Genomic DNA, 144179 nt, shown 5'->3' with positions numbered 1-144179 from the left:
TGCGAAGCCGGGGCGGGTCGCTAGTATTTTATAAATAGGTGTTAAAGAAATTACGTCATTTAAAATCGAACATAAAACACACGATCATAATCCATTAGCAGTCTTACTTATAAACTTGTTTTAGCGTTAAGAAGTGGTTAAGAATTGCTTAAATAGCTGTCAAAACATCACCGGTTCCTAGTTTAAACCTTATTAAGAGGCAAGATAGCGGTTTGACTTACAGCTGATCGAGTAAATTTGTGTTTTGCGGTTAAATATTATTGTAAAGGCACTGTGATTTTTATCAAAAAATGGATTTCGGTAATTATAATTTGCTCTGATGTAAAGATCGCTGTATTGCTTGGTAATTTATTCATCGTTTTTGTTTTTGTAGTCCAAGTTTTTGAGTAAGAAGAAGTTAACCACTGATTAACAGTTTACGAGAATAGTTAGTAGTTTTATGTTGCAGTTTGCCGGTCATTGTAGCCAGTGTAACTACTGGACTAAATAAAACTTAACATTTCATGTCTCAGTATGGCGAGAGCAGTGAAATACCAAACAATACTTTGTAATTCAAGGTGTTGAATGGTGTTTCTGTTTATGGGCAGTCGTATCGCTTACCATCATGCGAACAGCAAGTTCGTCTCGTCATTCAAATCAAATTAAATAAAAAAAATATATCAAGTACAAAAAAAAACATTTAAAAATACCATCATTTTTAAAAGATTTTTTCCCCAATATACCGAATTGAATGTAGGACCTTGGTGTACAAAGCATACGAAAGAAATGACCTGTCATGCAACATTGGTTCTTAAGTATGCTAGAACCATTGACCACGGAGGTTATTGTAAAAACATACATTTTTATTATAGCCTCTTCAGGCAACGCACTTGGGTTGCGACCGTGATGGTCTTCTGCTCCAAGGCCAGGATTTCGGGACGGGCAGTTTCAATAAACTATTCAAATTCGATCCTATGCCGAAAATCAGACATTAAACCATCGGTATATATGTACTACGTACTAGATTTGGCCTTCCGAACATTCACTGTGTTCAATTGAATTGAGCTGTCATCTATTCAAACTGATTTTAATATGGTTTCGATATTGATGCTTGTGTGTGTACGGAATGGCGTTCATGATATAGGAACTCGAGTCTAAGTGTAAACCTGGATTTGAATAAAAAATATTAGTCAAATACTTAAGTAAAATTATTTGTTGTTCAAGTGACTAAATAGGTTAAACAGTGCTGTTTTAGTTGCCATTTTAGTTCAGATTCTGAACAAATAGTTTGTATGGACGTTCGTGTCTATAGAATATACGTCGATGCATTAAACAGTATAGTTATAGACCGTACATCAGGACCAAAGTGCTCCAAAAGTTGTTACCAATTGGTAATAAGTCTTGTTTGAAACGTCCGTGTGACAAGATGTCAGCGTCCTTAGATATTAATACAAAAACATATTTACAGAAAATATACTAATACTTATACGCAAAATTGGTGCTATATAAAAGTATGAAGTATTTTACATTAATGTTTCGCTATTTCACAGTAGATTGAACCATCGCATGACCGCAAAATGTTTGTATGACAATCTTCCCAATATAAGCTCAAAATGCTTGACAATCTAACCAATATCCGCTCTGTATAATCTTAGAACTCTTTACTTCAATATATTAGTCACGTAGGTGTACATAGTTGTACTCATAACGTATAAAGACACATTGTAATTTGCTAAAATTCTTCCCCCCAAACATTTAACATCCAAAAATATTTTTTAATGCTTCGAATGACGAGACAAGCTTGCCGTTCGGCTGATGGTAAGCGATGCGATCCATAAACAGTGGAAACACCAACTTGAATTACAAAGTATTGGTATTCCACCGCGCTCGCCTTCCTGAGACATGAGAAGTCTTATTATGTCCAATAGTTACACTGGCTACAATGTTCAAACCTACAACTGTGACTACACACTGATTGACAGAAATAGACATTGCTGTGGTAACCCACGCGGGCTCTCACATAAGAGACCAACCACCAGTAAAATGTGGCCCACAGGCGATAAAATAGGTTTGGGGCGCTCCATCTGGCAATAGGTTTAGATCATAGGCGGACTTTCGATTCGGTTGACCATTTTATTCACAATCTATCTGATATCGGCCTTTATCGAGTCCTCAACGGAATCATTTTATCAAACGCACTCCTTTTGATATGAATCGATTGGTTATCAATGAAAAACAATGAATGTAATACTGATTAAGTCGGCCAAACTGAAAAAATATACGTTTCATTCACATCTAAATTCGTACAGTAGTTTTTTCGTGAAAGAGGAACAAATATAATGTTAACGGGATGTCTAAATGACCTTGTGGAAGACCATTTTACATAGTATCACGCCTCTATCTCATAGCAGTAGGCAGAGACTATGGATTGCCACTTTGCACGATTCTGGCATACTTCCCTCGCTTCCTCCACTTTCATCAATCTTGCATTCCCGCCGGTTCAGGGTACTTTACACCTGGCCCGGACTAAGAACGTCATCTCACATTCTTCATTCAGCCAGCCCGAGCTGGCTTCTTTGTTCACTTTTTAGACTTTCATTTATTTTATGACCAATATAAAATGTCTTTAGCTTATATAATACCAACTCTGTATTATAACTGTCCCACTGCTGAGCACGGGCCTCCTCTACAAAGGGATTAGGCCTGAGTCCACCACGCTGGCCTAGTGCGGATTGGTAGACTTCACACACCCTCGAAAGTTCTATAGAGAACTTCTCAGGTTTCTTCACGATGTTTTCCTTCACCGTTAAAGCAAGCGATAATTCACACAGAATACACACATAATTTTTGTGCCTTTGGGTTTTGAACCTGCGGACATTCGTCTCGGCAGTCCGTTCCACAATCAACTAGGCTATCGCCGCTCTATTTAGTTTATATAAGCGACTTTATTTAAGTAATAATTAAATATTCTCATGTACCTTGACTTATAAGTGCAGCTATGTTCTACGTGATGAATAAAGCATTTTTGTTAATTTATTCTTTCGAAGGTTCAGTGCGGTCGAACCCTGCCGGCTCTTCCACCCACATTCGCCTATATCGTACAACATAAAAATAACAACACACAACAATTTGCCAGCTGCCAACTGTAACAACAGTTATTCATATTTGCATAGTTGATTAGGACGCTCTCAATTGATATGCCCTTGCAATTTTCATGCTATGTGCTTACATAATTATTTTTTTAATGCGGGCAAGGCAAAATAGCTAATGCACCTGATGGTAAGAATGGGATTCAATAGAAGGTCGACTGAGGGATGATTACCCCTTAGTCGACAAACTAGGATATTTGACTTATAATTTCATCTATATATATAAAAATGAATCCCTATTTCCCTCGGTCACGCCATCACGCGTGAACGGCTGAACCGATTTCACTAGTTTTTTTGTTGTGTTTGTTATTGTCAGGAGAAGGTTCCTATGAAAGAAAAAATTCAAAACGTTGCGCGGAAAATTAGAAAACTTAACGAAAATATTAATTTTATATAACTGTCAATTGTTTGAAATAACTGTCAGCGATTGACAGAATCCGCGCTGCAAATCCATAGTTAAGACGGGACAACGTCCGTTGGGTCAACTAGTAACTTTTATAAACTATGTACGTCGTATAAATTCTAAAACAGAAATCATTGATATCTGGTGAAAAATCCACAAGTTATAAGCCATTTAAATTTGGTAGTAGGGGTGAGTGTCAAAAAACAGGAAAGGGACGAAATACTTTCATGTAACGTTAGCGGGCTAACGCTGCGTGCGAAAGAAAGAGATGGAGCGATATCCCCACTCTTGCACATAGCAATATTTGAAATATTAATTACTGCTTCATTTCTTATGCAATTTGAATTCTGTTTTCACTGAAGGATTTATTTTTGTACTAACTGTTACATACAGAATCATTTTGATATTGCGTTACTAAATTAAACCACATACTTATCGACTTATAAATAACACTTTACAATAAGTAACTTGAGCCGTAGATGTAAAATAAAAAGTATAAGTTTCGAACAAAATAAATATGAATAAAAAAATATTTTAATTTTACGCGCCCTAATACCACTACTACTACTAAGATGATTCCTCGTAGCATCAACATCATACTTTTAGTCAGAAACACACAAATACACACATAACTTTAGAAAAGTCAGAGTTGTTTGGGTTTTGAACCTGCGGACATTCGTCTCGGCAGTCCGTTCCACACCCAACTAGGCTATCACCGGTTTTTATTTCGGTCATGCCAAGGCAAAGAAAATGCTCGCAGACGGCGCGTGCGCATTATCCAGGATAACTTTAATGTCGGTTTAATCCCTAATAATAGTTAAAGCAATAAACATATTATCTTGTGTTGTTTCATTAGCATACATAGATAAGTATCGTAATCACATAATTATTTTAACTAAGAGTTTCTCGTGGATCCGCTTGCGTGGAAATTTCTTCAGAGTAACTGGAAATAATTCCCTGCTACTAGCGTCGAGAGAGAGCGGCGATAGCCTAGTTGGTTGTGGAACGGACTGCCAAAACGAATGTCCGCAGGTTCAAAATCCTAGGGCACACACCTCTGACTTTTCTAAAATCATGTGTGTATTCTTTATGAATTTATCGTTCGCTTTAACGGTGAAGGAAAACATCGTGAGGAAACCTGCACATGTGAGAAGTTCTCTATAGCAATTTCGAAGGTGTGTGAAGTCTAACAATCCGCACTAGGCCAGCGTGGTGGACTAAGGCCTAATCCCTCTCAGTAGTAGAGGAGGCCCGTGCTCAGCAGTGGGACAGTATATAATACAGGGTTGATATTATTATTATTACTATACTAGCGTCGCCTGACACTGGCCTGGGGCAAGGTGATATGGAGAATGAGAAAAGTATGAATTGTAGGTAAAGTCGAGAGCACATGTTCCTCCTCCACTCCTCTCCCGCTTTAACAATAACATAGAGCAGAGCGTGAGCGTACGGAATATTAGGAATGGAATTGGTGAATTCGCTCGAGTTTCGATGTAAGGGAATGATCGATCAAGCAAGTCAAGTCAAAGACTTTGGTTGCTTTACATTTGGCAACTTTTTTAGGATCTCTAGGGGGGACAGCTGCCCCTTCCCTATCCCTTGGCGACGCCCTTGCCTGCATCGGTGTTTCAGAAAGAAAGAAAGAAATCTTTATTTTTAACAAGCAAAATTACATAATAATTAACAAAAACAAAAATACTTAAATCTATTTGCTCGTCACAAAAGCGACCTCAGCTCAGCATCTGCTGATAAAACCAGCGCTGATCTTCCGCTGGGCCGTTTTGAGATGTCACGGGCGCCAAAGGCATAAACAGTGAAAAATAACTATAACTAAAAGGGCATCATGAGTGCCCCGTACAAATTATGCACCAAAATGCATGAGCGAATGAGTAGACATCCACAAAGGTAAGAAAATAAATGTTGGTACCGAATACTTATCATAAAATAAAAGTATCACGAGGTTCCTGAGCGTTATGACTTCTCCTTTAAACGTTTAAAATTAATGCTTACCTCCCGGTAGGCAACGGCTTGGTTGTGCCTCTGGCATTGCAAAGTTCATAGGCGGGGGATGTTTAGCATCAGGTGGACCGCTCGCTCGTTGGTCTACTAAGGCAATAAAAAAAACAAAAGAAGGAGAAGAAAGGGGAGAAATACTTCAGAACGTCTCGCACTCTTAATAAAATAATGACCTATTAGAAAATTGTTAATTTGTGGCAGTTGTCGGAAATCTATTTTTTGTTTGATACCTTTTTTTGAAGTTGCTATAAATATGAGCTTATTAAAGAAAGGTAAAATTAAACCTATAGTATGCAAAAAAGGGAAAGAACTAAAAGGCCGCAAACAGAAATTAGTTTTGCAACGGCTGTGCCAAATTAACAAATTTGAAATAGGTCATTATTTTATGAATAGTGCGGTCTACTCTAAACAGTTCTTTGCACAAACAACGAAATAATGCAAAGTTCGTAAAGTTGATATTTTAATTACTGACAATTACTATCATAAAACATCAATGAATATGAATGGCTGGTGTTTTCCACTCGTAAATAGGTTAAACGTTTAGTTTCTGTAAAGGTTAATCATATCAGCCCTGTATTATATACTGTCCCACTGCTGAAGGCCTACTCTACTACTGAGGGATTAGACCTTAGTCCACCACGCTGTAGTGCGGATTTGTAGACTTCACACACCTTCCAAATTCCTATAGAGAACTTCACTGGTGTACAGGTTTCCTCACTATGTTTTCCTTCACCGTTAAAGCGAGCGATATCCACACATATTCTTTTAGAAAAGTCAGAGGTTTGTGCCCTTAGGATTTGAACCTACGGACATTCGCCTCGGCAGTCCGTTCCACAACCAACTAGGCTATCGCCGCTTTTTCGTAAAGGTTAAAGTAACAGCTAAAGTTAAAGCTATAAACCTAGATAGCGTACACAAAGTGTATTTTTTTCTACGTACATAAATTGAGTTCCGGGTAAAGCCTGTGTATGTCCGGTTTTGATCCGATTGTAGGGGAGGGGGAAGGTTGTGGAAATACCCAGCCACCACGAACTACAGCGTTCATGTAAAGCCACAACTAAGTACCTATTAAAAACGAAATTCCTTTACATTCATAAGTGAATCAACAAGGAAATTGTGCCATGTAATAAGGAAACGTTTATTGGATTTTTCCGATATATTGAGTGAAACATAAAGTGTATAATTAATTGCACCTACTTTTAACCGCTTAGATAATATGGGACGCGGCTTGTGTGATTTTTCTGCAAAAGTAGAAGTGGAAATGCTCATGCGCACATTTATTATTGATTCCTTCCTAATCGAATTTCGATCACGGTGACCAATCTCAAAGGAGGCCACGCAGGAGATATAATAGTTACAAGTGTGTGCAATACACAAGCACTCTCTGTTCCTCATAGTCCGGTGAGACATGACCAGAGAGAGATCAGGGCCAGCGGCTTTAAGTGCCAAGGCACGGGGGTATCACACCGCAACTTCCTGACTCTGTGACAGTAATTTTTAGAATGGAATAACCCAGACATATGCAATTACATGTGCTGTAAGATACTGCTTGGCGAATTTCAAGATTCTAGGTCAACGGGGTCCTATAGGTTTTGATTCAATTGGCTGTAAGATATTGCTTCTTTTCATGATTCTAGGTCTACGGGAAGTACCCTATAGGTTTTGATTCAATTGGCTGTAAGATATTGCTTCTTTTCATGATTCTAGGTCTACGGGAAGTACCCTATAGGTTTTGATTCAATTGTGAAATCGTTAAATATCCGTCATAAACGGCCATATCTTTTTCGGGTTGCCTTAGAAGTTTGATTTTTTACAATAGTAAGACACCATATCCCCAGGTAAACATATTATTCAACAAAGTCCTATTTTGTGCATGTGGAACAAGCCTGTAAGAAATTGTTGCACTTAGTTATAAGTCATGTTTATTGTTTCCGTTTGAAAATTGTATTGGTGTAAACAATTGTTGGTTAGTCAAATTAATAAATAAAATAAAATTAATAAAGTCCCTAAAACATATCTGTCTGTATGTGATCGATTTTCTCAAAATCTACTGAACGGATTTTTGTACGATTTTTACTAAAAGGTAGTGCAATTCTTGTAAGGTTTAGGTTAATACATTACGGTTTTATGTAAATTGACTGAAACTAACGATTACTGTTGAACGAGTTGTGAAAAATCTCTTGGTTTGGGATTTATGGAAAACCTTATTGACACTGGTTTCCACACGAGCGAAGCCGCGGTCACAACTAGTTTGATATAAATTTTAACTCGATACCTCTACGCATTCCTGGGAAAGAGGGTATTGACAGAGAGACGGACAACAAACTCTAGGGGTTTCTTTAGAGTTACGGAACTCTAAAGGTAATATTGTGTCTATGCTTTGTGAATCATCGCTTGATTTAACGGTTAAGGAAAATGTAAGAAAACCTGCATACCTAAGAAGTTCTCTACAAGAATATCGAAGGTATGTGCAGTCCCTCACTGCGTGCTGGACTAACCTAAACCCTCTCAATAAAGGAGGAGCAGTGGACAGCATTATATACTGATGTGGCGGTACAATTAGTATACACCGCCATCTCGTCAACATCAATGGAACTACGAGAAGACCTGGTATTGACACAACAGTAGTGATTTAACGCATAGCAATCACGTCGAGGTCACCAGTATAGCGGCGTAAAGGTAGACACCGCTGTAGAGGAACAGATGGTTGCGTTCCTCTATCGAGGGGCCGCGGCCGGTCACAAACATCGAGCTGTCTGGGTATCTTCCCCTTCCATGAAGGAACGCAACCATCTGTTCCTCTATAGCGGCGTCTACCTTTACGCCGCTAAACTTTCATTGCTGGGCACGGGCCTCCTCTACTACTGAAAGTGCCTTAGTCCACCAGGCTATAATGCGTATTAGTAGATTTCCCAAATTCCTATAGAGCACTTCTCAGGTATGCAGATTTCCTCACGATGTTTCCCTTCACCGTTAAAGCAATCGATAATTCAGAAATACATAACTAGAAAAGTCGGAGGTGCGTTGGGTTTTGAACCTGCGGACATTCGTCTCAGCAGTCCATTCCCAATTAGGCTATCACCACTACAAGGCTGGTATATTATAATTTTACCCCTATTTGTTCCAGAAGCGGCAACAATGACTTGAGCAATGAAACAGCGCCATCTACTGGTCAGGTGAGATGCTACGATGCCTCGTTTGAAGTACGCTTCAGTGGTGCGCGGAGTGGTCATCCTCGCTCTTTTTTGTCTGTGGCTCCAGATAATATTGTCTGCGGGTAGCGGGAATGGGGGTACAGGATATCGGGATGGAGGTGAGTTACTTTGAACTAATTTTGTTTTTGCCATTTGTTGGGTTATGACTATATCACTACATAGTATAAAACAAAGTCGCTTTCACTGTCCCTACATTTGTATGCTTAAATCTTTAAAACTACACAACGGATTTTGATGCGGTTTTTTTTAATAGACAGAGTGATTCAAGAGGAAGGTTTATATATATAATAACATCCATTAAATAGTGGAGAAATATTGCACCCGTGCGAAGCCGGGGCGGGTCGCCAGTTTGAAATAAAATTGAGTAAGATTTCTTTAATTTAAATTTTAATTCGTACGCTAAACGATCTGTTCAATACATATTTTGACACAGAAGACAACAACGACACTTGACGGATATCAAAAGAAACATAATACGTTTACAACGACACCTTTAAATTTATCTTTATTCAACACCATTAAAACTGTATCGACCCCTTTAGTGGAGAAATGTTGGTTTTTGCAAGAAAAAATCAAGGCCTACTACTACTGGACAAAAGACTGAACATTTCATGTCTCAGGATGACGAGCGCCAAATACCAAATACTTTGTAATTCAAGGTGTTGGATGGTGTTTCTGCTGTTTATGGGCGGTCAGATCGGGCGATCAGGCGAACGGCAAGCTCGTCTCGTCATTCAAAGCAATAAACAAAACATAAAAACTATCAACATGTATGAATTTAATGGATGATAGAAAATCAGAATTATGAATAAATTTGACCAAAAATATATTTTTTAGGGATAATTTTGACATATTTTTTTTTGCCACATATGTGTTCAGTAGAAGCAAATAACGCAATTTTATATATTTGCTAATTAAAAACTAGTCATGTATAAAATACAAACAGGCCGGCATAACTGTGGCGACTGGCGAGGAGCAATATGTTATCAGTTCATACAATTTGATAGTTTATTATGTCATGTCATTCATTAAATAATCATTTCTTACGCATGTTTAGTATTCATTGATGAACGGCAATCTGACGTGTGATCTACATAAAATTGTAAGTTGTGTCCATTTTTATGCAGGATTTGTGATTTTTCTAACTCATAACTTGTCCATATACATATAAATAAAAAAAAAATGCAAATTTAGGTTTTACCTCGTCTATATACGATTTATTTTAAATTAATAAATGTTGGTTTATAAGCGTTTAATCGAATAAGGTTGCATCTGCATTTATGTTGTAAGGAACGGTCACCGAACTTTGACGCCAAACGTGACGTTTTTGTTAAAATGTGTGAGATTTTGGTCAAAACAATTTAGTCTGTATACTTTATATACAAAGTCGAAATTAGATTGGCCATATAATATTTTAACAATATTTAGGCAATAGAATTTATTATTTTGATATAAATTGCATTCTTAATATCTGAGGACTAGCTTTTGCTCGCGGCTCCGCCCGCGTTGTAAAGTTTTTCAGGCTAAGGTTTTCCATTATAAAAGTAGTAGTTTCCCGGGAGCCTATGTTCTTCCCAGGGTTTCAAACTGTCTCCATACCCAATTTCATCTTAATACGTTGGGTAGTTTTTGAGTTTAAGACGTTCAGGCAGACGGATGCAGCGGGGGACTTTGTTTTATAATATATTTTTATAGAACTTTTTAAGAGGAACAATCCCGTCATACATAATTGTTGCATAACTTTAACCGTTTACGCAGCGCACGCAACGGAAGCTCTCAAAACTAATAATTTTCTCCGTTTTTGCAACATGTTTCATTACTGCTGCGGTCCCATTGGTCATAGCGTGATGATATATAGCCTATAGCACTCCAGGACCAAAGGGCTATCCAACACAAAAAGATTTTTTCAGTTCAAATCAGTAGTTCCTGAGATTAGCCATTACTGTTCCGCTCCTATTGGTCATAGCGTGATGATATATAGCTTATAGCGGTCCACAAATAAAGGGCTATCCAACACAAAACGAATTTTTCAGTTGAAATCGGTAGTTCCTGAGATTAGCCATTACTGCTCCGCTCCTATTGGTCATAGCGTGATGATATATAGCTTATAGCGGTCCACAAATAAAGGGCTATCCAACACAAAACGAATTTTTCAGTTGAAACCGGTAGTTCCTGAGATTAGCCATTACTGCTCCGCTCCTATTGGTCATAGCGTGATGATATATAGCTTATAGCGGTCCACAAATAAAGGGCTATCCAACGCAAAAAGAATTTTTCAGTTTGGACCGGTAGTTCCTGAGATTAGCGCGTTCAAACAAACAAACAAACAAACAAACTCTTCAGCTTTATATAATAGTATAGATAATAACGCTCGCCGAACGTTAAAATTCAAAAATCGAACGTTTTTGTATTCTATATTCAAATTCTTGTCAAAAACATGTTTTTCGAATGTTTTCAAATATAATTTACAAAAAGATTAAAAACGTGGAACGAATATTTTTATCTTTATGTTCTTTGTAAGATAAATTTAAATTGTTATTTAGTAACTAACGTTTACTCGCGGCTTCGCTTGGAATTCGGTTTTTGCCAATAATAAAAACATAATCCATACTTATAAAGGCGAAAGTAACTCTCTTATTTCTCACGGTTAATGAACTGATTTTGATGAAGTTTGGTACGGAGAAGCTTCAACTCCAAGAAAAGACTATTTCAATTTATCACTAGCTTTCGCTCGCGGTTCCACCTGCGTTAACGACAGACTAGCATTCAAGGGTTATTATTAAAAAAATATTAATTAATTATCAATATTGTTATACATGCAGTTATAAGTATAGCGTGCTGCGTTCACGCCTTGTCGATGGGCTAATAAATTAGTGCGTTACGAGCCAGCGTGTGTTTCACTCGTGTCCCGTATTGCATACTTAACAACTATCGAAGTAGTATTTGTGATTATTGCGAAAAATATATTTTTATATTAGTATCGATCAAAAACAAAGTAATGGAGGCCATTAAAATACCGGTGTTAATTTTATGAGTGATATAAAGGTTAGTATAGACTAGAACGTTCGCCATTTTCAAACATGGAGTTTTGTTGAACTGATTTTATGATCGACTCGGAGGGAGGTGCGCGGGCCGAGGAATGAACAAGGGTGGATCACTTTAGATAAAGCCTTGTGTTTACAGGGGCTTTGTGTGGTGCAGGACTTTCGTTCAATACGTGAACGTTTTTTTCCTAACTTAATGAAAATTCGTACCCGCGTCAAAGGGAATGAAGGGAGTAGTTACTTGTTCAACTTCACATGGTGTCAGAGGTTAATGTTGACTTGTCGGGAACTCTTTTTCCTCATACGTGAGAGTCCGCCTGGGTACCACCGCAATGTCTATTTCTGTCAAGCAGTGTGTAGTCACTGTTGTAAGTTTGAAAGACATTGTAGCCAGTGTAACTACTGGACATAATAATAACATCTCATATCTCAGACGAGCGCAGTGGAATACCGAACACTTTGTAATTCAAGGTGTTGGTGTTTCTGCTGTTTATGGATCGTATTGCTTACCATCAGGCGAACGGCAAGCTCGTCTCGTCATTCAAGGCAAAAAAAAAATGACAATATCTGAATGAACGCCCGACGTCATTGTAGTCACGCATCCCAAGGGGCACCCCCCACTTTGATAAGCAGTTCTCTAATCTACGTGTAGCGGTACAATTAGTATACATACCGCCATCTCGTCAACATCAGCGGAACTTCGAGAAGACCCATGTGTTATTGACACAACTATAGTGATTTATCGCATAGCAATCACGCAAGATGGCGACAGACGATCCTGGATTACGATTGCACAATTTGCGCGACGCAGTCTATATGCCACCTCCGAATAGGAACCGTCGGAGGAGCCGCGGCCGGTCACAAACATCTGCCTGACTGGAAATCTTCCCCTACCATAGAGGAATATAACCATCAGTTCCTCTACAGTGGCATCAAACTTTGCGTTGCTATATACGCTTACCTTTAGGCGAGCGGCTCGCTCCTCAAGTTTAAAATGTTATGCCATAGTGAAAGCGCCATGGAATAATAGTTACATAATATGCGGAATCTATATCGCCTGTGCTTCAAAACGTTATATGAAAAGTTTTTAGTGTTGTTTTAATATTTGTATTAAAACAAGTATATTTTTATTAATATAAGTTTTAGAGGAGAGGGTTTATGAATAAAATGCCTTCCTGTATTTTTAGACGATGTACAAATTATACTCCAACTGTGAATGAAAAAACGTATCATTTCATACGTTAGTAATAAGTATGCACTATTTAACTTATTTTTAACTAGTAAATACATTTTATTCGACTGTCATGGCGACCAGAGACCAATAAACTAGATGGCCACGGCGGTCGACGCTCGGGCCGTATCAATACAAGCTGCTAGGGCTTTACAAGTATGTGGCTATAGTAAATAGTGCGCTGTTTTTATGTTAGTCTATGACGCGTCTATTTGTAAAACTTCATTAGTTTTATATATTTAATTTAGATTTATTTTCAATTTGTTTTACAGGTTTCGAATTTACCCATGATCCTATAAAGTTGAAAGGACTTCTCATTAAAAAACATACTACTGTTTATGAAGGTTATTTTTATTATTTTGGGTATATTTTTTCTTGGGTTTTTTGTTAGTAAGTTATTGTATTTGGTAGATAATAAAATAAAGTTTTGGTGGGTTAGTTTTGTCCTTTTTTTTCATGTAAAAATTATTTAGTTATCAGTTGGTACTAATAAGTTTTATTGGTGTTCATGTTGTGGATAAATTAATATTTTAATTAAATAGCATTTTAGTGGGAATTAAAAAGAAATAGACAAGTATTGAGAAATGTATATCGTTATTTCAGCATTGTTTTTTTCTAAAACTTTTACGGCATTTTTTATAGTCTTGCATTACTTTTCATTCCTTGCGTTGGTTTCATTATTCATTATAATTCTTATTATTTTTAGTGTCATATTTACGTTATCTTTATTTGTACTTTAATTTATTTAAACAAACTGTTAATTGGCCTTTTTTGATTTAACCATTACTGAACTCTGTATCTACAACTTTTGGGTTTTTAAAAAATCACAGTGAAAAGTAAGGCTCCGTTTCATGTTACGGGCGTTTATAGCGCATATACTAAAGAATTACATACATCGCACTCTTAATAAAATAATTACCCATTCCAAAATTGCCTATTTGTGGGAATCGTCAAACAACCAATTTCTGTTTGCGACCTTTTGGTTTTTTCCCTTTTTTTTCATCCTAAAGTTTTCTTATTTACCTATCTTTAATAAGCTCAATTTTATAGCAACTTCAAAAAAAAAGGTGCAAATAAAATTAGTTTTCCCACGACTGCCACAAATTAACAAGTTCGAAATAGGTCATTAATTTATTAAGAGTGCGACATATTATTGCAAATTCGAAATAATTTATACATGTTTAAATAAAAATGTGCGTTTGATTTGTTGCAATACGATTCGCTTGTCATTTAAATGGGTACTAACTACTTAGATGATGTTAAAATCTTGTATTTTCCTTCTACTTAATGAAAATGATATCCTATTTTTTTTCTACTCTGATTGAAACTAACCTAGTTTGAAATTTATAATATTAAACTCTTCATAACATACTAAAGTATGAAACAACTTTGGGCGGGAGTTGACTTGAGTTTTACTCTTGCGTAAGTTACTTACTAATGATTTACTAATGTAAAAAACTTACGCAAATTAAATTATGTTGTGTAAGCTGTAAAGCAGTGCCGAAGGGTCCATATTATCGATTACTACCAGCTTCTATTTATGTCAAATTTTGTAGAATCTAATTATCATTAGAACGGCAAACCGCATTTATGCATATTAGTACCTATATGTTGTTGGCTTCACTTTCGGAAAATTTCACCTTTAGTGCTGTAAAAACTAAATACTTAACAGTAACCAGCTTACGCAGTTTACATTAGAGAATTATCGTAACTTACGCAAATAAAACTTACAAATGTAAAACCTAATAACACAAAAAAAAAATCTTTATTTTAATTAACCTATTTTTTTCTAATTAATATTCCGGGAATTCAATCTCTCCATTAATAAAATTAACCGTAATTATTTTTCTCTAATTAATCTTCCAGATACTAATTCAATAAAGGAACAATTGGTTACATTTCCACCATTCACACCTGTGACAGGTTTGGTTGTTTAAAAATGTTATTCTATTTTTATTTGTTAGTTATTTAATTGGGCTTTACAATGTATTTTTGTTTTTGTTATATTTAAAATTGGTTTTCATTTGTAATTATGTTTTTAATTGTTATTTTTATTTTGTGTTCGTAATTTTTATTGTTATTTGTTTCCATAAATGTGGGGATTATGGGCTTTTGTGTTTTAATTTTATGTTATTTTTTTAGTTTTATTTTATGTTGTTTTTTGGTATATTATTCGGTATCTAATAGTAATTAGCTTGTAGTTCACGTAAAACGAGATATTAAACCTAACACTAATTGATTTAAGGTTACATTTCCTCTGAAGTGTCAAGTACAAATTTCTTTGGCATCCAAGAATGTGGTATCGGCGTATTCTACATACTCGGATTAAATATGACGTTTATATACGACTCATGCCTCGGATATTCGTCGGGTGAGATTTTTAACTAACAGCCGATTCCAAAACGATCCCAATCTCAATCCCCAATCCGATTCCGAATGAACCAATCAAAATAAATAATTTATAAATAGGGCTGCCAAACGTCCGGAATTCCCCGGATTTGTCCTAGTTTGAAGGGCGTCCGCAGACTATCCAGTTTTTAAAAAGTGTTTTTTTAGTTATAGATAAGCGATAAATTGAAATAAATTTTAGTCTAAAATTCCTAATGAACCGGATATAAGAAGGCACGGCAAAATAGTCGACGATCGAATCAAATCGATCGAATTTTGATTTCTATTAAATTGGCTTAGATATCATTACTAGGGCATTTGTTTAACATCGGCTTACCTTTTGAAAAACACTCTTCGCCACTGGTAGAGTATTCATTTATACGAGTATGACTGTAGCTCCTCTGCTGATGGTAAGTGAGGTCTAGATTTTTCGACTGACGAGAGATCAGTAGATAGGACTGTTCGGAAACACATCCCGGAACATCACTAAGATATTACAACCTATGTACGCTGTACGCGGATCTGGTAAGGTCCTCAGCCAAGTCGAGCACCGCACCATCCCTTTCTCGAAGTCACGGCACTTTAAAACCGTCGTTACTTCGTACCCCCTTATTCATAAACGTTATTTATCTAAGGACGGAGCATTGTGATAACAAGTCTGTTTCTCAGTGCTGACGGCATGGCAGCCTTCGCAGTGCGTAGACATAGGGCCGTTGTGATTGGCTAATATTGAGACAACTTGAATCTAGTTGGCTGTCAGATAAACAAAGCTGAGAAACAGACTTGTTGTCACAGCAATTCTCCGTCCTTAGATAAATAACGTCTATGAATAAGGGGGATAATGTTTAAGTAAGGAGTTTGAATTTATAAATACCACCAGCAAACATGCATATTTCTAAGCGTGAAAGGAATGTATTAACCTTTCTATAAGTGTTGAAGATAAAAAAAAAATCTTTATGGTTTCCTTTTTTCGTAGAAATCAGGAAGAAAGGAAAATTAAAGACTAAATAGGTATATGTTGGGTTTGTGATGTTTATTCTATATAACGCATTAACCCGTGAAACATCTGAATGTTTGCCGGCAAACATGACAGCTACATTGACATTTACGTGTGTCACGGGAATATAACCTTATATACTACATAATAAGGTTATTTTTCCGTGACACGCGTAATGTCATGTAGCTGTCATGATTGCCGGCAAACATTCAGATGCTTCAAGATGCGTTTATTTTGAAAACGCTCGTCTATGTGGGTTGTAAAGGGAAAATCGTAATAAACTTTAGTGTACGCGCGCACGGGCGGCCATATTGTCTCCGATCTCGATGCATCAACAATATATCGATGGCGCAAAGTAGTGTTACCCAAAATAATTTTGTTTCTTTTTAGTCCCGGGTAAAAATTAAAGTCCTGTGTTTTTTGCCCGTTAAAGTCTTTGTCGCTTATAGACTGAAAATATCTGGCAACAGTACTCCTAAACTATACACTATAGTGAAACACGGGAAAAACTCCTAAACTATTGTATCTGAAAAGCAATATTCACTTTTTAACATTTTTATCTAGGTAGTTTACTAACAAATCCATAAAAAGTTTTAAATGATTTTTAATGAAGTATTTTTCGTATATTAACTTTTGAATTAATCGGTTTGGTAGGAAACAGTACATTGATAATGAAACGCTAAAAAGCGAATATTGCTATTTTTTCAGATGCGATAATTACTTAGCCATCGATATGTGAGTGCAGAAAGTATATTTTCGAGAGAGAACGTCATTTAAATATAAAAAATGCACTAGAAGCGGTTTTGTGACCGCAAAAAAACCGCCCGTGCGCGCAGAGCCTTAACGCGATGTCACTTTTCTTAGAACTTTTATTGGGAAAATAAAGTTCCTTGTGACCGCAAAAAAACGGTCCGTTGGCGCTTTGCTTTAACGCGATATCCTTTTTATTTTTTTGGATCTTTTATTGGGAAAATTTATCCCCGTATTCACAAACGTTACTTAGCTAAGTACGGAGTACTTTTGATAATAAGTATGTTTGCACTTTCGGCATGACAGTCGCAGTGTGTAGACAGCGCGCTGTGATTGCCTAATATTGATATACAACTTTACTTCAGTTGGCTGTCAGATAAATAAAGTCAAAAAAGACTGAGATTTCCCCTAAGACACTATGCGTTCGGGCGCACTGTGACTTCAAAGTATTGTTTGTGAACACGGTGATAGTGTCGCCTATGAAAAACTTTGGGGGTATATGTTTCCTGGTTAGTGTACGGGTAAATTCGGATTATGGGGTAAGACCGTAGATTAATTTAAAAGAAATTAGTGCCAAACATTAGTAGCTTATTATCAAATGGAACTTCGGGTAATGTTAAAAATATCTGGTTTATTAATAATATTAAATCCGTTCTTACTATTTGATCCGATCTTACCCAACTACAGTCGTTGTTAAATTTTATAGTATTTCAATTAATTTTTGTCTCTTTCTTCCTTACTTACGGCGGCGGCGGATATTTTTTGGTTCACATCCGCGGACGCAAATATCCGTAACATGCCTTCTGTTCGGAGTGAAAGAGACGATATACTGATTAAAACACTCGAGTTTAAAAGGGTATACACATCGCGACGGTCGTATGAACCATACTCTAGTAATTTTTATAAGTGCACGGCCAAGTGAACACACTGCATCTGATGGTAAGAGTGGGGTCCAATAGTGTCGACTGACGAGAGATGATTACCCCTCAGTCGACACATATATGCCGGTCTATTTGGAACCATATACTGTTTTTCGTTCATTGAATGGTTCGGGCGACTGTCGCAACGTGTACGCCCTATGATTTTTGGGATTTTAAAAACGGGAATTTTTTATGGTCTTAATTATTTGTAAAATAACCACCATTTATGTCAGTGTTGTGCAGAAATGTTTTATGTAAAACATGTTAATCAAAAAAAAATTTACAGACTTTTTCGTATTAATGTTACTTGTTAGATATCTAATTATTTTTGTTAACTCAATATTGAAACTTGTATATCTACAATAAATAAAATGTTTCCAATAGAGTAATAAGGCATTACGCAACTTTCACTTAGGTTATATTTTTGCGAAAAAAGTTGTCAAATTCGCACTTTTAAAACTAGATTTTAGATTTAACAAACATTCTAATCAACCAGAATGTCTTGCCCATTCTTCTTTAGAAAACTGCTTTCCGAACTAGTGGTAAAGTTAATTGAATATAAATGTATAACATTTTACGTTCAAATAAATTATTTAATTTAATTTTAATATAGATTTCCATTCTTAATGATGACAGGGAGATAATATAAATATAAAAACAAGTTATTTCGATGTAAATCGTACATAAATCATTTCGGTTAATAACATTTCTGCGCAACACATCGTGCTTACAATAACGCCATCTACAAACTGCCCGTGGTACTAAAGGCAAATTAAATTTTTCAGAAGAGCTGATGAATGCCAACGACACCTCGGAGCATGTCCTGGCGCTGGTGCCGCCAGAACTCCACAAATATTTGACTGTACACCCCAAAATTTTAGCGGTAAGTAGTCTATCTATATATATATATATATATATATATATATATATATATAAAAATGAATCCCTATTTCCCTTGGTCACGCCATCACGCGTGAGCGGCTGGACCGATTTCACTATTTTTTTGTTGTATTTGTTATTGTCAGGAGAAGGTTCTTATGAAAGGAAAAAATTAAAAAAATTGCGCGGACAATTAGAAAATTTTGGCAAACTTAACGAAAATATTTATTTTATATAACTGTAAATTGTTTGAAATAACTGTCAGCGATTGACAGAATGCGCGCTGCAAATTAATAGTTGAGACGGGACAACGTCTGTCGGGTCAACTAGTTACTAATAAAAAACCGGAGAAATAAAGGTTTTGTGTGTGTGGTCCTTGCAGTCAACGCTGAGGAAACCTGTGAATGTGGTACTGGAATCCCCCGGCTTAGCCACTGCAGGATCCTGGTGGATAGTGGGGAAGAAGGAAAAAACTATTTTTCGGATTTCTCCACAATTATTTTTATAAATATACATATTATGAAACAAAGTCCCCTTTTCTATCTGTGTATATGTTATAGATTTTCTCAAAATCCACTGAACGGATTTTTATGAAATTTGGTATGGAGATAGTTTTAAACCCTAGGAAGGTTATAGGATACTTTCTATCCCGGAAACTCCTTTACGCAATCGAAGCCGCGAACAAAAGGTAGTGATATAAAACAAACCGTGAAACAATACAAAAAATAGTTTTATTTAAATTCCTTTATGACATTAAAACCCACAAACTTGAGATCAAAAGTTCTGGCAGTCGTGCGACCGGCTCGCAAGAAGTGCATGCGCATTGTGCAGTTAACACAACAAATTCATGTTTCCCTTTCCAGCAAACTCAACAGAGCGCACAGCGCCGAAGAACACGAGCGACATACTGAAAGCGATCAGGCGGTACAACGACGCGCAGACGATATACAATGAGGATATCTTCGGACCGGTGCAGGAAGACACTGTCATCATCGCGATACAGGTTTGTGAGCGTTTTTAATATTAAAAATTACTCAGTCGCTGCTCGGAGGCGGGAAGTTAGCGGTGTTATACACAAATCTACGTCCTTTTATTGTTAATTTTAATAATAATAATATCAGCCCTGTATTATATACTTGCCCACTGCTGAGAACGGGGTTCCTCTACTACTGAGAGGGATTAGGCCTTAGTCCACCACGCTGGCCTAGTGCGGATTGGTAGACTTCACACACCTTCGAAATTCCTATAGAAAACTCAGATGTGCAGGTTTCCCGATGTTTTCCTTCACCGTTAAAGCGAACGATAAATTCACAAAGAATACACACATGATTTTAGAAAAGTCAGAGTTGTGTGCCCTAGGATTTTGAACCTGCGGACATTCGTTTTGTGTAAAGAGTTAAACAACAAAACGAAATATTTTTGTATGTTACCCTAACACACTTGATTTTGAGCAACCAGAAGGGTACATAAAAACCTTAAAAGAATTAAATAAAAGATGACAACACTCTGTGTAAATGTTGTTTAATTTTAAACTTATTGCCTCATAACAGCAGAAAAGACGCTTAGAAAGTTACTTGTTTGAATTTTAATTAAACAATTGTTATGTAAAGCAGTTCAAAAGTCTTGCTACATCTAAAATTTTAAAAATAATTTTTTGTTCGTTCTTTCTAGTTCCGAGACACAGTGATTAAGTAGATATAAAATTAAAGAGCTGGTTGTAGGATATATTTTTCTCTGCCCAGGTTGCGGACCACCGTAGACAAGGCGTTAAAACCAGCCATAGAGGCCCACGTAAATGTGTCGCGTTCGAGATTAGCTTGCGTAACATGAAATTTGTATGTTAACTATACTCTTGAACCTCTTGATCAGATCTTAATAAAATTTATGCGGGTACCAGCTGGCGAAGGGTGAAATTTTTCTAAAGGTAACCCGGTGTGAAATATTTGGCGTCAGTTAAGATATCGGGAGCAATTTATTGGAAAACAAAAACTAAGACAACGCATTAATCTTGCTTCGAAATCGTCTAACGTTGACATACCTACTAAATTACCTATTATGTGTAAATAATTGAAACATTTATAAAATCGAACAATAAATGTAGATAATTCTCCTTCCATTAATCACAAACATAAGTACTTACCTATTAATTTGTTATAAAAGCAACAAAAGTAAGTATTAAAATTATAACCACACTACCTCCAAATAAATATCTGTTCTTTTTTTCAAAATAAAACTTTAAATGTAATTACCCCATATAGAAATAGGTATCACGATCGTCAAACAGACCAACAGTTTAAATATACTTTCATGATAAACGTATATAATTATCAATTAAAATAATAAAGAAAGGTTATTCGTTAACTTTTGCTTGTATCGTTTTAAATTCAGTAAAATATAATAAGTAAGTACTTATTTTCTTCTAACACATATTTTGTGTCTAAAATCAAAACTTTCAGATCTACTTTTAATATTTAACCATCTAAATACTAATATGTGAAATTACAGACTAATAATATACTTACGTAAAGGTAGACATTAAACTGATCACAGGTAGTTAATTCTATTATAATACATATTTACTTGTAGTTTCTAAATAAACAAAGCGCTGGTTACTTAATATCACAAAACTATCAAAAAATAAAATGAATATGACAATTTACAAACACCGCAACTTAGTAGCATAATAAATTATGACGTTTAATGGACGTAAAAGTGACAACTATACAAAGTCGGTTAACGTGAAGCCGAAAATGCTCGGGTTACCTTTGCCCATATCTTCCGCGCGATTCCGACAAACACTGGCATAGAAAGTCATACAAAGTGCTGCCATCTATATTAAAAACATACTACGACATTAAGCCGCTTGACAGCGGGTTACCTTGCGCCAGTGGCGTCACAATTTCACTTTGGTAACGGAATTTCTGGGGAACTAAATACAAAGTGCGCCATCTATCGTTATTTAAAATAGGTAATCGATATCGATTAAATTAACAAACAATGGGCTATTCGCCGATAGATGTCATTATTAAGTGATCATTAATTAATAAGTTAAGCTATTATAATTATTGTCCACTGTCTGGTATGTTGTAAATTTATATTTGCCTATTAAATATTTTGTTTAGTATTACCGAAAACCTAAAAGGGAAGCCGATGGGAATCGGCTTGTATGGACGCTTCGCCACTGGCGGGTACACCTTTTGATAATAACTTATCCAATAAATAGCCCAAAGCTATGTAAGAATGAAACTCCTGGTCACATAATATGATATTATACATCTATTACTTGCACCCAATTAAGTCAAATACCCACATAACTTCGCCATGGTTATGTTAGTTGCGAAAAAAATACATCAAATACTTATCTTTTAACGCTTGATTAGTTTAGTCAGTAGTTTGCAGTTCGTCGATTGTGAATCGACTTTTGAGATCAATTTTGATATGAATTGTTCACTTGTTTTAGTGAGCATTGACCTATTCAGTTGGCAAACGAAAATATGCCTTGTGATGTTTAAGCCATATGATATTCTGGATAAACTTTATTTAAGATTTGAAACCCATTATACAAACAGTATTATTTGCACGCGACTCGAGTTTTTGCTTGTTTCTGTCCGTGCAAAACTAATATAAAATCTAGCAAAACTAATATAAAAATAAATATTTCTTTGTACTTATGCTATGCGTTCCTATACCGTTATGCCATTGAGATATAACATTGTAAATTTATTTCTTGCATTTGTGAGTCTCTTATAGTCATAGGAAATTTAAATTACAGTGGCTGGCGTGCGTGCTGTACACGCTAAAATCTAAACACACTTAACTGATTTCCATGAAATTCCGACTTTGTTAATTCCATCTTTAAAAATAGAATGGTTTTAATTCGATAGGTGGTGCTGTTGTCTAGATGTAAAATATTACAACGTAATCCACGTGCCCATTAGTTTCAAATAAAAATACTTATTTTTTGCGGCTTAATTATGTGTAGTTTTTACTTATGAACTGATATTTCATCGGACATGCGCCCGAGGCATTACGACTAAAGTGGTTTTACCTTGTTTGAGATGGTTCAACAGCGTAGAGAATTTAATCTTATAAGTAATTAGTATTTGTAGTAGAAATCCCAACAATTGTCTGTATATCCTTTATTTTATTTCTACCTATTTTCTGAACTTTAAGTAGATACAATATTTTAAACCATACAGTTTCAAAACTTTTGTTACAGCGATAGAAATTGATACGCATATATTAAACCCTCTACGATTGAAGTCAACTGTTTATGCACTTTACCTCTTCTTTTTTAAACAAGCTTTGCTTGTGGATACAAGTTTAACTAATTTCGTTTCTCGATTTTTGGCATACTAGCACGGTAAGCAAATGCCTCGCACGGATCGTATATCATACGAAATTATAATACTTATGATTGAGAGTCCCAATTTATGTTCATATGATAAGTAAAGATGTGTGAAGATATTGATCAGATACTGAGATCAGGACGAACATACTATAAGAATGGATTTCGTTTCGTTGTTCGAAAAATTTTGTCGGCTGTAGAAAAATATTTTCCATTAATAAATTTTTGTCCGTTTTACCTATGAAGCAGTAGCGAAGTGTCCATATAACCCGATTCCTGCCGGCTTCCATTTCGAAACTTTTGTAAATTTAAATATCATTAGAACGATTTCCAGATCGCATTTATGCATATTAGTAACTATAGGTATATTATGTTGTGTCGAGTTGCCTTTGAGAAAATTTCACCCCTCGCCGCTGCTATGTAGGTATCATATATCAAAGAAAAACAACTTCTTTGTATCTTAAAATAAACTACTTTACCTGTGTTGCCAATTAATTTTTAAAATAAACACGACAGGCATATCAAATGAAAAACAATTCAATATAACCTGAGGTTATAGTTTTTATTCTTGTTAATTGATTATTCAAGTAAATTGAGGGAAACTAGAAGGATACACAATCTATTTAGATTACTTACTTTAAAATGGTATTTTACTGTTTTGTAGATCAAACCTCAAGAATTATATATGATATACATACTTACTTAATATCGGAATACAATCTCCAGAACAAATCTTTAGTGCACATTAGGTTACTTTTACAATGGCAATAGCACCTATTTGTAAACACATCTTATTAATTCAATCAAATACTGAAAGCATTATTACAAAAATAGCTTTTTAGAAGGAAATTTGTTGAAACAAATCTTTAAAATAAACTTAAAAATCTTTCTTAAAAATCTTTAAAATCTGTAACAAAAACAAACTTCTATGTCAACTCAATCAAAAGAAACAGCAATTTAAGCCGCATGTCTCCAAACTCGCACCTACTCGCAAGGGAATCAAAACATAAGGGTACATCCAGTCGACCTAGAATCTTGAAACTTGGCATAAAGCAGTGTTTTATAGCACACTAGCTTTTGCCCGCGGCTCCGCCCGCGTTATAAAGTTTTTCAGGCTAAAGTTTTCCGTTATAAAAGTAGTAGTTTCCCGGGAGCCTTGTTCTTCCCAGGGTCTCAAACTGTCTCCATACCAAATTTCATCTTAATACGTTAGGTAGTTTTTGAGTTTAACACGTTCAGGCAGACAGATGCAGCGGGGGACTTTGTTTTATAATATATTTTTAGAACTTTTAAGAGGAACAATCCCGTCATACATCATTGTTGCATAACTTTAATCGTTTACGCAGCGCACGCAACGGAAGCTCTCAAAACTAATAATTTTTCCTCGATTTGCAACATGTTTCATTACTGTTCCGCTCCTATTGGTCATAGCGTGATTATATATAGTCTATAGCACTCCAGGAACAAAGGGCTATCCAACACAAAAAGATTTGTTCAGTTGAAACCGGTAGTTCCTGAGATTAGACATTACTGCTCCGCTCCTATTGGTCATAGCGTGATGATATATAACTTTGAGCACTCCACAAACAAAGGACTATTCAACACAAAAAGAATTTTTCAGTTTGACGATTCAAATCTAATCTCACAAACTACCGATTGTAGTTTCTGAGATTAGCCATTACTGCTCCGCTCCTATTGGGTATAGCGTGATGATATATAGCCTATAGCACTCCACAAACAAAGGGCTATCCAACACAAAAAGAATTTTTCAGTTCGAACTGGTAGTTCCTGAGATAAGACAATACTGCTCCGCTCTAAATTACAAATAACAATGTTATACAAAACCGATTCTGATGCACATGCCATTGAAGGTATGTACAACATTCACACAATACGAATAACAATTATTATACAATTTTAAAAGAGTAGACACTAGAGTAAATTAAGAGAAACAAAAAAAAAATTTTAAATTAAGTGAGAAAAAAGACATACAATATAAATCTACAAACTAAAATAACAAAAGCGTATTAACTATTCTAATTTGTCAAGCAAGTGACTCAGTGTTTCACTTCTAAACTTGTGCAGTGATGTACCAAATATATCAAGACCATGGTGCTTGGAATTAAGAACATTATATTCATTGCACATTCTAATTATTGGCGAATTAAGTCCAATGTTGGTGCGAACGCGTGGTATGTGAAAAGTCTTTGTAATGGGTTGTCTCGGCAATCTAGTTGGGACAGTAAGGTGAATTTGATTAAGGATATCACTGTTCTTAATCATGCCATTAAGCAATTTGTACAGAAATATTATGTCACTTATTTTACGTCGATCAACTAATGAGTTCATTTTGAAAAATTCCAAACGTGACTTGTAGGTACTGCGGTGACTTATACCGGAAGAACTAAATGCTAAATATCTGGTGAAAGCTCGCTGAATGTTTTCTACTCGTTGAGAATGTATACAATAGAACGGATTCCAAATTAAACTACCATATTCTAAATGACTGCGCACAATAGCATTGTATATAACGATCTTTGTTCTTACATGTTTAAAGTCCCTTGTATTACGCTTTAGAAACCCAAACATTTGTGCAGACTTTTTAACGATTGAATCAACATGTGCTGCAAATCGAAGTTCCTTATCAATTATCACGCCGAGGTCTTTTATTTCGTTGACTGTGACTAACCCTGTATCCTTTATCATGTAATTTGAATGTATGGAGCTTTTCTTCTTAGTAAATTTTATGTGAAAACATTTAGATGGGTTTAGTTCCATAGAATTGTTAGTGCACCAATCTTGGATTCGAAGCAAATCATCTTGAATTTCCTTTGTATCATTTGGTGTGTAAATTGTTTTGTAAATTTTTAGATCATCAGCGAATAACAAACATTTACAGTGGTGTATAACGGAATCAATGTCGTTGATGAATACAGAAAATAAAATTGGGCCAAGATGGGATCCCTGTGGTACTCCAGAAACTGCGTAATATTCATGAGAAGTGAAACCATTAGCCACAACATAATTGAGTCTTTTCGCTAAATAAGATCGAAACCAATGGAGTAGGGATCCTTGTATACCATAATGTTCCAATTTTTCAGTAATAATGCGTGATTCACTTTATCAAAGGCGCTGGTAAAATCTGTATAGATCGCGTCTACTTCACGACCTCTGTCGAGTTCCCGTGATATGTCAGAGACATATGAAGTTAGATTGGTCATAGTGGAGTGGCCAGTTCTAAAGCCATGTTGGTTAGGCGCTAAGAGTGGATCAATATGGCGTGACAATACAGAACAGACAAGTGATTCAAAAAGTTTTGAGAAGCAGGACAGAATTGCTATAGGACGATAGTTCTTAGCTTCGTTTTGACTGCCCTGTTTATGTAGCGGAACAACTCTCGCCTTCTTCCATTCACCCGGGAAAATACCATCCTTGAGAGACCTATTAAAAATATGAGTTAATGGCAGAGTCAACACAGATCCACATCGCTTAACAAATACAGTGGGTATTTTGTCCGGACCAGCACCTTTGAAAGAGTCTAGTTGTTTTATTACTTTAAGTGTTTCGCGTTCCGTTATTTGTATATCATATAAACTATTATTGTTTCGAATAATATTATTAATAGTATTTGGTATAGCGTGATCAGTATGACTGTGAGATGATGTAAATTGTTGAGCCAAAATATTTGCGATTTCAGGGCCGGTAGTCGCGACATTATTTTCATTACGGATACTCGTAGGAAAGATAGACAAATTTTTGTTTTGGCTTTGAGATAGCTCCAGAAATATCTTGGATTTTTGGCAAAGTATCTTCAGTTGTCGCGATATGCCGAGAGTGACAGAACTTGTATAGTTTTTTTACAGTAACTCCGAACAATCTCCAAAGAAATTAAGTCACGAGGGTTTTTGTATTTGCGATATTGTTTCATTAGTTTATCTTTCTCAGAAAGTCGTTTAATTAGTGCGTAACTAAACCAGGGTGGATACTTTTGTTTATTATTTTTGTGTTTCGGTACATATTTATTTATAATGTCATTAATATATTGGTAAAACACTGATACAATTGCATCGACGTCATTACAAGCAGAAAATGCTGCAATCCAGTCTACAAGTTTCAAATCGGCCTTAATATTTGTGTAATCGGCTTTGAAGTAGTTTAAATTATTGCTTCTATGATTTAGGGATTGATTTAATTTCAATAAATTTATGCACACATTTATACAAGGGTGATGAATATCAACATTGCAAAGGGGGTCAGTTGATTCTTCTACTACTATATTTGGTAGGTTGCTGAGGACTAAGTCTAATGTTTTACTATTTACATTCATTACATTATTAAACTGATACAGATTATTCAACGACATGAAATCAATAAATGGATATCCTAAAGAGTTGTTATAATTGCTTGGTATAGTGTAAGAATATTCGGTGTTAGATGACCATTTAATAAAGCTTAAATTAAAATCGCCTATAATTAAAACATTATCAAAAGCAGCCATAACATTGTTTACATTATGAATAAACTTATTGAGAGTTGCTAAATGTATTGGCGGAGGTAGGTACACAACACAAATTGCGACTTTTCTAACAGAGTTTGTAAAAATTAGGTCAACAATAACCCATAGATCCTCGCAATCGCTCTCCCAAGTTTCGACACGAGTTGACGGAATGCTACGATCCAGGGCCAGAAGGACTCCGCCTCCATTCTTTTTTGGGTTGTTAACGCTTGAACGATCGCGGCGGTGCACAATGTACCTATTATCAATAAATTCACTATCTTTTATGTTTGAGTTCAGCCAAGTTTCTGTAAATGCTATAAAATGGTACTTGGATTGCAGCACATTATTGTAAATATAATTCGTCTTCGTCCGAATACCTCGAACGTTTTGATAATAAATATTGAGAGAATTGAATTTTAAAACAATAATATATCGCAGTTTTTCCGTAAAATAGATTTGAAAAATAAGATAACAACATTGGTTACGTTAGGAGCTTCAAACTGTCCATATTGCGAATAGTAATTGCACTACATGACTCATCCTTTCGAACATAAATACGTCCGTTGCGGACCCAAACGAATTTGAAGTTCACATCTTTGCATTTTTTACGCGTGGCAGCGTGCAGCGCTTCATTGTTGGGAGTCAAATGTTCAGCAACGAAAACCGGTGTTATAGTTCCAGCTAGTCCTAAGTGATGTGAGTTCAACTTGTCAGTCGCGTTCTTCTTGTTGAACCTAACTACTGCGGCAAGTATGGAGTCTCGAAGACGTGGACTGCGCATTTTAACTATAACAGTGCGAGGCTTGTCATTCTGCTTCATAAGTTTTGCTACACGTGTAGTATGAAGAATATCGTCTTCACTCACTGGGTTGTCAATGGATCTAGATAGTTGTATCACGGTATTAACTAGATTTTCAGTGCGATGCTCTGGAATTCCATTAATTTCCAAATTAGATCCCCTCATGTGTTGCTCCACTGCACATAGTCGATTGGACAGATCTGTAACTGTGGATTGAAGCAAGGCATTATCGGTTTCGAGTTTGCATATAACAGTAGATTTTTCTTCCACTATGCTCTTGAGGTCTTCATACTGTCTATTGAAGAAATCCATTGCTTCTCTAAAACTCGACATTTCCTGTTTTATTGCTATTTTATTTGTTGTTCATTTTCCAATCAAATTACCATAACTATGACTCGATTGTCGTGATGGTTGAACTTTTACTTATATACGTACAGATTTGTACGGAACCCTCGGTGCGCGAGTCCGACTCGCACTTGGCCGGTTTTTAAAAGTAAAAATATTTTGATAGTGTGTTGTGTTTAAATCGATTGTCGCTTCAAACTAGAAATGTTAATAAATCTTCCTTGCACAATATTATTTTTAGTCGTCATTGTCTTTATTTAGTACACTAACTGCAATTCCGGCAAGATTAAATGCTCTTTTGAGAAGAATTTCAAAAATTATTTCATAGCGGCCAACCTACGTTATGTTGGGAATTTTATGTCTCTAGCTTAGAGCCATTAGTATAGGATGCGCGTTGTCTGTCAATGAGTGTTAAAAATGTTATAAAATAAATACCTACTAAAGACAATGTAGATAATTTTCGTATACACGTAGATATACAATTTCTATTGTATTTGATGTACCTTTAACCTCCTACTTCAGATGATCATTTGAATACAATACCTCTGTACCTGGAAAAAACTGTCATATACAACATAACCGGATTGTAGTAAAAAATAACATATTTAATAGAATGTAAACTTTTTATTACTGTAGCCTTAGTGTTTTAAATGATGTAAAGTAAAAATATCGAACAAAAAAATACTGCGTATTAGTATGGGTTATAATGTGGGCAATAAGTTACATTATGTAATATGTAAGTGTAACCTAACATAGCCTGATTTGTACTAAAGCCCTAATACTTTAGCAATCTATTTCAAATTATATTATATATAGGTATATACGTCTGTTTTTTATTATATTGCAAAAACCCACATCGACTTTTTGTTAGTTATTTTATTATTAAATATTATGATACGACTTAATTGCAAGTTTTTCTTTATATTCCATCAGAAAATGATTTTTTGAAAATTGAAAATTTAGGTGGACCATCAGTGGTTACATGACGTTAGCCTTTATGAAGTAAAGTTTTACAATAATTTTTAACAACTAAGCTACCACAGCTTGGAACCGGGCTATGTACGGTTACAGTACCTTGCATATTATCTCGGGTAAGTAAGTAATATTTTACTTCGGGAAAGTCCGCATAGTGCACAACAAAACGATATCTTAGCCTGATAAATTAAAAGAACTTTGTTTCTTTAAGCTTCAATTGTAGAAACCATTTTTTCTTTTTAGAATAGTAGAAGTAAACTATAAAAGCTACATAAATAGACTATATTTGAATATTTATTACTGATGATAACACGAAATTGTAACAAATATAATGCACACTAATGAAAGATTACGTCGTGTATTAAAAGTTAGAGTTTAGCACTCAACACAATAAATAAAACCTAATACTTTTTCATTAAAAATTTAACGCAATGCAAACAGTATTTGGCCATCGATATATACGTACTAGACTTGGCGTTCCGAACGTTCGCTATGTTCAACTAAATTGGACTGCAATCCATTCAAACTGACTTTAGTATGATAAAAAATTGTAGCTTGTGGTTGTGTACGGAGTCACGCTCATGATATAAGAACTGGAGTCAAAGTGTAAACCTGGATTTGAATAAAAAAGTATTAGTCAAATTAGTTGTTGTTCAAGTGAATAAATAGGTTAGAACAGTGACATTTTGATTGCCACTTTAGTTCAGGATTAAAACAAATATTTTATATGGACGTTCGTGTCCAAAGAGCATTACAATATCCGTGTCTATAGAATATAAGTCAATGGTATTTGGCACATAAATTATATAAATCATAACTTTGGTCAATTACAAATATTTAATTTTAAACCTATTATAAACAAATAAATATAACGACTGCGTGTTTATATTTTACCAGACATTATACAACTGTAGATAAAGAAGCGACATAATAAGTATAATTACTATTTCTTTTTTACATGATCATATTAAATATGTTAAAAAAACTGTTCGTTTACTGTATGATGACATAATATAGAGATGAAAAAAAATCTTTTTAAAATATGTACAATCATAATATTGTCCTTTGCTACCGTCATTGAAAATGTATGCACCAGACACCAAGTTAAATTATAATTTGAATTCTGTTCCAGAAAATACAATGCCACGTCTTATTTATTTTGCCTATATATTAAATTAAATTGTAGAATTTTTCGCTCTATGTTTTCAGAATATTTGTTAAATTTGGAAGATATTGTCATTGGAAGAAATTATTTATAGCATAAACATCGATTTGTCATAATTACCTACTTACAATAACGAATTTTGTCGATATTATCAGACTAATAAGTCTCTAATATATTATTATATTACAGAGCCCCCAATTACGATGGCTTTTTGTCGATCCGCCTGTCAGTATAGATCTACTCCTTTTTCAGAAGAGTCGTAAAGTAAAGTAACAATATTATCTGATCAGAGATATTAGAGAAAATGTTGTAAAATGTAAACCTAATAGTCAATGAGCACTCACGGCGTGACTAACTTAAAATAAAATCATATTAACTCCTTTTTGTAACTATGATTTTATTAGCATTAAAATCACGTAAATCAATAAATTCCTTGAAGAAATTTCACGTGGCGACGCGAGACATCGTGTGGAAAATTTTGTACAAAAATAAGTAAAGACTTTTCTCTAAGAAATACAATAAGCAACTCATGTTGAAAATATAAGTTAGATCAAAACTGAGTATATCACTATGTGCAAAAATACAACTGATCATAATAGTGCACTACTATAATGGTGGTTAAAAAATTACCATAATATTATTAGTTTATATTGATACAAACAATACATTTGATTTACATAAACTTCCCAATTAAAATTTAAATCAATACAAATCTGCGTAAATAATTACACAATATAAGATCGCCGTTACAAATGCGTCTGCCCTTTGGACCTCTACGGTGGCGCGTATAAAATAGACTTTTACATACTCTTGTCGCACTGTATAATTTATATTAATTTAATAATTGATAATAATTTTTCCATCTTGTAACCACCAAAATGCTTAAATATGTACTATAATTATACAAATGTAGAACCGTTCAGTATGTAAGTTAAGCTCTTTCCCAAAACCTGATTGAGTGTGATGTAGAAGGTATAAAATATTTAGAATAAGGGCCTGTTTCACAAATTTCAAGTATTTTTTTAGTAAATAGTACTCATTTTATTACCAATTATTTGTAGGAACAGATAACAGTGTGACTAGTATGTTTGGTCGGCTTATACATTAAATAACGAGTAGCATTTACTCAGAAGTTGTAAAATTGGCCCTAATATTATTTTTAAAAAGGTACAAGTTCTCTAAACGCACTTAATGACACAGTTCACACAGTTTTAACGTTACCGCAAGCCTTGTTTTTAACAGTATCGCATAAGTATTTAAACGTATTTCACGCAAACCTAATATTTATACATCACATAGTTTCTTAGATGCGTCTTGTCCGTCAAACAGTTATACAACCAAGCTAAGGGTTTCCTCTTCACTTTAGACACAAGAAACTTACGGGATCTAATAGGCATAATATTTATTAATTGCTAAATACCTTTACCTACTTACAGAGGATGTACCTGGCTACTATTTTTAGTGATTTTTTTTGTGATTGCAAAACTAAGTGCCTGTGACCCACAAAAAACCCTAAGTGAGCTGCTATTCTAAAGGCTATTACATTTTATGGTTCATAAAAAGAATGTCGCTGAAAGACAATGGTTCGTTTAAATCACGAAGTAATTCATCGTATTTCGTAAACAATAAAGACATACTTAAGTAAGCCGGGAATAACATTAGCTACACTCTGACGTCCATTATACATATAAAGTATATGTTTTGAATTTATAAAGTATAGTAATGTTTCATATTTGGAACCTACGTCACAATTACCCGCCCATTAAAATTCAACAGACTGTTCGCGCTAATATAGGTAAATATTTGCGTTTAATTTTCCAATTATAGGGCATATTCCGTGTTTTGACTTGAAAAGAAGCTAAAGGCTGCAGGTTGGACGTCCGCACTGAATAGCAACGTTCTAGTCTTACTGATATTATAAATGGAAAGCTTGTGAGAATGTCGGAACTTTCGGATGTTCTTAGAGACAAACGCAGAAACCGATGGACGGATTTGATTGAACTGGAGGCCATGCCCAGATTAAATATTGGTTACTTTTTATTCCGGAAAGATACACCGTATAACACAGGCGAAATTTGATTTTGCAAAATAATAAATACCAATAATACCAATCGTAAACGTTAAACCCCTTTGCGAAGTCCAGTCAAAGACAGAGAGACAAAAACAATAGTAAACAAACCATATCTAACAGCATAGAAAGAAGAGCTTAGTGAACTTATATGCAGTACCATCACAATATGAACGACATGTAGAACAATATAAAGACAAAGTATTTCGGAGGTAGAAAACGAAAAGATAGGTCGGATATCATTTTCGTAATGATTGTCCTGTAAAATTACTGTTTTGTTATTTTATCGCCAAACAAAAATGTTTGATGAGTAAGATACGTATAACATAAACAAGATAAATTGATTAGGCATATGTAGGGTAACTTGTTTTTGTGAACTACGTAAGCCAAAACTTGACCTTCAATTTATCCTAAGTTCTTTATGCTTTGTGTAAAAAATTAGACTGTTTAAGTTTAAAAATATGTATTTTTAAATGGTTAACATTATTGTATCAGAAAAAACACGAAACCCAATTTAAATTGATTTTAATCCAATTTTAAATTGATTTTAGTATGTTGTAGATATGCTCTTATAAATATATTTTAGGATTATCTATAGAACTTCACACACATTTAAATCTCAATTCCTTCGTCGGCAAAGTCGATAATCACGGATAATCTTAACATTATAGGTACTTGGTTGTCTTTTCATATATTTTATGTTTTTGATGGGTTAATATTTATTTGGATTCTGCCTGTGACTTTTTGTTCAATCAGGCATTTGCGCCGTTAAAGTTTTTACATAACTTGTCACACATCAATCTCGCATGTAATGTTGAAAATTATGAATTGACTGTTTTTTATCGTGTAACAATTTATTTCGAATTATTAGACTTCAATTATTGCAAACAAAAATTAATCACATTTTTTAGCAATCTAAACATAATATCTAAAACCAAAAACCGCAATCTTGCTTCGTACACTCATAATAATTACTTTTTGGCAAGTGCACAAACAACTACATACTCATTCCACGAGTGCAAGTAAATAGGCAATAAGTAAATAGATTTATATACAAGAATTGTGATAATGAATTTTCTCAATAAATTATTAATTTAGGAATACATGATTTATAAACCTTGTATTGTTATCCTCATTATATGTTTTGCCTATTTTTTTTTAACACGGGAAAATTCGTTTACGGATATCTGCCGGACTCGCCGGTATAAACCGTCGTACCGACTAAAACCGCGGTATTCGACTCTCACTGCCTAATATCGAAGGTCACGGGTTGCGCAAGTTTGTGCAACCACAACACTCGCAGGATTCGGCTCTTGGGATATGTACTAGCTACTGTCAAACGCTTCAGAATTCTGCTCTATCATATTAACAGAATCCCAACCCATATACCAAAGCCTTTGATCCTAAAGTATAAAATGTCACTACCTTAATGACTAATGTATAATCATAAATGCCTTCACCGGGTATAATCGTAGCCAGCAGATGCCAGTATCCGAATAGTACATTACAGTTTCAGAACCTTGCCTGGGCTTATTTTAATAACGGTCGTAAATTGAACGAAATTAATGGAGTCACAATCGTTACTATAAAACCCGATTCGGTCAATAAGTAACTATCAGTGAAGTACCACAAATATAGTACAGTGGCATAATAATATAATAAAGTGGCAATCCAAAGTGCCTACCCCTATGCGATAGAGGCGTGATACTATATATGTATGTACATTGTTCAAGTATAGTGAAATGTCAAGCCAAATGCCATTATAATAATTCTATTATCGGTCTTTGCATGATATTGCTTTTCTTAGAATTTAAGTACGTCATTATGTTATTTAATATATTTGACATTGGTAGGTACTTCAGGATTTTTTATGATATGAATAGTTTTTCAACTATTAACTAAGTTTTCACTTATACCTATTAATCTCTCATACGACGTTCATCCATGAACTAGAATCATACCGTTCCAAAAACATTTCAATATGTCGAATTATATACTAAAGTCTTTCAAAAATAGGACAAAATGGAAGTCCCGTTACGCTAGAATTGTAAATTTTTAAGATAGTGGTCTCTGGCATGTTTAATAAAACGGGTCGCTTTGTAAATTATGTTAGTAACACTGACCACTTTCGTACCTTCTACAATTTTAATATAAGGTAATATGTTCGAAAATAGTCCGGTACTAACATTGCCTAATTTTCAAAATCCTAGTAAGTAACACATTACCAATTTATTTCAATTTATATGGATTTATTCATCTGCAACTACAAACGCAATCCAAATTGCATCTACGATTGATTCTAAAGGCACTGACATTTTGAAAATAGATGACATTTTTTTGTATAGTACGTCGTGAATGTCGCCAAGTTATTATTTCTTTTAAGTAAACTTTTAAAATAAAAAAAATCTACAGTACACTGCGTTGTTTTTACTATTAAGGCAGCATACCTATTCTATTTGACATTGAATTACCGTAAGTATGTACAGGTCAGTGGTGAAGCGTCCACACAACCCGATTCCCACCGGCTTTCCTTTTAAATTTTGGTGATACTAAACAATATTTTTAATAAGTACATTATAAGTATATTTAGAACATATTAGACTAATGACAATAATTATAAGTAATAGCATTAATGATAACTTAATAATGACATCTATCGGCCATTAACCCATTGTTTGTTAATTTGAATGATATCGATAACTTATTTTAAGCAACATTTAAATAACGTTAGATGGCGCATCTTGTATTTAGTTTACCAAACATTCCGTTACCAAAATGTGACGCCACAAGCGCAAGGTGACCCGCTGCCAAGCGGCTTAATGTTGTAGTACGTTTTTTAATATAGATGGCAGCACTTTCTATGATTTTCTATGCTATTTCTGAGCTTGTTCGGTTTCACGTTAACTGACTTTGTAAAGTTGTCACTTTTTACGTCAATCAAACATCATAATTTATTGTGTCACGAAGTTGCGGTGTTTGTAAATTGTCATATTCATTAATTTATTTTTTGATAATTTCAGCCCATCTAGGTATATCTACTTAATTGATAAATTAATTATTTATCAACCGATCCATTATTTCAAACGATTAATAGTTATTCAAATAACTGGCAGTTATGTAAAATTAAAGTTATCATTAAGTTTTTTTAAATTAAAAAAAACCGCCACATTTGTAAATAAATTCTAGCGAAACTATTAAAAAAAATCAACTTATAAACCATATGAATTTGAAGTTTAACTTGTTATATCACATGGCCTGTGAACAATCTTTTTCAAACCGGAAAACATCATAGTTTACACTATGCTGCTGAAAAATATGACAAAGTAGTGGTACATACCCAGGCAAACCATTAAGATATTTAAGATTATAGCAGAAAAGGTATAAGGTATAAAAACCAAATAACTAGTACAAATCGGTCTTTATTAATTGCTCATACAAATAGTGTCATCGAATGCGGAACATTCTTCGTGACACCATTATTGACAAATATCACATCGAATCCCATTTTCAACAGAATTATTATCTTCTTCAATGTAAATTTCGCCGCAAAAAAAGGATAAAATATCCTTAAATTCTTTCATTTTCTTTGGCTGTTTAGCTTTTTCTCATTCTTGTCAGTCTTAATTTTCTTAGGAACACACTTAACAGGAATTTTTGTTGATTTATCATTCAGTCCTTTATTAATCTACTTAACTTTATTTTTCTCAAATTTCTGCTTTTGATCTTCCTTGATCGGCGTACTCGTTAATATTTCAGATTTTTGTAGTTTCCGTTTACGAGTGGTCATTGGTTTGGCAGGGTTTGGTATAGGTCTCAAAACCAAAGGACTATAGTGGGAGGTTGAGCATCCAGGTTCTGGATCTGGTGATTTATCACGGCTTGTATTTCGTTGAGAATTTTTTTCGGTCTCTGGCAGCATTGTGTCAATTTTCTGAGCATTTATAGCTACATCGGGCTCAACAGCGGAGATAATTAGGGAACATCCAGGTTCTTGTTCATGTGGAGGTGTACATCCAACCTCGCTAGTAATCTTTTCAGGTGTTTTAGAAGAGTCTTTAATTGGCGCAACAAGGGCTTCAAGCTCAGAAGGGGTAGCTCTGTTTGGAGGTGAAATTATTTCTACTAGGGGATCCACTGGATTTGGTGGAACAAATTCTTGAAAAAGTGAAGGAAAAGGGGTTGAAGAAGTTTCTGCAAAAGATCCTGGAATATCAATCCTTTCTAGTGAGCTTGTGCCTTCTGTTCCAATATTCATGTTAGATGTGCCTGCAATCACATCGGCTGGTTGGAAATCTTCGTCACCAAAAGCATATTTATTCACTGGCCAAATACCATGTTTTTAAAACCATGAACGACATTTATAGCTACTGCACATTTCAGAAAAGCCGGTGATAGCAGTCTGGCCACATCGTATTGATTTATAATGCGTTCAGGGTGAGATTTTTAGAAAGCATTTACCTCCCTTTCAAAATATGTTTTTAATGGGCCGTAAACGGCTACATCCATGGGCTGCATCTTATGCGTTGTATGTGGAGCCAAGAATAAGATTACGATGTTGTTCTTGCTAGCGTAAGCCAAAGCTGGGTAATACTTATGGCTCTCATGGTTGTCCAATAGTAGAAGTATCTTTTTCTCAGGTGTAGGCCGAACATGTTCCACGAAGAAACGCATCCAATCAAGAAATACCTCTCCTGAAGTCCAACCATTTGGAGTACAGGTTTCTTGAGTGCCAGGTGGTGCACCATCAAGTATTCTAGGTTGCATCTTCTTCCTGGCAAAAATTAAGAATGGTGGGAGAAACGAACCAGCGGCATTACAGCAACCGATGACCGTAGTTAATTGACCATGTTCTGCACTGGCAATTATGCCAACTTGTTTCTTTCCTTTCGTTAATAGCACTTTAGGTGGCTTATTGGTGGTTGTCGATATACCTGTCTCATCCATGTTGTACAATCTAGATGCATCAATGTCTTGTTTTGCAGTCAAAGCTTCAAGGTTTTCATAAAAACGTCCAACTTCACGTCTGTTAAATCCTTTAGCCCTTGCAACCGATGTTGCTTCTGGAGTCCTCAGGAAAATTTGATTATGGCGAGACAAAAATTACGAGAACCAGTCATCTCCTGCTTTTTCGTACTTGTCCCAGTTTTTCGGATACTTCAAATTTTTTTTTTTTAGCGTATATGAATGCCAAATTTTTGAACTCGTCTCGAGTTAGGCCAAAAAATACAGCATCCATATCCTTCAGATATGTCAATAACTCCATCTCCTGATCTTCATTAAAAACAGAACGAAATCGACCCAATTTTGGAGTAGTGGTGCCAGTTTTCACGTGTCTGTACAAGGTTGCATAGGCCAACCCATACTTTTTAGCTGTGCTCTTTATGGACTCCCCAGCTTAGCACAAATTGATAGCCGTTTTCATGACATTCTCATCCCACGACCCTAGTTTAATTTTTTTTTAATATTTATTAACCATCTAAAACAATTAAACAACATGATGAAATCACAAGTCAATAATAAAAAATGGCGGGCAAAGTGGATACCATATTCACTTTGCCCGACTAGGTAGCTTTTGAGGTTAACAAACTTTGTACAAAAAAGAATAATTCTAAACTTCTGTGAAAGATACAGTAAAAATCTACTTTGACATGGTACTGAATTTGAATATTTGTAAAGAATCAAGAACTAATAACACTGAAAATAAAATCAATATACTAACCTTATAAAATCAATCTATTTTTTACGAAAACACAAATCTCCCCTCTGCGGGTGCCACGCGACGGGGCCTCTTGCTCAAGTATTTGCCGCGCACTAAACCAAGATGGCGGAACGCCACTACAGTGGCGTGATGAGCGTCGAACGAATAATTTAGAAGTAGTGGGGACTATTCGCTTTGCCCGGGGTATTCACTTTGCCCGGCTTTCCCTTATTTGTACAGAATTAATCAGGGGCTACAGCAAATTATAACTTTGACGGACTACATGATTTGAATTTAGCTTTTTTAAATCCTTAAGAAAATAATTTCTAGTGCTAATTTCTAGTAATAGCTGAATTTTCTCAAACTATCTAGTGTCGTCGGAAGAAGTTAAAAGTGCCATTGTTATTATACCTCTACTGACAAAAATCTATTAATCCACTTAACTTTTGACTCTTTTGTTGCGTATGCTGATAATATTTCGATGAGCGCTACATCAAACTCATAAAACATTTAAAAAAAGACTTTCATGGAAAAATAAATTATACTGCGGTAGATATTTATACTGTATACCACGTGTACAAAGTGTAAAATAATTAAATAAATATTTGGGTTATGTTGAAATTTTTGAAACTGACTTTCATTCAATTTTCTTCATTTATTTAAAACTAGCTTCCGCCCGCAGCTTCGCCCGCGTGGATTTTGGACTTCAAAAATGGAGTAGATGCTCAATTTGTCGGGATGTTTTTTTAATGTATGGTGGTATGCAGGTGGTCCGAATGTCCGGTCAGGGTCTGATGATGGGATCCTAGTGAAATCGAAGGAAGCATATAGCATGATTCAGTATTCACGCGTGATGGCTTATCATGTATAACTTTGGTGTTTCTATACCGATTTCTATGATTATTTTTTATGGAATATTTAATAATGTTAACTTTTTTAATTAGGGTTGACTGAGAGTGTTATAAACGTAAGAGTAGACAAATATAATAAGAAAGCTTCGAACTGCTAAGCTATCGGGAGTTACACGTGTTATTGTGAGTCAACCATAAAAGATAGACATATGCTGTCGTGGGATATTTTTTACATAATTTTAAGGAGAATATTTCCGTCATACATGATATCTGTGTAGCTTTAACCATTAAGGTTGCACACGCGACAGAAGCTTAAAAAATGGAGTAACTTCTCCCGTTTTCTCAACATTTCCCTTCACTGCTCTGCTCCTATTAATTATAGCGTGATGAAAAGTATACTATAACCAGCACAGGAGTATGACAAATAATTGTACCAAGTTTCGTTAAAATCCGTCGAGTAGTTTTTGTTTCTATAACGGTTATACAGACAGACAGACAGACAGACAAAAATTTTACTAATTGCATTTTTGGCATCAGTATCAATCCCTAATCACCCCCTGATAGTTATTTTGGAATTATATTTCATGTACAGAATTGACCTCTCTACAGATTTATTATAAGTATAGATATAGATATAGATATAAAAATATATATATATATATATATATGAAATATGAAAGATCTTAGCATTTTTATTATGTTTCATAGATTAATTTATAGTGAGAAAAAATTATGGACGCAAAAAATAGCTAAAAATATTCTTATACCTGAATAACATACAATGGTATGCGGCCAATGTTCTATGACAAGATTATTGAAATTTTATAATTATTAAAAACCTTCCGATTATAGCTGTTAATCATGGTAAGCCCGTAGATACTCAGAAGCCACTGATGACCGCATTTTTTCCAATAATTAGTCGATTGAAATCATCTATTGTGAGTCGTGACCGGCACAGTGGTATAGTTAATTATAAAATTAACCAAATTTGTCCTTGTTCATGGCCCAGCGTTCATGGTATTCATCTAGGTAAATACAATTTTAATCACCTTTACTGCTTTTCATGACTTTAACTTTGTTTATTTGTGATTTTATAAAAGTACAAACCAAAATGAAGTATACACATGTACACGTTACAATGTCCTTTAAAATAAACAAGCATTTAACAAGAGTACGCTATAAATTGACAACAATTCATTTTTTCAACATACTCTAATAAACATTTGATACTTATATGAAAAATAAAAATATGGGTAAAAAAGAAAAACATGGGTCTCATAATTTTAGATCTAGTTTCATAAAATATACACATATTTTTCTTTTTTCAAAGTCAGATATTTTCATTCCGGATTTTCACTTTGAATTTTGTTTTATTCTAAAACGACGTAAGCACCAAATGACATGACATATACGGCTCAAGACGCAATGACCAAGTTGCTATGCAATAAAAAAGAAGTGAAGTGACAGTTTTTTTGTTTCTCTCTTTCTCTCTCTTTGAAATTGAGAATTGTGACGTATCTATTGTAATATGAATGTTTGATATTGGCAAATGATGGTGCCTTAGTTTTTTTAAATAAATAGTAAGGTGGACCGAGGAACTATTTCAATCAACCGTATGTGACGTCACCAAGCATTTTTCGGTTTTTATTATTTTTCTTCTAGGATTCTAAATAACTCCTGAAAAAACTGGTATGGAAGGCAAGGGGAAACCACCATACTATGTTCCCAAGAAAACCGCAACGGCACTAACAAATCATAATATTAGTATGTCTAGCAATCCGGGTGACAATCGGCGCCATGGCACTTTCAGGGTGATAGGTGTGAAATGGGATACCGGCCACCGTGCTGTGGACTACCTGGTGCTGGTGCTGTTAAAATATGCTACTGGTATTAATAAGAAAGATCTACCGTCAACAAAAACAAGGCTGCGTGTAGGAACATGGAACGTGAGAGGTTTAATAAGACCTGGTAAACTGGAAACAGTAGAAATAGAGATGAAACGCCTCAATATCGACATTTTGGGAATAAGTGAAACTCATTCTAGACAGTTAGGTCATTTCTGTACTGACAACAATATCGTATACCACTCAGGGAATAGTACTGACAGCAGAAATAGAGTCGCAATTATTATTCCTCGCTGGCTAAACCAACATGTAGCTGCATATGAGACAGGAAATGACCGTATAATAAAACTCAAAATTGAAGCCAGACCGTTCTCGCTTAATATTATTCAAGTTTATGTCCCCACTTCCAAAAAAGAGGCCGACAATGAAGTGGCAAAATTCTATCATGATTTAGAAGACATGTTGCGGAATATTTCAAAAAAAGTAATTATTCTATTAATGGATGACCTCAATGCTAAAGTAGGCAATGGCAGGAACGAAACTGAAGCTACAGTCATAGGAAAATATTGTCTGGGACAATGCAATAACAGAGGAGAGTCATTTGTACAGTTTTGTCTTGAACACCAATTTTCTATTATGTACACTTGATTCGAGCATCACCCTAGACGACAATACACGCGGATTTCACCCGACAGAAGAACTCGCAACCAAATTAACTATATAACGATTCAATTGACATAGAAATCTTGTGTCAAGAACATCAAGGCCTATCCTGGCGCAGATTGTAGTAGCGATCACCAGCTACTTGCAGCTACATTTCAAATTCGCCTTAAAGTTCTAAAAAAAGAACCATCTGTCTAAACAACCTGAACAACCAAGAAGTCGAGGCTTTTACAGAAAAGATTCGATAACGGTGGTTCGATTATATCTAATTTAAATGGTGTGCTGAACCGATGGAAACTTTATACTGAACCATTATATAAAGAAGATCCCAATCATCTCTTTGTTAGAAGTAGCGGCGATTATGATCTGGAACCCCTGATTCTTATAGTAAAAGTAGAGAAGGCAATGAAGCGTATAAAAACGAGCGTATAAGACGTGACGGTATAGGCATTACTCTCATAATTGAACGCTTAATTGCCAAAACTGTCGAACCTTTTCACTTACTTGTCATGCCAGCAAAATCATACTGTACATCATCCACGATATACTGGCTTGATATATTGATAGGCAAATACCCCTGGAACAGGCCGGCTTTGTAAGAAGTAGTGGTACCCGTGAACAAATATTTAATAAACGACAACTAATTGAAAAATGTCGGGATGTCAACAAACCGGCTGTGCGGTTTGCTTCATTGTTTACGCTAAAGACTTCGATTGTGTCAGGTGGAGAAATATGATTGCTGTCTTAATAAATATGGGAGTAAGTCCTCACCTAGCGTATCTGATAGAAAACCTCTACAGTAAAAGCACTGCTAGAATTAGGATAGACAAATGTCTCTCCGAGCAGCTACGTCCGAAACGCGGTGTGAGACAGAGATGCATATTGTCACCTAAACTATTTAACATATACGGTGAATTCATAATTCGTAAGGCAGCTGAGAACTGGAATGGTGGCATTGCTGTTGGAGGTAAGAAGATCTGCAATCTACGATATGCAGACACCACTTTGATTGCTTCCTGTGAAGCCGAGACGGCTGAGCTCTTTACACGAATTGAAACTGAAAGTCATAACTTGGGACTAAATATCAACAAAGCCAAAACTAAGGTGATGTTCGTGTTTAGAGATCAGTCATTAACACGTAATTGTGACCTCCGAGATGTTGACTGTGTCGACGATTTCAACTATTTTGGCTCACTTATAACTGTAAACAGAAGCTGATGATATTATCTGCCGTATAAATGTAGCTACAGCCGCTATGATTCGTCTAGGAAAAGTGTGGAGGTATCGCTCAATTACCAGAAAAACGAAAGTCCTTTTAGTCCTAGCGTAAGAATGAAAAATTTACGAAGGTGTAAAATTTTCATTCTTACGCTACTAATAAAGTTAAGAACTATTCGGTAAAGTTTTAAGTAAAATCTACCATAATTCAGGTTAACAAGTTGCAATCGAATCAGACAATAACAAGTAGTATTAGCAGTTAAACAATTATCTAATTACTAGAAACTAGAGAAGTCGATGCTCTTTATATGGTTAAAGAGATTTTCTTTGAACTTTCTTCGCTATCTAAGAACGATTCCAACTTCTGCGGCTTTTAAATAAAACACAGCTTTCAAATTGGTGCATTTTTAATTACCACGATCCCTTAAGTTAACTGATGACAACCTTTAACCAAGAGGATGGAATTTTTACTGATAGTTATAATGTGTCATCAAAATCAATAAAATAAATTGGCTTTTACAATTATTAACGTTAGTAGCATTAACCTTCAAAAGTTGCTCATTATATGTGTTTAAAAATATCGTGTTGAAGCTGCACAAGCAATAGAGACTTCTACTGCTTGTGCAGCTAAATTTAAAATTATTTTAAATTTAGACTTTAACGTTACATTTATTTAGATAGATTATTGACTAATAATCCATCTAAATAAATTTAACGGTTGGCGGTGGCGTATTACGGTAAAGCTGTCGTGACCGAGGTTGCGGGTTCCCCCGGTATACCCGGGTCAGGCAGTGATATTGTTTATTTTGCTCATTATCATCACGGAGTCTAGAACTTGTGTCCGATATGACAATAAGCTCAGCTCCTATCACAGTGTAGGACGGAGTACACGTACCTAGCGAAGAGTGGGTGATCTAGATGAGCCACTCCCTATCTCCACTAGAATAAAAGACGTGAGTGTACGTGGGTGTTTGAAATATGTACACTGCACAGTGCACAAGAATATGGACAATATATGCAAAAACTGTTTTTAATATCGATCGATCCTATTGCTTGTAAGAATCAAAGACTGTATTGGAAGTTGGGGTATAAACGTTTGAGTATGTGTAAGGTTACAAATTGCAGAAAACTTTCGCCACTTATTTTGTAAGAAATGCGACTATAAATCGTTCTTACATATAAAAAGAAACTTTATATTCAAGATCGACTTATCTACAAAAAATAATAGAAAATTATTCAGAAACTTTAATCAAATAATAGTAATCGTGTTTGTTATAAAATTATTTTTTCTACCTGTAACAAGTACCTTCCCGGTGTGACGTTTTTTTCACCCACCAAACCGCAAAACCAAGAATAATCCCACCCGAATGCAAAGTTTTGTTATGTTGAAAGGCAAGTTGGAAAGACATTTGCAAATTCTGACCTTAAAGTGCTCAAATTGCGAATGGTCTCGTAGAGTCTTTGGATCCTTATAAATAACAGGATTGATTGACATTAATTTGTTTTTTTTTTTATATAAATTGACAATTTTATTGCTGACTATACAAATATTTCAAAATCCGTGAATGCAGATCTTAATATCTTTAAAAATTATTTGCAGTATTCTAAGAAAGTTTCCATTAGCTACATTAGTTAAGATAGCTTCCCTTACTGCCCCATCTCGAAAATCCACCCTGTGTTATGTTCTGGATAATCCGAGAATAATTTGATAGTATTTACCCAACAATAATAAATAATGCCAATACATTTTCGTTCATAAAATGAAAGTGGCGTACCTAACGGTATTCGATAAGCAATCCAACCGCTATTTACTTATTACATTTCCCGATTATACTCTAGATTCCATAAACCCGATAAACAAAACACACTTCTGCGAAATCATCGCGTTGACGCAAAGAATGCGGTATTATAAAGCATTCGTACACTTTATTGAGACGAAAAATTACAATTATATTAATTTAATATGAATTACAAGCATAAAATTACAGTGTATTATGATGACAATCTCGATAATGACTAGGCACCAACCAGTTTAGTACATTTTCGCATAATTGTCGTTATGCGAAAATGTGCCGCGGAACTTGTTCTAAGGCAACCTCACAATGCACGTAATTACATCAGTTATACTTCGTAAATATCGTGGCATGTCGCATACTCCTCTTTGTTACTCAAACACGTAAACAACAACAGTTTAAGAGCACCATAAATTGTGATTGAAGAGTTTTAGTCTCTTCAAACTACATGACGCAACCCGCCTTACATAAAAAGCTTACCAAAATACTTTCATTATATAAAATAGACTTTTCTATAGCCAGATCCAAACTTGTATTCCAAAAACGTCTTCAGATATGTTTTAGGCCACGTCAAATGCGCATAGCTAGATACCAATTATACTGTTTCCTTTTAAAACTGTGAAAATACCTAATACACAGAGCAGATATATTTTTGCACTAAAGCATAGATTGCTACATTACTTTAACATAGGTACTAATCAACACCCAGGAACTTCACATCCTGTTTATAATATTTCTAAATGTAAATAATACACGACAAAACTACAGCGCGTTAATGAAAAACTTATTTTTAGTGAAAATATTCTTAATCCTAACATAATATTCATATCGGACCGCAATAATTTTTTACAAATGACTACATGCCCCTGTCCGATATGTTTAAATTTTATCCGAACCTCTAGAATGTCAAATATTACCATTAATACATACTTCTTATGGCACGGAACAAAAATGTAATCTATGAGAATACATTTCATGTTTCATTACATGTTATGCCTACAATCCATTTCATAAATCTGCATAGAAAACATCTTGAAGGAGACAACCTAATTTGTACGCAAGCAATTTAGATACCTTAATAAATAATTATTCAAATGCAGCCACAACTGGCTTTATTATCCTGTTTGTTCCAGATTCAGTACCGCATAAGTATGTAATATAATACTCAGTTTTCCATAAACGATGTACACAACATAAACGGACAAAACGATTTTCATACGACAAAATTTAATATCAATATTGGGGGATAATAACACACGTATTAATTTCATCAAGAATGCCGATCACATTACTATTGTTACTTTAATTATATTGATAAACGAAGTGATGTTTTATTTAGAGAATTAAGTCTATGAATACATCAAAAAAATCTAAAGTTATATCTTTACTAATTCCCACTGTAGTATACTTCTACCACTACTATTAATTACTGTTCTCAATAAATCTACTGATAGTATTTCAATCCCGTGTTATCTCTCTCATAATCCATCACGTTTTATAATTATAGATTGATGTTTCATAATAAGTGTATATACATCGCGTGCATTTAGGTATAGTAGTAAGTAGTGACATGTAAATAACCTAAGATTGCACTATACGTTCATATTCACTTATTATACACAATATATGTCTATTTCCTAAATAAAATTATGAATAACTAACTAGCTAACCCGGCGAACTTCGTGCCGCCTAACAGTCGATTCTTTAATTTTTTCTTATTCTGCTATTCCGGACACCGGGTCAGCTAGTAAGATAAAAAGAAAGTTGATAAGACGTGAACAATAACATTATGTCAAAATATAAAAATTATAAAACAATTAAAATTCTTTCCATCGTTCCATCTAACGTCACTCAATTGTTTTGCCTACCCGGAACCCCTCCACTAACACTTAAACTTTATGGTATGGTATTAAAGTTCAAATTGATACGTATTATTACGAATGTTTTGTATGGGAATATAGAAAACCGGGTTTTTAGACTTTTTCAGGCAACTTTTTAAAATTTTCTCCCCGAAAGTACTCCATCCTCGTACTTCAAGGAATATTATAAAAAAATAATTAGCGAAATCGGTTCAGCTGCCCTCGAGATTTGCGCTTAGATTCTTTTTTATATTATAGATTTAAACATTCTTGATACTACCTATACCTTTTTATTTATGGGTGGTTGTGTCCCTTACAGAGATCCAGCCGACCTACTTGCTCGTCTCGTACTCCAGAATTATGAAAGAAACATATCCATTTGACAGGGAAGTTAGTCATGCTAAAAAAAATAAACATAAGGTGAGTCGGGGGAAGTGCGCCATAAAATTTTCATAGCTGGATTCAATGCAAAATAATTTCTTTTTGTGCTGACTTAAGAATATAATTTTATTAATTTAAGAATATTTGGTATTTTGTGATAACAACCTATAGCCATTCAAGGAAATTGGACCATAAATTAATAATATTTTGCTCAAAGTAAAAAATGGTAGTAGGCGCACTTGCCTCCGGAAATGGGGTAAGTGCGCCTGTGTAAAAAAAAACGCCAATATGAAACATTATAAAGAAAACACTCATTTTAGTCCATAGAGAAATAAGTTTTACTCACAATGCTCTTGGATAATTTTTAATCACTCAATATTATAACAAACTATGGCTGTCAAATGAAATTCGGGGTAAGTGCGCCATATATATGTAAATCAGGGCTTCAAAACATTTTAGATTTTTTTGCTATATAAGATTTTTGCTATATTAGAGTTTTGTGATCGGATATGTTGGAATAAAAAATGGTAGCCCTAATATAAAATCCATTTTATTTCTAAAAACTAAAATAACATACAAAAATGTAGAAATTAACAATTTCGTATGCGTTATAACTCAATTACTTAGAATTTGGCCTTATGACATTTGATATGTTTTAGCTGCATTATATCCAGATAACGTGCCTGATCGAACAGTTGGAACCTATTCACGTAAAGTTGCTCTAGACCAAGGTATTTTAGTTTTTCTTTTGTAAAAACGAATTAACTAATACGCCCTTTTATTTAAGTCGGCTCGAAACAAAATACCTTGAGTACAAAAAATTCTGCTGTTAAGTATAACATTTTTATAATAATAATTCATATTAGTAAAACTTATTCTCAAAAAGGTTGGTTATATATGGATCAGGGGCAAGTGCGCCATACGACTATTAACTGTGGCGCACTTGCCCTACTCGACAATTTTTAAGTACATTTTTTCGCATTGCTAAAAATCCTTTATTTTAGTATATATAAATAAACTTCAGACAGGAAGTTAAAATAAAAGGTTTAAACTATGTATTCATCTTACTGGTTTACAGAAATATGTTAAATATCTTGAAATATTTGATGTTATCTTTCACGGGGTCATCTCTGTTTACAGGTCTAAATGACACTTAAAATAAAATGGCGAATAAATCGTATTAAAATGAACATAGCCATTTATGTTTTTAGTGGAACTGTATTTCAGTTAGTAGCATCGATATAAGATTGCGGTAATTGTATAACATCAATAGTTTTCGATTTATTTAGGGTAGGTGCACTTACCCCGTCGGCGCACTTGCCCCGACTGACCTTACATAATGACAGTTTCGAATTATTTCTTTGTAAACACATCCACACACAGTCACTCACCCCTTTTATCTCCGAAGGAGAAGACAAGGGGCAGCTGGTGCACCCACGTTCCGCTGATCCTTCCGCTGTCCATTCCGTCCTATGATATGTTACAGGGTGAGCTTATAGCCATATTCGACACAAATTCTAGACTACGGGCTACTAGTGAGTAAAAAATTTCAATAACATTACCTGACCCGGGGATTGAATCCCGATCTAAGATATAGTAAAAAGTAAACCTGTCGCAATGTCAAGCACAAATTCCAATCGCGAGAAATTCAAGTGTTATTTCTAAATCCACCATCAACGCGACGTAGCGGGGCGTGTTCAATTTTTAAGTTATCCCTTGAATTATAGGACGGTAGGTGAAATGTACTTACGTACATATGATTAACTTAAGAAAATAAAAGGCGATAAATTTTAAAATACAAATATATCTAATTTAAATTTAATTTGTTTTTGAAAATCACTATTCCATTGTTATGAATTTGATGTATCCAACAGGCCCTGTAAACTGCACAATATTTACATTATAAATACTTAAACTAACATCTAAACATAACATAACATCTAACCACCTTATTCATAGACGTTTTTTATCGAACGATCGAGTAAGGCTGTGATAACAAGTCTGTTTCTCAGTGCTGACGGCATGGCAGTCTTCGCAGTGCGTAGACGTAGGGCCGTTGGGATTGGCTAATATTGAAATACAACAATAATAACCAATCACAACGGCCCTATGTCTATTTCTCAGTACCGTTGGGCACTGAGAAACAGGCTTGTTATCACAGCTTTACTCCGTCCTTAGATAAAAAACGTTTATGAATAAGGGGGTAAGTAGATAAAATGTTAAATTAATATACATGTCTTCTTTCCAGATTCTGGACCTAGAAGTAGAACAAGCTACAATGAATAACATCGTGGCCCAGTCTACAAAATGGCGAACTAATATGGCAAAAACTAAATAATTTTTATTGTTGTTCAATATGAGTTCATTTACCGGTAACACGGACTCGTCAGTCAACACTTCTATTCCAGTGGACCCGACACTCATATTTGGCCCTCAAAGGGATTCACTTTATATAGTGTTGCCAATAACTATTATTTATACCCTAATATTCATAACCGGGGTAATGGGAAACATTTTTACGTGTATAGTTATAGTACGAAATAAAAGTATGCACACGGCCACCAACTATTATCTGTTTAGTTTGGCCATGTCTGACCTGCTACTTTTAATTAGCGGTATGCCGCAAGAAATATACTCTATATGGTCAAAATGGCCATATGTTTTTGGCCACACTTTCTGTGTAATAAGAGGCTTGGCAGCAGAGACTTCGACTAACGCCAGCGTGCTCACAATAACTCTGTTTACAATAGAGAGATACCTCGCAATATGCCACCCATTTGTATCACATCAAATGTCTAAACTGTCTAGAGCAACGAAACATGTGATTTTATTGTGGATGGTGGCATTGGGGTCAGCTCTACCCCAGGCGCTACAATTCGGCATACGAAATCATAAAGGTGTTACCATGTGTTTACAAACAAGGGTTATTATTGAAAATTCATTCGAAATATCAACATTTGTGTTTTTCTTTACCCCGATGGTAATAATAACCGTGCTGTATTTATTGATTGGATTAAAACTGAGAGAAACGAGTATTACCAAAGAACAAAATCAGAAAGACTTTCAATCGAGCAAATATACTCACAATATTCGACGGAAACACGGTCAGTCAACAAGACGAGTCATCAGAATGCTTGGTAATTTCTTTTTTGACAAAAGGTATACTAGAAACTAGACCAAACCAACAAATGTGTTGACCGCTTGACACAATTTTTGTACCGTTCAGTTTTTTTACTATTCTGTTGAGATTTCAACATATTAGAATAATCTTCAACCAATTTTTTTCTTGTCAACAGTGGCAGTGGTGATTGCATTTTTTATATGTTGGGCGCCTTTCCACGCTCAAAGACTGGTAGCTATCTACGGAACAACTGAGGATCACTTAGCAAAGTCACCAATACTGCTGTCGGTGTATTCTCTCCTCACATATACTTCTGGAGTGTTCTACTACATGTCGACGTGCATCAATCCGATATTCTACCACATCATGTCCAACAAGTTTAGAGATGCTTTTAAGGTATATGATTCTACTAGCTGCTGCTTGCCGCTTTTCGCGCTTATTCAGGCTTTGGATCACAGTAGCTATTTAAATACCCATCCAATTAAAAAAACAATTAAAATGTAATTATTTCTCAAGGGAACAAATTAACGACATAAAATGGAGCTATTATACGTTAATATAACAATAAAATATTAGCCCAATGCTGGGCACGGGCTTCCTCTACTTCTGAGAAGGATTAGACCTTAGTCCACCACGCTGACCTAGTGCGTATTGGCAGACTTCATACATCCTCAAAATTTCTACTAAGAACTTCTAAGTTATCAGGATTCCTCACGATGTTTTCCTTCACCTATAAAACAAACGAAAATTCACATAGAATATACACATCACTTTAAAAATGTCAGAGGTGTGTACTCTTGGGGTTTCAAACCTGCGGACGTTCGTAACATCCGCCGAGGTGGTGCAGTGGAGTAACTATGCAGGGCCCGTTAAAAAAAACTATTTGTATGTACGTTTCTTAAGCGAGCAGATGCTTGGTTTCAGAGTACTATGACAATGTGGTGTTGCCGATCGAAGGAAAGAGGCGCCATGCAACGCTGCTCCTACACCGCAATGGCGTTCGTTCGAAATCCAACTACCTCTGGAACTATCAACTCAGGTAATCTAGAAGATAGGAGTACAAATCAAATTCGGTATCCAGCACATCGGTCTCCTGCAGATGACTGCCACACCCTTAACAGAGTATCGACAGTTCTTTAATGTCCACAAGTTAACAACATCTATGCACGTGGTATCCGGGCGTCCAAAAAATATTTTTTTTCAAAAAATATTTTTAATGGCAAAAAATCCTCGTCTATTTTTCGAATCGATAGACTCACCTTTAAAGTCGCATCACAATTTCACTGATGTGTGATATGATAGGCACACATGATAGAATAACGGTGGCGATGACATATAATAAAATTATGATTGATGATGACGATGACGATGATTTTTCAATCATCATATAAATTTTACTCGTAGGATAAAGTACAACACTAATGAATTAAATAGAACAGTTTGTTTGTATACATTTAAAATTGTCTATTTGGGACCCTTTTATTTTAAGTAATTTAATAATAATATAATTCTTTATTGCGCAACCAATAAAACATAAAGAAAAACAAAAGAAAACAAATACAAGACATGGTTACACAATGGGCGGTCTTATCACTAAAAGCGATTTCTTCCACCTTTAGATGGACAGAAACTTAATAATTTATTTAATGGATAACTTTTATCTGATAATTGAAAAAAATGCCGTTAGAAACTTATCTTATTTGTAGTATTAGCCTACCATTTTTTTTTAAATATTATAAACGAACTATTCAAGATAAAATTACTTTAACTTACAGGTAATTCGCTCAAGAACGAAGCAAGTTTTCGTAACAAAACACGAAAACAGGATATTGTGGACGGCAACAATCATATAAACTTATGTCAAAACGGACTGATGGGCTACACACCACTCGGAAGAAATACAACGAACCAAGAAAATTCCTTTGTAAAATGCGATATTAACAATATACATAATACAAACGGAAGAAAAACGAGCATGTCCGTCTGTTGCACTTATCAGTCTCCGGTTTCCGTAAGACCAGAACCAGCTACCATAAGCGAATGTTCTGCGAAGTCTAGCAGTTCTCCAGACGACCCAGATAACTATCTGAAAGAAGTTAAGTTAAAACTACAACTACGCGAGAAGATTTTTATCTGATTACAACAGTATTTGAACTATTAGTTACTCTTACCTTACCCTTTATGTAAGAGAATTAAATAAATTCTAAGTTTTATATAATCTTAAACCTACTAAAAAATAAACAAAATTCAGTCCTACATTTCATGCGTCTCTAAATGAGCCGGCGGATGCAAGTATAGAAAAGATGCGGCAAATTAAAGGCGCTCTTAGATCTTTACCTTAACGTGCGTAATTTTTTATGGTAATTCTTATAGATTTGAAAAGCAGCGCGGAACCAGTGATGTTTGCTGCAACCGCAGCTAATTGGAAGGCGCAATTATTTTGTACTGGAACTGTGTTTTTAATATATGACAGTTTTATTTCGAATATTTATTTTTAGTCTTTATAATACTAAAAAAAGTGCAAATTTTTCATCTCTCCGTAAAAAATTGTATGCAATAATATATTCATTATAGCATTCAAAGAAATTATCATATTATTTAATATCATAATATTAGAAGTAAATGAGTAATAGCCATCTATAAATTCCAAAAAAATACAGAAATCAGATTTTTCGGATGTATTGAACTTTACCTAATCCCTACAGGAAAGTGGAAACTTGAGGAAAGCTGTTTTTATGTCGCTCAGCGCGCAGTGCCGGTCGGGGTGCCTAAAAAAACCATTAGTAATGTTGCCTGCAAAAGAGAAGGGAAAATGTGAAAACGATTTCCTAGAAATCTGCTCGCTATCCTGGGTTGGCGGATAGGGTGTACTGTACAGATATTTAAGTATTTTTTTAATTCTCAGTAAACACTGTTGTGTAAATGTGAAAATAAAATATACCTTAAATATTTAAAAGGTACAAACTATTATGAGTACCTTCAATGGGCGAAGTACTAATAAATATTAGAAAAAAGTAACCAGGAGCTTTCACCAGACTGAAAGGAACACAGGGCATATTTGCCCCTATAAAAATAAATAAAATAAAATAAAATAAAATACTTTATTTATCACGTAGGCGAACAAAGTTGCACTTATGATACGTCAAAACAAAGAATAAGAATAATTATTATTTCTAAACAACTATTAAAATCACTTATATAACTATGGTGATTTTAATATTTTTTATTTATATGTAATCTTTTATGAAGGAAACAATTATGTAATATTTACCTTAGATTATAGCCATACCTTTTCGTTTAGCAATTTTGTTATTTTCTTTTATACTTACTAAGAATTTTGTATCTAGGGGACAATATTTCGAATAATGAATCAATAATAAATGTCAAGGTATATTCGTGAAAGCTATGTTATATATAAATTATAAAATGAATATCGCAATACATACTTATTTAGTTATAGTATTAAGATGACTGGATGTATATTTTATAAAGTCTGATTTAAGTTTATATCAGGTGTATAAATGTAAATATAGCGGACATGATAATGTTATTTACTAAATACTGAAGGTGTAAAATATTGTTTCGTGTAATTAAAATCCAAAGATAAGGCAGCAATATTTCGTAAAACGTTATTAGCTACATTCTTTAGTGTTGTAAATTATAATACTGAGCTGTATGAATATGTCTATACTATTATATAAAGCTGAAGAGTTTGTTTCTTTGTTTGTTTGCTTGTTTGTTTGTTTGAACGCGCTAATCTCAGGAACTACCGGTCCAAACTGAAAAATTCTTTTTGCGTTGGATAGCCCTTTGTTCGTGGAGTGCTATAGGCTATATATCATCACGCTATACCCAATAGGAGCGGAGCAGTAATGGCTAATCTCAGGAACTACCGGTCCAAACTGAAAAATTCTTTTTGTGTTGGATAGCCCTTTATTTGTGGAGCGCTATAGGCTATATATCATCACGCTATGGCCAATAGGAGCGGAGCAGTAATGGCTAATCTCAGGAACTACCGGTTTGAACTGAAAAAATATTTTTGTGTTGGATAGCCCTTTGATCCCGGAGTGCTATAGGCTATATATCAACACGCTATGACCAATAGGAGCGGAGCAGTAATGAAACATGTTTCAAAAACGGGGAAAAATTATTAGTTTTGAGAGCTTCCGTTGCATGCGCTACGTAAACGGTTAAAGTTATGCAACAATGATGTATGACGGGATTGTTCCTCTTAAAAAGTTCTAAAAATATATATTATAAAACAAAGTCCCTCGCTGCATCTGTCTGCCTGAACGTGTTAAACTCAAAAACTACCCAACGTATTAAGATGAAATTTGGTATGGAAACAGTTTGAGACCCTGGGAAGAACAAAGGCTCCCGGGAAACTACTACTTTTATAACGGAAAACTTTAGCCTGAAAAACTTTATAACGCGGGCGGAGCCGCGGGCAAAAGCTAGTAGGTAATAAACAAGTAATGTTGCCGGATCGACTTGAATTTTTTACTGTACCAAAAGATTTCTTTCCCTTGCACGTCCAGTAATACATATAAAATAAGTAGGTACCTACGAAATTCTTTATCTATAATAGAAAGGTTTGCGAATTTCGATATAAATTCCCGAGGTAATAAATACGAATTACAATTGAATGTATTTATTTTCTATAAAACATCCTCAATAAATTCATGTTCTAGGTAATGTATAGAGCAATCCTAAAAATTTGCATTGTCGTAATGGCTACATGTATCATGAACGGCGATAGTTGACTTGGGAGTGGAACAGACGGCAAAGACGAAATGTATTCTTTGTAAATTAGCGCTTTGTGCTTTGACCAGCCCCGGATCTTAAATTTTTTAGAGGCGGGGCAATACCGCCCCCGTCCACCTATATTTTTACTTTTGTCATTATCATCATTTCGCGCCCCGCGGGGAATAATTTATGTGTGTAATGTACTGGATGTCTCAGTAGTCAAGGTTGCGTTAATGATGATTTGTGTATTCGTCTGCCAAGTTTCAATTTGTCGCCCTGTAACTTCGCCGCCCGGGGCACGGGCCCTGGCTTGCCTCCCCCTAGATCCGGGGCTGGCTTTGACGGTGAAGGAAAGCAGCGTGACCTGTTCGGAAACCAGTTTACTAGATATGTTCTTCATAATAATTCGAAAGGTATGTGTAGTTTTCCAACCCGCATTAGCCTAGCGTGGTGGTCTAGGGCCGAAACCCTCACAGTGGAGGAGGCCTGTGCCGTATGTATATGTACTACCTCTTGATAGTATTAACACATTGAGGCCTATAAGGGCACGCGAACATTTCCCTCCCTTTCCCTTTCCGCTCCGCCCATCCTAGTATGGTTCCTCTTCCTTCCCCTTCACTTCCTTCCCTTTTCTTCCTATACCACTTTCCTCCAGGGTCCTATAGTCGCTAAGCCGGGGGAATCTTCAATCTAGAATCCCATTCGCTGTTTTCCCCCGGTGTTGACTATGGGGTCTGTATCAAAAAAAAAAGTTTTAGACTTTTGGGGTGAGGGCGCCACCATGTTGCTGTTACTACCGTGCTTGCAAATAAATCAATTTTAAAAATAGACTAGGTGTATAACATAATGTAAATATGGCTAAACTGTGAAGTAAGTATAAATCTATCGGTACAATATTAAGTATAGTGAAAGAAACTAATAAATCTTATGAAAAAGTGTGAGAAATAGTGACTATCAATTAAGTGACTTATCATACAATTAATATATTAGAATAGAAACAAGACAGTAAAAATAAACTATTCTGCCGTGCTAAGCACAAAAGCAGTATGTCAGGGAAACCATATTTCGAGATAATCGAAGTTTTGTAAATATAGTTTTCTATGTAAAAATGAGATAGAGAAACTCTTTTAAGGTTTTTTTTAACATATTCTAAACAAGATACCGTTATTTAAGTGAGTTCATTGGATGGGTATTTTAATTTTTTAAGCTATCCAACGACATAAAAAAACATTTGATTTTTTTGAGATAACGCTTTTGAGCTTATCGCGGCAGTATTGTTGTATATATACCTCTTTAAACATATTATGTAGATTAAAACAACAAAACCCGAATAAAACTCTGAAAAACTGCAAAAACAAAAGAAAATAAAAGTGACACAAAAAAGTATTATGAACCTTATAAACACACATTCTGATAACGTTGAAAAGGACATTGCTTAACATTAAATTTCTTAACATTTTCGCTTATAACTTTTTTATTTATAGTTCTACGACAAAAAGTTACTGGACCAAAGTTGTAGAGAATTTAATTTGCAACAAAAAATTTTTATAATTTTTTTTTTGTCAGATACATAGTTTAAGAGATACATCGTAAAAACCATTTAAGGCCCTATTTTCAAGATGGCGGCCGTGGGACAAGGGTGGCGACCCCACAAACTTGGTTTTAGCTTTACACTGACCCCCCCCCCCCCCTACACTACAAATAAATAAAATTGCGTCCTCTAAAAAACGCAACCCCAAATGTAACTTTTCAATGGACTAAATAAAAAATGCATTTATTAGTTAAAAATAAGTTAAATAGTGCAATGACGTTTTACAAATAGACGCGTCATAGACTAACAAAATTGGACATAAAAACAGCGCAAAATGTACTGTAGTCACAGCCCTAGCAGCTCGCATTGATACGGCTCGCGTGGACCCAAGCGTCGACCGCCCCATCGTCATGACAGTCGAATAAAATGCATTTATTAGTTTAAAAATAAATTATATAGTGTATACTTATTACTAACGTATGAAATGAATCTTTTTTCATTCACAGTTGGAGTATAAAGAATAAAACACAGGAAAGTAAGTATTTTATTTATTTAAGAACCTCCAAAGAAGGATACACGGTATATAATAAATACAATGTCGTAGCATTTGTACAATTAGCAATATGACGTGCCTCTTCAATTATTATAGGAGACCACAGCATGAAAATGTATATACTTATTAGTACAGCGACAAAAATAATAATATTTGTTACTAATATTATTTAGATATATAAGTAGAAACTAAAAACAGACAAAATATAAGGATAAAACATAATAAGAAGTGACAAAACATAACAACATCTTATGTTATAACATATAGTGGTAAATGTGATGAATTATAATTATTTATTGTGAGTACGTAATAATTGCAGGACTTGTTTCCTGTACTTAGGAATGTCCTTCCAATTCCAATTTATTTTGTTTGGAGGAATGTCCTTATAAAAATAAAAAAAGCTCGTAAGCCGACTAGCTGCGACAGTGGTTCAAGACTGGAGGTCTATAAGTGAATGTCATGTCCTAGAAACTACAGAACATTTTTTAGAATAAACGCCATCTCTCCACTAATCATGTTACTAATTTGTTAGCGTCTTAAATGTCAGTGTTACCAGTTCACTATATGATAGTTTTAGTACGTTTAAATTTTAATAATTCTGATTTTTTTTTTTTCATTTAAGGTAGAACTATACAAGAAGTTATGCTTTAAAAATGAATTGTATTACTTCCTGTAAAAATTATCTACAATAGTTATATTTAATGTTAGAATAAATTTTGTGGAATACAAATATTTTTAGTATTTTAATAGTAGTTTACTGTTATCAAGCAATAGCTATTTCTAGTAAACGTTACTAGAGATTTTTTGCCAGTGTATTTGTATGCTCGTGCGCATTTTCTTGTGATTTTTGTTTTTTTTTTTATTTAAGTTGAGTTGAGGTTCAGTTCTTCCGTATTAAGTATATTAAGAAATACATATTGAAAATTTTTGTGTAAGTGTTTCCGACATACATTAGATAGCCCGTCCATAAGAAATTTGGATTATTTATAGAGTTGTTTTTAGAACATTTTACATAATGTCCCGGAACATCAATAAATTTGTAAAAGAAATAAATTAGTTCAAAATATACTATTGTATTATTTATCTTTGAAATAGGGCAAACCAATACATTTCGACCCATGGATAGAACAAAGTTTATTTGCAAAACATTAGTCCTGGCACATCTATTTATCTATGTATATAAAAATGAATCTATATTTACCTTGGTCATCGCATCACGCGTATATACATAGTTAACACAGGATAACATCTGTCGGGTCATACATACATACATAACATCACGCATTTTATCCCCGAAGGGGTATGCAGAGGCGCAACTAGGGCACCCACTTTTCGCCAAGTATGTTCCGTCCCATGATGTGATAGGGGGCGAGCCTATCGCCATATCGGGCACAAATTCCAGACTCCGGGCTGATACTGAGCAGAAAAACCCAAATATCACTTTGCCCGACCCGGGATTCGAACCCAGGACCTCAGAGCGCTATTGTACCGGACATGCAATACAACTACGCCACCGAGGCAGTCAACTGTCGGGTCAACTAGTATTAAGGTGGTAGCTCAAGGTCCATTTTCATACATTTTGTTTCGGCTTTAATCTGGGTAACTAAACAAATATTGGCAAGTAAAGAATTTAAATTCACGTCTAGTTAGTGATTAGTTCTCGCAGTTGAAAGAAAACGTAAAATAATTAATAATCATGGATATTTCGGCCTTTAAAATTTAATATGACGAAATTTTAAAGGCAGAAATATCCATGATTATTAATTATTTTTACATTTTTCTTCAACTGCGAGAACTAATCACTAACTAGACGTGAATTTAAATTCTTTACTTGCCAATACTTGTTTAGTTACCCAGATTAAAGCCGAAACAAAATGTATGAAAATGGACCTTGAGCTACCACCTTAAATAAAATAAATTCCTAATTTGTTATTTACATAACAACATACCATGTTAAAAAAATTGTTACTAAGAATCTGTGTTTTTCTTTACGACTTTCTCTACCGATGGGTCGAGATCGGGTTATCATAGAATAAATATATTTTGAAAGTTTGAAACCTATCTGTACATGCATAGGTATATTTTTTCCCCCTGCTTGGCGTCCAGATGGCATTCAATGTTATGAAATATCAAAGTGAGAGTTTCCACTCTATTTCTAGTATTATATATTGGTCTATGGTGAATGTCGGGCATTAACCTTGTTTTTGTCTTGCCAATATTGAGCTCGGACAACGTATCTACATATTATGTTATAAAAACGTCTTAATTCACAACTTTAAAAATCTAAATATATGTAACTCAAAGGTGCCTGACTTACTGACATAGTGATTTATCTACGCACAGCCCAAACCACTGAACGGATCGGGCTGAAATTTGGCATCCAGGTAGATGTTATGACGTAGGCATCCGCTAAGAAAGGATTTCAATTAATTCTACCCGCAAGGGGATAAAATAGGGGATGAAAGTTTGTATAAATCTTCTTAAATTTTCGACTGATTAAACTGAAATTAAAGATTGAAGCTACTATGATGAAGACGTTTGCTTAAATACAATTTTGATAAATTCAACCCCCATGAGGATCACATTATTTTGAAGCTATCAGTACCTGGAAAATATGTAGCAAGACTTTTATCATACAGTGGACTTTTATCCCGGAAAACGCCTTCACGCGGGCGAAGCCGCGAGTAAAAGCTAGTACTTATATAAGGCGCCATCTATTTTTGTTATTCGGTACTACTTGGATTACTTAAATCTAGTGCCACCGACATCTAGCTTCGTTGGTTATTAATACTTACTATACACGGTTACAAAATCAATCCGGCTATTGGGGGTATCTTAAAAAATAAGTTCCATACATAACAGAGGGCGCCGGATGTAGGATCATAAACTATTGAAGACAAAATATGTTGGTAAATATGCAACAAGATTTAAAACAGAAGAAAACAGATATGTTAGAAATCTTAGTTACAAATGAAGGAAGAAATCAAAAACACCATAAACAATATATTAATTACAAGTTTGCCAGTTTAGGAGAAAAAGGTAAATGAACAATTCAATAATTAACCATTTAAAAAAATACATGACACAAAAATGTAGTACCTATTATATTATTCACTACCAGAAATTATACTTAATATAATAAATACTTACTTCGAAGTTTCATGTGACAACTATACTGAAATTGTAATAAAATTTGGCAGGAACGGCAAAAAACCAACAGCGATTATGATAACGTTCACTACAATGAGCCTTAACATAAAAATGTTGAAAAACAAAAATTGTCTGCACGGCATAAATTTCTACATAAAGAACGACTACCCAATAGAGGTCCTTAAGAAATGCAAAGATTTACTGATTCAGCTGCAAAAAGAGAGAGAGGCAGAACACACTGCTTTCATAAAATACGATAAGCATATTGTATTAAATAGCAAATAGCAAAAACCTCACAATCAGACAAATAAAAGAAACCTATCAGTATCTTCGGAGACATCTCATTCTTAAAATCTAATTGCTGAACACAGTGACAAACAACCATCCGGCAAAAATAAGGCCACCAACATTAAACAATATATTTTAAAAACACCAAAACTAAACTTCCCTAATAAAGGTATCGCTAAGAGCTATGAGAAACAATCGCAGCAAAATGCAACAAATTCCCACGAATAACAAAAAACAATGGCCGCTCTGCGTCCGTCACTACGGCCGGTCACCGCGGGTGTCACAGACCAAAACCCTCCACTCCACTCATTATACTTATGTAAATATAACACACAATTACTATCATCGCATGAAAGGCTTTAAGAATTCAAACGATTGGTCTAGCAGAAATTAGATGCGCAATGTATAACATTGAAGAAGATGAAAATCATATATTCCTTAGTCATATACACTATGCTGGAACTAAGGGAAAATGTGGGGAAGGTTTCTTAATGAAAAACATCTAATGGAAAAGATAAAAAGCTTCATTGCAATCTGTAGCCGAATATATATACTGCACCTGCATATGGAAAAAAAACTATCTATAGGTCGTTCACTTGAACGACCATGTACCTACTTGCAATGCTAGGCAAACTAGAAATAAAACGATTTTATGATCATATATAAGATTGTCTATAACATTGCAACAAAAATCTTATAATTTTATGTGCGACGTTAAAGCTCGAGATGAGCATAATAATAGTTGAGCATAATTCAAAAGTGAAGCAAAAATATTAGTATAGTCATGCTTCGGAACAAGAGACAAGAGAGGGAAACTCTACTCCTGTTTTATTGAGAGAGAAATCTTTTTTTGTAATATATAGCTGATTCAGAAAGAATACCAAAACTTGGACGTGGCTCTGTTCTAAGAATTACAAAAGCCAGATAGACAATATATTATAATCGAACATAAAAAAATATTAACATTGAACTGATACAAAACTTATATCATTTCCTAGCGATCATAGACTTGCGATAAACACTCTGTTGTTTACAAACTACAAAAAATCTCGAGTGAAATAAGTACAAGAATAACAACTACACACTTAAGACTATAGGAGAACAAGACGAATACAAAAAAACTTTAAAAACACGGACTGCACAAACATAGTATTAAATGAAAATGACAATTTAGAGTTATATTACAAGAAAATTAAATATCAATCGTTACGAGCTTAAAAACAACATACAGTACTAATATCAATAAAAAATCACAACGCATTATTTCATAAAAAAACAAAAGCTCTCATACATAGGAGAAAAGGATTAACAAATAAGAAAAAATTACCATTAGAAGAAAAAAAAAATGTTATTTGTATATTTTTTTATATAGAATTATTAATAAAGAATATAAATTCTATATTCTTAGTAACAACAAAACAACATAACAAAAATAATTGAAAATCATTTATACAAGTTAGGAGGTATTAAATAAAAATAATTTAATAGTAAACGCATACCTACTCCTTTTAATTAATTTGAAAGAAATTTAGCTCATAGATGGACTATGCAATTCAAGTCTAGCTTAACTAGCAATTTTAATTAGGCACCGACTCCAAAATTGGTATCCAGGATATATATCTGTTATGTGAAATTATTTTATGGTATTGAGTGGTTTTTGAAGGCGGTTTAAGTTTTTGTTGGTGAAGAGTACAAACTGGTGTTTCTTGCCTGACTTTCATTCCAGTAAAACGTGAGCGGGACCGCGTGCAATGTTTTATAATCCTTAAAAAATCCTTTTAAGGCTTATTAAGGCATTCCACCTTACCATGAGATATACATGGGAAAGATAAATCCTCCACAGATATATTTCGGACTACTCTTTAAAACCATAAATATTAAGGGGATTTTAAATTCCATTCCATCCTTTTAAAAAAATCATACTTATTTTTAAAAGGATGGTAAAAGAGCATTTCTTCACCCTCTAAAATCAATTTGTATGACATTGATATAGCATTTGTTACTTATCTATTTGTGTAATTCATATTAAAACAAACTTTAAAATTATGATAATGCTTTTAAGATATTTTTAGAAGTTAAGTTACTATTTAAGAGGCAGTAGGCAGGCCCCCCCACGAGGTGGACCGACGATCTGGTGAGGGTCGCCGGAATCCGATGAATGAGGGCGGCCCAGAACCTGTCCCTATAGCGCTCAATGGGGGAGGCCTATGTCCAGCAGTGGACGAATCACGGCTGAAATGATTATGATGATGATAAAGTTTTTTTTTTTTAAATATTCTAGACATCCGATATTAGCCCTCATTGTTAAAAACATTCGAAGTAATAGTACGTACCAGACGTGTAAATAAATAACAAATTAACAAAATCAGCTATCCATTTGAGCCAAAAAAATAACGTACTTAATTACTTAGTTGACACGTCTTCGTCTTCGTTGACACGTTGACAAATATAATATATAATAAACTACACGTGTAATAGCATAGATTATTTATAAAAAAGCTATATTACTGTTTATAATGTGATTATTTGTGTAAGTTATTGTAAACAAATGCATTAAGGTAACTAAAATAGAAATTGTAAACATTTGTCTGAAATGGCGGTAGTGCTTAAATGTTTTGACGTTCGAAGTGATATAAATACCGGCCACTTGGTTGATACGGGGCATTTCGTCGTGAGCCGTCGAGCAGAGCAATACTAAGAGACTGACAAGTTAAGTAAATACACTTTATTTCCTTTTAGTTTCTTTCACAATTAAACATTGTTTATTAATATGATGATTAAACATTTAATAATTTGGGAGTCGTACCTACGTTAGGGTATATACCCTAACATAGTACATATTGTATAATATATAAAAGATAAAAGATATAATAAATGTATAACTGGTGCTATAGTAATGTCTAATGCCTAATGTTAATGAAACATTATATCAGTGGCTATGTTTATTGATGTATATCAATATCAATATAATATATGTAATAAATATATTGTATAACAAATATAGTGGGCCTTGTTTCCTTGAAAACGCATCCGCCCTTCCCTACTTGATTACTGACGTAACGTATTTATCACTGATGTCCTGATGGTATAAAATGATTGATACATATGTTCGTTTGCTTATATAAGTGATCTGTGTATAAAAATACACAATTATTTTAAAATGTCTCTACTTAAAAATCTAACATCAGAAGTGGGATAGATATCACCTCACATACTAATACCATGAAGTTTTAGTTTCAGAATCCCGTTATTTTAGAAGTTCTCCTCAAAACAAACCGTGAGGCTGCTGCCTCAGGACATCGACGCTCGGAGGACGACGTGACGCTCCCAGTCTTCGATCTAGTGACTAGTAACAATGGTACAGACAGCTGGTGTCACAGTATCGAGGAACTGTCCAACAAATTTGGTTGGGGAAGTATCAAAATCGTTGCAAAGCCTTACAGGGATCAGTCTTAATATAGTTTGAGTTATGGGAACAGCTGGGAGCAAGCCTGGGAGAACTTCCGCACGGACCTTCCGGATTAAATCCGGAGAAACAGAACTTGGTTGAGAACTTTCCAAAGCCGTAATCTATTACTCCAATTCTGTAGATTCTTGTTGGGTAAACGTAAAAGAAAAGAATAGGCTGCTGCGAGATACAAAAACATTAAAATGGGTTCCCTCAACAGTAATATACAGACTCCTCCTGAGATTATATCCTTGTGTTTCAGCTACGCCCTTTAAAGCACAGCGATCCGGGGAATATCTGGGTGGGGTTCTGGAATGGAGACTATGAATTGGTAGCCGCAGCGCCGGACATCCACCTACCACCACCTGCGAGGTGGACTAGATGGTTGCTGGATGCAGGTCGCTCCCGATAGGTCGATCTGGAAATTTCTAGGAGTGGCCCATGGTCAGCAGTGGATAATGGATATCCTGCGGCTGATAATTACCGTATAGCTCCTCGTAAAAAGGAGAAAGTAAAAATAGTCGTGGTTATACTAGAATTCATATAATGCGTTTGCAAGTCCAGTAATATGTACTCTCCCTTTCATTAAAGACCAAGCTGATACCTTAAGCAGGATAAGTTCTGTTTGTCAATAGACATGAGAAATGTGTATTTATCAAATACCAGTTTCTGGAGACTCCTTTGAATATATAACCTTCTTAACCCACGATGATCATAATGAATTTATAAAATGTGGATTGGCATCCGCAATGGGCCATTTCTAAAAGCCGCCTTACATTTAACTTTCACCTGGTCTATAGGAACGATCCCAAATATTTGGTTGAAACGGTTTTGGATTTCGCTGTCTCTGGATTTAGGGATTTTAAGATCTTTTTTTGTCGATATTGTAGAATACTTGGGTGAAATAGAAAAATCCTCCCAGCCGAATTTTCGGCCGCGGCGGCGGATTTCAACGGAGATCGGTACGTAGGAGGTATTACAATGCACAAGTGGTTGTGCAATACGTAGGTGCACTCTCTGTTCCTTCACTCACAGTTCGGAGAGACGACAATCCGTCATGACCGGAGAGGATCAAGCGCGGAACCACCGACTTTGCGTGTTTTCCGCGGCACGGGGGTATCCCACCGCCAACTTCCTCACTTCAAGCTGTAACTGAGTAACGTTTTCAGATGGAAAAACCCAATCGCAATTATTGCGGCCCGAACCGGGCTTCGGGTCGGCGACCCTAGCGCAGTAATCGTACCGTGTACAATTAAAACTGCACCCCTGGGGCAGACCGAGGCAGAATGTTCGGGTAAGTGTAGATCTAAAGTTTCTCCTCTGGTAAATTCACCCATTCTTCGTAGTATCAAACAAGTCCGCTAATTCATAAGACTAGTTCCTTACTTTAGGAAATTCATTCCAAAATTTGGTGCACGTACTGTACGCACAAAAAATTGCCAAAAAAAAAAAAAAAAAAAAGAATTTGGAAATGAGTTCCGAACAGAACATTGTAAGGATTACGTAATTTCTTACTAGGTACCTAGATCTATGTTAAAGTTTTGATCCTAATTTTAAAAACTGAGCTTTCCACCGGTGCCAGTGCAATATGACATGGCGACATTTTGTGTCAGACATCCAGTAATGTGTCCAAAGTTACCACATAGTTTATTTGAAGAACGACACCCATATGACTTGGAATAATATTTATCGCCAGGAGTAGCTAGCGAGCTTCAACGACATATCAAACTGGAAATGTATGTTCACCAGCGGGTGAACATACATTTCCAGTTTGATATGTCGTTGATTACCTTAGCCATAAGCTAGTTGGGACCTCTTCCACGACTATTACTGATCCCGTTAATGTAATACATAATCTCCAGTTTTGGTTGAAGTAGCACAACAGAGAGACACTGAGACATTGTCCATTATAAAGTGTTTAGACAGGAGAGCTTGATGCTAACCAATATGTAAAAAATATTTTGTTATACTAAAAGATGAAACGAAATACAGAATTAAAATTGTATACCCCAAATGGATAGCCTAGTTGGGTGTGAACGAACTGCCGCGACAAATGTCCGCAGTTTTGAATCCCAAGGTCACACAACTGATTTTTCCAAAACAAATGATGTGTGTATACTTTGTGAATTATCTCTTACTTTAACAGTGAGGAAAACATCGTGAGGGAATCTGCATACCTGAGAAGTTGTCTATAGGAGTTTTGAGGGTGTGTGAAGTCTACCCATCTGCACTAGGCCAGCATGGTGGGCTATGACTTAATCCCTCGCAGTAGTAGAGGAGGCTCGTGCCCAGCCGTAAGACAGTACCATAATATAGGGCGTTTTTCTCATATACCATGATGAGAACTACCTCTATGAGGAATTATGTGAATTATTATGAGGAATATGCCCTTGAAGAATCTAAAATACCTGAACATTTTTTTGTTTTTAGCTCTAGCCGCCTTTGTTCGAGAATATACATCGGATTTTTTTTGTATTAAGCACAAGGGGTACAATGGTCCCAAGCAAGGCTTCCTTCACCAGATCGAGAAAACAGATGCTTGTTTTTGTACCATTCACTTGGATTGCATAAGGCCTTTTCTCCGCTCAGATAAAGGATTTGGACATATTCTGCTAACGGACAGGTATACTAAGTTTTGCTTACTCCAACCACCTAAAATTCTTGCTGCTCAGGAATTGATACGAGGCTTACAAGATACTATCAGCATACTTGGAACTTCTTCTATAGTGATTTCAGATAAAAGTACTGATTTTAGTAGGAGTCGGATTACATCATTCTTTGCAGAACTATATAAACATATAACCGTAGTACTCCAAGACATGGTGGTTAACTGGACATGATAATGTCTATTGTGACCGCTATGCTTGGTAGTAAGAGTATGTGTAATGATCAGATTGGCCGAACGTTTTATGGAAGGTCCACCTATGAACATAACGGTACTAAAATTGACATGTTTCTCCCTATTGCGTATACTTACGGGAATAGATGTAAATATACCTTCCGTTTAAGCCCATTTAGATAATACACTGGAAAACAATATTGTACAAAATCCGATAGAATCTTTTGCAAATCGTAGCCATAATCTAATTAGATTTGTAATCAATGAATTAATGTCGTGATGTAAGTTGGGATTGTCAGTGTTTCCGCTGGCCGGTCATTTGCTTGGTGCAGGTCTATCTCACTAGCAGCGGGTGAAAGGGACTTAGCATATCTAGGCAATTGGCAAAACATGAAAGACAATCCAATAAAAATGTTTCCGCTGGTCGGTCACTTGCTTGGTGTAAGTCTATCCCACTTGCAGCGGGTGGAAGGGACTTTGCATGTCTAGGCAATTGGCAAAACATGAATGGTAATCCAATAAAAAATATTTGCGCTGGACGGTCATTTGCTTGGTGTATGTCTATCCCACTTGCAGCAGGTGGAGGGGACTTGACACGTCTAGGCAACTGACAAAAGCATTACAAAATTATATACGAAGTAATTACTGTTGTACTTGTTTAGTGTTGGTATATCTCAAAGCACCGATTGAAAGGGACCAACATGTCAATTCGGGTACTATGTTACTAGCTGCTAGCCACACCTTCGGGGCCAGTCGGTCTCACCGGTAGCTGGAGAATGTGACTGGCATATCTAGTCGTCTGGCAAATAAGTTCCATCAATAGTACGGGAATGGCACATGTCTAGAAAAAAAAAGGGAAGCCGACTACCAAACCTTCACTCGTTGGAAACACAACAAGAAGTAGTACTTCGGGGACGAAGTACTGTCAGTATGGCCGTAATAGCATAGATTATTTATAAAAAAAGCTATATTACTGTTTATAATGTGATTATTTGTGTAAGTTATTGTAAACAAATGCATTAAGGTAACTAAAATAGAAATTGTAAACATTTGTCTGAAATGGCGGTAGTGCTTAAATGTTTTGACGTTCGAAGTGATATAAATACCGGCCACTTGGTTGATACGGGGCATTTCGTCGTGAGCCGTCGAGCAGAGCAATACTAAGAGACTGACAAGTTAAGTAAATACACCTTATTTCCTTTTAGTTTCTTTCACAATTAAACATTGTTTATTAATATGATGATTAAACATTTAATAATTTGGGAGTCGTACCTACGTTAGGGTATATACCCTAACATAGTACATATTGTATAATATATAAAAGATAAAAGATATAATAAATGTATAACTGGTGCTATAGTAATGTCTAATGCCTAATGTTAATGAAACATTATATCAGTGGCTATGTTTATTGATGTATATCAATATCAATATAATATATGTAATAAATATATTGTATAACAAATATAGTGGGCCTTGTTTCCTTGAAAACGCATCCGCCCTTCCCTACTTGATTACTGACGTAACGTATTTATCACTGATGTCCTGATGGTATAAAATGATTGATACATATGTTCGTTTGCTTATATAAGTGATCTGTGTATAAAAATACACAATTATTTTAAAATGTCTCTACTTAAAAATCTAACACGTGCAAGATCGAACCTATTTCAATTCGTTCTTTCACGGTTAATAATTGTACGCAGAAAAATGTCAGCGTACAGACCTATTTCGACAAATTTGAATAAACAAGCCAAATCGTTTTTGTGTTTTATTACTATACCATTACCATATAGCTAGAAAATTAATTGAAAACTGTAAATACTTAATTAAAATTAGACAAATTCTTGTATGAGTTTAGTCCTAATCTTCCAGGGAACGTCGAAATACAGCTATAATGTTTGTTAGCGCCATAAACTTGACTTACTTTTCGGAATCACTCACGCGTTCTAGTGGAACGTAGAGAACAAGAGGGACTCGCAGGAAATATACTCAGAAAAAAACCTAACACAATAACAAGATATTTGAATTATACGATGTTACACCTACGGTATTACCCTAACGCGCCTTATGTAAAATACATTAAACCTGGTGTAGGAATAATGGCGAGTAACGATGATAACGCTAGTGCAGCTCATGAATTTTATAATTATTTAAGCTTCCGCCGCGCCATGCCACTAGCTAATGAACCACACACACGGCCACCCGTCCATTCCGCACTACAGAAGGTATGTGACTATCATTTTTTCACATTGTTACTGTAATTAACTTGCATTTTGAAGATAAAATAATTATACCTTTGCCGTCTATTATGATTTTAATAAGGGCTTTTACATTCAAATTAAAAAAAAACATATTTTTACGGTTTCATCTAATAAGCGCTTCCAAGAAAGTCAACTATTAAAAAAAATGCATTATCACTCTTTATAATGCAAAATCATTTGTTTTCGTGACTCAATCTAGACGGATTTGATGGATAAAAGCCTGTTGTTATTTTATCTTAGGTTTTCTCGATTCGAGTTAAACTCGGTGTTCCAACGGCCCGTAAGACTCACAAGGAAATAATGGTATTGTATTCATTATTAATTCATATGTAAAAGAGACCTTTGTGACATTTATTTTTAAATGTCGGCACATTTGCAAACAAATCTAAACATTTTAATTTGATTTTGATATACTGCATACCGATCAATTATTTCGAAGGCGTTCAACTTTACGAAATAATTTAACATTCAGCATTTGACCTTAGTCAAACGATTTTAATTATTCATTAATAATAAATGTAGCAAAATCAACTAAAATACGATTTAATATCATGTATGTGTAGACAAACTTTTCATAAATATATGTTTCGAAGATTTTCTTATTTTTTTCTTATAAAAGCCTAATATCGCTTAGTACGACCTGGGATTCGAACTCAGAGCCTTAAAACACTGTCGTACCACAGAGGCAAGAATATGATTATTAGACATATTGCAAATAACATTACACATTATGGGAAGTACGTGTATACTATGTACCTAATTCATGTTTAGTTAAATTAAACTCGATATTTTAATTTGTTATGTATGACCAAACGTTTGGTTAACAGTGCGTTTCACTATTTTATTTAGGTACCTGCTGAATTTATAACATACTTAATAAAATCCAATAATAATATGAATGTCAAAGAATACATACCTACTAAGTACTTAACTATTACTTAGTCAAGTGGTAATAAAAAAAATGTTTAGCTTTTAACGATCTTGGCAAAAACCATTGGACTATATGGTATCGGAAACATAAATGAAAACGGACAGCGCATCTCTGTTACTACGTGCAACTAACGCCTTCTTCCAAAAAAAGCGCACAACACTTCTTATATTTATTTAAAGGCACCCATACTTATTGATACACATAATTATACACAAAGAAAGCTATAAGGTACTATAGCTGATATGTATGCCAATAATAAGTACACACAGGGTTTACCAATTATATGACGTTGTGTGAACAGAAAAAATATTACAGTAAAATATACCGAAATAAAAATACAAATTTAAAAAATAAAATAATTATTTGCGAATTTGTTTCAACAATTTACTTATAAAAGCATTTAATTTGTCGTGAAATATATCAAGATATTTTACACCTTTATTTGCAAGATTGTACTGATTACATATTCTGACAGTTGGTGAGGTATTGCAATGTGGGATCTGAAAAAATCTAAATATGGGTAACCTGGGTATATTGTATATATCTATGCAGCCAATCTTGCCATGAATTAATTTATGTAGAAACTTCAAATTGCTTAATAGCCGCCTATTACGTAATGAGTCCAATGTCCATGGCAAAATATTTTAGTCTATTGTAACAAGTAGATCTATGGGAAAAACCAGAACAAAAAAGTGCAAGGTGCCTTGTAAATGAACGCAAACTGTGCCACTGATCACTCCTTGGTTATAGCCAAGGCTAGACTCGTAGCAAAGATTAATTCATCGGAAAGTGCTCGTTGTAAAATTATAATTAACACCAAAGCCATATTAGATGAAGGTCGATCGAACCAATTTACCTCAGATGTTAGGGAAAAACTAAATTCAGAACACCTTAATGGAGAATGCTCAATCTATACGGAACGGAAGTACAAAGAGTCTGGCAAACGTGATATGATCAGCTTTCATTTCATCACATAGGAATTCAAGTCGTGGGAAACATGCACCTATAATAAGTCAGAGCGGCGAAAATCATCTGAAATGGGATGATAAGCATGACGAAACCTGGCTCGATAAAATTAAGCAGAAAAGGTTGTATTTTGCTACAACTATTTCTTTCTCGGACTCGCGATTCTCCTGCAATATATGTAGCAACGCCTTGTAAGCCACAAAAAGAAATATGCCAACACTAGATTACAAATATTCATGTATTCGCTAGAAATGGCTACTAATTTAATATAGTTTTATATTATTATTCTACAAAGATTGGTGATTGTATGAAAACCTCAATTTAATAATATTTATTAACAATACGTACTCTAGGGTACCTATAATTATTCATTATTATTTGAAGCCCACAAACTATAGTATATATACTTACTTATGTATTTATAGATACTGTTTTCTGTTTGGACTATTGTCTGTAGCCTTTAATCGTGTTTCTAATCGTATGTATATGCATTATCATTAGTATGTAGATTTGTAGGTGAAAAGTCATCATAAATAATTGAGCGATCTACATATAAATATTTATAAGGGACAGCTACGTCAGCATTTTTGACGATTTACATTAAGGCACACTGAACCGCACGGGGCGCGGCGTAATATTTACATCTAACTTATCCCTAATTATATTCATCGTTGCCCGGGTTCTTCAAAAATACAGTAGGTATAGCCAAGTCTAAGAACCTGTAACGTTCTAATGTATGTCTATAAATTTATTCAAAAACACAATTCAGTATAAAAGTACAGATAAAACCACATAAAACATAATATCTGTAATTTCCGTTTACCCAATATACCTGAGTGAGGGTATTAAAAAAAATTACTACGTACTTAACATTCTTTTTATTAAGCTCAACCTCCACGATTTGACTTTCGCTAGTTTAACTATCACAATTCATATCTAATATACAACCGACATGGCTGTGGAAAGGTTACGTGTTATGCTTAGTATCATATTCAAATAATTTCGACACATGCATTACGTATTATTGCTGAGTTAGTAAAATACGTTTACCGTAAACTTTATTTGGAAATACGAAGTCGTGGAATAGGTATGTCTTTTAAACATTTAATATATTGGAAAACTATATTTAAGCTTATTACAAATTTAAATCAATTACATATTTAAATTTTGTAAATTATTGTGTACGTGTTCGGTTACTTAAAACATATTACTGGCATTAAAAGCCAGGGTCTTCAAATGGTAGACTTCAACTACGCTATGAATTATTTGTAACTATAGGTACCTCTGCTACATTTATACAAATATATGTTGTTGCGCATCATATTAGGTATACAAAATACACACAAAAATAAAATGTAAGAAATGGCATTAATACGAAAAACAATGATGTATTTTTAAGACTTATTTTTTGTTAAACGACATTTACTTCTAGTGTACTAATTTCGAAACCAATACTGATATATTTGTATTACAGAAAACGAGGATGACTGAAGTGACCGAGAAGGCCGATCCTGCCCAAGAGATCGAACTTAGCAAGAAACGGGAAGCCAACTGGCCAGCAGTACTGATCCTTATACACGTCCATCTTCTATCGCTGTACGGATTGTGGTTGCTATTATATGATGTAAAATGGTTTACCGTATTTCTCTGTAAGTATTTTGGAAATTAGATGTTTGGAAATATTATTCCCATAACACCAATAAATATCCACTACTTAATGTAATTTAGTTGATCATTCAAATTATCAATTACAAATTATGATTGTAATGAATGGATAATTGAAATCTATCATGGGTTATAAATAACAAGCGTTAAAATTCAACACTTTTCTGACGATGCTCTTAACACTACCAAAATTTTACATTGGTATCATCAATATTTGTCGTAAACCTGCAATTGTGTCGAATCTATCTATACTATTATATAAAGCTGAAGAGTTTGTTTGTTTGTTTGTTTGTTTGAACGCGCTAATCTCAGGAACTACCGGTCCAAACCGAAAAATTCTTTTTACGTTGGATAGCCCTTTGTTCGTGGAGTGCTATAGGCTATATATCATCACGCTATACCCAATAGGAGCGGGGCAGTAATGGCTAATCTCAGGAACTACCGGTCCAAACTGAAAAATTCTTTTGCGTTGGATAGCCCTTTGTTCGTGGAGTGCTATAGGCTATATATCATCACGCTATACCCAATAGGAGCGGGGCAGTAATGGCTAATCTCAGGAACTACCGGTCCAAACTGAAAAATTCTTTTTGCGTTGGATAGCTCTTTGTTCGTGGAGTGCTATAGGTTATATATCATCACGCTATACCCAATAGGAGCGGAGCAGTAATGGCTAATCTCAGGAACTACCGGTCCAAACTGAAAAAATCTTTTTGCGTTAGATAGCCCTTTGTTCGTTGAGTGCTATAGGCTATATATCATCGCGCTATATTCAGTAGGAGCGGAGCAGTAATGAAACATGTTGCTTAAACGGGGAAAATTATGAGTTTTGAGCGCTTCCGTTGCCTGCGCTGCGTAAACGGTTAAAGTTATGCAACAATGATGTATGACGGGATTGTTTCACTTAAAAAGTTCTAAAAAATATATTATAAAACAAAGTTCCCCGCTGCATCTGTCTGTCTGAACGTGTTAAACTACCCAACGTATTAAGATGAAATTTAGTATGGAGACAGTTTGAGACCCCGGGAAGAACATAGGCTCCCGGGAAACTACTACTTTTATAACGGAAAACTTTAGTCTGAAAAACTTTATAACGCGGGCGGAGCCGCGGGCAAAAGCTAGTACTATTATATAAAGCTGAAGAGTTTGTTTGTTTGTTTGTTTGTTTGTTTGAACGCGCTAATCTCAGGAACTACCGGTCCAAACTGAAAAATTCTTTTTACGTTGGATAGCTCTTTGTTCGTGGAGTGCTATAGGCTATATATCATCACGCTATACCCAATAGGAGCGGGGCAGTAATGGCTAATCTCAGGAACTACCGGTCCAAACTGAAAAATTCTTTTTGCGTTGGATAGCCCTTTGTTCGTGGAGTGCTATAAGCTATATATCATCACGCTATACCCAATAGGAGCGGGGCAGTGATGGCTAATCTCAGGAACTACCGGTCCAAACTGAAAAATTCTTTTTACGTTGGATAGCCCTTTGTTCGTGGAGTGCTATAGACTATATATCATCACGCTATACCCAATAGGAGCGGGGCAGTAATGGTTAATCTCAGGAACTACCGGTCCAAACTGAAAAATTCTTTTTGCGTTGGATAGCCCTTTGTTCGTGGAGTGCTATAGGCTATATATCATCACGCTATACCCAATAGGAGCGGAGCAGTAATATCTAATCTCAGGAACTACCGATTCGAACTGAAAAAAATATTTTTGTGTTGAATAGTCCTTTGTTTGTGGAGTGCTCAAAGTGATATATCATCACGCTATGACCAATAGGAGCGGAGCAGTAATGTCTAATCTCAGGAACTACCGGTTTCAACTGAAAAATTCGTTTTGTGTTGGATAGCCCTTTATTTGTGGAGTGCTATAGGCTATATATCATCACGCTATGACCAATAGGAGCGAAGCAGTAATGGCTAATCTCAGGAACTACCGGTTTGAACTGAAAAAATCTTTTTTGTGTTGGATAGCCCTTTGTTCCTGGAGTGCTATAGGCTATATATCATCACGCTATGACCAATAGGAGCGGAACAGTAATGAAACATGTTGCAAATCGAGGAAAAATTATTAGTTTTGAGAGCTTCCGTTGCGTGCGCTGCGTAAACGGTTAAGGTGGTAGCTCAAGGTCCATTTTCATACATTTTGTTTCGGCTTTAATCTGGGTAACTAAACAAGTATTGGCAAGTAAAGAATTTAAATTCACGTCTAGTTAGTGATTAGTTCTCGCAGTTGAAAGAAATTTGTAAAAATACTTAATAATCATGGATATTTCTGCCCTTAAAATTTCGTCATTTTAAAGTTTAAGGGCCGAAATATCCATGAGTATTAATTATTTTTACATTTTTCGTTCAACTGCGAGAACTAATCACTAACTAGACGTGAATTTAAATTCTTTACTTGCCAATACTTGTTTAGTTACCCAGATTAAAGCCGAAACAAAATGTATGAAAATGGACCTTGAGCTACCACCTTAAAGTTATGCAACAATGATGTATGACGGGATTGTTCCTCTTAAAAAGTTCTAAAAAATATATTATAAAACAAAGTCCCCCGCTGCATCTGTCTGCCTGAACGTGGTAAACTCAAAAACTACCCAACGTATTAAGATGAAATTTGGTATGGAGACAGTTTGAGACCCTGGGAAGAACATAGGCTCCCGGGAAACTATTACTTTTATAACGGAAAACTTTAGCCTGAAAAACTTTATAACGCGGGCGGAGCCGCGGGCAAAAGCTAGTTCTTTATAAAAGTGTTAATCAAGAAATTGTGTAAAACTGTGACCATTTTTCAGTGATATCCCTCTGCTTCATGGCAACACTCGGAATGACAACAGGAGCGCATCGCCTCTGGGCACATCGCTCTTACAAAGCACATATTAGTCTTCGCATAATGCTTATGCTATTTCAAACTTTAGCTGGAGTGGTAATATTTTTTTAATTGCATATTATTTGTGGTCCACTTAAAGTATAATTTTTCCATGCCAAAGATATTTCTTGGTTTACTCCTTAGTTACGAAAGATAAACAAAGTTAATAAAATACAAATATTAGATTGCAATAATTTCATTGATACCATGAGTTATAGTATATTATTACTAAAATAAATACTAAAAAAAACCTTGTGATCACTTTTTAGACTAGCATATTAAGAATTTTATTAAATTTTTACTATTATAAATATTTAAATTTCCAGGGTTCTATATACGACTGGGTTCAGCAACATAGATTCCACCATGCACACTTCGCCACAAGCAATGATCCCTACGACAACAACAAAGGATTTCTCTACGCGCAAATCATTACACGCATGAGAAAGCTGAGTCCACATCAGGAAAAACTAAAACAATCTATCGACATGTCGGACTTGGAGAATGATTCGGTTGTTATGTTCCAAAAGAAGTGAGTGGGCTTTAGTTACTCCTTGCCACAATGATAGGCACATTTTACGTATAAAGAAAATAAAGCAAATAGTAATCCAATTTGCTAAGGGTTGATGGAATGTTTACTTTAAGATATATAAAAAAAATCTATATTCATGTGCGTATACAGTGATTTTAAAGGTCAAAGTCTCATGTCCAACTTCTTACAGGACGTTTTATATAACACTAAAAATGCCCATTATTGTATTAACAGGATATACTGGTTGCTATATATCATACTTTTTTTGCTGCTGCCTCTGAACGCACCTCTAGAGTACTGGGACGATTCTGTGCTCAGCGCAGTTTTCGTTATTGGATTCCTGCGATACTTCATAGTACTTCATGCTGCGTGGCTAATAGAAAGTGCTATTTGTGTTTGGGGTCTAAAACCTGGACAAAAGTAAGTAAACTTACTGCGAATTAGTGACAATAAAATTATTTATATTTGTTGTACGCAATTATAGAGATTTTTGTACTATTTGCTAATTTTATGATGTCTTTTTACTTTTTACTCACGACATTATTATATAATCGACTCTACTGTTTGCAACTGTTTATTTAAAACTTCACTGATCAAGCTGGAGGACTTATTTAAGACCATAGCAAAGTAAAATCGTAAAATATTTAATCACAATTAATTTATTTTGCATTTAATAATACAATTATTTTATTTACAGATCTCCACCAGATTCCAACTCGGTATTCATAATATCAATGAGTTTTTGGCCACAATATCACTACCTGATCCCCTACGACTACAAATCAGGCGAATATGGAACTTATGGTACGCACAAAATTTAACAACATACCTTTAATAAATTAAATATCATAGTTATATGATGTAACTAGGCGCTGCTCGCGGCTACGCCCGTGTGAAAAGCCTTTCCCGCTACAAAAGTGTCGTAAACACTTTAGCGATTCATAGCCCAACCTATACGACGCACACGATATTTATTTAAAAATGTTTATCATCCTTTGATCAACAATACCTAAGGAAATATTCCATGAGAGAAGATTCCCGGGATAAAAATGCCCCTATGTGTTCTTAAACACAAACTATCGCATTTGTAATATTAGTAAGAAGATACATAAGTTTATAAGCTAGGTATTTCCTATTTAATTCGTTTAGATACAATTTCTCAAAATAATAATTAGTTATACATAAATAATTTCTGACAACATTTCAGATTCTGGTTGCTCATCGGCTTTTATCCGCGTATGGGCTGCTCTTGGATTAGCTACTGATCTCCGCACCGTAGAAAGCAAAACCATCCAAAGAGCGTTAGCCAATGTAGCAAAAACAAAACGGTCCCTTCAAACATGTCTTGAGGAGGCCCTTAAAGAGCAATGCCTTCCTGATCAACATTACTTGAGAAGAGGATAGAAAATATTACTAATTTTAATATTATATCTAACCGTAAATATCTTTAGTTAAACTTACATTACACTAATAGACGTTATTTATTAAAATATGAAATGTGTGTCGAAATAATGTATTTAAAATATTATTTTTACCAGAATTAAAAATACTACATAAAACAAGCCGACTATTTTATGCTGCCGCAAAGGGACCTGACGAGGTCACGATCATCAATGATCAAGACTATATAATTTTAGGGGTAGAGTGTTCATAACATTAAAATATCTACTTACTTATGTAGAATGTAGTCCTTTCAGTGCCAAGATGAAAAAGAGAAACAAAAATTTGTTACTTCTGTTAAATTTGATTTATTAGGATACAATTTGTTACATATTTTCTTAAAACGGTCATTTTTAATTTAGATCGACTCATGAAGAACTTCCTTCGCGAATTCGATTATCTAATTCTTGCAGTGCATTATTATTGAAAAGGGATTTCAGAAAACCAATTTTATCTAAAATGTTATTATAACATAACAATTTGACCGTAAAGAATTCCTTGAATGTTTTTAATATACAATACTGCCTCGGAGGCGTAGGTGTACTCCATGCGCGGTACGGCAGCGTTATACTTAAGGCCCTGGGTTCGAATCCCGGGTCGGGTAATGATATTTGGGTTTTTCTACTCAGTATCACCACGGAGTCCGGAATTTGTGTCCAATATGCGGATAGGGTCGCCCCCTATAACGTCATAGGACGGAACACACTTAGCGAAAAGTGGGTGCCCTAGTTGGGTCTCTGCATACCCCTTCGGGGCAAATGCGTGAAGCGTATTTGTCTGATTTATCTTAAACTAGCGACCCGCCCCGACTTCCCACGGGTGCAATGCTGATACTAAATACACTACAGAAAAACTGTGAACGTTGTATATAAAAACATAGCGGCCCGCTCTGGCTTCGCACGGGCATAACATAACAAAATAACAGTATTTCTCCACTATTTAATGGATGTTATTATACATATAAACCTTCCTCTTGAATCACTCTATCTATTAAAAAAAACGCATCAAAATCCGTTGCTTAGTTTTAAAGATTTAAGCATACAAAGGGACATAGGGACAGAGAAAGCGACTTTGTTTTATACTATGTAGTGATAACAATCAAATGCTTTTCAAGATAATGCTACAAGCAACCGTATGAATAACGCCGCGATGGTGGGCTATTAAACTCACAAGTTCGGATATTTTTACTGATAATGTAGTAAAGTCACAATATTATCCTATAATAGTCATTGTATTGAAATTTTATAAAACATTTTAAATAGATAAATATTTATAGAAAATGCCTTCTATATTTGCATAATATATTTATGAAAAGAAGAGTTCTATTTTTACTAATCTCATAATACTAATACTAAATAAATAGTAAGGTTAAAACTGTTAAAAACGATTAGAAAAGAAAACCATATATATTACTGTGACTAAAAGCTAACTAAGTTCATAGAAACTGTTCAGTAACTTCTTCAAACAACAAGTTTTATTTACGCTTCTATCACTTGTAGAAACTGTTCGTAATATTTTTTTATAAATTCCTTTTGTTGATGTTTATTTTTCCAACAATATTCTCCGAAGCCTGCAACAATTAAGAACAACAAAATATTATTAACAATGAAGAGAGTAATAGGGTGTTTGACTGATGTAACCAAAAAATATAAAACTGCTCCAGGAGAAAGAATAGTGGGCAACAATATTTATCAAATAGTTTTTTTTTTTTGTTTTAAACCTATTGTAAGTATTTTATATACGTCATTAAAATTTTGAATTTTTAATCTGTATCCCTCGCGGCCTTAAACGACGCGATGCCGGCCGCCATTCTTAGTGACGTCATCTCTCATAAACATTGCATCATTCAATACAATAAATATATAATTATAGTAACGATTGCATGACACATACAACAGATGGCACACACTCTTAACTTTAAAAAAAACCGAGGTTACAAAAACCATAGTTTATATTTGACACTTATATTAAAACATTATTTTCACGAATGTTCGTATATGAGCGATGACATCACACAGGGATAACATCACGTGACAACGCGTTTTAACACGAAATTATAAATGACAAAAGAAAATCACGGATATTTAATAAATTGAGCATATTTTAACAATAAAAATATAATTCATGCTATAAGTGAATAGTCCTCTATCGTAGTACATACATTTTAAAAAATTGTCAAACACCCTATTGGAAATGTATTAAATATTACTTCCACATTTTCAATTACGATGCCAAAAGACAACATTTCAAAATGTAAACGAGCCTAAAACAAAAATACTGTTTCTTAATTTTTCTACTTCGATTTCGATTATGTAAGTATTTTTAATTTTTATTTAATACTTAATTTCGAAGACAACAATTAAAAACCGAAAAGTGCTTGATGACGTCATACATATAGTTAAATGTAGCAGTTCATTGGTCCACCTTACTATTTATTTGAAAAAAAACCAAGACACCGTCATTTGTCAATGTCAAATTTCAATATTATAATAGGTACGTCATAACTGTCACTTTAAAAGAGAAAGATAAACAAAAAAAAAACGATCACTTTACCCCTTTTTTACTGCAAAGCATGTGTTATTACGTCTTGAACGTTATATGATGTCATTTGGTGCTTACATTGTTTTAGAATAACACAAAATTCAAAGCGAAAATCATGAATGAAAATATTTGGATTATAAAAAAACAAAAATATGGATCTCATTATTTTAGATTTAGTTTCATAGAATATAAATATTTGAGTATGTTGAGAAAATTACATGTTGTCAATTTTATAACTAGGCGGCGGCGTGGTTTCATCATAAAATAACACACAATTTTTCGTTTTAAAAAATACTTATATAACGTACAGATCTAACTGCCCAAAAAAATCATTGTAAAACTTAAAAGATTATTTTTTACAACGATTTTTTATTCTAATTAGCACCTACCTAAAAGCAGCGCAGTAACAAAACCAGTTCCAAGCAGAATGAAAGCTGAACGTACGTCAGTAGCTCTGGCTGATGCGAAGCCAGCTTTAGTGGCGCAATAAGGCATATCCGGTACAAGCGCTGCTTCTAAACGTGCCAAAGAACCTCCAGTACGCAAATGGAGCAGGCTGTCATGATACAAAAGTCATGTTACATTTTGCATGGAATAATAAAAATCAGTCGCCATCAAGATTTTAAAAAGAAAAAATTCTTATACTAACGGCAATTGTCCATAAAGTACATAAAACCATAATTATAAAATTAACCTATTAGAAATTACTTATCATACCTAACTAGTAGTGGCTTAGCATAAGGTGAATTTTTAGCCAATGGAAAAGCGAGATGAGCCCGCGTAGTGTGTACAGGTAACTCGCGCACGGCACACCGACCTCTGGCCTGGCTTAAAGATCTGTAGAACAAATAGATTTATCCTGTTTAAATATCTTACCATATTTTATTTTTAAAAATCATTGTAGAATAAATCTAAAAAAAACTAGTCAACTCTAGCAAAGATTAAAACCTTACACTTTGCGTATAGCTCAGGGACGCGATTCCTATGGATACGCGGTAGGTACAGTAGTATGATGTATTAAAAAGCTAAATGTTAATCGTATATCCCATAAATCTAATCCAAAACAAAACAAAGTATTAACCTGAGAGTGGACCTCGCTGCACGCTGTCCAGCAAAGAAAGCATAATCTTGAGTGGCCGCACGGGCTAATCCTTCATCAGCCGAGGATACTAGATTCTCAGCATTAGAATAACCTCTTATATAAAACGCATTTAGCAATGTATCTTTGGTTGACTACAACATTAAACAATCCGCCATTAGAGAGCAGAACAAATTGGGTTTATTAATATAGTCCATCAATACCATGATTTAAATATTATGGAAGACAGTGAAATACTGCAAACAAATAATAACTTTTAGAAGACTTTGTAGAACGTGACCAAATAACACTAAAATATATGTATCACAGCGTATTTAACTTCAATGTTACTTTCATAGATAATAATAGAATATTTTTGAACGATAACTTCATAGAAACTTTATTATACTATTCTCAAAATACTCATTGATTACAAAAACGTGCATGGGGTTTAATGGCGTTAAGAAGGTATTAGAACGCGATAAAACAGTTATTACTCTCGCTGGGAGATTTATGAGGTTAATCACCAACGAAATAATTACTATAATGGTTTAAGTAGTAAGCTTTCAATTATAATCAAGGAGCTCAGATACTGAAAGACAGTGCGAGAATCCTGACATTAACCTTTAAATTTGCAAATCACTGCTCCCATAACATATTTTTTTATTGTACACTATAATGTAATTAATGTTATATAATTGTAAATACGAGTATACTTAAATCTCGATCATCCATAGCTATTAGATTTAATTACACTAGAGTTTTTTGCCCAGTGGTCTTCAATGCTGACAACGTGTTGCACTTGCACCAGACACATGATGCCAAATATCGTTATAGGTCTATTAACAATGTTTAGATTTTATACAATTACTATTAACTGACTGGTTGAACTAGTTCCTAACTGATCAATAAATCATTTAGCAGCTGCGTCAGCTAAATTGACTAACTTAGGAAATAGTAGAATGAACAACAGAAAATATATGACATCAGGAGTAAAAAAATGTAATAATTTACTCAAACCATCATGTGGAATAGACTTTTACCATTAGATACATTTGATCTGCGCCATTTCTTATGTAGCCAATCTTTAAATTGGGCGAATGTAAAACAGCTGCTACAGTGTCCACACTGGCTACACGGACGGACAGTACAGAAGTAATAAAGGCTGCATATGCGTTATACGTGACCATGGCGAAGAACAAGCAGACTATTAACAGTATGCTTGCTGCAGGGTTTAACGGTGACCACACGGAACCTAAAAATTTTTGTAATATAATTTACAAGCTATCATTCAATGAATGAAAAAGTTGCATTTTTGATTGCGTAAAGTTGACTTTCCATCGAGCATATTCTAACGTCACTTTCTTTTCCATTTGGTGGTATTATGACTTCATATGGCATTAAATCTTTTACTACAACAACTATCGGTTAGACTACAAAAATAGCTATTTAAGCAAAATTCACTATCGACAAAAAGGCGTTAAGCAAAACACTTGTATTATATTTTACCTTGCTGACAGAGTATGCCAGTCGACCAAATTAATGATTCTACATAACCCAAAGAATGTACATTCTTACGAACTTTCGAAGAAACTTTGCTAATAACAACAGCTGTCAGTGACGCTATTACAGCTATCCCAACCACGCATCCCACAAGTTTGGTACTAAACGGCGCTAGAAATATGTCTCGGACCGTCGATGTCTCTTGATGACGAATATATATGTTGCACCTAACAAAAAAAACAATTCCAGATAATTAAAATACATAGAAACATTTTTATAAGGTTGAAAAATAATTTTAATGAGATATCCCTTTTCACTATCAAAAGTAATGTATTGAGAATCTATTTTGGGTGACATATTTCGTAATAAGTCTTTAGTTTATCCAATTTCTAACACCAACTTTATAAATTTTACATTTCATATGTATCTATTAAACTAAAAAATTATTATTATTATTATTCGGTCACTTTAAACTATTAACGCCTTACTTTTCCTTTACCAGCATCAGGTACATAATAATAACAATCCTAGCTAAAAGGTATAAGCAGAAAAGAGACTTATATAATTGTAAACCAGTGTAGAAAGTAAGAACACAATATTAAAAAAAATCAATTATGCAGTTCAAAAACGTCAAGGCAAATCTATGTATTCTTAACTCATCTTGGATCTGAACCGTAATCAGTCAGTCTTTTTTTTTTTTTTTTTTGTTTTCGCGGAGAAAGTGCCTTATTACTACCGCCCAGCCTTCGTGGGGGGCGACTGAGCAGTTATGCTGGGGTAACCGTGCCTTACGGCCCGGCGTTGAGCCGCCCGGATTTGATGGTGACCTTCGGGCGACCGCCGGGCCGAGTCCCTAACCCTATATACAATTTAACCTATGCACGGCCTACCAGCTAAAACTCCGCGGTGACCCTCTTCGGCGCATTAGGGACGGCTGCGGGCTTCCTCTGACGTTGAAGTGTCTAGTCTGCGACCGCAGCCGCCCCTGCGCGGTGCCGCCTTGCGGCCCGTCTCCTATGGGGGCTCAGAAGCCCCTGCGCACCGAAGGACGCCCTCGGCGTCTACGGCAGCGTGAGGCCAACTACACACTGCCGTCCATCCCGGGGGTCAACCGACAAATGTGCAAATATGCACAGAAATGCACTAGGGCGGACAGCCCCCTGCTGCCCGCCGACGACCCCCTTCGTGGCCCCTATTAGTCGCCTCTTACGACAGGCAGGGGATACCGTGGTGGAATTCTCCAAACGCCCCCATTCCACAGGGCGGGTAATCAGTCAGTCTATTATAATTAAGTGTGATAAAAATTATATTGACAACAGGGAAAAAAAATCTTGTAACTTCATCAGCAATAGTTGTTGATTTATATTTTTTTTTTATTTTACGTTACTTGACAGCTCTTCAGTTTCTTGATTCTTAATTCGAGCCTAGGGTCACATTTTGTTAGTGTTATGAAATTAAAAAACGAATACTATAAAATAACAAAAAAAATAATTTATAATCTTTTATAAAATAATTACTCACATTGTCTCAGCGACTGGAAAAATGAAATCCATATCTTGATGACGAGGTGAATGTGCAGTGACTGGTTCCAACGCGACATCTACTGAATTACCTATGAGAGCTCCGAGTAATCCAGTCCAAGATCCTTCGTAGGTGCGGAAACCGAGCTTGTTATAATAGCGTAACGACGGGCTGCTGACATAAAACACTCTAAGAAAATTATACGTTTCATTTGGGAAGTATTTCATACAACTTCATTGTAAAATCCCACTCATATCTAACTTAAATTTGCTCGATATTGCTAATAGTTCACACCTAAAAGTGCGCTAAAACATTAAAGTAGAAGTAATAGGCATTATAACCCATTTTTAAACCACGCCTCTATTAAAAACAAAATACAGGCATGTGAAACCCAACAATTGCTTAAAGGAACATAAAATTACCTGATTTACAAAGTATCTTTTTGTATAAAATAGTAACAAGATTTATGATTTTTTCTTTATAATCAATAAAGAGAGTAACTATATCAAATATACAATCTACTCTTGCAGAATCAGAATGGATAGTAAGTAAATTATACTACGGCTAATTAGGGCCATCGTTTATAAAACTCATATGTTATCGATAAGTACTTAAATAACGCATTACAAAACAAAACAACCTTACGTAGTATTAAGTCGCATAGTTAAGAAATAAAGAACATCGTCTAGCAATGCCGGAGACGTCGGTACATCTTCGTCCACAGATGTTGTTCCATCAAAACTGGAGTTACATCTGCCGACAATTAGCTCCTCGCCCAAGAAACTGCGTGCTTCTACCGGGTAAGGTATCTCCACTTTTGACATTGATTCCTCTTGACTCCAGATACCTGTGACATTTAAGTCTTAATATATCGTTAAATACTGAAACAATGACATAACCGATTCATTGGGCATAAAAATAACAAAACAAAAAACATGATGATCATATCTGATTCCTATTCTAAACATGTGAAAGAAAACAAAAAGATAGCAATTTTTTTCTTCAGTATATTGTTGTTGTAAAGCAAACATTTTTATTTATCTAAGTAGTATATAGGTATATTTTGATTATCCGACGGGATCAACAGGATTCCCACTATATTACATTCAGTAAATTTTTCATATGTTCATACCGTAACGTCAGGATCAAAGGCTATCCTTAACTAACATACAAATACAAATTCTATTCCTGAATAAATATTTTTTGAATATTTAACCTCAATGACTTTTAAGCACATAATCTTACAGGAAATGAAGCCCAATAAAGCTTTAATTGTGATTCAATTTTTGTAATGATATTTACCTAATAAACTAACGTATAACGTAGAATTGCTCCGCACTTTAAAGTACTGTAAAATGTATATTCCTCCTTGTTGTTCGTAGTTCTCATTCACAAATTTTTTCAAAGGTTTAAACCGATTTACTGAGAATTTCATTATATCAGTCATATTAAAGTCCCTGGAATAATTGTAATAGAGGCCCGAATTGTATAAAGGCATAACGATACCAAAATGCTTGTATGTTCGGTTATTCGAAAGATGTTTGAATCTTTCTGAAGTGCGGTAGTAAAATCTATCATAGAATGTTTTGACACCATTCCCACAATAACTGCAGTAGCGTGAACGGTTTTGAATGGAAAATGGATCACCACTTGGAACATAATTTCTTTTATACAAAAAATTCCCGTCGCATAATTCACGACCAAGTGAAAATGATTTGACGTTGCGGCTCGGATATGTAACAGCGATATTTTGGTCAAAACGAATCGACGTAGCATTTAATATACTATTAATATATTTGAAGTCTTCATCAAACCTCGCAGTGAGAAGCCAATCGTAAGATGCCGTATTCATTTGTAAATCTTGTAGCTGTAAAAATAAATTCTCAGTATCAATTAAGAACATTTTACTAAGGATTATTTTTATACAAAATGTTTGCATTGTGTCTGAATTGATTTTACCTTATCAATTAGCTTTACAAATTTTTCTGAAGTGCTGCGACGTAAATCTGGACATATTATTATGATACCGAGTTTTGTTACTATACGAGGGCTGCTCAGTGAATTTTCACTGACTGCAATGCCGTTTAAATTTAAACATTTTACGAGCCTGGTTACACTTCCCTTACAATCTGCAAATAAATAGATCCTATTTATAAATATTGCAATACAGACACATTTGGTACACCTACAGCACTAAGGGCCGTATAAATACATGTATCTTAGTTTGACTCTTAATACCAGCTGAAACGTTGTCAAAATAAAGTAAGCATCTTAAATTATATCTTAACTGACAGCATAATATGATGGATTTTGACAGCTGAGTTTTGTTTATTAAGCTGTGCCGACTTAGATGAGAATTACTTAGCTCTTAATTAACTACTTAAGCTTTGATTATTAAATAGTTCAGTACATTAAATGTCTGCCTGGGTATCCTGCTCATAGTTAAGATTGATTTATTAATACGGTCCTAGAAATAGGCAACAGGCAAGGCCCGTAAGTAAAAACAAAAAAATAATAATATATCTACTTGAGTAACGCGAAGCATTATTGCTTCGCGTTACTCAAGTAGATATATTATTTTAAAAATATGGTAATCGGACTCCATAGTTACCGTTATCGATTCAAGTAATTAATCAACTCTTTGAAAAGCCTGCAACTCTCTTTAATCAAATAAAAATAGTCAGTATAGAGATATTCATACTCATCGAACTACAACTTACACGCAGAACTACGACGTCCTGTAACATGACATAACCATAAAACTGTAATTAATTTTGAAATTTGAAATCAGCATATAAGTAATACCCAAAAATGAGATTTGCAATACCCAAGCATTTTAGAAAGTAGGTATCAAACAACTGTGAATCACAATGAACACGAATTCCGATATCGGATCAACTTCAACAATAATACGTGATGAATTTACGAATTTTCATCAATATGACATGCACACAAGATAAACATACGTGCCCTCTCTCACTTCGCATAATTGCATTACATGCATATTTAACAAATTAATTTAATGTAATACACGAACACTGGAATGTGAAGTTGTGGTGCTTTTTATTTAAGTGCAGTTTTGTAACAAAAACATTAAGGTAAGTGACAAAAATATTAATATTTCCGAAGAATCTGAAAATAGTTACAGATGTTTTGATAAAGAAAAAAAACAAGATTTGTTATTAAAACCAACAAGTGAAACTTGTCATATTATTTACTCGACTAGATCTTACCACGATATTATTTATAAATAAGAATTTACTTGTGAGCTACCTATTGACCATTTTCGTATAAATACATATGTATGTATGTATGTATAGACAACTTACATTTAAATATGAAATATTGCAGCAGCATTTGTTACATTCACTAGCTTTAGTTACGTTATATAATATTATGTGATATATTTAATCAAACGATAAAATAAAAGTTTAATCATTGTTAAAATAACTACCTGCGTGGTTAGAAATTTGAGTGGTCTGTTCGAATCGAACTATATGCAGAACAACTCTTATGCTTATATTGCATTTTATGTGTAATTAACTGTAATGAAGAGCCTTTAACCGTAGCTAACACAACAAATAAGTTTATTGAAATTTAAAATAACTTTACCTTGTTCGAGATGTGGTGTGTAAACTATCGCCTGATGCCATCCGCGCCATATCGCATATTCCAACATAAAAGGTAGAGTCGCTTGCATAGATGCCGGACACTCCCCATAAATCAAACCGGGTATTAAGAATAATGCGTAAAGGGTGATGATACACATGCCTGGGATCATCGATATGGGATCTTCTTTTATTTTTATACTTACTTGACACTTGTCCTTTAATTAGGAATTATGATTAGTAGTTTTTATATCAAATGACACTTTTAATACCTACGATTGTAAAATGCTTTCAAGTAGGTATGGTAATATTTCGCTCTTCGCAATCGTATCGGTCAAAGCTAAAGCAGAATCTGACACAAATATTAAAAATATGTATTAAGTATAGTCGAGCCGATAAAACTTCAGTTGTGAGAAAAAACGTGTTTAAATTATGATACCAGCATGTAAGGGCTATTCGAGAAGATCCATTTAATTTAATTAATAAAAGTAACTGTATCTATGTGGGATCAAGTTCTACGCGCGTTGTCCAAAAATGTTTTTCCTGATTGAGCCCGAATTTCTCGTCTACATATTACGTGCTCATGGCGATGCGGTGAACTGTGAGTAATATGTGTCTACGCCCTAGATAGGAAACAATACGTCTCTTCGTTTGAATTGTCGATTTCGACTATTCGTAAATATGACTTGGGCTGACATTTGTTATTAATCAAATATCATGTATGACAATCATTAATCAGCGATTCTCACGTATTCACAAATTTTCTAAATGACGATGTGACAGGACATATAGTTACATCGAAACAAAGGACGACCTTTTAAGCCATAACAGAATTTTGGGGAATATAGATATATTTACTTTGTATTTACTAGTATAGGTCTATTTTTTAAGATAAAGAAAATTCAGTAACTTTGTTAATTCTGTCAATTAACTCTACACAGTACAAATACCTACCCATGTAAAATAAAAAATGATAAAAGACGTTAACACCAATAATATATGGGAATTCTTTAGCAGTATAGGTACAGTGGCCATAGCTGGAATAAAGTTTGCGCACATTTCACCGGGCGGACTTTCGAAATACGTCACAAGACGTCAATAGTTAATACATGTATCGTTCAATTTTAGTATGCCATAAAATTTCAAGCCACATTCAAGAGATTCAATAAAGAAATATTATGGATTAAGAAACTGACGGCTACTTTATGTTTTGGCTGTATAAATTTAACAATAAGTTTCATAACATTTGTAACATTGCAATATTTTAACGTGTCATAAGAACATGGGTATATTAGCACAATAATATACATATTTCTTAATTACCTATTTTACTATACCATGAAGCATCCCAGTATTCAAATATTGTAAATATATTATATTTTTTGGTTAATCCATATTTTTTTAATAAAAGGTCCTTTAGAGGAAGCTCCATACTGCGCCTCTAGAGTCCAAGGTCTAGAGTATAACATCTAGCATGAATAAACGGAGCAACATATCAAATTATTACATATTCAAAAACAATTTAAAATTTAAATACCTACTTATAACTCTGTTGGAATTATAAGACGCTTTCATTCACTCTTGCTCCAACGATAGGCGCGTGCGTTTAATTAATACCATGTGATTTTTTTCTTACAGCAAAGACTATGTTCCCTATCATTGCAACAAAAACAGTGAAACCAACACACTCGGGGGAGCACGTACAATACAAGCTGGTAAAGAGTGAAGAGAACACGTACAAAGACCACAAAAAAATATACGGCAAAGATCCTTACGATGAAGTATTATTCGACGATTCAAGTTTCCTAGCGCCTATTCGTAAATGGGAGAAAAGAATGGGATTCGTCACACCAATTCTATGGAAAAACACAATTTTTATCATGACTTTCCACATAGTGACTGTATTGTGGACGCTTTATGTGTTTCGCTTTGGGTTCAGAACACTGAGATGGCAGACATTACTATTTGGTGAGTGATAGCTTTGCTGTTTACATTGTAGATTTATACTTTATCCTGTCGGAAACTAAAATAATAGAATTTTAATGTATAATAAATACAGATATTTGTGAAGATGATAATATTTAGATATTGTTAGAAGGAGGTAAACGTAAAATCTTCGGAACGGATTTGCATGAAATTTTATATACAATGAACCATGGCCTGAATGAACATATGCCTAGTCTATTTTTATCTCAGAAAAGTGCTCGTACACAGACTGACGTTTACCCCGAGAAAGGCAGACCTTACAAATACTCACGGCTTTGACCACGTGATGTCACGTAAAAAATAATATACATATAAATAGTATAATATAATGCTATCCGAATGAATTATTTATGTATAATTTTAGGAATATTGACTGGACAACTAGCAGGATTCGGTGTTACCGCTGGGGCCCATCGATATTGGTGCCATCGTTCCTACAAAGCCAAGTTACCTTTACAATTAATACTAGCCTTCTGTTACTCGATGGCAGGACAGGTAAATACTAATATTTAATAATTTTACCTAAATTAGGATACACAACTGGCGACCTGAGATCAACGTCTAGATCGTCGTCTAGGGATGTTCTGTAGATACTAATAATTACTAGTACTAGCAATAGCAAGAGAAATAGATATGTATCTATTTGTGTAGTAAGACTAATAACTAAAGGTAGGTGAGTATGTTACTTAAGTACCTATATCAAAATCACTAGATAGTTTAAAAAAAGAAATACACTTATGAATTTCAAATTTTGTTTGTTAATTGACAGTGATATTATTTGTTTTTAGCGTTATTTTAAAATTATATTTTTTAATTAATTCTTTGTATTTATATTTAAATATTACTTAGGTAAACAAAGTCTAAATAGCAACCTCAATAGACTTACCCACACAAGGGGCAGATTTGAAGGCAAAGGGAAACAATATTTTAACGTAGGATTACCTAGTTGTCATGCTTCGCTTTGAGATATCAAATATTGAAAGCAAAAATAGACAGTTCACTATAATATATGTCTTTATATAAATACTTTTTTGTTTTGACATACAGAATAGAATATATGAATGGGTGCGCGACCACAGAGTGCACCATAAATATTCTGAAACATCGGCAGACCCGCACAATGCTAATCGCGGGTTTTTCTTTTCTCATGTCGGCTGGCTCATGATGAAGAAACACCCAGATGTTCTAAGAAAAGGTGTTAAAATCGACATGAGTGATATCACTAATGATCCCGTTGTTAAGATCCATACCAAGTAGGTAATATGTTAATTTAAATTATTATGACTATCAACGCCCCAAAAATATTTGGTAGGTGATTATTACTATTGATGGAAAACATTTTAAAACTAAAATTCTCTGCTATATTACATTAGACGACAAAACAAAATACTTTTGTACAAGTACTATGATTTTAAAAACCAAATATTAAACGGATTACGCGTATAAGGCTTATGGCTAACGATCATGAAAATGGTATACGCATGCGGACTCTATAACATGCTTAAACAATAATCCCTCGTACCCTGCATGCGTTTCACATAGACTAATAAAAAATATTTCTGGGTGCGGTCTCTATGGCATGTGTGAACACAAAATCTTCTGACACCTAATGCGGATTTTAATGACCTATGAAAACAAGCCTTTCTATAACATTGCGACATTCCTTCATTTGAATTTAATTATCCTTTTATGGGTGTTTTCCATGCTGAAACCGTACAGTGATAATACAGGTTTCTTTTAGATGCCCCAATTAAAAAAATATTCCTATAGCCGGAGCTCTATTTCATCACCAAAGTTAGAATAGCAAGATTTCCATCGGTTAATATTTGTCTAGGCAATTCGTAGTGTCTAGATACTAAACAGTAACTTTTAAATTTAATTTCAGATATTTCATTTTGTTAAAAGTTATATTGTGTTGGGTATTGCCGTCATTAATCCCCATTTACATGTGGGATGAACAGTGGGACGTAGCGGTCGTGTCACAGGCCTTCTTACGCTACATGCTGAGCCTCAACTTCACGTGGTCTGTCAACAGCTTCGCACATCTGTGGGGCAACAAACCTTACGATCGGTACATATATTTTTATTATTTTTTTTCTACATTGCCGAATTAGTTTTCGATTCATTGTCTCGAGATGGTTTTACAAAGCCAGAACGAGGAGAGAGTAATGACTAAAAAGACTGTGCCTTAAAAGCTTAAAATTGCTTGAAATGTTTCAGCGAGTCTCAAAAATTCCATATTCTTATTTAGGAATTATACTTCGAACCACAAATGAATGTAAATATAATGATTTTCTATTTCAGTTATATAATGCCCTCGGAAAATAAAGGTGTATCCATAGTGGCGATGGGTGAAGGATGGCACAACTACCATCACACGTTCCCGTGGGACTACAAGGCGGCCGAGTTGGGAATGTCCCACAATTCCACCACCTTCATGTTAGATCTATTTGCACAAATAGGATGGGCGTACGACATGAAAGAAGCTTCACCTGCTCTGGTCAGAGCAGTCGCAAAAAATAGAGGCGAACCGTGTAAATAGCAGTTCCAATATTCAGTTTAGTAATTTAAATGGTAAAAATAAAAAAGTCAAAATTATAGTATGAAAAAATACAATGATTAGATACTAATTTATTTTATGTTCTCCCTTGTTATATTAACCGTTGTCCATATACAACATACTCAACACGAGATAGCTTAATTTAAGCAATATATTAAATTTAAATTATCATTATAACATTCTATCTTTGCAGGGTAGGCACAGTTCTTATCAATACCATATTTTGCTAGGTATGTGAGGCCTCACGTGATAGGCGTGCTTATTGTAATTTACCTTACACAATTCCAGTCCCTGAATAGTTCGAGTACTGATACTCAAGATAAACCCAATACCACTTTACCCGACCGACGATCGAAAGTCGAAACCTCAGCAACGCAGTTGTTTCGTAATACAATATTAGAATGTTTTATAAGTTATTGATTAGGGATTGAGTTGAAAATAGGATGATTTTATTGTGTAAAAATATTTCGGTACCTACCCGTTACTCTTTATAATACTTTCTTTATGAGTTTAATTTGATGAATTCAAAAATGCATTTTAAAAACGATATAAATTAAAACTTATGCTGAAATAAAAAAAATGTTACAGAAATAGAAAATAATAAGAAATAAGGCAAAGATACTATGCTTTCATTCATCAGAGCTTAATTTGTTTATTCCACAAAATAACATGAATTCAAGTAATTATAAACGGAAACAAAATTGAAACGTCCTACGGAGAATATTCGAACAGACATTTACATATTTTATGCAACAAATATTTAATTTAATTATTTATTTATTTCTCCTCTATTTATTTTGAAAATATGGGATGGATATTGTTAAAGTTGCATAATATATAATATTGTCGAATGCGTTTCTTAGTATAAATCATACAGCTTTCTAGACACAACGCAATGTTTGTAAGCCAACATATATATACATTTTAAAAGCGCAGCGAACGCTTTTTTTCTAGACGGGTTCTTACTTCTTACCGAAAGGACAACGCCAAAAACGGTTTTTAGTTTCACATTCTAACCAATGTAAACTATAAGTATATAGAAGTCTTAAAAACGGGCCTATTGAAATTGTCATGTAATTTTATAAACCTCCGATTTTGTAATTTTTGTTATTATAATTAAATTAAATATTACACCTAAAATGAACGCGTTCAAAATACTTATTAACTATACTTTTAAAATAATTTCCTTATGTATGTATGTAATAACAATTCTAGGTGATTAGATACACATTCCGCTTTTTTTGATGAATAAATTATTTTTTTTTTTGAGTTACTCTGCTAAAACAATTCTTATTTTTTTTATAAAGGGAGAGGTCTAAAATTATTCTTTTAATGATTCTAAGCTTCACGTTTTTGCCACTTTATTATGGAAATGTTTGAGGTTAGTTGGAATTTGTTCAAAACAAAGAACCAGCGCCCAAACAAAAAGCGGACATGTCCTAATATATATATATATATATATATATATATATATATATATATATATATATATATATATATATATATATATAGATATATATATATATATATATATATATATATATATTAGGACATGTCCGCTTTTTGTTTTACTAATTATTTTTTTTTTTGAGTTACTCTGCTAAAACAATTCTTATTTTTTTTATAAAGGGAGAGGTCTAAAATTATTCTTTTAATGATTCTAAGCTTCACGTTTTTGCCACTTTATTATGGAAATGTTTGAGGTTAGTTGGAATTTGTTCAAAACAAAGAACCAGCGCCCAAACAAAAAGCGGACATGTCCTAATATATATATATATATATATATATATATATATATATATATATATATATATATATATATATATATATATATATATTTCTTACAATGAGAAGAAGTTCGACATTAGATTGCCTCGTAGGATGACATAACAACGCCTCATGTATAGGGCGGCTTGTTTTTAACATTTTCTTCAGACATCACTCATCGCGCGCGTGCGTGACTTGGTACAAAAACTGAGCGTGATCTACCCACAATTGAAGGATAATCAGCAATATCGAATATAAATAGTTTATTTTAATAGGTAGCGCTTTACACAAACTAAGAATACGTCATTCGACCCGCTCATTCGAGATCGCTCTCTTAATAAAATAATGAACTATTCTAAAATTGTTGATTTGTGGGAATCATCAAAGAAACGAATTTGTGTTTGGTACCTTTTTTTTAAGTTGATATAAAATTGGTAAAAAATAAAACCTATCGCATGAAAAAAACAGAAAGAAAAAATAAAGGTCGCCAACAGAAATTAGTTTTTAGACGATTCCCACAAATTGTAATTTTAAAGTATTTTATTAAGAGACCGAAATGTGTTTTTTTTATAAAACATTATGTATTGCTGTTTCTTACAGTTCTGCAGCACCTCGCTAATGTTTCCATACTGTAAGTATATTAAAATTGTGTTCACATTCTGAATTTAGAGCAAGCATAAGCTAATAAAATAATTATAATTACTAAATCACATTTGCAGCAACTAACATTCTACATCTAAATAACTAGATAATATTGTTCAATAAATTAAGTATTATAGGGTACTTATTATTTGAAGTTAAAAATTATATCATAGCTAGCGACATAATTTCTAAACTTCAATCTTAGCATCGTGTTTTAAAGAGCCCAAATTCTTGTTTTTATATAGTGAATAGTTACAAGAAACTTTCATTATTTGCGGTAGGTAACAGGTAGATAAATAGAATCTTTCTTTGAATTTATTTGTTTGATTTGTACTTTATACCTCTACGTGTCTACGGTGCATCAGGAACGGTTCCGCACAGCTATTTACTCCAACAGATACCCTGGGGCCGGCCTGAACGCGCCGTACAAGGCCGCCGCGGGTAATGAATACCTATGTAGGGATACATACCTATGTATACCCTACGTACCCCGTACCCCTGTACGGACTCAGTCCAATGCTATCTCAAATGATGCTACACTCCCGAGTGTCGACATTGGGCCAAACGACCAGTAAAACCAACATAACCTGACGGTTATGCTTGCTTATTCTCCAATAATAGTAGAGATATTTCAATAATGGTAGCGTTTTTATCTACAAAATAAAAGTGACAGGTGCATAGCATGATTTAGTGCAATACAGTTGAAATAAAAAAGAGTAAGTATTTAACCACTGTTCAGTGCCGAAACTACACAATTACTTTCCGAACCGGCATGCCAGTTTTCAGTTTTCCATGATCCTATTAATAAAATAACTTTCACAGATTTATCTTTAATCCTGTTATCCGGCCTTTCTCGAAAATAATAAAGACGGGAAAAAAAAAGAACTGTTCCATTTTCTCCCACAGACGTGGTAATAGTTCACAATATTTGAATATCACGTTGGATAGCAACTGGCAAGTGGTAACATTCAAATATATACAGGAGATATTTGTAGGATTACAGTACGCACGTACAGATGTATAGCGTTAAATAGAAGGTTTTCGGAAGTTTTTAGAAGAAATAAACGCCAAATTCTAGTACCTACTATTACTATTCGATTGAGAAAAAGATACATTATAATAATATAACAATATAGATACATAATAATAATTATTATACTATACTAGTTTTTGCTCACGGCTCCTCCCTCTTGAGTTTTTCGGGATTAAAATCCCACTTTATATTCCCCAGGATAAAATGGAGGTTATATTCCAAGTTAGAGCTCTAGCAATATATTGGTAAAAACTTCTTTTAATTCCATTAAGTAGTTTTTGTGTCATGCATGTACATACAGACAAAAATGCTAAAAACAGTTGTTTTGACCTCTGTTGCTCTAATAAAGACAGCCCATATAACTTTGCTATAATATCTATAATACACAGGCATCGACCTGTTCAATTTTATAACATGTATAGAATATAATACTTATAAACCAATATAAACTAACCTTGGGGAACAACTAGCAAGATATTACGCTTGATCGAAAGGGAAGGCGATCTCTTAACTCGAAAAACAAAATTAGCTAGCCACTACAGCCATGTCCAAAGTAATTAAGCAGGTCATCGACCACCTAGCCGATTTTACATCGAGAAATGGTGTCAGAGTTGCTTTAGTTAGTAATACTACATAATTATGTGACTAAAAAGTTACCTTCAAATATTATATGAAGACAAATATATCTGTTTGAACAGTTGTGATACAGGACTTATTTCTAATGCGCAAATGATTGCAATAGACTCCGCATACGTGATATTATTATAATTTTAGTTGACCGTGACTGTTATTTCGCACATTTTTGTAGACTATGCAAAAATCAAGCACCTACGCCTACAAAAAAAAAATCGCATTTTGAACAAAAATCCAATTTACTTAGTTCGATTGTGTGTAATGTATGTTTACTATTAATTTAGCCATATTTCATTGGTAATAGTTTTTTATTGTGATCTTCTGTAAACAAAGGGGCACGCAAACACAACAATAATAATAATCTAACAAATATTTACAAGTGTATTAGTTAAATCTCTACTAAAAATACAAAATAATATTATATCATTAAATAAAATAAATTTCCGCAAAATATGAATACTGCAATTTGAAAATAATCATATTCCTCTCTCTAACTCTATGAATTTTGTCCCTAGTCCATTGAAATGTTACATTTTTAGGCCTTACCTTGCGTTTTTTAGAGGACGCAATTTTATTTTTTTGAAGTGTAGGGGGGGTCAGTGTAAAGCTAAAACAAAGTTTGTGGGGTCGCCACCCTTGTCCCACGGCCGCCATCTTGAAAATAGGGGTTGAAATGGTTTTACGATGTATCTCTTAAACTATTTATCTGACAAAAAATGTATAAACATTTTTTGTTGCAAATTAAATTCTCTACAACTTTGGTTCAGTAACTTTTTGTCATAGAACTATAAATAAATAGTTATAAGCGAAAATGTTAAGAAATTCAATGTTAAGCAATGTCCATTGCAACGTCATTAGAACGTGTGTCTATAAGGTTCATAACACTTTTTTTTGTACTCTCATTACGTACAACACAAACCCGCGGTTGTCGGCTTGTACGCGAATTACTTGGATCCTGAATCGCTTTGGCACAGATGAAGCAATTGTTCACAAAATCAAAGTCTGGCTCGGGAGCTTCTGAAACTGACGATAAACTATCGGTTCGATTGTCCACGTTATAACAATAACACGCAATAGGTACAGTAACTTCCGAAACAGTTCGTAAAAATTTTTTGCTACAGCTCGCTCTATTAAAGTTTTTACACCTTTTGCCTTCACAGTTCTTATTTTATTTTCACCTAAAGGTTTTTTACAAATAAAACAATCACTCATAATGGAATAATAAAAAAGCACACTTAAAAAGTCAAAATGCTAATAAAAAAAAAGTGTCTAAAATCATTCGAAATCGTCTTCACAATTAAAAACAGAATAAAACACATCCGCACGTACAGAAATATGTAGCACAACTAAAAGATATAAGTTGAACGACAACTTCAACACAATACTATCAGCTATTCTTACAATAAGAGAGGTTGGAAATAATAATAATAATAGCAGGCAGATGTTCTTTTGTTCCCTAATGGTCCCTTGGGTATTTGGGTATTAATGAGAGTACAAAAAAAAAGTATTATGCACATTATAAACACACGTTGTGATGACGTTGCAATGAACATTGCTTAACATTGAATTTCTTAACATTTTTGCTAATAACTTTTTTATTTATAGTTCTACGACAAAAAGTTACTGGACCAAAGTTGTAGAGAATTTAATTTGCAACAAAAATGTTTATACAATTTTTTTGTCAGATAAATAGTTTAAGAGATACATCGTAAAACCATTTCAACCCCTATTTTCAAGATGGCGGCCGTGGGACAAGGGTGGCGACCCCACAAACTTGGTTTTAGCTTTACACTGACCGCCCCTACACTTCAAAAAATAAAATTGCGTCCTCTAAAAAACGCAACCCCAAATGTAACTTTTCAATGAACTACCCGTGCATTTTATTAGTTAGCTGACAATCATTTTTATCTTTTTTTTAAATCAGGCAGGTTGTACACAAATTGGTGAAGTAACATTTTTTATCCATATACTAATTTGTTTAACAACTTCAAAGAAATGAATAAATGACATATTGATTGTTTACGTTTTTAGAACAACCAATACTATTCCGTGGGTTAAAATGAATCAGTCTATACAAAATTGTGACTAACAATATCAGTCTTCAATAATGGAAAAAAGATCTTTTTTTACTTTAATATTATTACTTAATATTTCATTCCCAATTGTTATTTTTGCTTCTTTCACTGGACGCGTATTCTCATCTCTAGAAGTTTTCCTTTTAAGACTTACAATCTTGTTTGAATAAACCCCTTCAGTGACATTCTGTTCACTATTTGAAACCTTTCTCTTTTTTGTCTTTGTGACAACGAAATCTAAGTCTGACGAATCATCATCAAAATCTGCATAAATAGGAACAGATCTTCCACTCCTTGTTGATCTAATGGGTTGTAGCCGTGTAGATTCTTCTAATATTTGAATGGGGGGCGGCCAAGAAGCAAAATTGATTGATTGCCTAGCCTGGAGGTAATTGTTCATAGACATAAGCTTAATATATACTGCCAGCGTGCGCGCTTTTTCAGCTTGGGTTATTGTGCCAGGCAGGAGACTCCAAGGCATCCTTCTGTCTCTTACATTCAGATACCTCCTCTTCATGGACTTTTTAGCGGGACTACTAGCAACATTCTCTTCAACCTAAAACATTAAAAATATAATATATAACATTACATTTGACTCAGTTTCGAATTTGTGAATGGATCAATAGAGCGAGGTCTAAGAGACACCACAAAACAGAGCAGGGGTGCCCAACATTTTAAAATTAAATGCATAACATTTGGTTTCTAACTTGGGGTTTTTTGGTGCCCACTCTGTTAAGTTTAAATTAATTGTATGTTGGTTGGCTCAATCTGAGTGGCCTATAACTAAGGAAAGTATAAATGCGGCATTGATTTAACTCATCATTGCAGTATTTGGCAGGAAAATACCAAATATGAAATGCGGTTCCAAATAAAAATGTAACCAAATTAAATTTTAAATAGATCATTTGGTAGGTTGCACAACAAGAATGCACCATATTTCAAGGTTTAGATAATTAACTGAATGTAAGCAAATAATCCAAAATATTCTCTTATGCCTTTCTCTTTTCAAATCATGTTACAACTTGCAAACAAATGATTCATGTTTTTTTTAAACTGTTTAATAAAGTAAACATAAGTACTTGTCTTCACTTCTGCTAACAATGTACCAAAAACTATCAATGAATGAAATGAAATGCATATTTTTGCCAAAATTCCGGTTCTAGTTGTAAGGTTTTTAATAATTTTAGAGTTTAGTATGAATATGTTGGGACGAATTTTCTTAGTGTAGTAGCAGTGGCATTAGGGATGGTAAAATTAAAATTGAGTTTTACTATTATTTATTATGTTAGAAACTGTTTTTAAAATTTTACATTTATGGTTAATAATAATAATAATATAGTAATCAAAGCAAAATTTATTAAACTTAAACATAAGAATATGCCAAATGTTTAACTTATAGCTATCTTGCAGTCATGTTCGGTTAGTTTACAAACTAATTTATCTTAGGAGTGATAAGAAGTCAAAAAATAATTGTAATCTAAAGGAAAATTTTAAGAATTTTCATTCTCGTTGACTTTGAAGGCTGATTTTAGCCAAAATAGCCCCCATGAAGGGCTATGTTTTTTTTAAGAATGTGTAAGTTGAGAGTTTGGAGAGGTTTTTGATCTACCTTAGAATCACGAATTCACCTGTTTAGTTATTTAATTTAAAGAAGAAAGTTTAAGTTATTAGTTAAATTCTCAAAAATTCAGAAAAATATTCATAAGTCGAAAAGTATGAAAAATCGCGGAACATACATGGGGGTGATTCGGATACCCCAAGAAGTCCTCTATCTCTGGACCTCCGCTTGAAACTACTTTCTGGGACAACCTATATATAAAAATGAATCCCTATTTCCCTTGGTCACGCCATCACGCGTGAACGGCTATACCGATTTCAATATATATTTTTTGTTGTGTTTGTTATTGTCAGAAGGTTCTTATAAAAAAAAAATGCGCGGAAAATTAGAGAATTTAAGAAAACTTAACGAAAATATTAATTTGAAATAACTGTCAGCGATTAACAGAATGCGTGCTGCAAATTCATAGTTAAGACGGGACTACGTCTGTCGGACCAACTAGTACTATATAAAACTTAGCATATCTGTATACCAATTTATTTTTTCACAATCCATGTCACACTTTCGGCATAAGTTCTAGCAGTTATCCCAATATTTTTACGAAATTTCATATTTATAATATGAATATTATGGAATATAGATCAGGTTTTAATTTTTTTCCGCCTCAGTATAATGTATAACATAATTATCCATGCATATTTTTATATATAATATACAATTAAGTATGGATAGTATTTAAAATACCGTATATATGTGAAGACATTCACGTAATTACACTTCAAAATACAGATAAACACATACTACAGGTCAATAAATGATTGATTTTGTTTTAGTTAAATTTTAATTATTGTTAAACATATGTATGTATGCATACACAATGTCACGCCTATAAGCCGCAGGGGTAAGCAGAGGCTAGTGATGTCCATTATGCTCGATTCTCGCACTATTCGATTGTTACTATCCTATCTTTTCTTGCCAATGCAGGGTATTTTGACATAGCCTTTACTGTGAATTTCTTATACCTGACATTTTCATTCATTCAAAGGTTTAGTGCAGGTGACCCTATTGACTATTCCATCCATGATAGGACCCTGACAAAGAAGATATATAACATTACGGCGGATGATAAGAGTCAGTGGACGTCAACCACACCATTGGAAGAAATGAGTTTCATTGCATCCTATACATTATTTTAAAGATACAACTCTATTTATACAGTAGTAATTGTCCAACACCTTTGGTTAAAATGAATAAATAGGTAATCTATATTATTTGTTATTTACATTATTTAATTACCTAAACCAAACACAATTTTCTTTAGATTTATGGCATCCAATGCAGTAATGTTTTAAAACAATTGCTTACATTTGCAGTCTGCCTAGCGTTTTCTTCATCCTTCATGCTGCATTTAGAATTATCGAGTGCTCTTAATAAATCACACATTTCTTCTTTGCTCAAGTGATCTTCCTCAAATCCATATTCTGTAATTTATTACGAAAAATATTTAATATAACTAGTAGTCGCCCAATGGTCGCAATTCGACCACAATTCATAAAATTTTAATGCGGATGTTACTGAGGCTCTTCTGCACTCCTTCTCTGTGAACTTTTATCTTGCTACATCTCACACTCCTCCGTGCGTGCAATGTACTTGAAAAGGGGTACAAAAATTTTTCTTTTAGCGTATTATATACAGGCGTTCCACGGCTATGCAACAAGTACTTTAAATATTGTAAATAGAAAATTTTACTGAAATAAAACATTAATTTTGATTTTAAAACCAATTAAAAAAGATTTTTTAATAATCGAAGCAGGAACCGAACCCGCCAATTGACAAAAAAAAACACCCATAATTTTACAATACCTATCGAAATTCTCGATCATAAGGATTATTTTTCTCCAAATAACATTGGATCCTTAATAAAAGAAAGACCAAAAAATTTTAGATTAGATTTTATCATTTTAAATTATTAGTAATTAGTATGTACCCACTAAAGAAGTACATAATATTATTTCCCAAATAAAAGTGCATAATAAAACGAAAAAAAATATGTAATATGCTCATAGCCACGACGCGGCGGCCAATCTCAACAGCGATCAATCAGGTACGCAAGAGAAATTATATTGCACGAGTGATCAGACTGAGGACCAACGGCTTTACGTGCTTTCCGAGGGACGAGGGTATCACACCGCCAACTCCCTGACTCCGAGCTGCGACTAAGTAATATTTTTAAGATGGAAAAACCCAGTCACACTTATTTTGGCCCGACCCGGGATTTGAACCCAGAACTTACAGGACTTACTACAGGCGCAGCAGTCATATATGTGTAGCGGCGTAAAGGTTAATGCCGCTGTAGAGGAACAGATGGTTACGTTCCTCTATGCAAGGGCAAGATTCCCAGTCAGGCAGATGTTGCGCCTGACCGGCCGCGGCCCCTCCGACAGTTCCTATTCGGAGGTGGTATATATGCTGCACGTCGCGCAAATTGTGCAAGCGTGATTCAGGATCAATGTTGCCATCTATCGTGATATCAGTGCAGTTGTGTCACTGCATCGATCCTCTTGCAGTTCCGGCGATGTTGACGAGATGGCGGTGTATGCATCGATTGTACCGCCACATACATACATAAAAATGAATCCCTATTTCCCTTGGTCACGCCATCACGCGTGAACGGCTGGACCGATTTCACTATTTTTTTTTTCTGTTGTTTGTTATTGTCAGGAAAGGGTTCTTATGAAAGAAAAAAATCAATAAATTCCGTGGAAAATTAAAAAATTTAAGAAATCTTAACAATATTCATCTACGTAACTGTCAGTGGTTTGAAATAACTGTCAGCCATCGACAGAATGCGCGCATGCATACACAGTTATGACAGGACAACGTCTGTCGGGTCAGCTAGCGGTAAATAAATTGTAGTATGTACCTGCAACTCTTTCGTGTGCTACAATCACAATACATGCTGATTAAAAAACAAATGTTCCATTTTCAAATTCCTATACTTTTGTTTTTCATTTAGTTTAACTTGCGTCTTTTGCCATATTTCAGTGAATTTAATTACACTGGCGCAATAAAATAATTTAGATTTAATGGAAGCATACTTTTTAAACTAACAAAACATATTTAAGCTCTGCAGTAATACCGCGAAAGATATCTCGATAGAGAAACACCTCGATTTGGTTTAAAAAGATTGATAAAAAAATTGTAAAATTTTAGAGGACTTTTGATCGTTACTTCCGCCACTATAGGTACAACCAAATATACGTAAATGAAGAACTTGACATTTAAATTTATTTTGAGGCAAACCCAAAGAGTTCATTGAGGGAAGGTGAAAAAGAAAGTAGATTTCTTTTAAAACGGTGCCAATGATTAATCAAAAATTACACCCGGGTGATGACGAAATACAACTTATTTTCTGAGACCACATGGAGGACATTTTTGAGCGTCAACATAACATTATTTGGTCAGACAAGATACACTTTAGTAACAACAGTAGACAAAATCCCTTACGAATCCGCATAACTAATGATCCAGTACAGTTTTACCAACTGTCGATGTGGGATTGTCAAAAACCGAGTTCTCTTAAATATATTGTTATAAAGGGCATTTGAACTCGAGAAAGATATTTCGAGATATTTGACATTTTAAGAAACGAAATTAATGATATTCCCGATGAAGTACGACGAATCCCATTTTTCGTCATCATCTCAGCTCATAAGAGTTGGTGAACTAGAGAAATTTTAATGATTTTTTTCCTTAATGGATCAGTACTTATGGGCAATAGTTTAGTTGACGACTTTTTTTATAATACCTTAATTAAATACATTTATCATAAATGTTTTTCATACAAAATCAAAAGGGAAAAGAATGTTCAAAATCCACAAAGTAATAAATGTTATAAAACTTAGAAATTTTATGGAAAGGAAACGTCACTCAGTGCCTCCGGCCACAACGCTGCGTGGATGAAAAAGGACAGCGCAATAGCCAATAACTCTACCACGCCCCCTCTTATGCTCACAACAATAATTCAAATATGAATAACTGTTTTATTTTTCAACCAATTTTGATGATGATTTCACAGACATATTTTTCATATTATTTTCTGTTCCATATAAAATAATGAACTAAATCAAACATAGAAAACTACCCTATTAGATAGCTTCCGAGATCCCCTAACCTTGCTCAACAGGATTCTTTATGAGGTTATGTACAAGCTTAAGGAACTTAAACATATTGTTATTTGTCAGGTAGTTTTATAAGAGAAAAATCAACAGGGAGCCAAATTGTTAAAAAAGTGCAATTTTGTGTACTACCAAATGGGACACATGAAGAGTATTTGCACAATTTATTGTAAGCAAAACATTATTCTTTAAAAAAATGTAAAATTACATCATCTTCCTTTCATTTAAGATGCTAAAATATTAATTCAGAACAAGCCTCTTGAAGGGTATAGTAAAATAATGTTTTTTTTTTACCAATTGGTAGGTTCGATTCCCGCTTCAGACTGATAATTATTATAAAATCAATGAATGCAATCTAAATTATTTTTTAAATCAAAATGACTGACTTTCCCGCCATGTGGTATAGCTGTGGGACCCCCTGTATATATATTCACTTGTAACTTTTGCTCGCGACTCTGCCCGCATAAAAAGTCTCAAGAAATAAAAATCCCGCTTTATAATTTCCTATAGCACTCAGAAATAGTACATATTACTATTATTAAAAAAAACAAAATTGTTTTGAAAGTTCCTGAGATTAGCACGTTCAAACAAATAAACTCTTCAGCTTTATATACATAATGGCTTTTAAACACAATTCTGCCTGTGTGAAAAAGTTGTTCCAGATTAGGTATTTCAGAATAAAAATCCTTCTATATATTTCCTGGGATAGAAAGCCTATGTTCTTTCTAGGATCTCCTATCTCCCATACCAAATTTCACTGGAATCCGTTGGGTTGTTTTTGAGTTGATTGCTCTCAGACAGGCTGACAGGTACAGCAGGGACTTCATTCATTTGACTTTGACTTTAAAATATATATTTTAGACCTTTTTAAGAGGAACAATTCAATCATACATGATGGTTTTGCGTATCTTTAACCGTTTACGCAGTGCACGCAATAGAAGCTCTAAAGGAATGTATTTTCCTGATATTGCAACATTTTTCATTGATGATCTGCTCTGCTCTTGGTTGTATGGTATTGTTATATAGCCTATAACTGTCCTGGATACGGAGTCTATCCAACACTAAAAGGACTTTTCACTTCGAGCCAGTAGATCCTGAGATTAGCGCGTTCAAGCAAACAAACTAACAAACTCTTCAGCTTTATATAATAGTACAGCCATATAATTTTACATATTATGTATATTATTAATATATGGATTACTCGATCTACTTACTTACGAGTGTGTATTATATAGGTGCTTATTACGAGTAATACTCGTAGTTTTGGATTCAGTCACCACAGCACTTTTTAAATACATACGTATGTAATAAACTTTCATAGTGATCACATACAACTTTAAAATAATTACAAAAAAAATATTACCAGTCAGTTGCTTTTTCATATTCTTTATTTCTGAATCACAGCTATCGTCGGAGGAAAGAACGGGATCCATTTTTAGGCAAAATTTCCGATTTTTAGAACAATAAAATTCCACTATACAATGGACACTAGTTGTAAAGGTATTGACACAATGGCAAAGTATATAATTTTTAAATTAAGATCAGATTCAAACGCTTTATCATAGTTATATTAATGATAAAAGCCGATAAACTCAGTTATAATTCTCTTTATTTACCTACAAACTGAGTACACATCTTACAATTTTTTATTAAAACAATTTGATTTGACAATTCAAAAATTGACATATGGTTTGACATTTTGAATTTCAACTATACATTTGTCTATGGTTTGCAATGGGCTAGGCTTACACATACAGAATTGGATGCTGAATCTAAAAAAGAAATTCAGAACTGAAAAATGAATGCTTGCTTCATAGAATCACACCTCCTTAGTCATAAAAGGACATTTCCGTTGCGAAATATTCACAAATTATTTAAGGCGATACCTCAAGGTCCATTTTCATACATTTTGTTTCGGCTTTAATCTGGGTAACTAAACAGTATTGGCAAGTAAAGAATTTAAATTCACGTCTAGTTAGTGATTAGTTCTCGCAGTTGAAAAACGTAAAAATAATTAATAATCATGGATATTTCGGCCTTTAAAATTTAATATGACGAAATTTTAAAGGCAGAAATATCCATGATTATTAATTGTTTTTACATTTTTCTTTCAACTGCGAGAACTAATCACTAACTAGACGTGAATTTAAATTCTTTACTTGCCAATACTTGTTTAGTTACCCAGATTAAAGCCGAAACAAAATGTATGAAAATGGACCTTGAGGTATCGCCTTAAATACATAAGGGAGATTATACTACACATAGAAAAACAAAATTTTTGAAGTCATAATTTATAGCTCGCTCCAATCAACGTATTGAGGATTCAGCCCAAATAGTAAGCAACACTGGTCATCATGATCAGAATTTCGAGTTTGTATCAGTGTCGGATTCTCCGTAAGGAGAATTACTTTTTCTTGTCAGTTTGAGACTTCAAATAGTTTCATTTTCAGTACAAAGAAATCAAAAAAAATAAGTAAACATTGATAAAAATGAATGAAACTTGTAGTAAAATCGTGAAATACTAGTTAAGATAGTATTTATAAGAAGATAATCCCTGTTTACAATGGAAGAAGAGATAAGGTGCTTTGTTTGTAAAGAGTTTTATAAAGAACCAGTGCTACTTCCATGCGGACATGCATTATGTCGAGCTTGTGCGGTAAATTTACAAATTCATGTTCATGAAGGCGACAACGTCGCAGGAGCCAACGACTATCAAGAAGCAGACAAAGCTTCGGTGTCAAGCGAGACGGACAGCGGTGTAGTATGTGGATCAAGGCCTAACAGTTACGCGGGAACCCCGGCCGCACCCGCCTATCCGGCTGCCGTGTTCAGTATAACGTGTCCGTTATGTAGCAAGTTGGTTTATTTAGACGACAATGGTGCTGAAGGCTTACCCCCATTCCGCGTTATGCGAACGATCGTGGAGCGTTTTGGCGGAGTGAGCGGTGCCCCGCCGGCCGAGGAGGCATGCCAAATGTGCGAGGGCGAGCGCCGAGCAGCGGTGGTACGCTGCGAGCAGTGCTCGGTCCGTTACTGTGCGGGTTGCCGCGACGCCTGGCACCCCACTCGTGGGCCCCTCGCGCAACACGAGCTTAGGGCCCTGGGGACCACTTGCGCCGATCATGGCTGCCCACCAGTGCTCTACTGCAACACTTGCCTGATACCCATTTGCCAACGTTGCCTTGGTGAAAGGCACTCTCCACATGAAACACAACCCTTGAACACTGCAGCTAGAGCCCATAAGGTGCCTAAAATTAATTATCTTTGCCTAAGATTTGTATTAATTGAGATCTTTGATTATGAGTTTATCTTTCTATGTTTATACAAAAGAACTAATATTGGTGTCACTTTTTCTCCACATGAATGTTTTAATCACTACATAGTATAAAACAAAATCGCTTTCTCTGACCCTATGTCCATTTGTATGCTTAAATCTTTAAAACTTAGCAACAGATTTTGATGCAGTTTTTTTTAATAGATAGAGTGATTCAAGAGGAAGGTTTATATGTATAATAACATCCATTAAATAGTGGAGAAATACTGTTATGTTATACTCGTGCAAAGCCAGAGCGGGCCGCTATGTTTTAATATACAACATTCACAGTTTTTCTGTAGTGTATTTAGTATCAGCATTGCACCCATGCGAAGCCGGGCGGGTCGCTAGTTATAGATATATTTGTTTTTATTCTTATACAGGCAAGACAAAGTGGCCCCACTGCACCTGATGGTTAGTGAAGTAAGGTCCAAATAGTGTCAACATTGAAAAGCAATTATTACCTCTAGCCAGTTGACAAAATTATAGCAGCCTATTTGAAACTAGATATGTATACATACATTGCCCACAGAACTTGACACACTGATGTGTTTCTTTATGGCCAATGCATCTTGTGGCACATTTGAAATGCAATGCATGCATGCAAATTTTGTATATATACTTTGTCTAAAGATTGATTGAATATATTATTTAACATACTTTTTTGAATGTATTTGTATTTATTCCAAGCCATATAAATACGAAATACATTAGCCATATAAATGTAAGACAGACATTAGTTACTTTCACATTTATAATATAGGTATGGGTTTGGCAATTGACTGTTATCTCCACCTGGACTAAAAAAGCTACAAGTGCAGGTTTAATTCAACTTATAAAAAATTTGCTAAACTGTGTGATATTAAGTTTCATTCTGTGGGTTAAGGCAGTTAGAAGTTTTCCAAAGTTCCTTATTCTTTTTAAATTTAAAGATATTAAGAATAAGATAACAAAGAAAATAATGAATTATTTCAGACTGAACTATCACAATCACTTCATCAATTGTCAGAACAAGCCAAAGCCATGACTGAGTATATACAACGAGTTAAAGGATCAGGAGACAAAATTAATGTAAGTTAATTTCAATACAAACACTCTTATTTAATATCAATTCCAATATTTTATAGAGATCTAAATGTGTATTGTTATGTATTCTTCATTTACTTTTTTATACAAAAGTGCAAAGAATGATGAGATGATGTTGTTTAACTGGTTGTAAGTGACACAGATGCCTGGAAACTGTAGCAAAAAGCCTGTGCTTTTGTGTCACTGAGGGTACTTTCTGTACAATAATTTCACTTTGTACAATGTTATTCAAACTGAAATGACAATGCTTGCATATTGTAGTGATAGTGATAAACATTATGGGAGTGCCTACCCAGACAAACTTGCATACCTACCATTTACTTGATTGCATGCCTGAAGTCATAGCATGAAATCATGAATACTTTTCAGGTATTTTGATTAATGTATGAATATTACATTATAAATTATACCATATCATATTGTAACACCATTACCTTGGAAGCTAAATGCCACTGCTGACCCTTGGCTTGCCTTAACCGGCCTTTACTCTCGTTCAATCTGCGTAATAACAAGAAAATTCGCTCCGGGATGCGGCAGCCTCTTGCATGGTGAAATCGGTACACAATTCTCGACACCGTTAAGACACCCCCAGCAATATTAGACCCAATATAATGATCTACGCTGCAATGGTCCTTGCACGTTGAGGTTGCTGTCTTTGACTGTATATCTCTATAAGTACAGTCAGAGATTAGCTGTACGGAGTACGTATCCCAAATATAGCCTTCGTACCGTCATCTACCACAGGAAGATACAAAACTAATAATATGTATTCATTAGTTTTATTAATAGTTAGTATGTTCACAAATATTATTGTAACAAACAGAACTGTAAAATCATACATAGTAGGTGTAACAATTAAAACTGGGTGTGGAACTTGATAATCTTAACAATGTTATTGTGAATGTACTTATCAATGTAGTTTATAAAGATAAGATTCTAAAATTTATAAACAAAGTACTGCTAGTCGTACGTCGATGTTATGTTTATGTGTAACCATTTCTCATGAGTAAGGCGCGACTGAAGTTCCCCGTAATTACTGATACCATCGACACAAACTATGATATCTAATGTAAACCAAAAAGGCCGCTAGTTTTTGTTTCGGATTTTTACAAAAATCGACAGTTTGGATAAACGCTACCAAACAGAAAGTCTCGGATCCAAACCAAAGAACAATGCCTTAGGACAGAAATTTTAAGTAAACCTATAAATACTAATTTACGAAAAAATGTCTTGCCGTAACCAAAGATGCCAAAATTACACTACATTTTCAGGAATCATGCGAAGAGTTAGAAAAACAAATCAATCAATCATGCGCGGAGGTGACCCGCGCGGTAGAACGGCGCCGGGACGAGCTGATCCGCGCGGCTCGCAACACTCGTTCGCAGGCTGTTGCAAACATGCGCTCGCTGACGTCGCATGCTGCACAGAAACTCCGGGAGGCGACTGCGCTGCTACACTTTTCTATTGAGGCTTTAAAAGAATGCGACAATGCAGCTTTTCTTCAAGTATGACAATTAAAATATTAAGGCTTATTTTATTTTCTAAGCGTAATTTATGGTTCTCTTGTTGATTTGTGATCCAGGTAGGACACATCCTGTCGGCGCGAGCGCAAGAGACGGCTACAAACTTGTGCTCGTCGCTCGAGCCTCCGCCCTCTCCGCCTGCACTTACGCTGGATACCGAGCCAGTAATTAGAACTGTCAAAACTATGAACTTCATCGAATGCATACGTAAGTTACTTCCTCTTTTGTTAGCAAAATGAAATAGTTTTTTAATATAAAAAATTAATATCTTAATACCGTTTGGAATGCAGCCATAGAAAACGATATGAAATTATCAGGTAACAATACATCAAATTATCATTTAATTTCTACTTGTACTGTAAAAATGGTATCATATTTTCAAAATGCACATAATATTATGTTATTCGCATACGACAAAAAAATACTTGCTCATAATTCCATAACTATTTGGTAGATAAAGATAAGAAAAAATATCCCCACCTTTAAATATTGAATGGGTGGATTTATTTCATATGATAAGCAAGATTCCCCTCCCACCCAAATATTTCTCCACCTTTTCTAAACTCTATCCCATTCCTTTAATGCCTGCACAGTTTTATTTATTCATTAGTACTGCCACGTTGAGTTCACACAGTACAGTAACTGACGGGCACAGGCATGGTATATAATATACAAACAATACATTACATTCGAACGGTGGCCTTAAACAATAATAATAGCCCGGAGCCTCGCCCTTGCAAAAACTACCATCACACTACACCTTAGGCAATGGGTAAAAAGCTCTCGCAAAGATTTACCGCCCAGTCTCGCCTTAGTTAAATCTGCTCCTGACAACGTGAACATGGTTGTGCTGTGTATATAACTAGAGTGTGCACAGCGCCGGGCGCGCCGGGCATGGCGCTGGAGGCGTGCGCGGCGCGCGGCTGCTCGTGCACGCTGGCGTGGCGCGCGCCGCCCGCGCCGCACGCCGTGCGCGGCTACGTGCTCGAGCTCGACGACGGGCTCGGCGGACCCTTCCGGGTGAGACCTTCACTTTGTTACACCTTATGCTTTACTTATAGCGGCGATAGCCTAGTTAGTTTTGGAACGGACTGCCGAGACCGATGTCCGCAGGTTCAAATCCCAAGGGCACACACATTTTTTTTTTTTTTTTTAATCTTTATTTAAGGAGCTTGGTCGTTATTTCACGACTATGTCGCTCCGTACGTCCACTTTTATCCATGCCTACTATTTTTTTATAAAATCAAAATATTTTTTAATAAGCCTTTAGCCTCTTCCGATACTGGAATGGTCAAAAAGCTATTTATGCTGCCCACATTAAAGCTCAAAGTATGAGGCCCACTCCGCACACACTCCGACAAAACATGAATTAAGTCATCTCTTACTCCACAGTCATAGCAGTTTGGGGAGTTTGACGCCTGCATAAGATGCTTAAACATATTTGTCGGAATATGCCCAGAGCGGAGCCTCATTACTGCCACTAGCTCTTGTCTGCTCAAAGCACAATCAGTAATCCTTGGAGATTGTAACGGCTCAGGTTGAATCGTGCGGTACCATATGCCTTTTTCTTGGGAGCGTTTATCAAAAAACTCATTCCACAGTTGGATACAGTGACGCTTTACTTGTGTTAACATTTCCGTGTAATGTGGTGCAGGATTTAAAAATATACCTTCCGTCGTCGCTTCTTTAGCTAATAAATCTGCTGTGTCATTACCACAAAGACGAATATGAGCAGGAACCCATTGTAGCTTAATCGTCTTAGGTCTCAACGAAATAATTTGGTTTAAAATCTTATAGGCTAAAGAAGCGCCACGAATGGTAGTCGTACACCGAGCCAAATGTTGTAAAGCGCTTTTTGAGTCGGTGATGATTACAATATTATTATATGAGATTGACTCTGCGTAAGAACAAGCTTCTAAAATAGCTACGAGCTCGGCTGACATAATAGAAATATCCGAATGAATTTTAAAACGTACCCTAGAATTTGTTTGTGGGTCAAAGAAAGACGCACCAATATTCGCCTGAAATTTAGATCCATCTGTAAAAATCTTATAATAATTGGAATATCTCTCGTCAATATACTGAAGGCAAGTTTGTTTTAAATATTCTGTGTTGTACTGAGTTTTAGCTAGTTCAATTCCGTTAACATAAGAAATGATGAAGTCAGATGAGTCAATATAACTAACCCAATATTTCATCGCGAACATATCTAATAAAGCACTGCAATTTACTCGAACATTCCTAAAAAGCTTTTGTAATTTCCATAATAACGGTTCCTTTTTCCTATTCCAAGTATGACTGCCACGACATCCATCCTCTACTGATGATAAAATATTACTATTGAAATGTAAAGATTTGCATTTAAACAAATATTTTCCACCTAGATAACGTCTCCTAATAGTGAGAGGTTGAAGGCATAGATCACTCTCCATCACGTGTATTGGCGTTGTTTTCAAAAGCTTCCAATGATTCTCATGGCCGCATTTTGAATTTTATCCAATTTACTAGTATGACACTGTGCACTATCATCGAATAAAAAGCTTGCATAATCTAATCGACTCCGAACCATAGCCATGTATATATATCTAAGATGCTTGGGATGAACTCCCCAACCCGATCCTGCTAAAATTTTTAAAAGATTTAAGTACTTAGACGCTTTTTCAGAAATTTCATTAATGTGTTTGGACCATCTCAAAGAGCAATCCAGCCATACACCTAAATATTTAACGTACGGGGATAACTGAACATCAAAACCATCAACTTTAACTTGAAAAGAATATTTTTTATACCCTTTCTGAAAGATACACACCTTGCTTTTAGTTGGAGAAATATCTAGACCTATATCATGTAACAAATATACAAAGTTGTTTAAGGCTGTTTGCAATATTCTTACAGAGTCGGAAACATATTGGTTTGTGGTATACAGTACAAAATCATCAGCATACTGTGAGACAGTCACAATATTTATTTGTTTGCTAATATCCATTGTTACAACATTAAAAAAGTAACGGCGACAAAGGATCCCCTTGGGCTAATCCCCGACCGGTACTTCTAGCAATAAACGAGGAATTAATATTTATCTTCAAATATCGTTCCTTTAAAAATTCCCATAAATATCTACATAATTTATGTCCAACCCCAGACCGATCCAAAATAGTCATGAGAGTCAACACATCCACATTTTTATATGCATTATCAATGTCTATAAAGCATCCCACAGTAGCGTATTTTTGACAAAAACCTTTTGAATATCCGTAACAAGTTTACTTAAATTATCCAAGCAAGACCTACACTTACGAAAACCAATAGTTTTATCAGAAAAAAGTTCATTGCTCTCATAAAACCACTCTAGTCGTTTCTGTAAAATGGCATGGAATATCTTACAAACACACGATAACATGGATATAGGTCGAAGAGATGATAATGAACTAGGATCTCTTCCCGGTTTGGGAATAGGAATTACATTTATATCTCGCCATTGCTTTGGAACGAAACCACTATGTAAAAACATATTGTATAATTCGGCCAGAACCCGTTTGCCACTATTTGGCAAGTATTTGACCATGGAATAAGAAATATCGTCGAACCCTGGCGCCGTATCTGTATGCTTTATAGATTTCTCAATTTCACAAATTGTGATCTTTCGTTCAAGTTCTTGATTAGTGGAAAAAAACTTAGGTTCAGGAGGAGATACAAAGTCTGGAGATAGTGAATGTAAGAGAGCTGACGCTCTATCTACTTCTATGTATTGCCTTGGAGTTTTGTGCCCTTTCAACCACCTCATTCGTAGCCATACATCCCTCGCATTGCATGATTCATGCAGACTCGAACAAAACTTTTGCCACGATTCTCTTCGAACCTTCCGAAGCAACTTTTGGAAATCTGAAATCCTATTTTGGTAAATTTCAAAATTTGCCGGGACAGGATTGCGCCTGAGGTTTTTTAATGCCAATCTACGAAGTGCAACAGATTTAGATAATTCAGAATTCCAATATGGTTTTGGACGAAAATGACTTGCTGGGTTGAGGCAATTTTTAACAGTTGGTATAAATAAATTGGCCGCATCATCTAAATGTCTTAAAAATATACTATAAGCTTCCTGTAGGTTGCAGGGCAATATAAAATTGCTAAAAACTTGGTCTAAATAAGCCCTGTAAGATGACCAGTCAGCCTTTTTGAAATTTCTTCTCTTAATGCTATTTGTACCTGCCTCCATCTGAGTTGTTATTTTAATAATATTATGATCACTTCCAATAGATTTTTTTGTAACGGACCAATTAAATTTAGACGCAATATCTAATGATGCAAAGGAAATATCTGGTGATGATAATTGTAGCGTACCATCTCTCCATTGAAAACGCGTGTGATCACCATTACTGAGATAGGCAAATTCGTTATCTAAAAAGGCATTAAAAATCTGAGAACCCCTACTCTCCGTTTTTTAAGACCAACAGGAGTGATGGCCGTTAAAATCTCCAAGGATCAGAGCTTTATGCTTTACGAGAGAAAACAAAGAATTCCAATCATTTTGACAAGTAGACGCATTAGAAGGACAATAGACAGAGATAATATTCTCCAGATGGGAACAGTTAAAAAACTCTTAACATGCACAAATTCAATTTCACTATTAAAGCTAGGCGAACTACACAGCTGAGCCTGAATGGATTTGTGAGTAAGAATAGCGACACCACCATGTTCATCGTCTCTATCTTTTCGAAAAATATTATAGTCCTTTAAAGCAATATCACATTCTGGAACAAGCCAAGTTTCGCTTAACGTAACAATATGATTTTTTTCTAAAAGTAACAAATTTTCAATTGCTCTTAATTTTGGCTTTATACTACGTGCATTCCATTGAAAAATATTTAAATCGATACATTTTTAGAAACCCTATCCATTAAACGATGCAAACAAATTTTTTAACAATGAAAAATCCAAAACCATCCTCCGTACAAATGATCTAACCCAATTCAAAATTAATTCAAACGCTACTTTGATTTTTTCTCTTCTAGATTATAAGATTTTTCAAAAATAAGATCTTTCAAACGCTGCAATAAATCTTCAGAAGAATGCATTTTCTCTCCACGTCCTTCATTAAGTAAATCACCTTGACCATCCTGGTTATTCTGATTTTGTGAAGACATTTTCTTTGGTGAACCTTCAGACTCCGTCGACATATCAAGCATCGCAACCACAGAGTTTGAAAGATGATAAGGAACTTTATTCTTTCTTTTGTTTTTAGCCTTTGGTAGCTTATTCTTAGAAGCTTCTTCCGATAACTGTAAAGATTCACTATACGTACGAACATTAGCAGCTGGTATTAAGAGATCAGATCTTGGAGCATATAAAGAAGAGCGAGGAGTAACTAGTGTGCTTGCAGCTTGTTGCACAGTTGGTTCACTATCAACAACACTCAAAACATCTTCGGGCGGCAAGGATAAAATAAATTTTTCAAGCGCGGCTTGGTAGCTACACCCATAATCAGACATTAATTGCCTTATTCGTTTTTCCTTCAAGTATATCGGACAGATTTTGGACAGAGCCATGTGCTTACCAGAGCAATTAGCACATTTAAATCTCGTTGCATCACAATTTGGATGTCTATCGCCACATTTAGGACAGATCTCTCTATTCGCCGGACATAATTTTACAGTATGACCGAAACGCCAACATCGCGAGCATTGAGTAACAGGAAACACATAGGGATCTATCTTGATTCTTAACTCATATAAATAGACATATTTAGGTAATGTAGGTCCATCAAATCCAAATCTGAGAGAAGAACTTGGAGTCCAACCATCTGCACTTCTGCGATTGAGACGCTTAACAGAAACGATTTTGAATTCTGAGGAAATCTGCTGTAGTAACTCGTCTTCAGAAATATCTAAATCAATGTCTCTAATTAAACCGTATGATACACCTACTTCAGAAGTCTTTTGCCTCCTCCAATACATTTTTGAAAATACTTCATTATTTATAAAATTTTCAGCACATTTTGCAGACTCAAAGTTCAGTAATAATTTGTATGGGTTAATATATTTTACCTTTAATACACCTGAAATTCCATTTTCTTTTAAAATTTTTGCTAGGGCAAACTGTCTCGGAAAAACATTATTGCAAGTAACGGAGACCTGATTAGGCACGGCTGTATATCGTTGCTGCTCATTGGTTGACATAGTACTATTGTTTCGTCTTTTAAACTTTCTCTTCACTTCAGTCCATGTTTCGTCCTCACCTTCCTCATGACCTCTCTTATGCTGACCACTTGACATGGTCATGCACTCGAAAATTACCCGTTAAATAAAATTTATTAATAATTCAATAAATTTTTCAACTGACATCCATGACGTACACGTCAATAATGCACACACATTTGACTTTTCTAAAAAAAATAATTGTGTGTTTTCTTTGTGAATTATCGCTTGCTTTAACGGTGAAAGAAAACATCGTGAGGAAACCTGCATACCTGAGAAATTCTCTATAAGAATTTTCAAGGGTCTGTGAAGTCTACCAGTCCGCACTGGGCTAACTAAGGCTTAATCCCTCTCTTTAGTAAAGGAGGCCCATGCCCAACAGTGGGACAGTATATAATACAGGGCTGATATTATTATATTGTATACATACTTTGCGCCTGCACCCTTTTATGAGCTAGTAATCACTTAAAATAAAGCGTGAGTTTATTTTGCACCATAATTACTGTGCATTCGTTCCAAAATAAAAACATTGTGGTGCTATTTTTTATTTTGTTAAAATGAGGTCTTTTTGCGCTTGCCCGGCGCCTAGGGGCGGCTAATTTTGGAACAGCCCCAAGCGGCAAAACCCACGCTACGCCACTGACCCATGTATATGGTTATAAATAGTATAATCATGGTCAATTAATTATAATATAATATAAGGTGGATTTTTGAGGCCGGTCAGCATGGGCAACTACCTTAACGACTGTGGCTACAAGAAACTCAGGAGACTGTCCATCATTTGTGAAGACATTAAAATCTGTATTTATATAATTGTACTTTTTAGAAAATATTATGTATTGAGTACTTACGTACTGGTCAGAATATGCAAAAAAAATCTTTGTAGGTCGATTTTGTAGGAAATGCACTTCAATTCGCTTTTAAACATAATAAAACTTATACTCATAGTCGATTAATCTGCTGAAAGTAATAGGAATATATTTGGAACTCCGAATAATGTGCAATAAGTAAATGTTTAGGTAGCTTCCCTTACTGCCCCGTCTCAAAAATCAACCTGTAGAGTGCGTTCGGCAAATTTCGGACGGTTTTTCGGTGTGTTGCGAGGAGTCTCGAAAATATTTTTTTTCTTATAAAATATTTAAGCGATACAAATATTTTATACATAAAACTGGTTATTATTAATGCTACTTTATGTGATAATTTAATTATCTTCCAATTCTCTTTGTGTAAGCTTAAAAATAGATGATAATATCTGTATAGAAATTTAAATCCCTTAGAAAAGATCGGACCTTCGTGGGGTAAGTTCGGACTCCGTTCTAATAACGCTTCTAATGCTAGTATGATAAGGTCCACGAAATCAAACAGAAGTCTCAAAAATGTTAAGAAGAGCAATATCCACATGTTTTGTTCCAATGCACATAGCGCACCCATTCTTGGTCGTAGTAACAATTGTGGTATATAGGGTGTGGCAAAAAGAGACAACGTAGCCGCCTACATAGTTTAAACTAAAAAATAACCATAGATTAGTGGTATTTTTTCGTTATACGATCTTACCCCGTATCCGATCTTACCCGAACGCACCTTAGAACATTAATTGAAGCTAGTCATATTCACGACTACAACAATAATGTATAGTGCTACTTTATTATACTTGATCGATTACTTGAAACCAGTTTGACCCACCCAGGAAGTATACTGCGGACGGGAGACAGTTTGCACGGTGGACGGGCTCCACTACGCGTCGCTCTACAGTGCTCGCGTCAAGGCCTTCAACGGCGCTGGAGAGGGCCCCTACAGCGAAGTGATCGGCCTACAGACATCACCGGGTACATTACTTTTACATCATATTTTGGTTGTCATTTAAACTTATTTATAAAAACGTAAATGATGCTGATACAATAGCGTTGATGTTCATACAGTGGCATGGTTCACGTGGGACGCGCGGTGCGGCGAGGCGGAGGGCGGCGTGTCGGTGTCGGCGGACGGGCTGAGCGCGGCGGCGGCGGGCTGGCAGCCGCGCGTGCTGCTCGCCGACCAGCCGCTGGCACGCGGCCTGCACTACTGGCGCCTGCGCCTCGACCGCTACGACGCCGACGCCGATCCGGCATTCGGCATCGCGCGCGCTGACGTCTCGCGCGACAAGATGCTCGGTCACTACAACTCAAATCATCCTACAGAATAATAAATATCTGAATATTTCACACAGAATAAATGATCAACATTTATATTTTGCTAAAATATTATATTAATGAACGGTGTATGGTCTTGTCATTGCAGGCAGCGACGCGCTGGGCTGGGCGATGTACATCGACGGGTCGCGGTCGTGGTTCGTGCACGGCGGCGCGCACGGCGGACGCACGGCGGGCGGGATCGCGCGCGGCGCCTGCGTGGGCGTGTTGCTCGACCTGGCGCGCGGCACGCTGCGCTTCACCGTCGACGACCGCCCGCAGGTATATCTATACTACTAGCTTTTGCCCGCGGCTGCGCCCGCGTTATAAAGTTTTTCAGGCTAAAGTTTTCCGTTATAAAAGTAGTAGTTTCCCGGGAGCCTATGTTCTTCCCAGGGTCTCAAACTGTCTCCATACCAAATTTCATCTTAATACGTTGGGTAGTTTTTGAGTTTAACACGTTCAGGCAGACAGATGCAGCGGGGGACTTTGTTTTATAATATATTTTTTAGAACTTTTTAAGAGGAACAATCCCGTCATACATCATTGTTGCATAACTTTAACCGTTTACGCAGCGCACGCAACGCAAGCTCTCAAAACTAATATTTATTCCCCGTTTTTGCAACATGTTTCATTACTGCTCCGCTCCTATTGGTCATACCGTGATGATATATAGCCTATAGCACTCCACGAACAAAGGGCTATCCAACGCAAAAATATTTTTTCACTTTGGACCGGTAGTTCCCGAGATTAGCGCGTTCAAACAAACAAACAAATTCTTCAGCTTTATATAATGGTATATATAGATAGAACTATTATCTATTCATAGAAAACAAAAATATACGTTTTATTTATTCGAAATTTAAGTAGCGCGACGTATGAATCTGAAATTTTATATATATATAATTTCTGGTAACCTGATGTGTGACCTTTGGTCATAAACATAGACTGAGTTGGAACGTAACTTCCAGGGCGACATAGCGTTCACGGGGCTGCGCGGCGCGTTCTACCCGGCGGTGTCGCTGAACCGCGGCGTGGCCATCACGCTGCAGCCGGGCCTGCCGCCGCCGCCCGACCTGCTCATGGCGCAGCTCGCCATCGAATGACTGACTCATCCGCCTAACTAGACAACACTTTAAGTACTTACGATCCCGCCCATTTCCATTCGGAATCAAAATTAAACTAGTCGTAGAATTGAAAATCAAATAGACATCATATTATACACATTTATTTTATTGTAATTTGCTTACATTGTATACTGATAATAGTGTCAATAAATGTAAATGCAAACAAGAGTACTGACATTCGATAAGATGATTTAATGTATTCCAATTAGTAAATTATGAATTAGTATCAGGCAGTATCTTTTCCTAGGTTAAGCAATAGTCCGAATTCAATGATATAAAATCTAAGATTTTTGTAGTATTACGATATTAACCCATCCATACCACTAAGCATGGATTTAATCTTTGTGTATAATGACGTGTAATGTTTTACATTTAGCTTACATGAAATAACTGCATAAGTTGCATTGTATAGATCGGTACTCTGTCGCAAATAATGCAATAAAGTAACGAATTTATGTACTACCTATCGAAAATATCTATGTACCGTACCAGTTTATGCGTACTACTATCGCGTTAACCTTTTATACGAAGTTACTACAGCCACTTCCTTAACGCGCCCGCACCGACGCGTCAGCGGCGTTGTGTAAACAGTCTCAGCGCTAGTGAAACTCCGACGGCGACGCTGTATCACGGAATAGGGACATCTATCTTTCTTGCCAGTAACTGCTGCTACCTCCGCCTACACACCCTGCATTTCCTCAATTGGGTATACAATTAACTAAAACGAATCTACAGTTATTTTTCTATTCTTGATCAATTATTTATTATCCATTACTGTTTCCACCATGTCTTTCAACAGCCAACGCCTTCTTTCCAAGAGCCAGATCCGTTCATATTCTTAATGATTAATATTGGGAAACCCGCACAATTGTGATAGATGCACGGCACAGTCTAGTAATGCCGATCACACACACATCCAATAATGTATAGAGACTGGATACATATTATGAAGCTGCTTTTGCGCTAACATATTACTATCAGATACCGGCTTTACCACATAGCCTCTATGGAAGTCACCATAAAAGTTTATTAAAATAAGACTCAATATCTTTCTTTGTTTCCATACTGTGTCGTATAGGGCCGCCAGGGGTCTACGGTTTCCCCAGTAAAAACTGTATTAGTACATAATAATAATTTGAGGATGCATAGTGCGACCAAACACATAGTACGGGCAATTGTATAGTTTTCCTTGGTTTTGTTCTCTGGCAGCAAACTGAAGTGAAGTTGTATCTGAATATTAACCAATCACAGTGCCACTTTCTATCCTAAGCCGACGCTCTGCGTACGCTGTCTGTGTGATAAACGGACTTTATCACAGCACTGTTGTCTGTGGGCAAATAAAGTTTGTGAATTCAGCCATTAAGCTTGCTTTTGTATTTTTGTTAACGATCTTATTTACCGCATTTTGAAATGAAGGATAAATTCTGTCGGTCTACAGATATTTCAGATTGTGGCACTGTGGAATATTATATTTAATATACTTATTAATATGTTGTAACCACTCCGTAGATTTTAATTCATATAAATGGTAATTATAATATATTGATTTAATAGATAGAATTACGATAAAAATTTATGGGGCACAGCCAGAACTGAAGCTGGAGTATTCTACATAATGCAGTGCTTTTACTACCAAAATTAATGTATTGGTAATGAAAATGAGACTATGTATCTATTTGTTGACCAATAAATATGAAATGTTGATAATTTGCCTCACTGACGTGAGAGAATAATATGAAGAATTTTCTAAGCTAAAGTGGGCGCATGAGGTCTATCCAAACTTTCGCTTGAATTATATAATTACTAAAAAAATAAGTTGGATTTACATCCACATAAGACGATTTTTTAATTAGAATACACCAGGTAGTTCATAAAACGTCTCCCAAATAATATTTAATATATTTAATAGGTTAATAAACCACGACTTTTTATAATTTCATTGTTACTAAAAAGTTATGGTTACCCAAAAACGAAAATTTTACAAATGATAAAAATCGCTAAAAAAAATATGTTACCCATATTTGGCGCAAGGGATACCTTTAGGATGATAGAAGATAGAAGGCTGTCAGTGATGCGACCGTCGCTATAGCAAGAGCGGATCCAGGGGAGGGGAACCATTAGGGTCATAAACCCCGCTCCCTGGGCTGGGTTAAGGTGACTACTGGTAATTATTTAACTTGTGGATATATTTAAAAAATAAATATTTTGTGTGATAGCAAATACACCCGAAAGACACGCAGAGTACTCCTAAAGGCTGTTATTTAATGTATGTTCATAGGGAAATTGATGACATTGTTTGAATAAAATTATTTCGATGTTTCAAAATAACACTATTTCTTTTATAATAAGATCTATCTGTAATCCATTTGGAGTCTGTTCTGACAAGACCTCGACTATTAGGACACCCCCCCTCTCCTCCCGCCCCTCTGACTTGAAAACTGGATCCGCCCTTGCGCTATAGTTCCTGTGCGACAGATAGCTAATTGTTTCCACTACGCGCCTACTCTTCCTCTTATTAACCAATATTGTATTGCTGCATAATAAAAAATGTGTAAAATATTACACATAAAAACTAGTCTATTTCAATTCGACACATGCTGCTAATATATTTATTTTAACGAATTAGGTAGGTTAAAAAATTGTACTTAAAATATCAGGTATTGAAATAACAATAAATTATACAATTTAAAATAATGAAATTCCAGATTGTTTCTATTGCACTTCCATCTATATATATAAAACAAAGACGGGTTTGTTACAACACTTATAACTCGAGATCTGCTGAACCAATTTTCATGGTTATTGATTCGTTGGATTTGTCTCCGCCCCGAATAGCAGAATACATCTTAAAAACAATGAAAACTCGATATGTGTAATACTTAATTGTTTCAATAAATGCTCATTTTGTTTATTACATGTCAAACATTTGTTGTCCAATCCTGTCAAATACTGTAACAACCTGAGGTAACAACTATTCATGTGTGCGTTCAGAAATTTATTTTGTGTAAAATGTCTCGAAAGTTTAGGTACTGTTATATTTGTTTGTTTTAGACATTAATTTGTGTAAATTATTTATTAATTATTCAATTTTTTAGAAAAAAAGAACAAGACGCATATTAGCTGTAAATGGTAAGAGAGGGAAAGAAATAGGGTAGAGGAGAGAGGGACCATCTCGAATAGAAGTGTATAGACAAATCGAGAAAAATCCAAAATAGCTCGGACCGGGACTCGAACCCAGGACCTTTTGATTACAAGTCAACTGCTCTTCCTTCTGAGCTATCCGAGTTACTTTAGATTCACATTCGTTTTGTCTATATCTATTACTAGCTTTTGCCCGCGGCTCCGCCCGCGTTATAAAGTTTTTCAGGCTAATATTTCCGTTATAAAAGTAGTAGTTTCCCGGGAGCCTCTCAAACTGTCTCCATACCAAATTTCATCTTAATACGTTGGGTAGTTTTTGAGTTTAACACGTTCAGGCAGACAGATGCAGCAGGGGACTTTGTTTTATAATATATTATTTAGAACTTTTTAAGAGGAATAATACCGTCATACATCATTGTTGCATAACTTTAATCGTTTACGCAGCGCACGCAACGGAAGCTCTCAAAACTAATAATTTTTCCCCGTTTTTGCAACATGTTTCATTACTGCTCCGCTCCGATTGGTCATAGCGTGATGATATATAGCCTATAGCACTCCAGGAACAAAGGGCTATCCAACACAAAAAATTTTTTCAGTTCAAACACGGTAGTTCCTGAGATTAGCCATTACTGCTCCGCTCCTATTAGTCATAGCGTGATGATATATAGCCTATAGCACTCCAGGAACAAAAGTGCTATCCAACACAAAAATATTTTTTCAGTTCGATCTGATAGTTCCTGAGATTAGCCATTACTGCTCCGCTCCTATAGGTGTGTGATGATATATACCCCATAGTAGTCCACGAACTACAGTATATCCAACTCAAAAATATTTTTCAGTTTGAACCGGTAGTTCCTGAGATTAGCCATTACTGCTCCGCTCCTATTGGTCATAGCGTGATGATATATAGCCTATAGCACTACACTAATAAAGAGCTATCCAACACAAAAAGAATTTTTCAGTTCGAACCAGTAACTCCTGAGATTAGTCATTACTGCTCCGCTCCTATTGGTCATAGCGTGATGATATATAGCCTATAGCACTCCACGAACAAAGGGCTATCCAACACAAAAAGAATTTTTCAGTTTGGACCGGTATTTCCTGAGATTAGCCATTACTGCCCCGCTCTATTGGGTATAGCGTGATGATATATAGCCTATAGCACTCCACGAACAAAGGGCTATCCAACGCAAAAAGAATTTTTCAATTTGGACTGGTAGTTCCTGAGATTAGCGGGTTCAAACAAACAAACAAACAAACTCTTCAACTTTATATAATAGTATAGATTGAGCCACACCGTCCATCATACGGTAGTACACCATACTCATATCTATACTATTATATAAAGCTGAAGAGTTTGTTTGTTTGTTTGTTTGAACGCGCTAATCTCAGGAACTACCAGTCCAAATTGAAAAATTCTTTTTGCGTTGGATAGGAATTATGTAAGGCTAATGGCTAATCTCAGGAACTACCGGTCCAAACTGAAAAGTGTTGATAGCCCTTGTTCGTGGAGTGCTATAGGCTATATATCATCACGCTATGACCAATAGAGCGGAGCAGTAATGACTAATCTCAGGAACTACCGGTTCGAACTGAAAATTTTTGTGTTGATAGCTCTTTATTAGTGTAGCTATAGGCTATATATCATCACGCTATAATGACTAATCTCAGGAACTACCTCTACTAACTGAAAAATTCATTTTGTGTTGGATAGCACTTTATTAGTGTAGTGCTATAGGGTATATATCATCACGCTATGACCAATAGGAGCGGAGCAGTAATGGCTAATCTCAGGAACTACCGGTTCAAACTGAAAAATATTTTTGTGTTGGATAGTTCTTTGTTCGTGGAGTACTATGGGGTATATATCATCACGCTATGACCAATAGGAGCGGAGCAGTAATGGCTAATCTCAGGAACTATCAGATCGAACTGAAAAACATATTTTTGTGTTGGATAGCACTTTGTTCCTGGAGTGCTATAGGCTATATATCATCACGCTATGACTAATAGGAGCGGAGCAGTAATGGCTAATCTCAGGAACTACCGTGTTAGAACTGAAAAAATCTTTTTGTGTTGGATAGCCCTTTGTTCCTGGAGTGCTATAGGCTATATATCATCACGCTATGATCAATCGGAGCGGAGCAGTAATGAAACATGTTGCAAAAACGGGGAAAAATTATTAGTTTTGAAAGCTTCCGTTGCGTGCCCTGCGTAAACGATTAAAGTTATGCAACAATGATGTATGACGGGATTATTCCTCTTAAAAAGTTCTAAAAAATATATTATAAAACAAAGTCCCCCGCTGCATCTGTCTGCCTGAACGTGTTAAACTCAAAAACTACCCAACGTATTAAGATGAAATTTGGTATGGAGACAGTTTGAGAGGCTCCCGGGAAACTACTACTTTTATAACGGAAAACTTTAGCCTGAAAAACTTTATAACGCGGGCGGAGCCGCGGGCAAAAGCTAGTTAGCTGTAAATGGTAAGAGAGGGAAAGGAATAGGGTGGAGGAGAGAGGGACCATCTCGAATAGAAGTGTATAGACAAATCGAGAAAAATCTAAAGTAGCTCGGAATAATACCTAAGATTTATTCTACAGGTTAACAAAAGTGTAAATGTCTTTTTATAGGTTGTCTATGATTTTTCTTGATAAGCTATTGTCTGTTAAAACGTAGTGATTATATTCTCTTTGTTGTCTGTCACTGTTATTATATTTGGTGATTTTATGTGGTTTTGTGCGAGTGCATATTCAGTATTACTATTAGTAACAATGCCGCGTCCTAGAAGATCTAATCTTTCCCAGCGGAGCCGTAATGCAATTAGGCAACGGAATATCGCGAGTCAATTATCTGATAAAGAACGAGAAATTGCACGAGAAGAACGCCACGTTAGTATGGAACAAAGAAGGGCCTTAATTCGTGCTTCTCAAACACAAGAGCAAAGAGAGGCAGCCGGTGAAACGGCTAGGTTAGAAACGAGAAATCGTCGAGCTTATCGTTCAGATGAACAGAGGAACTTCGAAGTGCAAGAAGAAATGGTTCAAGTATTGATTTGAATCGAGCAGCGTTTCTATATGATTGCACCATCGACTACAGCTTGCATCGTTTAGTTTGCATTAGTCCAATGGACGTTGTTTGCCAGCATTGTGGCGCATTGAAGTTTGCTGGTGAAACGCCTGGTTTGTGCTGCCTTAGTGGTAAAGTCAAATCGCCATTATTGGAGTGTATCCCAATCTGCACAACATAGTCTTCAATCATTTTTTTCTGACATGTGTTTGAAGTACTTAATTATTATTTTTTAATTTTTATTCTCATTCTGTATGTATTCATCATCGTTCTTCATTCATCATAATAATATACTTTTATATGTCTATTATATTGTATCATTGTATTACATTCTTCAAAGCCTAAATTAGTTCAGCTAAAAGGTAACACGACACACATTGACTGTTAGGCGGTACGAAGTTCGCTGGGTCAGCTAGTTATGTATAAGACGATTTAAAAAAAATATTTGCTGTTATATGAAGATTCATATTATTATTTAGGTCACCAAGGCCGGCTGACGATTAAATACTTCGCGTTCTTGTCCGCCTCGTCATGTCATGAACAATGAACTTATTTTGTTTTTTTGACGAAAGTGCTGTCGCCCCCCTCTTCGTTCGTGGGGGGGGGGGTGTTAATGGAAGGGTCACCGTGCCTTACAACCCGGCGTTGAGCCGCCAGAATTTGATGATGACCTTCGGCATATTGCACCTGACTTGAATACCTATTAATAACACAAAAAAAATTAAACCACCTAAGTAAACATAGCAAAATACTGTCGAAATATAATGATATTTTTACTACCTCCAAATTTAAAATAGGTAACCTTTAGAAATGCGGTCTTTAGGAATACTTTAGTGGCGTAACATGTTGGGAGAGAAGGAAGGCCTACAGTACGCGTGACTCTAATTTAGTAAACTTTCCATTTTATATCTCTACCGGTGCCTTCGACGGCAACAACGCACGCTACGCCACACGAACTGTAAAGGACGCAACAATTCCAGCATTGATGCTGCATGTACTATTTCAGAATTTTATACATATGATTTTAGGTACTTAATGTAAAATACATGGAGGTAATTCTGTATTTATGAGATAGAATATTAAGTAATGTCACAATGAAATACATTTCTGCTTTATTATAAGTACACATATTTGGATACATATTAAGTATATATATTTCTTTTAATGTTCGCTTGAGTGTTGGTTTTCTTTTTCATTGTTGTTTAATGTGCTTATATTACAGAGTTCTAAGATTATATAGAGTGGACATTGGGAAGATTGTCATACAAAAATTTTGCACTCATTCAATGGTTACTCAATCCACCGTCAAATAGCAAAACACTTCATATTATTGCAATTATTTGCACACCTTTAATGCCCGTATTAGCATATTTTCTTTAAATATGTTATTATTGTATATTAATACAATAATAACATATTATAGATATTAATCTAAGGGCGCTGTAACAGCTTGTTGCACGGACATTCCAAATAAGACAGCGACTTATTACCAACTGGTAAAAACTTTTGGTCAAAAATTCGTCTTGATGTCCGGTTACTAAACTGTTAATTTTTTTTTGTTACATTATTATAACTGATGTTTATTTCGTACTTTAATCTTTTGTCTCAGTTTTCTTGCCCATATCCACAAAATTAGCGCCACCAAGAACCGCAACTCGCGAACCCTTGTATCATCAGGTTCCTCTATCTATGATAAAACTTAAAAGACAATCAAGTATGTGCTACACTCGTCATCCGGACACAATATTAAGTATATCTTCAGAAATTACATAACATATTGGCCGCGGTTTCGCCGCGTATAATAGTTTTTCCAGGATAAAAATGCCGCCATATTATCCCGGGATAGAAAGTAACCTAGGTCGTTCCTCAAACTAATTCAATACCACATTTCATCGAAGTCTTTGTTTTATTTTTTAGGATAGTTATATAGTTTATCGCGTTCAGACAGACTTTGATTTATAATATTTCTTTTAGAACATTTGAAGGGGAAAAATTTCGTCATACATATTTGTTGCGCAACTCTAACCGTATACGCAGTGCAAACGGAAGCACTCAAATGGAATATTTTTTCCTGTTTTCGCAACATTTTTTATTGATGATCCGCTCAGTAGTTCCTGAGATTAGCACATTCAAACATACAAATTCTTCAGCATTATATAATAGTAAGTGTAAAAACACAGCACATGCCAAGCAAAGCCAGCCACAAAGAGAATTATAATATATATGGAAAGCCAGCCATGTGTTAAGCCAAGCCAAAGCCAAATAGTCCATTGAAATGTTACATTTTTTAGGCCTTACCTTGCGTTTTTTAGAGGACGCAATTTTATTTTTTTGAAGTGTAGGGGGGGTCAGTCTAAAGCTAAAACCAAGTTTGTGGGGTCGCCACCCTTGTCCCACGGCCGCCATCTTGAAAATAGGGGTTGAATTGGTTTTTACGATGTATCTCTTAAACTATTTATCTGACAAAAAAAATTGTATGAACATTTTTTGTTGCAAATTAAATTCTCTACAACTTTGGTCTAGTAACTTTTGTCGTAGAACTATAAATAAAAAAGTTATAAGCGAAAATGTTAAGAAATTCAATGTTAAGCAATGTCCATTGCAACGTCATCAGAACGTGTGTTTATAAGGTTCATAATAATTTTTTTTGTACTCTCATTAATACCCAAATATCCAAGGGACCATTAGGGAACAAAAGATCATCTGCCTGCTATTATTATTATTATTTCTAACCTCTCTTATTGTAAGAATAGCTGATAATATTGTGTTGAAGTTTCCAGATATAAAAAAAGAGATGGATTGTTATAACAAGACTAGGGACCTGGTTCCCGTCAGTACCTACAGTGGGTTATATTATGCTCACGGCATTTTACTGAAGACTGCAGTGGCGAAGCGTCCATACAAGCCGATTCCTACCGGGTTGCCTTTCGTAAATTAATTAAAAATAATAAAAGAAAAACAACGATATAACTAGAATAATAATAGTATACTCAAACATGTCATCTTATACTTATTCAATTAAATCACTACTTCAACGATAACGGTACATAGTTCATATTATCAATTCGTTAAATTGTAACGATTATAAAATAACTTTATAATCGAAGTGAACCCGGCCGCGCATAGCTTCCCTCGCGATATTGTTGTCTCTTTCACACGCAGCGCGGTGTCTTTGTCTAATCTTTTGGAAGTGACGTAAAAATACATGTCGACGCAAGAAAGCATAAACGCTGTAACCCTGAAAGTATGAACTTTACACCAGAGCCAAAAAACTTTTGAAATTTTAGAAAAAAAAATCATAACTCGTGAACCGTTACACCTACAAGCTTGCGGTTTTTAGCAAAGTTGTGCAGTTTGTGCTCAGCTATAATATGGTCATTAGCTATTTCATCTAAAGTTCCCTGGACAAGATTTAATATGGGTTACAGCTAATAGAACCTTTTTTTGAGACCTTGCAAACGCTGTAACCATATTAGACAAAGTATGAAAGATTCATTTTGTCACGTTTTTTGGGAAAGCATGAACGTTGTAATTAGCTTACTCTCTATTTTAAAATGCTGTAAGCAATGGAACAGACTATACTTAAACGTCAATAAAATGCTGTAACTATGGTAGAAGTTGAAATAAAAGACTTTTAAAAAGTTAAAAACTAATATTTTTATTAGGTACTCTCTTTTTGACTACAAAATTATTATATTAAATTAACTTTTATTACTCTACTGTATATTCCTTTGTAGAAATCTCTCTTACATTAAATGGTAAGCAATAAAAACAATCTAAAAATATAAAAATGAGTAATCCTTTACTTTTATGATTCAACCTCTCATTGATTTTTAACTCTACTATATTATAGACTTTTTCTTTCTAATTAATCTTCTGAACATCTTTATTCCTTTTGAACAGCGTTTTTCGGAATCAGCTTCTTTTGCTTTGGAATCTTCGAAGAAATAACTTAAAAATGAAATTCTTAAAAAAAAGCATAATCGAATCATAAAAACTAGCTTTAAAAGCTATTTAAGCAATATTAATAATTAAATAAAACAAGTAATATAAATACAATTTATAAAATAAATGAAACAAATACAATAAATAAATAGGTAAGTAATAATAATTGTTTTCTTCAACTAAATATTATAGAGAAAATTAACTTTGGTCAATATTTCCTTATCATAGTACGTTCGATTATTGAGGATCTTTTGTTTCTTCAGAAACATTATTGTTATTATAAGGTATTGACGATAATGTTACGCGCCGCTATCCTAGCCGATGACATCGGGCGTTTCCGGAAGTATTCGGCTGCGCGGGCAGGCTGGCAGAAGAGAAGATATGTCACGCGACGACTATTCTATTATTATTCTCTCTGGTTGGACGTTGTCAAAAAATGTCTAAAATTGTATTCTGTAATTATTTTGCAAATATAATGTTTACTGTAAAAAGAGCGTTTAACATTCAGAAGTGGGATTATACAAATGATAATTTGAAGTTACATTGAATTCGAATGTGAAGAGAAATATCGGAATAAATCTGTGATGAATCATTGAATGCCAAAATTAAAATTATCAGATTCTCAGATTTTAGTTACCATGGCAAACGTCTACGTCTGTTGAAGTAAATATGTTGTGAATGCCTATGGAATTGATGTTTGTACATTACTACGATTCACGACATTCATAACAAAAACTTTGTTATGCCTGCTGCTTGGCTCACTGGAGAGGGTGTTTTCTTAGAAACTAAATCATTGGAGAGAGGAATGACTGGAGTCATGTGAAGTCAAATCCGTGGCGCAACACTTCAGGCTGACAATGCGAATATGCGTAACTGTTTATTTTATTTAATCTGATCTGTCCGTGGCCGTGAGCCTTTTGATCATATTCTGTCTGCAGCCATGACCATTCTGATCATATTCTGTCTGTAGTCATGAGCATTCTGATCATATTCTTTCTGTAGCCATGAGCATTCTGATCATATTCTGTCTGTGGTCATGTACCTTCTGATCATATTCTGTCTGTAGCCATGAGCATTCTGATTAGTGTTACTAGGTCCTATTTATTTAATATCGGGCAACAGGTAAAACAAATCGGGATCCAGGTTGAAGGTCGAGACACAAAAAAAAAATTACTGCAAGTCATGCTAATGTTGGTTTTAATTGTAATTTCTGTTTTAACATCGAATCATAGATCACGGTACAGTCGCGTCTCTAAACAACAGAACAAAATAAAACTATACCTACAGGGCTAGTGATGTGATGCGTTGTTTATTTTTTTGATAATAATGTCTTTTGATAAATTTATTGATTTTCGGGATATTTAATGTCTCAATCAGTCGCAAATTATAAACCAAACCTATGTCTCCAGAACTCTGATAACCCGGATATTCCTCGCACTTCGGGACACCTGGTAACACTACATCAGAACATACTCTGTTTGATTTGACTGCTTTATGTTACTGATCTGCTTCATTCGTTCTGTTTTACTTAATTTCTTTTCTGTTTTTCTATTTCTGTTTCTGGTTTTGTGTTTGTGTTTATATTTAATTATAAACTATATATAATATGTGTGAATTCATTAATCTTACATGGAAAGCTTACAGTCTGACATAAAGAGATTAAGTGCTACAATATACGGCAGGAGTACAATATTATGTGATTTGTGGTATACGAGTTTCCAAAATCCAGTCAACTGTGTTGATGTATAAATGCAATTTAGGAAAACAGAGTAAAGAAAATAAGACAGAGCAAACGTTGTTGTTTAGAAATGTAATATAATAATATAATATAACATACATATCTTTTTTTTTTCAGATACGCTCACTGATCTGGTTTGGAGCATGATATAAAAAAAACTATTCTGTCTGTACTTGGACTATGGATAAATTGATAAGCACTGGCTTATTAATTGAAATGTTTGGTATTCTTATATAGCACTTACGCAATGGCTCTGAACAATTGATGCTCTCTAAGTATATTAATAAGGTACAATATATGAGCAATATTTCTGCGAATGAATAAGGGTGCAATATGGTGACTCTGAAATGGTATACTGGATTGTGTTGCCGTACTAGCTATAACACTCAGCTTGGTAAACCTTCGCTCAATTTTTTGATAAACAATGGGAATGGTAATCTGAGATTGCAAAAACATTTGTATTTGTCTTTGAGTATTCTTGCAATTTTGAAGTGTACCATGGTGGTGGTGATGGTTTATTGTTGGTAATAACACTATGAAAAAAAAAATAGTAAAATATCAGATACAACCTTACGACTGACATCTATTGTACTGCTTATGATAAGTTCTTTTCTATTAACCTGTTGTGTTGTAGAAATATTTTAACCGTGGTTTTGTCGAGCAGACATGTACAAGGAATGCATATTATGATGATACTTCGAAGATGAATGTCTTCTGATTTTAGTGGGTCATCAGAAGCTGATGTTTTAATCAATAGTTAAAAAAAGTATATTTAGAGTTCAGTTATTGCCATTTTGTATATATGTAATTATATGGCAAGAAATTACAAGTAGTGTTATAATAATAAAAAAAAGTTGAAACATATTCGGTAGAAGTAGCGACGGATGTGTGCTTCAGTATCGATACTATTTACGGAGCCCAATTTACGGAATGCAAAATTGACATTTAACGAAAATTATGTACAAATCTTCTGGTTCCGATGGGTTGCCAATATTGTATAATGCATATGAAAATTGCTGTAGTTGTTTTTATTCCATGTTGGCCATGTTCTCTCTGTGCTGGTTGTTTATATAAGCGGAACATACGCGTGTAGCTAACGCTGTACTTGAATAGTGTAATTGTAAATCCCATGTCTCCACATCGGCTTCGATCGCCAGTGACAGTTTTTTATAAACACTGGGGTTACGGTTAAGCCTGCTGGTTCTCTTAGTTGAATCTGGTCCAGTGTCTTGGTTATGCCTGCGATATAGAATCACTTTAGCGAGGACTTTATAGATATTTGACATGAGCATGAGTTGTAGACCTATAGTTATTTATTCAAACTGTTAAGATTTATAGTCTTCTTAGTGTTTTTTTTTTATATTTCAAATAATATTCCCATTTAGGAAGTGTCTTGACACGCGTGGCTTAACTGACTATTCGACTCATAGTTACGGGGTAGGCTGCGCTTTCAATTGGTTTTCTGTTATAACAAACGAAAGTTTTGAAGATCCCGACATCTCTGTCGTCTTTTTAGTTGTTTCGTCCGATTTGATCTTGAATATTGCTATGCTCTCTGGAGTCCGTCATTCATCGAACATATTCAAAGATTGGTGAGAGAGCCCGGAAGCAGTTTCTGTATCCTTTTTCACACGTGAATAACCACTGCCACAGCTTACAAATCTATGAATCTAGACTTGCTCAATTTAAAATCAGTTTTCTCGAATAAAGACGCAAGATGGCAGATATCATTTTTTTATGTTACAAAAATGGGTTAACGGTGACATTGATAACTCTGTTTTGCTAATGAAACTTAATTTTGCTGATTCTCGTTTTGGCAACCGTCTCCATAACAGAGTGACTTTCAACTTGCCAACACGGCGAATCAATTATGGTTCAGTTGCCTTTGTGGCGAATGTATCAGTCCACAATAATATGCTTCAAGAAATTAGTATTTTAGCGGTAAAGTACCTCAGATTAAGAAACTTGGAATAATAAATTCTGTCTTTAATTTGTGACTTCAACTAATTCGTTATTACTAATTCAAACACAATGTAACTTGTTTCCTAATTTACTTTTTTTGCTTGTAGAGTTCACTTCTCGAAAGTCGTGCACCCAGTTCTGTTGCTAATGTATCCGTTCTTAATTTGGAGTCTGTACATCTTATGTTATCGATTAGGTTAGAAGAGCTAATAATTAAAAAAAAAATATGTTGTTCTTTTAAATTTTCTTGTGTAGTCGTATAATAGTAATTGTTGTCCACTGACTTGAAATTAATTCATTCTCTAAGACCTCAGTCAATAACTATGTGAGTGTAGGTATTAATAATGTCCCTGTTCTCGATGAAAAGTTCATTGCTGATGTTCTCTGCACCTGGAGTTTTATTTGATTATTTTTATTTTTCAGTAATTGTATCTGGTACCGGTTCTTTAATGGTCGGATCTGTTGTTTCTGTAGTATTTCTGCATGTGTATAATTCTTGGATGCATTTAGTAGCTTTGATAAAGACTCTCGTATTGTGGTTTCTATTATGCTGTTTTTATCCTTCATGCTGGGGATCTAATCTCTTTTCGCTATCTGTATTTTCCCGTCTTTTTCTTAATGCCTCTGGTCGTTTGAATGCATTTTTTCTGTGTTTATAATCTGGAAGCATGGCAATCTTCCGCATGTTAGTTTTAAATATTTTATTAATTTCAGTGACTTTTCTAACGCTTCTTGCCTTTATGCTGTGTTGCTCGTAAACCATTTGATTAATTGATTTGATTGAGTTGGTTTATGTTGCGTATGCTTATTAATATGTATGAATCTTCTGCTTATAAGTCCTTATTGTGTGTTATATCATCTTGTGTGTTAACTTCCTTTGCGACTTCTATGAAGTTCTTTAGTTGTGCTTCTCATTCCTTTTTATTTGCTGCTGTCTTACTAATTTGAGGTTTTGCTTTGAAAGGTCTAATTGTTCTGGGTGTTTTTTTAAAAAACTTAAGTTTGGCTCTCAGCTTTCTATGATTGCTATTAGTATTCAGTATTAACTGTATGTAAACCTTGGATAAATAAAATGAAAGTCTTTAGTAGGTGGGAATGAAGTAAGGAAACGGAGTTTAGGTACTATCGAAAAATAAATTATATACACATATAGCGTGAAAGTTAATTGCAAAATGGATAAGTTGTTGGATATTGTGGATACGCAAGACTTTATTGGTTTATTAAAGGGTTAATCGATCAGAAATAGTTAGTGATTTACTGGTAAATGTATGTTAAAATATAAGTACTCGATTGAGTTCTGCTTTCTCAAATTTATTTTTGTGAATAACTTTGGTATTCACTTTGCAGGATGGCCGATGTTACGCGCCGCTATCCTAGCCGATGACATCGGGCGTTTCCGGAAGTATTCGGCTGCGCGGGCAGGCTGGCAGAAGAGAAGATATGTCACGCGACGACTATTCTATTATTATTCTCTCTGGTTGGACGTTGTCAAAAAATGTCTAAAATTGTATTCTGTAATTATTTTGCAAATATAATGTTTACTGTAAAAAGAGCGTTTAACAATAAGTATGGAGCAGTAGGTTGATTCCCTATGCTACTCGCGATAACACACCGTAAACGCGTGTTGTCAAAACAAGCTCTAAACACAAACGCGTTTCATACACGCGCCACGATGTGTAATTGAAAAATAGGTATTGTGTATGCCGTACGATAGGTTGTCTATGCTTAATATTTTTTATATTACGATGTGTTAATGCGTTCAGAAATCTTTCATCCCCTCGAATCGGCAAGTATCGGTTTTTGAAAAGGCTTTTTTGTTTGTATTCGTGATATTAAATGATGTAACTCGAATAAATCACTGCCAAACTTTATTTAATCCCATTTTTGTATATACTTAAATGTAAGAAACATGAAAGGAATATAAAAATAATTTAAAGAAATTTCTGTAGACTGTGATTGTTTTCAAACGAAAAAATATAACTTCAAAATGATTGTCAAATGTCAATGTCATAGACTTATTCAGACCCGTTTAACTCGGCGTAAAAAAGTAACACAATAGCGATGAGCAGCTATCTCACTTTTCACGATTTTTCCATACATTTAATGAATCGTTCCTTAAATGTCTCTTTCTACACAACGTCCTTTATTAGTGTGTGTATTATAGTATAAGCTGTCATTCGATCGCAAATAAGCGTCTCTAATCTCGGATTCTGAAACGACGCGTAGCGCCATTTTTATTGTGGTTAACCTTTAACCGCTGCTTTGAAATTGAATTTTCCGTCGCAATTCGCTATTTTGATTTGAAGGCGGTTTTCATTTATTTATTATCTAATTATAGTGCTTTATTGTGTGTGAATGTTTTTGTAAACAGTATATTATAAAAGCAATCATTTAGTGTTTACCAGTTTAAACGTGTAATTGTTTTTTTCGTATAGTTTGATTTATTTGATAATATCATGGTTTATAAGTGCTCTGTTCCCGGGTGCAGTACTCGAGGCCGAGGTATTAAATATTATAGTGTGCCGTTCACAAATAAAAAAAGGTGGGAAGAGTGGTTAAGTTTATGTCCATTCCTACAAAATTATCCTCCTACTCAACGCGAAAACATTCGTTTTTGTCATAAACATTTTATTCCCGAACATATAAAACAGAATCTAAGATTAACACCTAATGCGATTCCTTTAGTAAACTTAGGAAATACAGATAAATATAAAGTTACAAACCGAGATTTGATATTAGAAATTGAACCCACTAGTAGCATTACTGAACCCTTTATTTTTAAAGTAGTTAACCCTTCTGAACTTAATCGACCCACTATAGAGCAAAATTGTTCTATCATACAAGAACATCAAAGTTCTGAGCTGTCTAGCACGGTATCAATTCATGCTTCATTGAATGAAGCAAATAGTAGTACTCCAACTCAATTTACTCCCAATATACCTCACAATACGCAATACCCAATATGTATAACCCCTTCCACATCAACCACCATTGCTGTGTGTAATGAGCACAAATTAAAAAGTCACAGCCTAGTTAAAAGTAGATTAACTAATCGTATTAGATTAAATCCCAATGAATGTACCCCTCGTAAACGAATTTTACGCTCTTCAATTCACATTTTAAAGAATAAATTACGTCTCTTGCAATCAAGGTATAAAAAGTTAAAGACTAGATTTGACCTTCATGCACCAAAAACAAAGGTGTTCTTGAAAAAATATAACATTTTGAGTACATATGGGAAATTATTAGTAGATTCACAATTACGTTTGACTGGTAATTCATTAAAAGGTCGCCGTTACACAGACTCAGAAAAAGTTTTTGCTTTATCATTATATAAGTTAAGCCCTAAGTGCTATAGATTTTTACGAAAACATTTAGCATTACCATGTAAATCCCGAATTAATTCTCTACTCAGCAATATTCCTTTGAGGCCTGGTATTAATGACTTTATATTTCAACATTTGGCAGATGCTGCCTTGGATAAACCCGCAATAGACAGGCAATGCACATTAATGTTTGATGAAATGTCCATTAAAAAACACTTAAATTTTAATTTCTTTACTGGGGTCATTGAAGGTTTTGAAGATATAGGTTCTGGCAAACGCTCAAACAATGTGGCTGATAAAGCTTTAGTTTTTATGTTACGGGGTTTGTTTTCTCCTTGGAAAATTCCAATTGCATTTTATTTTGCTCGAGATGGGGTTAAAACATTTGTTTTTAAAAAAATATTATTAAAGAAATAGTATTAGCAGTTTTTAAATCTGGATTCATAGTAAGAGCTACAATCAGTGACCAAGGTTCTGCCAATGTTGCTGCTATTAAGTCATTAATATCAGATTCTAATGCTGAACTCCTACGTAGTAACAAATATACCAATGACATCTGTTATAAAATCGGCCCAAACCAACTGTACCATATCTATGATGTACCTCATTTATTGAAATGTTTTCGCAATAATTTTCAGAAAAAAACCTACTCATTGGCAACCAAAGGGCAAAGTGGGAGTATATTGAGAGACTTTATAAAGTGGATGGTTTTGGTGGCAGAGCAAGAAGCACCAAACTTACTGAGAAGCACATAAATCCAACTTCATATGACAAAATGAAGGTAAATAAATATACATTGTTCTATCACAGTTCTGTTTACAAGTCTTGACTGATTGATAAAAGATTGAAATCCTCCCTTATTTAAGCATGATTATTGTACTTTGATAATTGCTCCTAATATACTTTTCAATATTGACATTATTAAAAATTACCCTTATACAAACTCTAATTGGCCTAACTGGCATCATATTTATTGTGCTGCTTCAAATAATAATGCATCAACTGTAGGCATAGGAGTTTGTCACCTACAAATTAATATTATAAAAAACCTCCTGGACTGGATTTATTTTGTCGACAGCTGCCATAACAGTTGATAACAGGTCAAATAATGCCATATGAATAGAACTGTGCTTATGAAAACCTTTTAGATCAGCACAGAATAATTTATGTTTTTCGAAATATGAGTAATGAGCACAGTTAGTCTGTAAATTACTTTCCCAATAACTTTTGAAAATTACGAATTTTTGCTATAACCATAAAAAAACATTATAGACCTATAATTCTTCATATTACTTTTTTGGAATATAATATATTCATTATTCATAAATGTTATGTTGCTTTCAATAATATTAACAAAAATTCTTCATATTACTTTTTGTATAATAATATATTCATTATTCATAAATGTTATGTTGTTTTCAATAATATTAACAAAATAATAAATAAATTCATCTATGCATTGTCTGTGAGATTTGTATATGTGATTATTTTTATGTTCGTTATTGACTCTTGATACTTGTAGTATGAATTTGTTAATTATTTGCCATGCAGCTTTAAACTTATTTTTGGAGTTATTTATGAAATTATTATTTTGGGCTTTTTGAGTTATCTTTATGATTTTTCTATAAAGTGTAGAGTATTTTTAAACAATCAGTCTATTTTTTCAATTCGGTTTAAATCTATATTCCCATAATGTCATGTCGTGTGCCAAATATGATACATCTACCTTATATCACCGCCTTATTTTACTTGAAATCCATCCTTGTTCTTTTAACCATGACATAATAAATAAAACTTTATGTATATTCATCATACAGAATCATGTAAAAAAATATATATTATTTATAGATTTAAAGAACACTTATAATGAGATGCATGCATTTATCACTTAAAGCAACAATATTAGTTAGTCTTTGTTACTCTTCGCGATAATATGTAACTTAAGGTTATAGCTTAAGGTCCATTTTTCATACATTTTGTTTAATACGACGAAATTTTAAAGGCCGAAATATCCATGCATATTAATTATTTTTACGTTTTTCTTTCAACTGCGAGAACTAATCACTAACTAGACGTGAATTTAAATTCTTTACTTGTCAATACTTGTTTAGTTACCCAGATTAAAGGTGAAACAAAATGTATGAAAAATGGACCTTAAGCTATAACCTTAAGTAAATTATTAAAAGTATCACTGTCTTTCACATTGTTCGACAATTTATTAGACAGCTGTGCACCAGGGTCGTAGCTTAGCGGGGGGTGAGTGGTGGTGGGCTACCTTAAAATACTAATGCAATACCTTAATAATCAACTATAACAAACTAAACATTTTCCATTTCTTATAACGAAGCCTAACAAACTAGATGCTTTTTTTAATTATATATTCCATATGTGGAATCCTCTAATGAATGAGTCCTCTAAATTGCTCAGTAACAATTTGACATCGTCGGGAGAATTAATGGACTTCAGGATCTTTAGGTCATCAGCAAACATGAAAGGTGTGGAATGATGCAAGCAATTGATAATGTCATTTATGAACATATTAAAAATAACAGTCCCAAATGGGAGCCCTGTGGGCACCCCAGAAGCAATATGATGGAAATTGGAACTAAAACCATTAAGAACCACATGGTAAGTGCGACCAGTAAGATAAGATTGAAACCATTCATACATGTGCCAAGAGTACCCATACCCGGATAACTTCTGCAGCAAGAGTTCGTGAAAAACGTTGTCAAAAGCCTTACTGAAATTTGTATATATTACATCAGTTTGCATGTTATTGTCTAAGACTTCTGAAAGCAACTCAGTAAAAGAGACCAAATTAGTGCTTGTTGAGCGAAATTTAACAAAACCATGTTGGTGTTCAGTTAAAAATGGTTTGAAGTAAGCTTCCAGATATGGAAATACTACAAATTCAAACAATTTTGCCATAGTAAAAAATAGAAATCGGTCGATAGTTGGACATTAATGTGTTATTGCCCGACTTGTGTATCGGCACCACTCTAGCTACCTTCCATTTCTTTGGAAAAATTCCGGTTTTCAGTGATTTTTATAGATTTTACAAAGTGGACTAGTCAGATTTCTTGTTCATGCAACAATAAAATTTGGTGGAATATTGTCTGGGCCAGAACCTTTGCTTATATCAAGAGTCTTAAGTTTACGTGAAACTTCATTAAGTGTGATGTGCAACGACGTAAAACTACGAGTCCAAGTCCGAGGAGTAACTCGCACAGCTATCCATGAAATGATAAGAAAAATTCGGGTTAGCATCGACATTCGACTCCATTAGTATCTTTCTCGTACACTGATGCAAAGTGCGAAGCAAACATATTACATATTTCAACTTCTTTGGAACTAACTTGATTACCATCGGACATCGAAGCTGGGAGAAAGCAAGATCCTCTTCTTTTGGCCTTGATGAATGACCAAAAATGATTATAAAAATTTTAAATATTATCTTCTATACTTTCAAGATAATGTATTATAACATTTATTTAATAAGGATCTGCAACTCTCTCTGAGTAATTTAAATTCTATTCCATTTAACGGGTTCTTAAAAAATTTATAGCATTGCCGAAACTTATTTTTTTCTCAACATACATATGAGGTTGCGATTAAACCCAACCGGATACTTATTACTTCTTAGTTTAAATTTAGGTACATAAAGTTGGATAGTCTCATGTAAAATACCGTAGAATTTAGTGAGCATATCATTGACGCCGTTGTGACCAAGTACCTTTTCCCAATCTACATTATCGAGATGTTTCCCAATAGCATCGTAATCGCCTTTCGTATTCTCGCATCGTATCTATGGGCGCAAATTTATATTTAGTGATTATATTATTATGAAAAAGTCTAGAATATTAAAGAATGATATTTAAATAAGTATTTACAACCGCAATTCTGTTATTTATTAAGTTTCAGAATAAATTAGAAACTGTATTGACTATTTGAGTGTTTGGAAAATAATGGATATTTATTTATATCATTATTTAATTGTTTATGTAATCTAAACGTCTAAAGTAAATTCAATTAGAATTGTTAATATTATCCTGATTTCTATATCATTGTTTTAATCTATAAGTAAAAATATTCACACCTTGTTAATAGCGGCATCTGTTAGAAAATAATGTAAAATAATAGTTTGCTTACTTAAAAGTTATTTATGTAAAGTAATATTATATCTAATTATGTAAAATTCATTATAATATTAATTTTGAATATTCAGCTATAACCTACGATTTATTGTACAGTAATTTTAATTATTTTTCTAAAAGGAAGTTGCAGTTAAATTCACTATGACTCAATTGGATTATATAAAGCCTGGTCATTTTAAATTCACTTCACTTGTGTTCCAAGATCAAGAGAGAATAAACCAACCAATATTAAGTTTGTGTTTTCATTATAATGGACTCCGAACACGTGGATACTGGCTTATCTCCGACATATCCATAATCAGATTTCTTTATTTAATTTCGTTACCATATCAATCAATGAATCAATTCATTTATTTTGCAAATATGGGTACCTTAAGTATTAGGTGGTGTATTTTATAACATAGCGTCTTACCATATTTAGGCGAATGACGTGCAAAAATTACAATATAAAGTTAAGCTAAAATAACAATTTAATATTAATATAGTATATTAATATAGTATAGCATTAGGTAGGTATGATAATATAATATAATCTATCACAGTTGTTACAAATTGTTACACAAAATTATTCCTGTAAATATTCTCTTATATAATAATATGTCTTATTATCAATTAAAAAGGTTTTTAATTTACGTTTAAATATATCTATGTTTTCTATGTTTACAATACAACTTGTAATTTATTATATTATATTCTTGGACCCATGCAGATACCGCTCTTATCTAATAGAGCTGTATTGTTAGGTGGCATTTTTATTTCGTTTGCTATAATATTTAGTGTACATAATATATGTAGGTTTCTTTTTACAAATATTGAAATTTCGTATATAAATAAACTAGTTAATGTAAGAATTTTTCCTTAAGTTCCTTCCAGTTTTAAGTTGCAGTACACCTGGAGCCCTAAAAATCGTATGGCTTCTGCCTGTAAGTGATAATTTATAGAAAGCAATTTAGTTGCTGACCTATTCTTGAAAAAAAAAAATAAGATAATGATTTCTTATATTTACGCGAATGTTAGACATTGAAATTAAACTAATTTTCGGATTCTATCGCGGTGTTCGTATTTTATTTTCTCCCGACGTTTCGAAGACTTTGCAGCCTTCATGGTCACGGGGGGGATCATGACCATGAAGGCTGCAAAAACGTCGGGAGAAAATAAAATACCTAGAATCCGAAAATTAGTTTAATTTCAAAAATAAGATGTTTTACTTTAAATTAATTTATAAATGGTTTTCTGTAAGCCAATTCACAATGTCCTCTAATGCCTTATTTACTCTAGCCTCTAGTAATAACTGAGTTTTCTCAGAGAATAGTACCGTACTATCATCAGGAAATAAAATTATATCATCATTACTGATCCTTTTCCTTTCATGTTTCCAATAAATCGTATTCTGTGATTAAATTAACCACTTTCCCCAACTTGAAATTGGCATAATGTACAACAATTGTCATAAAAAAACCTTAATATAATATGTTAAATTGCCGTATTCTTGTGAAAGTATTGGCCAGAATATCAATTTCTTTGGGCCATTTAATTAAATATCTTTAAGCTCATAACAGATTAAATAATCATACCATGATTAAAATCGTTCATTTATTAATTTACTAATATATTATTTATATTATTAACATTTCAGGTCAAATTTGCTTGATAGTTTAAATGGTTTTGGTCATTATGGGAATAAGTTAAAACATGCTCTTTCATATAATTCGGAGCACATTGCATTCTGGAATGATGCTGTGAAAAAGCTAGCTTCAATGCGCTTTGACGCTTCCAATGAAAGGGAAAGGAAGCCTTTATCACTGAAGCATTTTGAACATAATATAAAACAATAAAACATTTGTGGTCAGATCTGCTGAGAATTGATGGTGTTAAATTTTTAAGTCTTAGACGTCTTAATCAAGATCCGATAGAAAACTTTTTTGGTCAAATAAGGGCACATGGTAATTTTAGTACAAATCCTAATTGTACTCATTTTGTATCGGCTTTTAAAACCTTGTTGATTAACAACATTACTACCGGTAAATCTTTATACACTAATTGTTCTGATGATGATGACAAAATGTTGGGAACATTAAAACATTTAGTCAGCCACCAAAAATATGGTTCATACACTGATAGTCTTCAATGTAATGAAACTAACTTTATAGAAATTTCTATACCTAACGAGAATATATTCCAACATAAGTCTGTACCATATATTGCTGGTGCAGTTTGTCGTTTTGATGTCCAATTTGAACTGCAAAGATTGTGATAATTGTACAAAAGCACTATTATCTCAGAGAGAGTCATTTCACGAATTAATTAATTTAAGAGAATATAGTTCCAATGTAGATAGGTTATGTTATCCTTCTAATAATTTTAGTCAAATGGTCTGGCAGAGTATTTACATTATTGACAAGATGATGCCATTTCTTTGCAGTGTTTATATTTATTCTGACTTAATAAGTAATTTAATAAAATATATTGACACTACTTGGTACAACTGTAATATTCACAAAACGGCTGTTATTAAAGCTTTTGGTCCTACATAGTTAGAATGCAAGTTAAGCAGTGGTGTATTAATTTTAATAATAGAATGAATAATATTGATTCAAGGCCTAAAGATATAGAAATGGAAACTCTAATCCGTGAGAAAGTCACAAAAGGATTGAGTTATAGATCACAAAGAAGGCGTAGTTCCTAATCTCACTTAATTAAAGTTCTTCATAGTATTTTGTCCACAATTATTACGATTTTTGCAAATGAAATTGATGTTTTTAAAGTGTATTACCCACATTTTTGTGGTTTTAAATTAGCTATTATGCTTTCTGTTTATTGTATAAAATCATAGTAGTTTTAAAATAATCTTCATTATGGTGACTGTTAAGCAAATAGTTGTTAAAATCTTATATACATAATTATGCTTGTACAACCTAAAATGAGCCTACCAGATA

General features: G+C 34.6%; 10 protein-coding genes, 1 long non-coding RNA gene and 1 other non-coding gene across 26 annotated transcripts in view; 7 read left to right on the top strand and 5 right to left on the bottom strand.

Annotated features, from left to right (window-relative positions):
• Positions 1 to 53706, top strand: part of LOC115450006 (pyrokinin-1 receptor) — an 83416-nt gene extending 29710 nt beyond the window's left edge. Inside the window, exons 2-6 of one of the 2 annotated variants that reach the window (XM_037442452.1) lie at positions 47415 to 47515; positions 49725 to 50613; positions 50773 to 50993; positions 51522 to 51636; positions 52373 to 52848. In XM_037442452.1, the coding sequence (XP_037298349.1) occupies positions 49833 to 50613; positions 50773 to 50993; positions 51522 to 51636; positions 52373 to 52734 (1479 nt within the window). In that variant the 5' untranslated portion in view covers positions 47415 to 47515; positions 49725 to 49832 and the 3' untranslated portion in view covers positions 52735 to 52848. Of the gene's footprint in view, positions 1 to 47414; positions 47516 to 49724; positions 50614 to 50772; positions 50994 to 51521; positions 51637 to 52372 lie in introns of both variants that reach the window. The other variant, XM_037442453.1, reaches the window with a different exon arrangement.
• Positions 8645 to 19976, top strand: LOC119190479. 3 transcript variants are annotated; one of them, XM_037442455.1, is made up of 4 exons: positions 8645 to 8860; positions 13310 to 13381; positions 18878 to 18975; positions 19835 to 19976. In XM_037442455.1, exons 1-4 carry the CDS (start codon positions 8737 to 8739, stop codon positions 19880 to 19882), a joined length of 342 nt encoding a protein of 113 aa, XP_037298352.1. In that variant the 5' UTR covers positions 8645 to 8736; the 3' UTR covers positions 19883 to 19976. The 3 variants fall into 3 exon arrangements, with proteins under 3 accessions (XP_037298352.1, XP_037298354.1, XP_037298353.1); XM_037442456.1 differs by lacking the exon at positions 13310 to 13381 and adding an exon at positions 14904 to 14960 and having other exon boundaries at positions 8648 to 8860; XM_037442457.1 differs by lacking the exon at positions 13310 to 13381 and having other exon boundaries at positions 8647 to 8860.
• Positions 28299 to 28928, bottom strand: LOC115449995. Its single transcript, XM_030177893.1, has one exon. The coding sequence runs from the start codon at positions 28926 to 28928 to the stop codon at positions 28299 to 28301; it is 630 nt and encodes a 209-aa protein (XP_030033753.1).
• On the bottom strand, positions 37613 to 38113 carry LOC119190436. Its single transcript, XM_037442400.1, has one exon. The coding sequence runs from the start codon at positions 38111 to 38113 to the stop codon at positions 37613 to 37615; it is 501 nt and encodes a 166-aa protein (XP_037298297.1).
• Positions 53707 to 63346: 9640 nt separating the features above from the next.
• LOC119190423 lies at positions 63347 to 68619 on the top strand. Of its 2 annotated transcripts, none has more exons than XR_005112918.1 (2): positions 63347 to 65607; positions 66744 to 68619. It is a non-coding gene; the product is annotated as an uncharacterized LOC119190423 (long non-coding RNA). The 2 variants fall into 2 exon arrangements; XR_005112917.1 differs by having other exon boundaries at positions 66460 to 68619.
• A 620-nt stretch (positions 68620 to 69239) lies between these two features.
• On the top strand, positions 69240 to 78003 carry LOC115450001 (acyl-CoA desaturase). 3 transcript variants are annotated; one of them, XM_030177898.2, is made up of 8 exons: positions 69240 to 69380; positions 69657 to 69719; positions 72788 to 72962; positions 75769 to 75899; positions 76169 to 76374; positions 76609 to 76794; positions 77072 to 77178; positions 77582 to 78003. In XM_030177898.2, the coding sequence occupies exons 1-8, from the start codon at positions 69255 to 69257 to the stop codon at positions 77776 to 77778; spliced, it is 1191 nt and encodes a 396-aa protein (XP_030033758.2). In that variant the 5' UTR covers positions 69240 to 69254; the 3' UTR covers positions 77779 to 78003. The 3 variants fall into 3 exon arrangements, with proteins under 3 accessions (XP_030033758.2, XP_030033760.2, XP_030033762.1); XM_030177900.2 differs by lacking the exon at positions 69657 to 69719 and having other exon boundaries at positions 77582 to 77998; XM_030177902.2 differs by lacking the exons at positions 69240 to 69380; positions 69657 to 69719 and adding an exon at positions 72158 to 72400 and having other exon boundaries at positions 77582 to 77994.
• A 1110-nt stretch (positions 78004 to 79113) lies between these two features.
• Positions 79114 to 89771, bottom strand: LOC115450000 (probable glutamate receptor). Of its 4 annotated transcripts, none has more exons than XM_030177897.2 (11): positions 88070 to 89771; positions 86417 to 86586; positions 85760 to 86324; positions 85103 to 85304; positions 84458 to 84631; positions 82943 to 83163; positions 82477 to 82688; positions 81437 to 81588; positions 81073 to 81192; positions 80745 to 80911; positions 79114 to 79384 (listed from the first exon to the last, which is right to left on the bottom strand). In XM_030177897.2, exons 1-11 carry the CDS (start codon positions 88236 to 88238, stop codon positions 79293 to 79295), a joined length of 2244 nt encoding a protein of 747 aa, XP_030033757.1. In that variant the 5' UTR covers positions 88239 to 89771; the 3' UTR covers positions 79114 to 79292. The 4 variants fall into 4 exon arrangements, with proteins under 4 accessions (XP_030033757.1, XP_037298247.1, XP_037298249.1 ...); XM_037442350.1 differs by having other exon boundaries at positions 84458 to 84628; XM_037442352.1 differs by lacking the exon at positions 88070 to 89771 and adding an exon at positions 87069 to 87381.
• On the top strand, positions 87410 to 92681 carry LOC115450002 (acyl-CoA Delta(11) desaturase). Of its 2 annotated transcripts, XM_030177903.2 has the most exons (6): positions 87410 to 87555; positions 89704 to 90033; positions 90416 to 90546; positions 91099 to 91304; positions 91937 to 92122; positions 92356 to 92681. In XM_030177903.2, the coding sequence occupies exons 2-6, from the start codon at positions 89712 to 89714 to the stop codon at positions 92591 to 92593; spliced, it is 1083 nt and encodes a 360-aa protein (XP_030033763.1). In that variant the 5' UTR covers positions 87410 to 87555; positions 89704 to 89711; the 3' UTR covers positions 92594 to 92681. The 2 variants fall into 2 exon arrangements, with proteins under 2 accessions (XP_030033763.1, XP_030033764.1); XM_030177904.2 differs by lacking the exon at positions 87410 to 87555 and having other exon boundaries at positions 89663 to 90033.
• A 5778-nt stretch (positions 92682 to 98459) lies between these two features.
• LOC115450005 lies at positions 98460 to 109705 on the bottom strand. 3 transcript variants are annotated; one of them, XM_037442217.1, is made up of 3 exons: positions 109331 to 109705; positions 101685 to 101800; positions 98460 to 99317 (listed from the first exon to the last, which is right to left on the bottom strand). In XM_037442217.1, the coding sequence occupies exons 2-3, from the start codon at positions 101760 to 101762 to the stop codon at positions 98781 to 98783; spliced, it is 615 nt and encodes a 204-aa protein (XP_037298114.1). In that variant the 5' UTR covers positions 101763 to 101800; positions 109331 to 109705; the 3' UTR covers positions 98460 to 98780. The 3 variants fall into 3 exon arrangements, with proteins under 3 accessions (XP_037298114.1, XP_030033767.1, XP_037298115.1); XM_030177907.2 differs by lacking the exon at positions 109331 to 109705 and adding an exon at positions 105861 to 106211; XM_037442218.1 differs by lacking the exon at positions 109331 to 109705 and adding an exon at positions 105712 to 105834.
• On the top strand, positions 106768 to 122607 carry LOC115450004 (E3 ubiquitin-protein ligase TRIM9). Its single transcript, XM_037442216.1, has 9 exons — positions 106768 to 107741; positions 108786 to 108881; positions 110168 to 110401; positions 110479 to 110626; positions 111297 to 111439; positions 118301 to 118439; positions 118533 to 118763; positions 118891 to 119063; positions 119753 to 122607. The coding sequence occupies exons 1-9, from the start codon at positions 107061 to 107063 to the stop codon at positions 119885 to 119887; spliced, it is 1980 nt and encodes a 659-aa protein (XP_037298113.1). The 5' UTR covers positions 106768 to 107060; the 3' UTR covers positions 119888 to 122607.
• Positions 122608 to 123121: 514 nt separating this feature from the next.
• Trnat-ugu lies at positions 123122 to 123194 on the bottom strand. Its single transcript has one exon. It is a non-coding gene; the product is annotated as a tRNA-Thr (tRNA).
• Positions 123195 to 135973: 12779 nt separating this feature from the next.
• On the top strand, positions 135974 to 140016 carry LOC119190411. Of its 3 annotated transcripts, none has more exons than XM_037442248.1 (2): positions 135974 to 137870; positions 139565 to 140016. In XM_037442248.1, exon 1 carries the CDS (start codon positions 136220 to 136222, stop codon positions 137504 to 137506), a length of 1287 nt encoding a protein of 428 aa, XP_037298145.1. In that variant the 5' UTR covers positions 135974 to 136219; the 3' UTR covers positions 137507 to 137870; positions 139565 to 140016. The 3 variants fall into 3 exon arrangements, with proteins under 3 accessions (XP_037298145.1, XP_037298143.1, XP_037298144.1); XM_037442246.1 differs by having other exon boundaries at positions 139556 to 140016; XM_037442247.1 differs by having other exon boundaries at positions 139517 to 139717.
• The last annotated feature ends 4163 nt before the right edge of the window (positions 140017 to 144179 follow it).

The sequence above is a fragment of the Manduca sexta genome, chromosome 24 (assembly GCF_014839805.1).
Source record: "Manduca sexta isolate Smith_Timp_Sample1 chromosome 24, JHU_Msex_v1.0, whole genome shotgun sequence".
NCBI classification, from domain to species: domain Eukaryota; kingdom Metazoa; phylum Arthropoda; class Insecta; order Lepidoptera; family Sphingidae; genus Manduca; species Manduca sexta.
The sequence above is the reverse complement of the archived record's forward strand: the minus strand, read 5'-3'. Positions and strand labels throughout refer to the sequence as shown.

Excerpts from the sequence above, each read along its gene's own strand:
- LOC119190436 (XM_037442400.1), bottom strand. The coding sequence starts at position 38,113 with ATGGATGAGACAGGTATATCGACAACCACCAATAAGCCACCTAAAGTG.
- LOC115450004 (XM_037442216.1), top strand. The coding sequence starts at position 107,061 with ATGGAAGAAGAGATAAGGTGCTTTGTTTGTAAAGAGTTTTATAAAGAA. Across the intron at positions 110,402-110,478 it reads ACAATGCAGCTTTTCTTCAA|GTAGGACACATCCTGTCGGC; the intron begins GTATGACAATTA and ends TTTGTGATCCAG. Across the intron at positions 118,440-118,532 it reads CGGCCTACAGACATCACCGG|TGGCATGGTTCACGTGGGAC; the intron begins GTACATTACTTT and ends ATGTTCATACAG.
- LOC115450000 (XM_030177897.2), bottom strand. The coding sequence starts at position 88,238 with ATGATCCCAGGCATGTGTATCATCACCCTTTACGCATTATTCTTAATA. Across the intron at positions 86,587-88,069 it reads CACACCACATCTCGAACAAG|ATTGTAAGGGAAGTGTAACC; the intron begins GTAAAGTTATTT and ends ATTTATTTGCAG. Across the intron at positions 80,912-81,072 it reads GCTAAGCCACTACTAGTTAG|CCTGCTCCATTTGCGTACTG; the intron begins GTATGATAAGTA and ends GTATCATGACAG.
- LOC115449995 (XM_030177893.1), bottom strand. The coding sequence starts at position 28,928 with ATGGATTTCTTCAATAGACAGTATGAAGACCTCAAGAGCATAGTGGAA.
- LOC115450002 (XM_030177903.2), top strand. The coding sequence starts at position 89,712 with ATGTTCCCTATCATTGCAACAAAAACAGTGAAACCAACACACTCGGGG. Across the intron at positions 91,305-91,936 it reads GTTGTTAAGATCCATACCAA|ATATTTCATTTTGTTAAAAG; the intron begins GTAGGTAATATG and ends ATTTAATTTCAG. Across the intron at positions 92,123-92,355 it reads GGCAACAAACCTTACGATCG|TTATATAATGCCCTCGGAAA; the intron begins GTACATATATTT and ends TTTCTATTTCAG.
- LOC119190411 (XM_037442248.1), top strand. The coding sequence starts at position 136,220 with ATGGTTTATAAGTGCTCTGTTCCCGGGTGCAGTACTCGAGGCCGAGGT.
- LOC115450005 (XM_030177907.2), bottom strand. The coding sequence starts at position 105,930 with ATGGATCCCGTTCTTTCCTCCGACGATAGCTGTGATTCAGAAATAAAG. Across the intron at positions 101,801-105,860 it reads TATGAAAAAGCAACTGACTG|AATATGGATTTGAGGAAGAT; the intron begins GTAATATTTTTT and ends AATAAATTACAG. Across the intron at positions 99,318-101,684 it reads ACGCTAGGCAGACTGCAAAT|GTTGAAGAGAATGTTGCTAG; the intron begins GTAAGCAATTGT and ends TTAATGTTTTAG.
- LOC119190479 (XM_037442455.1), top strand. The coding sequence starts at position 8,737 with ATGCCTCGTTTGAAGTACGCTTCAGTGGTGCGCGGAGTGGTCATCCTC. Across the intron at positions 13,382-18,877 it reads ACATACTACTGTTTATGAAG|AAGAGCTGATGAATGCCAAC; the intron begins GTTATTTTTATT and ends TAAATTTTTCAG. Across the intron at positions 18,976-19,834 it reads TACACCCCAAAATTTTAGCG|CAAACTCAACAGAGCGCACA; the intron begins GTAAGTAGTCTA and ends TTCCCTTTCCAG.
- LOC115450001 (XM_030177898.2), top strand. The coding sequence starts at position 69,255 with ATGGCGAGTAACGATGATAACGCTAGTGCAGCTCATGAATTTTATAAT. Across the intron at positions 72,963-75,768 it reads ATGGTTTACCGTATTTCTCT|TGATATCCCTCTGCTTCATG; the intron begins GTAAGTATTTTG and ends ACCATTTTTCAG. Across the intron at positions 77,179-77,581 it reads AGGCGAATATGGAACTTATG|ATTCTGGTTGCTCATCGGCT; the intron begins GTACGCACAAAA and ends ACAACATTTCAG.